Source organism: Eurytemora carolleeae, unplaced genomic scaffold, assembly GCF_000591075.1.
Source record: "Eurytemora carolleeae unplaced genomic scaffold, Eaff_2.0 scaffold241, whole genome shotgun sequence".
Taxonomy (NCBI): domain Eukaryota; kingdom Metazoa; phylum Arthropoda; class Copepoda; order Calanoida; family Temoridae; genus Eurytemora; species Eurytemora carolleeae.
In genome coordinates this window covers 220,346-342,700 of record NW_019396172.1, presented here as the reverse complement: position 1 = coordinate 342,700, position 122,355 = coordinate 220,346, and the positions used below count along the sequence as shown (strand labels likewise).

Below are 122,355 nucleotides of genomic sequence, written 5' to 3'. Positions count from 1 at the left end.
TAGACGAGGTTTGCTTAAGAAAGAGGTGCGCTCTTTTAATGGGCCGAGACGTAGCTCTTTAAGAAGAAAAGAACGCTCTCTGGTCTAGTCGGGATTTGCGTAATTGCCTAAAACTCTAAATCTAATTTTTTGGTGAAATATCTTAAATTTCCGATACGGCACATATTGCATTTTCCAAAATAAATTGAAAAAATAAACTTTTTGAAAGAATTTAAATTGTCTTTCTTATCATTAAAATTGCGTAAAAATGTTATGAGTGTTTTAAATATTGAAGAATTGAGTGGCCTACGCAAAATCCCGGCCCTTATTAACTTCCGACCTACAATAACTTTCCGACCTACTGCAATATCGGACCTACGTCAGCTGTTTATTTTTGTATTATTTGAGGGTTAGGTTAGGTTAAGACAATTTCTGGGCTGAGCGCTGTGGCTAGGACAGGCTAGGGGGCCAGTGCTATGGCTAGGACTTGCTAGTTGGCCGGGCGCTGCGGCCACAAGTCCATATAGCAGCTGTAAAACCACGTGCTAGTAGGTCTGATGTGTAGTATAGCGGATTTGGCGTAGGTCAGAAATGGAGTATAGCGGTTTTGCGTAGGTCGAAAAATACACCATCGATGAATATTCTTCAGATTCAACCTACAAACAAAGACGACTGTTTAAACACTTGGGAATATTCTGCGGCAAAGTTTGTTTTGAGGCGCTAATGAAACAAGGGGAAAAAGCGATAGGAAATTATAAATATGATTGTGCGGTGTGCCATTAAATGAATTTAACTAAGCAACCTGAATATGAGATAATTATTATTCAAATCTATTTTTGGTTCAAAAATGCACTGTAAAGTAACATAAAAGTAAATGATACTTGGATCACACAGTGATGGATCTTTTGAAACGTCCACACAACTGCAAATATATCTTTAACATGGCCTCNGGCGGGGGGGGGGTCTATAAATCGTTCTCTAGGACAGACCCAACTTTTGTTATAAAGGTTGTTATTGCAGAAGTATGATTAAAAAGTTGTGATCACGTGATAAGAATGGATAATGTTGAATACTTCGATCTTGACTCCGAAGTCCCTGAACTCCCACGGAAAGGTAGGATAAATTATTTTTTGTTTTCTGAATATATGTTCCTGTGACCCCCCTCCTCCACCCTTCCCCCCCACCCACCTTTAAATCAATGTAGGTCTTTTTGGGAAATTCCACTCCACCCTGAAAAGGCATTATGCAAGCAAAATTATTATTGGATGAAATAAGACTTGTAATTATCAAAAGATTCGTCTTACACCAATAATTCAAAAACGTGATCGTAAAAATCTGTTAATCTATAAATATAAAGTAGTAATCTCTGTTTGTTTGTTTGTATGTCTGATCATAACTCAAGAACACTTGGACCGATTTGGTTGTGGAACTACGGTAATTTTCTAAGCTTGGTTTAAAAGTTTAAATTGAGAAGGTTGATGAAACTTGTTTCCAGTTAAAGCGGCAGTTCCTGTGATAGAAATTAATAAAGTCAAAGGCAAAAAACTGGAAGTCGGGAGGTAATCAACTGGGTTAAAGATGGACAAATTTGCCAAGGTCCAAAAATAAACCGTTTTTAAATTTTTGGCCTCGACTCAAACAATTTTGAAAATATCGAAAAGTCATAAAAGGACTGGAATCCTGAAGCCGAATTTAAAGAATTTGACCCGTGGCTCAATTAAGGTTGGTTCCACTTAATTTGAATTAAATTTGTCAAGATTTAAGCCGGCGCTGAACTGAAACCGGTTTTGTGGGATTTGAGACGCGGCTTAAATTCATTAGATTCGGACACTGATGTTTAAAACTTATATTATCGGCTCACCGAAGTAGCGGTACAAGGGGTTTTGAGGCAAAAGAGTCGGTTTGTTTCTCTAAACTTCATGCCAACCCCCAAGTCTGGTTCAAACTTCAGCCACACGTATGTGATAGCAAAGCAGGGGGTTTTCTGAACAGACTTAGAGCAGGAGATGCGGGGCTAGGCAACCGCCGCACAAACATCCATGGCTCTACAACAAAGTGGTGTCCACTTTGTCTTAATAAAGGGTTAGTTAGCCTCCTTTCGGAATATCATGTTGTCGTATCTTGTCAGGCAGTAGCCTATGAGAGGTCAGCTAACAGTCCTCACTAGGATCTTAGTGGGTGACAATGCCTCTAGAGAAGTGCTTCTGAAACGAGCGGATAAGCTTAGCCTGATGCTGGATAGGTGGATGGACTTGGCAGGAGCACTTTAATCAACGGTAACCTCTATTCTTCACCTAAAGGGTTGACAGATACCAACCAACCAATGGTTTTAATTGGTTAGCCAACTGACTGGAATGCATCTACTTTATCTCTCTAGATTTGGATTAAATGATGGGGATTTAAAGGTCTAGTTAGAACAGGGGCAGGGCAGTGCACCCTGCTGCCTGGGCGGTCTGGGGGCCCCACAATGGGGTCTCTTGCAGATTTCACTTCCTTATGATTCCTTATGATATAAACATTTTTTCCTGAAAAGTCAAATTCGTCCTATTTCATCTTAATCCTCCCGGAAACAGCAAGCACAGTGTATCCTCCAGAAGCAGCAAGCACAGTCTATCCTCCATGAAACAGCAAGCACAGTGTATCCTCCAGAAAAAGCAAGCACAGTGTATCCTCCCGGAAACAGCAAGCACAGTGTATCCTCCCGGAAACAGCAAGCCCAGTGTATCCACACGGAAACAGCAAGCCCAGTGTATCCTCCAGAAACAGTAAGCACAGTGTATCCTCCCGGAAACAGCAAGCAGGGTGTATCCTCCAGAAACAGCAATCACAGTGTATTCTCCAGAAACAGAAAGCACAGTGTATCCTCCAGAAACAGCAAGCACAGTGTATCCTCCAGAAACAGCAAGCACAGTGTATCCTCCAGAAACAGCAAGCACAGTGTATCCTCCAGAAACAGCAAGCACATTATATCCTTCAGAAACAGCAAGCACAGTGTATCCTCCAGAAACAGCAAACACAGTATATCCTCCCGGAAACAGCAAGCACGGTGTATCCTCCAGAAACAGTAAGCACAGTGTATCCTCCCGGAAACAGCAAGCACAGTGTATCCTCCAGAAACAGCAAGCCTTTATCTTTTTGAGAAAGTTTTTTTCCTCTAAAGTGTTCAGGTTTGGATGCTCCATACCATCCGGTTGTTGTAAATTAAATTTCAACAATTCAAAAAAAAATTATCTCCCTTTCTTTAGATTCTATCTCGATCCTTTCAATGTTTAAAATATTTTCTTCTTTTCTATGTTCGCATTTCTTGCTTCGCTTTCTAGGGATCAAAAAGTTTCGGATCAGTAGGGTAATGTAGGTTGGTGTATACAACTGTTATAATCGTCAACTATTTAGAAAGCAGGAACGACCCTTCTGAAAATATTTGAGTAACAAAAAAAATACAAAAAAAGCTTATAACAATACTTATTTTCCCAATAAAGAATGTTTGTGCTTTTTGGAAATTTTACTTTTACGGTTTTTTATCACTTATTTTGTATTAAAAAAAAGATTTTGCGCAAAAATTATTCATAAATAGGAAAGGGGATAAATGCACTAGTGCTTTGCGAAGGCAGAGTAAGAGTTGGTGTAAGTTCTAAAGGGACTGTCTACGTAATTTCAGTTGACCCTCCATTTTAACAACTGTACCCTTTCAACCTTAGTTTGAGAAAAGCATGGTGTCTCCATAAAAGTGAGTTGCGGATTTTTGCAGCAGAGAGTGAAGTTTATTGTCAGAATTCAACACTTCCTCGTTGTTACTCTGGTAAAGGTTTATAAGGCACCAGGCATGCAACTTTTATATCTGTTGTCTCTTGAAATTACGTCAAGAGTTCCTTTAAGGGCTGACACTGCATTAATTTAGTTCTATTCAATCTAATGCAATCCTGCATCTAGAAGATTCACATGATTACATTTTTGTAAATTTAAAACATTTTGATATCTAATTTTTAAATCGGGTGTTTACTGAAGTTTGTAGTTGTTCTAAATTATGATAATAATAAAACTCATTGTTTGTAAATTTACAAGTTCGTTCAGAATTTGCAATTTATGTTCTCTCAAATATTATTTTTAGAGAGTTATAATTTTTCATCAAAAATGCCACCAGAAAATATGTTTTTAGGATTCATTTTCAAAGATTTATTGAGATATAGGAAACATTATACTTTCCCCAGCAATTCCCCCCCCCCATCTTTTTGATTCTTTTACTTAAAAAACTTATGTTTTTCTCCTCTAACGTTTTTCCAATTCAACAACAAAAACCTTTCACAAATTAAAGTAGAAAAAACTAAAATTTAAGATAGGGGAAAGGTAATAGTTTTATACAAAATATAAACCCCTGCAGTCTGCACTGTGCATTAATGAAATACTTGGATGAATTTTCTTCAGTGTTTATTGTTTTATAGGTTTGGTTTAGTTTAGATTAGGGCTGAGTGGTTTAGCTTTTCATGGTTGAGTAGCTGATAGAGAATCTACTTTTATCCAAATATATCTATATTTAAAGATATATCTATAAAGTTGTAATCTCTGTTTGTCTGTCTGTTCTTTTGTCCGATTATAACTCAGGAACCCCTGGACCGATAAAACTTTTTATTGAGGAACTCGGGAGATCCACGGGAATGTTCTCACCTTGGTTTTAAGATTCTAAGTTTATCGGGAAAAATAGGTAAAATCGTAATTTACGACGAAGTGCGTGTAAACTGCGGGAGTAACTGTTAGTACCCTGGTCAACGCTGGGTTCCCAAGCTAGTATATATATAAAGTAGAAGTCTCAGTTTGTCTGTCTGTGTGTCTGTTTGTTTGAATGTCTGATCATAACTCATGAACCCCGACCCTTGACCGATTTGCCTCTAATTTTGATTAGAGAACTCGGTAGAACCACAGGAATATTAGTAGCTTGGTTTTAAAATTCTTAATTAGGTTGACTTTTAAAGAAAAAACTCGAGGAAAAGCTGTGTTCCCAGCTAGTATATTTTCACACTCAACCTCTCTTAGAAACTTTTTTACGTCAAATACTGGTCATTTTGAAAAAAGAATATTTTCGTATACTTCTAAATAAAGACGTCAAGTGAAAAATTATTATAACCTGTTTTTAATTCTTGTCTGATTTTATTAGTGTTTTAAACTTCCTTTTAATACATCATTTTCTTTAAGGTAAAATTTAATCTTATACAAAATGTTTGCAAATTGTCCAGCTACTGTATACGGTTTAAATCAAATAGAGAACAGCCGATAAACTATATTTTCTTGACATTATATTATTCTTGGTCTTGGAAATATATCTCGATAGAGTTGTCTTGGTGTTTGGATCTTAAAGGGATTCATCACAATTAATTTAAAATTTAAAATTATGATTTTGTTAAAAAGAATTGAACCGTTAATTTTTAGTTACTTTACTTAATAATTAACATCTTGTGTAATCATTTTGGACAATAGATAGTTCATGACATAATAAAAATGAAAATACAGGAAATTTCCGTATTATTTATATTTCCAAAAAAGTCAACTATCCCTAATTAAAGTGCTTACAAACCTTTTTTGTGATTTTGCAAATTGACGAAAAATGTTAGAAGTGGCGAAACCGACCTCGAATTTCTATTCATGATTAATATTAAGAACTAAACGAATTGTAAACAATGGATCGTTAAAGGAGAAGAAATCATTAAATAGATTTCACGTTGAGTTCCATTTATATCTCCTTGCTTCAGGATATAATCCAGCCAGGTTAAAGGGACTGTTCCATTTATATCTCCTTGCTTCAGGACATAATCCAGCCAGGTTAAAGGGACTGTTCCATTTATATCTCCTTGTTTCAGGACATAATCCAGCCAGGTTAAAGGGACTGTTTCATTTATATCTCCTTGCTTCAGGACATAATTCAGCCAGGTTAAAGGGACTGTTCCATTTATATCTCCTTGCTTCAGGACATAATTCAGCCAGGTTAAAGGGACTGTTCCATTTATATCTCCTTGCTTCAGGAAATAATCCAGCCAGGTTAAAGGGACTGTTCCATTTATATCTCCTTGCTTCAGGACATAATCCAACCAGGTTAAAGGGACTGTTCCATTTATATCTCCTTGCTTCAGGACATAATCCAGCCAGGTTAAAGGGACTGTTCCATTTATATCTCCTAGCTACAGGACTTAATCCAGCCAGGTTAAAGGGACTGTTAGCGTAATTGCATGAGACCGTCCAATTAAAGAGTGGCATGTCCGATTTACAACTGTACCGTTTAAACCTTTGTCTAATCAATAATTTAGAAGGTATCATAATTTTGCTAGCTGAAAAGTGTTTATTTCTGAAAATTTCTTCATAGTCTATAATGCAGAAAATATCAATTTTCTAGCAGAAGATGATGGATATCTCGTGCGCTTATGATCAGAGGGAGATTGCTTAGCTTTTAAGAGTACCGTTGCCACTTTGTAGATGTAGAGTCATATAAAATAACATATTCACTCTGCACACTAGAGTTTCAGTAGAAGTAAATATTTCCATTTACTGATAGCGCCGATTGAAGGATTCATAACTCTGGATAATGAGATAGATAGAAAGGTAGATGATACCGCTGTTGTATTTCTATTGGTTCAGAAAAGACAACAAACATATGACTAAACCCTGATTGGATCAGGCGCTAATGGACTCGGCATAAAGGAGTGTACAGTCCCTTTAATCCGTGTGTTTTTGTTGTTTTTAACATTATTTAAACAATAATATCTGGAGGGTTTTTAGTATATTTCTGTTCACTCAGATTTACAAGGTGATTTCTAAAACTTCATAATTCTTATGTGTATGTTAATTTAAAGAAATATAACAGATTTTTTTCTTGAGCAACTTTTCAGGTGTTGAAAAAGTTAAAAAATTTTAAAAATTCGAGTTTTCGAGTTTTTTTCTTATTTCGAATGTATAGCAGAGGACCGCAGTGTAACCCTTGATTTCGAATTCATACCACTGTGCAGTGTGCAACCCTCGAGACTTGATTTCTAATATAAAACACTGTGCAACCCTTGCTTTTCAACACAAACACTGTGCTACCCTTATTTCGAACACATACAACTGTGTGACGCTTGTTTTTTTTTAATACGAACCGTTTTGCTACCCTTTATTTCAAAAATATAAATCTGTGTGACGCTTGTATGTTTATTTGAAGAATTTGAACCGCTGTGAGGGCTACCCTTATTTCTAACATATACATCTGTGTGACGCTTGTTTTTTATTTGGACCGCCGTGCTAGCCTTTATTTCAAATATATACATCTGTGTGACGCTTGTTTTTTATTTGGACCGCTGTGCTAGCCTTTATTTCAAATACATAAATCTGTGTGACGCTTGTTTTTTTATTTGGACCGCTGTGCTAGCCTTTATTTCGAACATATACATCTGTGTGACGCTTTTTTGTTTATTTGAACCGCTGTGCTAGCCTTTATTTTAAATATATACATCTGTGTGACGCTTGTTTGTTGATTTGAACCGCTGTGCGACGCTTGTTTTTTAAAACGAACCGCTGTGCGACGCATGCTTGTTTTTTGTCTAACGCATAGCTTTAGGATAAAAACTAATGTATCACTCGTATCTCCCAAACAAATAGACGTATTTACCCATACTAGTGTATACACAAACACCCACGCATGCACCACCAATTACCTTAAACAAGCAGGAAATGTTATTCTAATAAATGTATACAGCACATGTGTTCTAGATCCTCTCAATGATATTGAATCAAAATTTGGAATGCATGTTGCTTAATGAAGAATAATTGTTTAGTTTCATATTAAAGGACTGTAAGCGTGATTTCAAGTGACCCTCCATGCAAAGATGACAAAGTCCGATTCACAGCAGTACCCTTTAAAGCCTTTTCTGATTAAGGACAAATTATATATCAAAGATTTTTTAAAAACTGATTTATTTCAATTGTGGGTTCTCTACCAAAGTGACTCGCGTTTCTATACTGCAGGAAAACATTAGAATTGTTAGAGTTTTTAAACCTAGAAGAACAACAATATCTTTCACATTATTTATCAGATAACTGTTTATATAAATCGGGCATTGCCATCTTTAAATTACGTTTACAGTCCCTTTAAGGACCAGAATTATTTAGAAAATTCTATTTAGCACTTTTTCCATCCACATTTTTTTTTATGTGGGTTTATAATACTATTTTAAAGCATTTGACTGCGGCGCTCGGTCCCTTCTATGGTCCATCAATGGGCAAACAACTGGATGGTTGAATGCTTGTGTTGGCTGAATATCTATGTGTGTGTGGAATGTTTGTTCATTGAGGAACAAATTGTGTTTAAACCCTTGATAATCCTTCCCAGGGTTCCTTGATAGTTCTCCTCCATAATATCTCCGTCTGATAAACTCCCAGTTTGTTTAAATGACATTGATTATGCGTGATAAAAGTAATCTTTAAGCTGATTCAAGGATGATAAAGAATAAAAGGACGACTGAATAAATAGACATTAGTAAAGTACTGTCCGAGACGGAACAGTACTGTATGTACAGTACTGTTTAGTGATTGAACAATTAGTGAAGTAAATGCCTTACTCCTAGAACTGCTTTCAGGCTAATATCAATCCAGGTAAAACTTAATCCCTCTCGTAGGTCTACGAGGCATTAGAACTAATCAGTTCAACAAAGACTATACTATCAATGTTGTCAATCCGGACACAACTTTAGCTGTATTCTTTGGTATATGATCGTACGAGATACTCAATCACTCTTGCTATGATCGTTGAGGCATAAGAACTAATCAGTTCCACAATACTGTAATAAATGTCAATCCGGAAACAACTTTGACTGAAGAATGAATAAAGAATGAATAAAGAATGAATGAAGAATGAATGAAGAATGAATGAAGAATGAATGAAGAATGAAGAATGAATGAAGAATGAATGAAGAATGAATGAAGAATGAATGAAGAATGTGTGAATGAATGTGTGAATGAATGATGAATGAATGATGAATGAATGATGAATGAATGATGAATGAATGATGAATGAATGAAGAATGAATGAAGAATTTGTGAATTAATGATGAATGAATGATGCATGAATGATGCATGAATGATGAATGAATGATGAATGAATGATGAATGATGAATGAATGATAAATGAATGATGAATGAATGATGAATGAATGATGCATGAATGATGCATGAATGATGCATGAATAATGAATGAAGAAATTGAATAACGAATGCAAAATTTATGATTTTTGAGAATGAATGATGAATGAATATTCAATGAATATTGAATAAATAATGAATGAATAATGAGTGAATAAAAAATGAATAATGAATGCATAATGAATGAATAATCTTAAATAAAGGAATGCTGATTATTTGAAGAATTAAATGAGAAGAAAGTTATAACAAAAAGTTATATTACACATTCATCTCATTAAAACCTTCAGTTTAGTCTTTCTTTAGTAGTTCTTTAAAGACCGGTGATTAGAATATTACTCCTAAACAGTTATTTGAGTATTGTGTAATTAGTTTTTATATACTAGGCTATCAGAGTGCTTAGCGCCCATCTTATATTTCAGCTTTTAATTGTTTCGCAATCATTCAGCATTTTCTCTTCGATAAACCAATAAAACATTTTTTTGCGGATTCACAATTTTTTTTCGTGAATTTTTAAAATTTTACCTAAATTTCCTGGAGTCATTTGAGGTCTCACAAAAAAATTTGGGCCCGGTCAGTTTAGGCATTTTTGTCGTTAATCGGTTACAAACAAACAGACAGACAAGTTAATTATATATATATATATATAAATAAGATAAGATAAGATAAGATAAGATAAGGGAGGATCTGAAGACCCTCCCATTTTGGAGAGCCCAGACCGCCATCGGTGCTAACTCCCATGAGCTCCGGCACCCACGGCTCCCATACTTATAGATTTCAGTTTAATATTTTTTCCAAACTAAATTATCCCTCTCTGTATACAAGGTTTCCCACAAGGAATATGACTTCAAATGACGCTAGAAACTTTTTGAATATGAAGATCCGTAGACTGAATTTGGAATTTTGAATATGAAGATCCGTAGGCGGAATTTGGAATTTTGAATATGAAGATCCGTAGGCGGAATATGGAATTTTGAATATGAAGATCCGTAGGTGGAATTTTGAATTTTGAATATGAAGATCCGTAGGCGGAATTTGGAATTTTGAATATGAAGATCCGTAGGCGGAATTTGGAATTTTGAATACGAAGATCCGTAGACTGAATTTGGAATTTTGTCTTTAATATTGAAATTGATTAATTTGTCTAAAATTCAAAATTGCGGATAAATGCGAAAGTAAGAAAAAGGGTTTGTTATATTCCGTATAATTGTCTTTAGATATGATTAATCTTAGCTTTTGAATAATGAAAATTAGATTATAATAAACTAATATTTTGAAGGAAATTTGAGTTTAGGTCCCATTTTTATCCTCTTTTGAAGATAAACACCCCTGATAGTTTATTAAGGGAGGGGGGGGGGGCTTTTCCCCCTTGGTAATAGAGGGTAAATTTAATTCTACATTAGAAAAATTATGAAGTTTATAATATATCTATAGATTTTGTCTAATGACCGCTCATTCGTCTTAAATTACTATTTTTGTCTTAATGGATGTATAATATCGAGTTTAGATCATTAATGGTATTTTAAACTCCTCGGTCCGTTATAAATGGCCATTGCATTTTTCATCGTTCTTATTAATAAACTTATTTTTAAAAAGTTATTTATTTATTCTAAGCTGCATGTGCATATGGGATGGGCATCCCATATATTTACAGGGATGGGCATCCCATATATTTATTGGAATGGGCATCCCATATATTTATAGGGATGGGCATCCCATATTTTTATAGGAATGGGCATCCCATATATTTATAGGGATGGGCATCCCATATATTTATAGGGTTAAGTATCCCATATATTTATAGGGATGGGCATCCCATATATTTATAGGGATGGGCATCCCATATATTTATAGGGTTAAGTATCCCATATATTTATAGAGATGGGCGTCCCATATATTTATAGAGATGGGCATCCCATATATTTATAGGGATGAGCATCCCATATATTTAAAGGGATTGGCATCCCATATATTTATAGGGTTGGGTATCCCATATATTTACAGGGATGGGCGTCCCATATATTTATAGGGATGGGAGTCGTTTTGAGGTCCTTTTTTAAACAATTAAAAGTGATTTAAAAAAATCTGTGATGTATAACATAAAGCTTAATTTCGATTTCCTATAACGAAAGCTTGCTTTTATTGCAGTAAAGGGACTGAAAGCGTGAATTTAAGTGATCCTCCATGGCAAAGATAGCAATGCCTGATATACGATGGTTCCCTTGAAACCTTAATCTGATCAAAATGTGAAATTTGACTCGAAAAGTGTGTATTTATATGAATTTCGGCACACATGAACATACATAGTTTAAATAAACAAAAACATGCATATCTAATTCATACTTGATCAGACAAAGCTTTTAAGGGCGCCGTTGTAAATCTTTGCCATGTAGGGTCACTTGAAGTTAAGCTTACACAGTCCCTTCAAGCAAATTTTTTCTCTGACCAAAGATATTTACCTTAACGACTTAACTAATTTGCATATTGAAAGTTATCTGCAATATTACCACATTTGACTGTAGACTTATTTAATATGGGTCATGATGGGAATTAGGCTTAGGTTAAACTCAAAGAGAATAGAATATATATTAGAGTGGAATTTAGACAATCCTTCTGTATTTGTCAGTCCCTTTCAGTCTGAAAGGGAGTTAAAAGTGTACAAATCATGTAAATATTCACAAATTATATGCAGTAGAGTACATTAATACAGGATGTTCCCTAGACTAACCATTTCAATTTCGAATTTTTTAAAGCTGTTAAATAAACTTTATAAAAACATCATTTGATTTATTGTTATAGCGGAAATTCATCGTTTGTAAAGTGAAAGGCATAAAGTCTATGTGAAATGATCATTGGTCAATAATTAAACAAGCCTATTTCATAATTTGGTTTTTTTTAAATTTTAATTTTAGATTTTCTATAAAATGATGTTCCAGGGCACAAAAGGTTATAAAGCGCAAATATGTGAAGTACACCTGCAGTATGGAAACAGTATAACAAAATCGCAGTTTTACACTTTTTTCTTGTAAATTCCACTCTAATATATATTCTATTCTCTTTGGTTAAACTAGAATAGGGGGGTCACATAGCTTCTTGATAAATATTTCAAAGCATTTTTCGTTTTAACATGTCTGTCAAACCGTTGATAATTTATTGAGCTTGTCATCATTAAATTTTCTTATTGTGAAACAATTCACTTAACGATCTCATTAAACTATAATTGAGAGATGTTAAGTCTTCTCATGTATCGTCTTGACATATATATGATATGATATGATTAACTTCTCTTCTCTTCTCTTCTCTTCTCATGTATCGTCTTGACATATATATGATATGATATGATTAACTTCTCTTCTCTTCTCTTNTTCTCTTTTCTTCTGTTCTCTATTCCTCTCTTCTCTTATCTTTTCTTCTCCTTTCTTCTCTTTTCTTCTTTTTTCTTTTGTTTTCTTCTGTTTTCTTCTCTTTTTTTCTCTTTTCTTCTCTTTTCTTTTGTTTTCTTCTTTTTCCTTCTCTTTTCTTCTCTTCACTGATCTTCTCTTCTCTAATTCTGTTCTTCTCTTCTGTTTTCCTCTCTTCTGTTCTTTTCTCTTCTTTTCTCTTCTTTTCTCTTCTCTTCTCTTCTCTTCTCTTCTCTTCTCTTCTCTTCTCTTCTCTTCCTTTTCCAATTTTATTTTCTCATCTGTTTAATAATTTTTAAAAAATTTTTTAACCCCCCCCCCCCACTTTTTAAGTCCTGTAGTACAATATAATGAATTAAAGCCGAAGATATGATTTTTAACTGGATTCAGCAACTTATTTGGACATCTGCAGGGGGAAATATTAACAGGAACATTATTCTTCAAATAATTTTATTCATTTTATTTTAACACCCTGTTTTGATAAAAAAAATGTCTAACTTATTCTTGAAAATGTTTATATTTATCACTGTATGACTCAGACGTGTAATGTTAATGTAATGCTTAGTCGTCTCCTGTCTATTCAGCAGTGAAGATATAACAGTTACTCTCTGCTCACATCTATATATATGTATATATATGTATTTATGCACTTACACACATATATCTTAGTATTTAAACTTTACATCTGTTTTATACCAGGTGTCACAAATTTGTCATTAGACAGAGTGTCCCCGTAAAACAAAGTCCTCATTTAATTCTTATGTTTATTGGGACACCTTGCACTGTGATTGTGCCAGGCTACAGTTGTTGCATCAACAACAGTTGAACGATTGTATTTGATTATTTTAATAATGGAATATTTGATTCTACGCTTTTAAGGTCTATTTTCCTTTGCATCGATGTATTCTGAATGCCCACTCGTGATTTTTTGGGACACCTTGTGCAAATTTTAGCAGCAATCTGAATGGTTTGTGTATTCTGAAACGTCTTGTATACTATAGTTTTTTATTTGGTTTCAGATCCGTCGAGAACGGATTTTTAAATACTCTGTGAGCCAAAGCATCATAATAAAGAAAACTGGATATAGTTTAAGACTTGAAATTTATGAGGGAATCTCTTAATGTGTATTTGTCCTATTAACTCCCCCCCCCCCCTCCTCCTCCCCAACCTCACGTATTTCTAAGTTTATTAAGGATTATAGACACGTCTATTGAGTATTGAATGCCCGTTATATTTTACTTTTTTATCCTTGTCGTGTTCTATTGTTGACCGAAGATATATTGGACTGATCGAATCTCTTAAAATCCCTATTTTGAGGTGAATTTGATGTCTATTTTTGGGTCTAAGCATAGCCTGGTATTGTAATCCCGTTTCGGACACTTTAACGGCATCGATATGCATAATTATCCTAGTCAAGTGCTGCAAGTACATATTAAAACCATTATTTCACATAAAATATGCAATTTTTTTGCGAAAGAAGTCTTTGAAAATGGAGAAAAGGTTTGATAAAGAAGGAAGGATTGATCAGAAATATTCAATAACTATAGATTGGGTATCCAGCTTGGTCTGGAACCTAAACTTTTGTACAAAAATTCACCTTTTGACATAAGAATTTTAAACCCAAGAACATTTTCGTGGTTCTACCGAGTTCCCCGATCAAAATTTGAGGCAAATCGGTCTATAGGGTCTCCTTAGTTAGGATCGGGCATCAACACAAACAGACATACAGACAAACAGAGGTTACTTCTTCAAATTTATAAAGATAAGTTTCAAAGACGTCTGCGTACTGCATTGTTTACATCTTCCCCAGATATGCGCGACAGTACACTTTATAGTGTACAAATCTTACACCACGTTTAAGATAAGAAAATAAAGATCTAAGTTTAATAGGACATACCCGACGAGCTGTAGGGGAGGGGGGGGGGGTATAGGAAATGAAGCGGTTTACATTATCTTAAATTTATTGTTTGTTGTACTATTTGATATTGTAAAATGATATTTTCAAGTAGGTTTTATTTCTAATGTAGATTTTAAGTAAGAAGATTAAGAACAGGGGCAAATATAAATCCCCCCCCCCAGACCTATAAGAACCTTAGGGGTGGGGGATTAAATTTGTAGCTTTAGGGAAAAAGGTTTAGAATAGATTTAATAAGGTTTTTGGTGTTTCTTTTTTTCTAATAATTTTGTGAATTTCTATTTATCTCTCTGAGCAGAAACTAGAAATTAAATGTGTTTTTATCTAAATATTTTAGTTGAATAAAGTAAACTCCTGTTTTTAATATAAATATATATATTTACACCCATCAGAGGGATTAACAGGTAGAAAGGTAGATTGTTTAAGTGTCTAAAATAAAAAAAATAGTTTTGTTTTCAAAGGTTTAATAGTTTAAATCTTGATTCTACAAAGAATGTTCTTAAAAAATATTATAAAATAAATTGAAAATAAATCTTGGACTTGTTTTCAGTGCATACTGCGTATGATTCAAATATTGTAAAAAAAAAGACGATTATAGGAGTTAGATCTATTTTTCGATAAAAAAATATGACCGGATAAGCATTAATAAAACTTACAATAGGACAAATTTTATTTTTATTTTTCCAAATAATTAAATTTATGTAATCAAATAATAAATAGTTGACTTTTAATCTCCTAATTAGGAATTTAGATACCAAGACTGTGGCGGCCGCGCGTCATAAATTTTAAAAATATTTATTGAGATAGGCCAGTCAGGCTGTAGTGTTCTTTTATACCAGACAGTGTTTGTTTTCATTCGGTGCGCGAAGGTTTAAGGTGTGGGGGAGTGNACTGAGAATTTCAGCAATTTATTTTTTACGTTAACCCTATATGTTTTAAAACTTACAACCTTATTTGTTTCAAGTAATAAAAAGTTGGCGTGTTTAGCTTGTAATAAACGAATGACTAAGTTAAAAATTGCAAAATTTACGTTGAATCAGAAATCTACAATCTACATATATAGGTTTATTAGTTAGTGTATTGCATTTTGTGTTAATTATTTTTTAATCTAAATAAAAACTCTATATTGCTTTAACGTTTTGGACATTTTTTCTGAAATAAATGTGACCCCCTCCCCCCTCCTTTTAAGCTTAATTTTTAGTGACCTTCCATTTATAGAGAGGCATGTCCGATTCACTACGGTGTACCCTTTAATCCTTTGTCCGGGAAACGATGAGGTAGATATCCTCATTTGTAAAACTGAAAATGGAGTGCCGGTATACTTGAGGGTACAGTGCTATTGTACACTTGCGCGATTTCTTGGCACTTAATTTCCTGCTATATAATTAGGAATATCTACGAAATCCTTGATAAAACCAAGGGTTTAAAGGGTATCGTTGTAAATCGGACATGTCACTCTATAAATGGAAGATCACTTGAAATTATGCTTACAGTCCCTTTAATGTTCTTAGTTTTGAATGAGTTTGTCTGCGTACTGTGGTAGAAGGAGGTTGCAGTGAAGACCTTCATTTAATATTCTCTTTGAGTTTAGTTGACCTTTTAACAGTTCATCAAATTTATGAAAATAGTATTATTTGTAAATTTTACTGAAGTTTTGTTTATGCAGAAATTGAACTGACTCAATCTTTTTTTAATTTAAATATTCCAACTTGTAAGGGTCATGAATAAATATATTCAACATTAAGTGCAATATTCACAAGACAAAATTCAAAATTCGTTTGTGAAAAAATATGTAATTCTGCCATGTAGTTTGCAACAAAACAATTGAGAAAAAGGAAACGACCATGCTCACTGCCTTTTTTATGTATGTATGTACATAATATATATATTTATATACATATATATATATATATATATATATACATGTAAAGTGAGCACATCATGCTTAAATATCGCACAGTTTGTAATATCTTAAATTTCAACTTAAATTTTGAATATCATCAAATTGGTGTAACATCTAGATTTATACTAAAATAAGAGGGGGGGGGGAGGTGTACGTCAAATATATTTATTTTAACGGTTTTGTCTTAATTTCGTCTTGTGGCGTCTCACCCTAACCTATCTAGCAGCTGTACTTCATTGATAGATATCTAAATATACAAATATATCCATATATATTTATATATTTGTATATATATCCATATATATTTATATTTCTTTTCTTTCCCTTATTTTCTGCAGAGATTGAATTAATTAGATAAAACACATCTGTCATTTTATCCATTTTCTAACCTCCCCCCCACCCCACGATATATCCATATATATTTATATATTTGTATATATATCCATATATATTTATATATTTGTATATATATCCATATATATTTATATATTTGTATATATATCCATATATATTTAATCTTGTAACAGTCAAATCCAACTGCCATGCACCAAGACACCAAGTATATACTGCAGATAAGTTAAAATAAAAGAATAAATGCATTGTGTTATATATGTAAATATATATTTATATTGACATTAGACAGAAGACGTTGTCAGTAGACATTGACAGTGACAGTGACAGTGACAGTGGACAGTGGACAGTGACACTGACTGTAGACATTGACAGTAAACATTGACATTAGAAATTGGCAGTAGACATTGACAGCAGACATTGAGAGTAGATAGCGATAATAGACATTGACAGTACACAGCGACAATAGACATTCACAGTTGACATTGACAGTAGACATTGACAGTAGACATTGAAAGTAGACGTTGAAAGTAGACATTGACAGTAGAAAGCGACAATTGAAAGTGACGGTAGACATTGACAGTAGACAACATAAAGACAATAAAGACATTGACACTTATTTTATATCTGACAATAATAAAAAATCCAAAACTCATATTCCATACATTTGATGAAACTTAAAAGACACATCAAAAAGAGACGCTCACGCAAAGACCCAATGCTATTTATAGAAATTATAAACATCAAACCTTTAGACACTTCAAGACCAACAAAGACATTTAAAAACACTCACTAACAGTTATTATTACTTCTAAATCTAAAAAAGACACCACAAAGACACCAAATGGACACTCACTGACACCCGAAGGCACTGAGAGGGACTACAGACATGTGTATTGAATACACATGTCTGTATTGTGTACATAGATAGTCAGTCATCTGCATAAACATGCATATCCGTCAACACTTGATATTAAATATTTGTCAACCCAGACTCTCTTATACGATACCGCTTCAACAGTGTCAAGGGGGATATTTAGGGGAGAGGAGTTGTTTACAGAATTCAAATAAGTGATGTTTTGAACTGAATCAACCCAGACCAAAATTAATGTTCCAGTTTCTACAAGTGTCTCATTTTTGATTTGGAAATTTCCTTGCTTAATCTCTACTCCAATAATGATGATAAAAACTCTTTTTTTACTTAAGACTAGAATTCCTATTCTCCTGTGATTTAAAAAATTTTATTTGAAATAGTTTTTTTATTTTATTAATTACTGTGATAAAAATTACATTGTGCACTTTCTCACTTCTTATTCAATTTTTTTGCACAAAAAGTGGGATCTTGTTAATTAAAAAGTAATACAGGCTTAAGTCTAAATTTCATTTTTATTATTAATAATAAATAAATATAATATAATATAATATAATATATATATATATATATATATATATATATATACCAAAATATATATATATATAAAGGCATGTTCAGGTTTACAGATACAGGGTTCGCTATGATATTACAGTAGGTCATGAGAATTTTTATTTTTCACATTCCTCTATATTTGGCAATTTTGAATTATTTGTAAAGAAAATCCTGTTTCGAAGAATACCCCCCCCCCCCTATCGGCATTCGACAGCAAAGAATTATATTTGCCCCGAGGGGTGTAAAAAGAGGCTGGTTAACACGATTATGACAAATTGCCATCCATTGTAATATTTATAGACCAGCAGATTTGCATTTTAACGTTTCGCATTGTGGTAAACTTTTTGCTAGGGTGTCATATTGTGATTCAAAACAGGCAAACCCTTTTCAGTCTTTAACTCGGCTTTAGAGAAACCTGACACACCTTGGTGTATATTGTATTTATTATTAACACGTAAATTATATAATCTCAGTTAGGAACTTTTGGATAAGATGGATTATAAAGCTTTAATCTACATCTCTATATATCCAAAGTGTAAATGTTTTATTAATGGTTAAATTAAGTGCTCAAACGAATAGTCTATATTTCTTCCATCTTAAAGGGACTGTAAGCGTAATTTAAAGTGATCCTTCATGCGAAGATGGTAACGCCTGATGCACAACGGCACCACTTGACATCACGCTTGTACAGTAAAAAAACGGCGCGAATTAAAAAGATGCTTTAACATAGAACCTATATCTCTTTCACACTCCATAAAGCTTTTTTTTACTTTTTTTTTTAACATTACAAATAATCTACAAGTTTTATTTCCAAAAGTTGTTAGTTCATCATCGAAAAATACTAACAATCCAACACCAATTTTATATTAAATATAGTGTAAACAATAAATATGCAACTTTCCTTTTCCTTTCCTTTTCCTTTTATTTCTATTTTTCTATTTTTTTTAGAATTGGGGGGGAAATATTCCCACAACCTTTACTCTTAGAGGGTTCTAAATATTTTCTCCTGAAACACTTAATTTTGTATGTTTTTGTTATATTTCATAAATGAATAATTTTTCACTTTAATTTTACTTTACAGTTACTTCAAGAGATGAATTAACCACATATTGAATTTGGTTTATTGTAAAGAGATTTACAATGAATAAGTTTGACCTCTTTGTATTTTTTTTTCGAAATTAACCAATCCATTCAAATTTTTTTTTAAAGATTTAGATTAGATTTAGAAACACCCCTGAATTCAGTTTAATACATATTCGAAATAATGACGTAAAATGCATTTATTTGAGATTGATCGCAACTTTTTGCTGCAAATATTCAAATGCAAGTTTAAATCTTTAAATGCACACTTATGCATTTCTAAATTAAATGAAAACAATCTTTGAGAAAGCTGCATAATTTGACACTTCAAAAAACTAAACATTTTAATTTGTCAAGAGCTTTTATTGAGGGTCAGAAAATATATATTTTCCTTTTTTCCATCTAAAATACGTCCTTTTTCGGACCCTCACACGAGTGATGGTTTGTGACCGGTCAAAATTTGAATTTTTTTTTGGCTAAAATAAAAGTTAAATTTATAGATCTTAGAAATCCCTATCTAAATCAGAAAAATCCGCAATCAAAGAGGAGATATTTTTTTAATCTTTAAAACTAGCAAATTCCTTTTTGCCTTTTGTTTTACAATAATTATAATCCTAAATAAATTTGATACAGTTTTTTTTTCAATAGCCATTGGTGGAATAATGAAATTGGTTAGTAGATTAGTTAAAAATTGCGGGAGATTTTTTTAATCTGAAAGAAAAACTGAATTCTTTTCTTTCCCTTATTTTCTGCAGAGATTGAATTAATTAGATAAAACACATCTGTCATTTTATCCATTTTCTAACCTCCCCCCCACCCCACGGTCCTCCCCCGGCCCCTTCTAAATTTACTTTTTTGGAATGTCTTCTTTAAATATAGCAAAATGTTAAAACAAGGGTCTCCTAGCACCAAGACACCTAATCAATATTCCAATGTGCCCCTATCTCGTTGTGACACTCAATTTATAGAATGGCATGTTTAATTCTCAACCGTACCTTTTAAAATTAACATTTAGCTAACCTTCTTCCTGAGCTGAGACATACACAAACAGACAAAAAAATCAGAAATTTTTACTTTTTTAAATAAGATGTTTATTTCTTTAATAACTTTGCTCCATTCAGTCATCAAATCATTCAATCATACTTTTGTTTCCTTTCGTTCATCCTTACCTTTATTAATCATTTTCTTTCAGTCATCCATTCAGTCATCTGTTCAGTCATCCTTTCAGTCATCTGTTCAGTCATCCTTTCAGTCATCCTTTCAGTCATCCTTTCAGTCATTCTTTCAGTCATCCTTTCATTCATCCTTTCAGTCATCCTTTCAGTCTTCCTTTCAGTCTTCCTTTCAGTCATCCTTTCAGTCTTCCTTTCAGTCATCCTTTCAGTCATCCTTTCAGTCATCCTTTCAGGCATCCGTTCAGTCATCCGTTCAGTCATCCTTTCAGTCATCCTTTCAGTCATCATTTCAGTCATCCTTTCAGTCATCCTTTCAGTCATCCTTTCAGTCATCCTTTCAGTCATCCTTTCAGTCTTCCTCTCAGTCTTTCTTTCAGTCTTCCTTTCAGTCATCCTTTTAGTCATCCTTTCAGTCATCCTTTTATTTCTCTACAATCGGACCCCAATCTGGAGTAGACTACCCTATTGTACGCCCAACTTGTTGATTTAATATATTTTGTTTAACGGGGAATTAAGATTGGGGAATTAAATCCCCATTTGTTGAGTTAAGTGTGAATGTAGGAATGAAAAGGATGAGATCAGTAAGAGGGGGGGGGGGTAAGCCAAAATGAATTTATTCCATAAACCTCTTATTTATTTCAAAAGGCTTGGCCGCTTAAGAGTTTTTGTTGAGAGAAGTCTCTAAGTTGTTTAAATGTTATGTTATAGTTAAGAATTTCGACCGAAAACCTGCTATTACTTTGAAACTTTTAAAATAGAACTTTTCAACACGCTACTCTGACTAAACCAAGGATTTTGGGTGCTGTTGGAGCCCCTAAATCTTTTCTATATGGCTGTTAAAATCTATTTATATATTAAAGATTATCCCGAAACCGCTGTGCTTTATCGTGCTTTTGCTATTAAATATATGTTTTTCTTCCGAAATAGCTAGCTTTAACAAAGACGACATCGAAATATATTGCGGGATCCATTTTAGGATAAATTTATGAACGGGAAAAGTAATTGTAAACTGAAATCAATGCAAGCTACTACAATTCATACAATGTTTGTAAAGGGAAAGATTATCAGAATATATTCATTTTGTCCATTCTTAACATGAAACAGAAGACAAATGCATTTTAAGAGTAGTATTGTGACCCCCCCCCCATAACCCCCTAAAATACCCCACCGCGGGGAGGGGGTTAAATTGTGTAAATTTAATTGATATAGTTTATTGTTAATTTTTAATTTCTAATTTTAAGTTTCAGTAACGCATTAAGTGGATGTGACGCACTGGAAATTTCTTTTCGTCAATATTGCGTAATTTAAAGCGTTTTCCTCTTGCAAATATTTGCTTTAATTGCAGGGTCGTCGGGGGTTAACTAATTATTTGCACACATTTCCGGTGTGCGCAAAATTTGGCAGATTTTTGAGTGACTGTATAGTTTTTGCACAATATGACACAACCTAGTCTGATTTTTGAGGAATTCGAAAGGACATGAGTTATTCTGATTTTTTATTTGGATTCTTACTAAACCTTTATCCATACATATAACTCTCTTTCTCTTCGTGTTTTTTTTTTTTGGGGGGGGGGGTAAGGAGGAGAGGCGGATCCAGCATATCATATCAATTAATCTCAGTTTAAACTTACCTCTAATTTCATGGAATAAGGATTTTCTTTTTGTTAATTTTCCCCTTTGTGTGCGGAGTATCGTTAATCTTGCAACGAATGATATCCAATGTGGGCATTTTTAATTTCAGGATCTATGCTTGATCCCTTCATAATAGTTATTCCTCTACGATTATGATGGGATATCGAATATCCGTAGATCTGCAAGACAATAGTTCCGATCTCTGTTGTATAAAGTGTAAATAAGACATTGTGCATATTCATGTAAACAAACATTTGACGTGTAAATACATTCATTCAAATACAAGTTTATTCCTTATAATAATAAAAAGGGACTGTTTTCAATTTTGATTTCATGGTCTTACATATTTTTATCTTAAATTTTAAGAAAAGTTGGTTTCCCAGTTTTGATCCTTTACTGTACTTGAATATTTCTAAGTTTTATTTAATATTGAATTTTTTAATTTCTTTGGTATAGAAAACCAACATCATCTTTATTAACTTCTCTGCTCTACATTCTCTAACTTAATAGCCATGTAGAATTGGATGCAATGAAGGAATTGGGTCTTTGCCAAAAACTCAAATTTTATCATTTCTATATCTTTGCAATCTGATGGCGTAAACGTAGATTATTTAGAAAATTTAGAAAATCAAAGTTTGTGGCAAAGAAAGCCTCAATTTTGGTGGGTTTTCTTTCAAAATTAACATCTTCCAATATTTCAGAATGTGTCCGGTCTGGTTCCGTGGAGAGGAATGGGAACCCTGAGCCTTGTCGTCCACCCCTTCCTCCTAAATTGAACAGGAGTTCAACCAATCTAAACAGGAATTCAACCAATCTAAACAGGAGTTCAACCAATCTAAACACAAGCTCAATTAACTTAAACAAGTCTAATCAGACGCTAAGTGACCTGGACCGCAGCTCATATGACCGTTACTTCAGTAACAGTGACCTTAATAAAAACTTATCTGACCGCGGTCATCTCCCTACATCTGACCGCTGCCTGTCTGACCGAAACCTCTGCTCTGAGAGCTTAAATAAAAATACATTTAATCAGAAACAGAAATTATCCCTTAATTTATCAGGTATAGGAACGGATCACATTCCTTAAAGGGACTGTAAGCTTAATTTCAAGTGAACCTCAAATCTCCATGCAATGATGCAATGATGGCAATGCCCGATTCACGAAGGTACCCTTGAAACCTTTATGTGATCAATAATGTGGAAGATATTCTATTTTTTAAATTTAAGATAATTTCTATATTTTCCTGTACTAAAAATGAGCAATAACTTTTTAAGAAACCACAATTGAAAATAATCAGTTTTCAAAATTATAAACATTGATATCTTATTCATACTTGATCAGAAAAAGCTTTTAAGGGTACCGTTGTGAGTCCGGGCATTGCCATCTTCGCATGCAGAGTCACTTGACATTACGCTTACAGTCCCTTTAAACACAAGTTTTATTATATCTATGCAACCTGTTGTCGTAGACCTGTGATATTTCTAACTATAAAACCAGGTTGCAGGTTCACACCATCAGGTTGCAAAAGTATTGGGATCAGCAAATTAGAGTTTCATGCCTTTGATTTTCAAAATAGATTTTTTAAAATACAAAGTTCTTCTAGCGAGATATTCCTCAAAACAGGAATCGTATGAAATTCTAAATTAAATTTTGCAAGGATGTCTCTACTGTGCACTTTAATGCAGCTGTAACATTGTCTTAAGAATAGATAATGTCACATTTAATGAACAAAAGATTTACAATGGAGAGTTGGTTTGCAACTAATTATGTTTAATTTAGTATTTAATGATACGTTCTGTCATTTTGCCGTTTTAATTGGTGCACTTTTAATTATAAACTTTCCGCTTCCTAACTTCAGAAAAGCGCTTCATTAATATTTAATTCCGAGTTCATCTTTATTAATATTAACTTTTACTTTTCATTTTCGGAGGAAGTTAATGGAGGGAGAGCAGGGGGGGGGTCCAAAAAGTGAAGGGAGGCGGGAGGACGGGATTTAAGAAATGAGAGAACTTTTAATTGTGGATATTGAGATCAATGCTTGATCTCCTCTTTTTATTAATCTCATAGATTTATTTATTTTAAGTTTATATCCAAAAATTCAACCTTAGAGTGGCGTATACAGAATCCCGAATAGCATATCAGATGCCGGGAAATTTGAAATTTTACTCGCCATTTAATAAGAAATGACGATATTAATAGTGTCCACATTGGATATTCAGATTAAACGATCGGGATGAATGGTATCTATTTATTATGTTCCCAGAGGAGGATGGGGGGGGGGGGGGGGGGGGGGGGGGGTATAGGAAATGAAGCGGTTTACATTATCTTAAATTTATTCTTGGCATTGTGTTGAAAAATACAAGGTTTTTAAAATCTTGAATTCTGATCGTTTTTACATGACAGAAACACGGTGGATTCAACCGTTTATATATCTAGGAATAAAAGTTCCAGAGTAATTTTGTAGAAATACATTTCCCACGCATTTAAGGCTCTCGACATGGATTAAACGGAGACATAACAAGGAGAGAGGGGGTATTATAAACCCCCATTTTACCCCCTCCCCTCCCTCCCCCCGGGCCATTATGAAAATCTTGGAAGAAAAGTAGTTGAAACGGTTGCTGCATAAGAATAATATATGTTGGATAATTAGATATAATTAGTGGTGGGTGGAGCGCATTCAATGCTTTGTATAGAATAGAATAGAAAAGGAGTGCGCCGTGAGGGTCAAGTATAGATCAGAACTCATGAATCAGGAACTAGAGACTTAAACATTGAAACATGGAAAAAATAGGAAATTCGGTTTCGATGAACTTAAGAGATATGATCTAAGATATACAATAGGGTTACTATCAAATGTGAAGAATGTAAATAAAGAAGAATCTAAACGAAAAGGGGTTCCAAAACCGATTTTGCCTACAAAACATCCAAAAATAGTTTATTAAGAAATTACCAGTAACTCTTAGTAACCTAGTGGCAGCGCTGGGTTACCAAGATAGTAATTGATATATATAAAAAAGAAATTTGTAAAATAAAGAATGAGGAGGTGAGCCAAAAATGCAAATAAAGGACAAGAATATATAGAAAACATAAAAGTATTTAAAATACTGTTCGATGAAATGAGGGAAGGGTAGGAGACTAAAAAAGAAATATGATAAGAAAAGGATTAAAAATATTAAGTTTGTTTTTACAGCTGGTAGATTTTAAACATATGATAATCACAGTGTTAAAACAAAAAGATGTTTCTGAAAGTATTATCATTTTTAAGTACGAACCTGAAAATGCACGAAAATTATAATCTTTTGATTTTATTAAATGCAATTTCTCCATGTTTTTTATACCCAAACAAACAAAATTTAGATTCTATGAACATAAATTAAGTAATTGCTTACTTGTTCATCCCATTAGTTCGCGTTTTATTAGAATTGAGTTTCCATTTTGTAAAGTCATCTATATATACAAAATATTTTTGAATTTACAATTCTGCATCAAACAAATACAACACACACCAACTTTTCAGTCATGGGGTTTCAGTCTTGCTTTTTTATAGATTCAGTTTTATTAAAATTAAATTGTATTCTACAATCAATCCATATCGTTACATTTTTGATGAACTGTAAACCTTTGATATTTCAAACTTTGAATAATAATAGTTTAAAATATCTAAGGTCCACGAAATTCTGTTGCTAATATATAGGGAAAATCAGACTCAATTCCTTTATCTAAATTATTCATGTAGATAATCTAATATTTGGGTGCATTGTTGTTTAAAAAGCTGAAAATCAAAATGTTAATTCATCATCTTATTGAGGCGGCTTTCTTATATGTTTTATATTAATAAAAAAAACTCAAATCGATCATTTTCTAAAAAAGCTCTGAATGTGTATATTATCCATCCATCTAGGTTATTTCTGCCTTTATTGAAGTAAATATTCAATCAAACCTACAACAATAGGTTAACCTTGTTTGTGTGTGGGGGGGGGGGATCTTTTTAAGAATCTGAAAATCATTAAGCTATTTTTTAATTTTTGAATTCCCAAAATCATGGAAATTAAAATACGACGTTCAGCCATTTTTAAAACAAACTTGTCCGTTAACTTATTAAACCTTTACAAACTTCAGTTAGTTTAGGTGTTTTTTTTTAAATAATATATTTCCTGAGCATGTTTTAAAATTTCAATAAACTGCCATGTTTATTGAAACATTTTAGTTTCCTGGATCCATGTCAACCAAAACCTGTCAAATCAAATCAACTTTTTGCTCTCAAAACACAAGTCTCAACTCTTGAAAATTGAGAAAATATTTAAAGTTTCCTAATCTTTGAATGGTTCATCAAATTTAGCATCAAATATGCAAAATAACAACAACAAGAAATTAGAGCATTTTACAGTTGTTCGAAAAAGTCAGAAAATTCGGATTTATTGTTTCCAGAGCGTATCCAGGATCCGGATCCCTGCATATCCGCATGGAAATGATATGGATCCTAAGCACGTGAATTTGTTATTAATCTATTCTTCTGTTTCTGAAACTGTTATATTTTGTTTGTCCCCAGGGGTGGTCGGACTCTTGACTGATGACTTTATGTATACAGAGTGAATAAATTTGAGATGTTGGCTGTATCCTCTGTATCCCCTGTATCTAACCAGGATAAAGATACAAGAAACCTTTGGTTCTACAAGGTATTAAAGGGACTGTCTATGTAATTTCAAGTTAACCCCATTTAAAGAGTTAAATTAAAATGGTAAACTACTAACTTCTATTTTATCGGAGCAGCAAGGTGTCTTTGCTGCTTAGGAAGTTCTTAATTTTATTGTTATTGTTATTGTTATTGTTATTGTTATTGTTTTTGTTTTTGTTTTTGTTTTTGTTTTTGTTTTTGTTTTTGTTATTGTTATTGTTATTGTTATTGTTATTGTTATTGTTATTGTTATTGTTATTGTTATTGTTATTGTTATTGTTATTGTTATTGTTATTGTTATTGTTATTGTTATTGTTATTGTTATTGCTATTGCTATTGCTATTGCTATTGCTATTGCTATTGCTATTGCTATTGCTATTGTTATTGTTATTGTTTTTGTCTTTGTCTTTGTCTTTGTTTTTGTTTGTTTTAGTGTTAGTGTTAGTGTTAGTGTTAGTGTTAGTGTTAGTGTTAGTGTTAGTGTTAGTGTTAGTGTTAGTGTTAGTGTTAGTGTTAGTGTTTTCTAAAAAATACTTGACAAAAAGAGGATTATTTCAAATGCTTTGCACAAAGACAATTTTCAGAAGCCAATTTATTCGTAATTTAACCACAAGTTTCATACTTCAAGTTTTTGAAAACAAGGTACAGTGGCTTTTCAAAGATGTTTTTAATTTAAAAACTGTTTCAGGATGGATTACGAAGCCCCACTAGTCCGCCCCCTACCTCCGCCAAACTTGTTTTAAACGCCGTGAAGGCGGAGAGAGATAAGTTGACCGGCGGAGGTCAGCAGCCGTCCTGCACATCTACACTAAATATTAGTCCAAAATGTAACAGGTTGGACTTTAAATATTTTATTTTTGGTCTTAGGGGTGGTAATAGTAACCAAACTTTAACCTAACCTTTTGGGCCATGTCCTCTTATTTGATGTTTCCTGATCCAAAAACATATTTTTAAGAAACTTGTGTGGTTTTACCTACAGTGCAGTGTTAGCCACAAAGAATGAGACTTCAGTACGACTGTACCGAATCTGTTCTGTCTGTTTCCTTTTAAAGGGACAGACCGGCTATGTAAGGTTGTTGAACTAAGTATGCAATAATATAATACTTTTTAAAGATATGTAAATTGTAAGTTTGAGCTCATAGTCGACGTTCAAAATCGTACTTTTGGGTGGATACGTTTTCAGGATTGTTTTTTAATTAATAAATAACGACGGCAAGAAATGTAAACAAAATTTTACAGTAAACTAATTGTTGTTTAGGAACAGGTTGAGAAAATAAAAATTAATCTTATCATCGAAAATAAGTAATATTGTTCAATAATTAGTTTCTTTTTTTCTCATTATTCACAAAGATTTTCTGCAGATTTTCTGGAATTATTATTGAAAAGACGACATTTGAAGAATTTAAAGAAATCTGCGAATAAATTCAAAGAAAATAAGGAATTCAATATAATGATGAAAACGAAATGATAGAGTCTAGCATTCATTTATTTACAGATTTTCTTTGAGAAATATGTTCCTGTTCCTAACCATATAATAAGTTTACTGTATAATTTTTGACTTTATTTTTCGTCGTCGTTATTTAATAATTTTAAAAAAACCGATTCTAAAAACGTACCTACCCAAATTCATGATTTTGAACGTCGACTATGCACTCAAACTCAGTAATTATACATCATGTAAAAGTTTTATATGTCTCAAATGAATCCTGAAGAATGTGTCCACAACACTGCATACTACCTTACATAGCCGGTCTGTCCCTTTAAAGTTATATTCATGATTCCCGGCAACCATAAACTTTTTCTTTCTTTCCTAATCATTTAAAAAGCCATTTAAAGACCACATTCAAACATTCAAGGAAGAAGACTTGATTAAAACTTGGGATCGTCATTGACCAAGAGTTCACAATGTACATAAAATAAGTCTACCATGGATAAATAAATAAACATAGATAGCTTATGTACGCAAAATCACCAAGAATCGTACAGTCCGCGAACTCATACTTCTAGGGGTCAAAGTGTAATGATAAGCGGGTTGGTTTTGTGTTTTAATGGATTTCATAGAATAGAGTGTAAAATAACTCCGGGAATGGAACTATTTGAACAACAATATTTCACTAAACAATATATAATATTGACGAGAACTGAAGAAGGACATGAGAAGGACATACTAACTTAAATTTCTCTCTACAGAACTCATGTACACCACAAGTACTCAATGACATAAGAACAGCCAATGTTCACATCCGACCTAGTTAATCTATATAATAGGAATATCTTTAAAACATCTCTGTACATTTTTATCTTCCAAGATGAAAAATGTCGTCTTATGCGCAATCTATCTTTATCAGTGGAAGTCTACCAAATCTGAGAAGAGATTGATTTTTCTGAAATATGATGATCACTGAAAAACCTCTTCAAATTAACGGTTTTAGTTTATAACAAAACAACATTGGACCTTTTAGGTAATTTAGTAACAGTGTTTTTTTCTTTGTTTTTTTTGAGAAAACAATATTGTATTGGGGGGGAGGGGGTAATTTTTAAACAAATTTTAGATTTTTCTCATTTTAATGTTGCAGATTGCCTGGTGAAGTGGGTTGGAACAACTCGGCGAATGGAATGACAAGGAGTATGATTTCTCTTCCTACTCCTAACTCTCCCCAGCACCCTGTAACTAGTGATACAAACATTTATCCTCATCACCCTGTAGCTAGCGATACAAGTAGTCCAATGAGTTCCAGTGTACATGACTCCTTGATTACAAAGAATAGTACTGTACAATCTTTTGTTAGTAATATCAGTCTTACATCTCTTCATGGTGAGAGTAGACTTTCAGGGTCATCTAACCCTGCTCCGACCCCTAACCTTAACCCTGATCAGATCCCAACCCCTACTTTGACTCCAAACCCAACTCCAACCAAACCTTCTACCTCTAAACCTAGTTCTATCCGTCAAAAACCTACTCCTCCCCACCGAACAACTCCAGTAGGAACGCCTACACGTGCTCCGCCTCCTCTGCCACCCAAGCAGGTTGCAGACACGCCCCCTCCCCGGCCTGCTAGTAAGGAGCTGAAGCTGGATGATATATTGAATATGTGTGCAGAATATGAGAAACAAATAGAAGAGGAACAGAGGATAACTCTTAATCAGAGGTTCATTCATTTTCATTCATTTACATTCAATTTTATTCACTTTCCCATTCATTTTCATTCACGTTCTTTCATTTTCATTCATGTTCTTTCATTTTCATTATTTTTCATAAATATTTAATCATTTTCCAATTAATTTTCATTACTTTTCACTCATTCTCACTCATGTTCACTCATTTTCATTCATTTTCACTCATGTTCACTCATTCTCACTCATGTTCACTCATTTTCACTCATTTTCACTCATTTTCACTCATTTTCACTCATTTTCACTCTTTTTCACTCATTTTCACTCATTTTCACTCATTTTGTACTCATTTTCATTCATTTTCAATAATTTTCATTCATTCATTTTCATTAATTTTTACATTTTCACTAATTTTCACTCATTTTCACTTATTTTTATTCACTTTTATGCATTTCCCATTTCATTTCCCATTCATTCCCCATTCTTGTTCACGCATTTCCCCTTTCACTTTGAATTGCAAATAAATTACTACTTTGAATTGAATTAAGATAATTTGATTTTGTTTATATTTTATGTTAATTACTGTATTTATATCTACTCCATAAATTTCTTTAATGTAAAATGCATTTTCGTCTACCCCTGCCAGACCCCCCCACACCCCACCCTACCCTCTACCACTAGTCACCCAGAAATCCCATTATACATGAACTTATTAAATTCTGTAATTTTCAAAATTATTCAGAATATTTGCATTTAATATTTCAAGTAGAATTATTAATGATTTAATTGAATTCATAAATAAGTTCAGGTTCTAACAGATTTTCTTAAACTGTAATTCTGTCACTTAATAAATTCTGCTTTAAGAATCAAGATATTAAAATTGATATTTTAGAAACATTTAACCCTTTTTTTAAAAACATTTTTCCAAAATAGATTGTAATATTTTTTATCTGGTATTTAGTCGCTTTACTTTTAAATTTGTATGGGAATACTGCTTTTTTGGGAACTTAAATTATCCTAAGGATTACAAGCTTACAAGTTTTAGTACAAATTTTTTCTCCGCGGAAATTACGTTCTTCTTCTCGTTAAGGAATAAACATACAAAAATATTCACAATATGTAGATCCTTGTTGGAGAGCGTGCTGCCGGTTTTAACCGGCAGCCCGCCTTTTAACTTGGCTCTTGCCTAGCCCTTTGTTTCATTGAAACATGTGCCATTGACGCCCTGCAAACCATTATGGGGGCACGGTTAGATGACTCCCAAGGGATGATGGTTGACCATTTTATTTATTTATATTTTCAGCAACGATAGCTTTTTGTTAACAGTTCTAATTTTTTTTGTGTTTTTATCTTTTCTGTAATTATCTTTTCTTGTTTCTTTTTTTTTGGTAAAAATTTGTATTTTCTTCATTTATAATTTTAGGGTATTAATCTCTGTTTGTCTGTTTGGGTGTTTGGGTGTCTGTTTGTTTGTTTCTGTGTATGTCCGATCTTGACTCATGAACCTCCTGACCGATTTGCCTCAAATGGGAACAGCAGGAATGTTCTTAGCCTGGTTTAAAGATTTCTAGTTGAGGGGTTGATTTTTATAGGGAATACTCCAGACAAAGCTGGGTTTACATGCTAGTAATCTATAAATCTGCAATTATCTAGCACGCTCAACACATTCACCGTCAACTTCTTACATAGATAATCAGTACTTAGGATCCATTTAATTTATTAAACAAAATATCTAGATAATACATTATTCCATATTAATATAATTAGAGAGAATAAAATGTTATTTGTTGGCTTGAAGCAAGAAAGAAACACAAATCTTTATTTACAAAAATAATTTATTGTAGTTTTTAGTAGAAATGTAAACAAAGTTAGTACTCCTTAGTTTTGTTTATATGACTCACAGAAACTACAGTACACACTTATAAACAAATATAAAGGGGTATCTACTTTCTGGTGGTTTTTTTTGCCTCCAAGGCGGGAAAAATGATTTTAGAAATTAAAAATTCAATTATGAATTTTTATTTCCAACAAAATGAAGTTAGAAATTAAAAATGAAATTTCTGAAAAATAAAGATGAACAATAAACTCTGAAGTGGTAGTGGTTAAGGATTGAGCGCATATTTTAAAGTTCTTTATTAGCTTGGGAACCCAGGGTAGTCATAGTTAGTCCCACCGTTTACCCGCGCTTTGTCGTAAGTTACGATTTTTGCTATTTTTACCGATTAAAGTCGAATCACTGAACTAACAACTTAGAATCTCAAAACCAAGCTAAGAACATTCCTGATACAAATTTGAGGCAAATTAGTCCAGGAGTTCATGAGTTATGATCGGACAAACAAACAAACAGAGATTACAACTTTATATATGAATGATCTGACTAGCCAGACATTTAAAGGAATAAACAATCCGTTTAAAGGCCGTTGTCTAGGTTTTATTTCAAAGTTAATTTATTTTCTGCCAGAACCGCAACCCGAGCAGGAAATGTTGGGGATTTTATTTAAATTAATTAATTCTAATTAAAAATTAATAAATTCTATTTCAGCTTCACATCAACCCCAATCTGTCAAGAGAGACGGAATTCTGCAAGATTACTGGAGAAATGTTCAACCTTCTCCATCCTACAGGTAGGGATGGATTCTTAGAACTTTTTTGAAAAGCGATCTTTTCGTTTTTAAAACGACGAAGAAAAAATGAAAAACGAAACGGTCGTTTTGGAAAAAGATATTTTTTTAACAAATAAGCCGGTCGTTTCATTTCGTAGGTCCTTGTTAATTTTTGACGATTGTGAACGACCTTTTTTAGACAAAATACATATTTTGGTTGGAAACACCCTTGATCAGAAAAATCTAAGATCAAAAATTATTCAGGTTATTTCTCTCAATAATAAAAAACATTTAAGACAACATTCTTAAACTTATCTTCCTGAAAAAAATTGAAAATAATTGTCAGAAAACTCAGATTCATTAGTGAAAATGTTTTTTAAAAAACGGGTTTTTTCATCTGGTTCGTTCGTTGTGACCCATCTTTTCTCTAAAAATCGTTTGAAAATAAAATGAAATGGAAAACAATAGTTTTTTCTATCGTTTTTAAAAACGATTAACAACGCTGCCTTCAGGAGGATACAGGACTCAATATATCTCCCTTCTCCTTGAACCAGTTCCCACTATCTCCAGTATCTCCGTCAACTCAGGATCCATCTCTAGAAGATATTCCTCCCCTCTCCCCTTCATCCACCCTTCAACAGTCAAAAATAAAGGTAAAGTAAAAGATCTATTAAGGAATTGAGTCTTTTCCTCAAACTCAAATGGTCCTATTCCTATGTCTTAACAGTTAACAACCTAAGCTGAAAACTCTTGTGGACTTTATGCCTTTCTTAATAATCACCTCTTTGGGATATCCTTGCTGAGTTCCAACCTATGAGAGTTCTCGCATTGATTGCGCGCAAAACTTCTCGGATACTGGTCTCTCTACACTCTACATTCTTATTGGTTGCAGTTTAAACAATTTCCTTGATAATTTGATATAAATGTAAGAATAAATTAATTGCATAGTTATAGCCACAATTCTTAAGTGTTCAGAGCTGAAAACTTTAGAATGGGATATCCTTAATCCCGATCGTTTAATTAATCTGGAGATTAATAACAAGAGGAGAACAAGCATTATTTAATCTGGAGATTAAGAAAAAGAGGAGATCAAGCATTAATCTCGATATCCACCATTCTAAAGTTTTTAGCTCAGCTCAGATTGTGTAAACCTTTGAATTTCAATTTTGGGTTGCAAGGTTTTAGGGTAGAAAATCAGAGTATGTGGCAAAGACTCAATTCCTTTTCATAGACCCTCCATATTATATATATATATAATATATGCTATTTGCAGTCTTTAAACCTTAATTTAATAAAAATAAGAAAGAAATCGTCGTGTTTCGTTCCTGAAATTGAGATAAATTTTGTCAACATCCTTATTTGTCTTTGCTGCATAAATCCACTAATTATTTTAAAAATAAATTGCCTTTTAAAATTAATTTCAAAATTATATTTTTGCTCAGGCAAAGGTTAAAAGGGTACTGCTGTTTCTAATCTGAAACAGCAACTGTTTAATTGAGGGTTGCTTGAAATTACATGGACAGTCCCTTGAAAGGGATTGTTAAAGTATTATCAAGGACTGTTTTTCAAAGAACAATTTTTAAAACATTGTTGTTTTATTTTGGAAAATTTATAAGTTTTTTAAAGAAAAGAAAAAGAAAATTTTAAAATTCCGATTTTAAAGATGAAGTCTTAATCTTTAAAAAAATATCTACACATGTGCTAATTGCAAGAATGCACAGTGCTAACATACTTATTTGAAAACTTGACAAGATATACCTTTTTCTGCGAATATTTGAGATTGTTGTTTTGAATTTGTTGAAGCGTGGACTCCGTGTTCATTGCATTTTTACGCTTCAACTGATACTAACTAGGGTTTTCAGCCAAAAGTGTAACTCGTTTCGCAAACATTTCGCATTTTTTCCATATCGTTCGCTCGCTAATAATACAAAATTTCGTTTTTATCAGTTTCCTAAAAACTGTGAAATTTTCGCAAAATAAGAAATGCGAAAATGTTGCGGAAAAAAAACAAATGCGAAATTTTGCGAAAAAATACGGAAGAGAAATTATTTATTATGATAAAATAAAACATCTAATACTGAGCTTTCAAAGCAAAGAATTCTACAAGTTTTTTTGCGCAACTAATTGTTGCAGCTATGGTTTTCGCGGATTTTTTTATCGCTAAATTGTTTAACGCAAAATGTCACGAAAAGTATGTTCGCGAAATTTCGCTTTGTTTTCGATTTTTTTTGCTTAATTCATTCTATTAATGGGCTTAGTTAATTGAACTGATCGAGTTAGGTTTTACTTTCAACTCGCTTGTCTTGTAAATGCATACAGTGTTTCCCATTGTGTTCTTCATATATAATATTCATATTATTTATATTTAATGGATTTAAAAAATTTAAGGTTTAAATCTTGTTTCATCAGTTAAAGATTTTGAAATTCTTGTTTAAATTTGAACTCAAAATAGTTAATCAGTTGAATCGGAATCTGCCAACATTTGTAGTTGGTTTAATTTTTAAGAGTTTTTTTAGCACTTCTTTTTTTAGATCTAAATATTTATTTTGTAGCAGAGATTAAGATATTACAATTGTATTACAAGTTTACAACTTTCATAAATGGAAAACTACATTATTTATTTTCTATATAAATGATTCATATGATAGAAACAGATCAGACTTTGAATGCCAGTGCAATATTTCGCAGCTGACTCCCTCGTCATCCATTGCTGAGAAACAACAGAATTTCCTGTAGTTATTAACCAACTGATATTTAATTTGGTTGTCTACTTTATCATATGCTCTCATTGCGTTGTGTCTAACTGGGCAAACTGTACAATCTTTTTCTTCACAGAAAGTAAAAACTGGGTTTGCAATGTTCACAGGTGGTTTTAGTTCGATTTAAAGTTCAGTTTCAGATTCTGGACCAGCTTCAGTCTCAAGTTCAGGTTCAGGCGCAGACTCAGTCTCAGGTTCAGGTTCAGGCGCAGACTCAGCCTCAGGTTCAGGTTCAGGGGCAGACTCAGAATCAGGTTCTGGTTCAGGCGCAGACTCAGTCTCAGGGTCAGGTTCAGGTTCAGGCGCAGACTCAGGATCAAGTTCAGGTTCAGGCGCTGACTCAGGATCAGATTCCTTAGTAACCTTAGGCCTGGAAGGAAGATTGGTGTTAGGTGTTGATGGTGTACATATCCCATCAAGCTGAGGAATAGGAAAGGAAGTGATGGATGGAGATCTAGCTCTTTTCATCTTGGCTTTCCTATCTTCTAGTAGAGGAGGTCTAGCTTCATTCACGGGGTTCCTTACAATCTTCCATGGGCGCCCGATTTCCTGACATGGGGACTTTGACACATCCCGCAAGGGTTGTCTAGCTTCCTTCAGAAGGGACCCCTGAAGGAAGCTAGCACTTCAATCAGCTGCTTTAAATCATTGATCAGAGCTGTTGTAGATTTTGAAGCAGCTGTTTTAGATTTTATATCAGCTGTTTTAGATATTGAATCAGTTGTTTTATAACTTGTTTTAGCTGATTTAAGTAAGATAAATACTTTTCAATGAGTGAATGTTTTGACAATTTAAATTGTTTCTACTGCTCTAAATAGGAATAAGTAATTTAATAAATCCATTAATTTATTTGAGCACGGTCCATAAATCCATAAATCCTTCCTACAATCTGTCATCTTTCTCTCACCCTAGATTAAGATATTTTGTCACGCCTTGCGGGCATACTGAGCTTTTTACCTCACAAATATTGCATTAAATGATAATTTATTTTGTATTTTTATCTCACAACGTCAAAGCAGTTAAAGCACATAATTCTTGGAATTAAAGGGGGGGCATCCTCAATACCCCCCCCCCCCTCACCATTTTTCTCTCTTAAAATGTTGACTGCCGCGAACCAGAAATTTAAGAACTTTTTATTAAATAAAACCCGTGAATAGATGTTTTCAGTCTCATCCTGTACTTAACGTACATCAATGTTTATGAATAGTGTACAGTGAACATTGTACAGTCTACAGTGTACAGTCTACAGTGTACAGTCTACAGAGTACAGTCTACAGAGTACAGTCTACAGAGTACAGTCTACAGTGTACAGTGTACAGTCTACAGTCTACAGTCTACAGTCTACAGTCTACAGTCTACAGTCAACAGTCTACAGTCTACAGTCTACAATCTACAGTCTACAGTCTACAGTGCACAGTGTACACTGTACAGTCTACAGTCTACAATCTACAGTCTACAGTGTACACTGTACAGTGTGTATGTTTCCTGAAAATTATTCCCAGAAGTTATTCCAAATTTGTATTGAAGGAAATGAAGGTTCTAATTTTAGATTGTATTTGCTCTATTACACCACGGCTGGGCATAATTTTATCTTCACAATCATTTCTGGATTATGCAATGGTTTTGTTGGGTTGTTGCAAACTGAAAGAATGTATCTTTGAATAATGAAAGAGCCATCTTCAATCTTCATTTCATCCTGTACTCCCTGGATCAATATCCGCAAATACATACGAATCCGGCGATCCGGATTCATGTGACAAAATTAAATTTTTGCTCCCAAAGTTCTCATTATTATTAAAGTCTTCATATTAATTTAATGATAAATTAAGTTTCTACGATAAAATGAACAAAAAAGGAAAATTGTTGACAATTATAATTTTTTGTAAAACCAAACTTAAAAGGTCTGTTCGCAAAAAATGAAAGGGGGTTAGGCTGAATCCTAATCAAATTCTTATTCGATCCCTACTAACTTTACTTCCATTTGATGCGTCCATAAGGCTAAAATGGTTAAAACCGCTTAATGCGTAGAGCGTAGAGCCCGTGTCAATTCACTTTATTGCATTATTCCACTCAACCCCTATAATCCATATTTTTACTAAACTGATCCATGATCCGGATCCCTGTAAAATAATAAATCCTACACACTGGCTTTCTCTCTTGTTTTAAATTATTTATATGTTAAGAAGGAAAGGGGGGATGGGGGTTGGGGCAAGAGCTGCCAATGCATTTCCAAATTTACAAAGAAAATCATGATTGTTAAAGAATGCATTTCCCCTTGTTCCCTGTTCCCCTGGGAACAGGTATGCTCGGGAGCAGAAGAATTCATGTAAACTCAAACAAAACATAAAACTTGGAATTCAAGCTTGATTGATTGATAAGCTTTATAGGCAGAGGAATAGATAAATTCAGAGGTCTAACCTTTTTTAACTGTGATCCTTCAGAGTACGAGTTGGACCAAATCTGTAAACATAAACCAATCAGAAACCACACACATATTTACTAAGCCAACAAGATGGTATTAAGATGTATGGAACTTAAAGAAATTATAAGCTTTTGTTGTGGAAAGGTTGAGCTAAAGTGAATAAGCTCTAGCTCATACAAAATTTGCAACCTGTTTATTTTTGTACTGGAAATTGTTCTTAATTAAGCTCTCCTTTGTGTAAAAACTGTCAAATTATATGTTAAGACTAACGGTTCTCTGCCCCGGGACGGAAAACGACAACCTTCTCCCGCCCGATCCCTTCCTCCATCCTCCCCACATGTATCCGAGTCTGACCTCTTCTCCTGGGGAGGAGGACGTGGACCAGCTTCCCCGCCCATAGAGGCTGGCAGGGTTGGAGGGCGTGGTCAAACCTCCCCGCCCACTGAGGCAGGTAGCCCTGGTTGCTATTTGACACATCCCTCCGCTTCACCTAGAACTAGAATTAAAACAACAGGTTAGTTTCTCAACAATAACTAAAAAAGAAAATTATATCAAATAATAAAAATTTTAAGAAATTTAAAATGAGCCCTTTGCATATACAACGGTTTCATTTAGACCTTGAACAAAGCGTCCTGAATGAATATATTTAAATTTTTATAATAATCACATCCAAAGAGATTTCTGCATTTTTTTACCAAAAAATAGCAGAAAACATCACGACAATTGAATATCTCTGTCATTGTAAGGGCACTGTCATGAATAGTTTAAGGTAACTTTAATTTGTAAGGTCACTTGCATAGGGTTATCTTCAAAGGATGAGACTGTAAAGACGAACTAAATTTATTTAAATATGTTGACTTCAAGGTTAATTAAAGTCATTGGCCTCAAAAAATATCTTATTGGCAAAGAAAGAAACCAGTTTACAGTTGCAGAGCATCATGAATATAAGAAAATAGACCGTATAAATTCCATTAAGTCGTCTATGAAGTCTCATCCTTAGTGGCTAACCATGTATATATTAACAATCTCTTTAATGCTGGTTGTTGTATAGTTGGAAAAGGATCTCGGGAGAGTTCCGTAGAAACACTTCGCCCTGATACAAGCGCAGCTGCAAATCCAGCGCATACACTAAAAAATGCCGAGCAACTTTCTCCGATCTGTGGTCAGGGTCAAGGGAACAGCTGGTCGGCCAGCACACAGCAGGGTTTTACGGGTACCTGGGAACAGAATCAGATCAGGCAAATATTCCAGGTAATTGATTTGAAATGTTTTTCAGAATAATATATTTTGCACATTCTCAATTTATTTTTTGCAGAGTATATCTGCGAACACATCGGCCACGCAGTTTAGTATAGTAGATTATCAGGTTAGATTATTCTATACTTACAGGGTGTCCCAATAAACATGGGAATTTAGAAACCAGGTGAATATCGTCTTTGATTTCCGATAATTAATAAATGTCCCTCAGTGCATAAAAAAAGATTTAATGTCTAATGAGCTTTCCAAAATGTGATCTCCTTTCTTTGTAACTTTAAAAATGGCGGAGATAATGACAATTTGAAATGTTTTGTTGATTTCTAATAAACTTGAATTTGGGATGTTATAACTGTGAAACTACAAAATTATGTTACGAAAGAAACTCGCATGGAACAAAGAAGATATAGAAGTCGTCATTTAATTCTCATGTTTATTGAGACACCCTGTATAATATGAATTTATATTTTTGATAAAGATTATTGAATAATATTTTATATTTTTGCCTCTTTTTTTGGCCTGGATCTAATCCAATAAAAGTCGAAACTGCTCAACTTCGGCTCCCATATTTTTTTTATTGATAATAATAATAAATATGTTGTCCTTGTTTTTATATAGTATTTTATTTAGTAATACTAAACATAATATACATACATACATACATACTTACTTACGTAATACATATATAACATTAATGATGGTATTTTATTTAGTAATAATAAACATAAAATACATACATACATAATACATATATAACATTAATGATAGCATTTTTTTGTTCAATGATTAGTAAGTCAATCTTTAACATTAAATTACGCATTCCGATAATTTAGTCCTATGCGATGCCATATTTTAATTAGAAATACTGAGATACAGATTGATACAGACAGGGCGGGAATACTTTGTGTATTACAGGGCGGTAATACTTTGTGTACTACAGGGCGGTATTACTTTGTGTACTGCAGGGCGGTAATACTTTGTGTACTGCAGGGCGGTAATACTTTGTGTAAGACAGGGCGGTATTACTTTGTGTACTGCAGGGCGGTAATACTTTGTGTACTGCAGAGCGGTAATACTTTGTGTACTACAGGGTGGTAATACTTTGTGTACTATAGGGCGGTAATACTTTGTGTACTACAGGGCGGTAATACTTTGTGTACAGCAGGGCGGTAATACTTTGTGTACAGCAGGGCGGTAATACTTTGTGTACTGCAGGGCGGTAATACTTTGTGTACTGCTGGGCGGTAATACTTTGTGTACTACAGGGCGGTAATACTTTGTGTACTACAGGGTGGTAATATAAAACTAAACTATGTTTATTACAGGGTGGTATTATAAAACCAAACTAAGTATACTACAGGGTGGTATTATTAAACTTAACTTTGTATATTACAGGGTGGTATTATTAAACCAAACTAAGTTTACTACAGGGTGGTAATATAAAACTCAACTAAGTATATTACAGGGTGGTAATATAAAACTTAACTATGTATATTACAGGGTGGTATTATAAAACCAAACTAAGTATACTACAGGGTGGTATTATTAAACTTAACTATGTATATTACAGGGTGGTATTATTTAACTAAACTATGTATATTACAGGGTGGTATTATAAAACTAAACTATGTTTATTACAGGGTGGTATTATTAAACTCAACCATGTATATTACAGGGCGGTATTATAAAACTAAACTATATATAATACAGGGTGGTAATATAAAACTAAACTAAGTATACTACAGGATGGTATTATTAAACTAAACTATGTTTATTACAGAGCGGTAATATAAAACTAAACTATGAATATTACAGGGTGGTAATTTAAACCTAAACTATACAAGGTGGTATTTAAAACTCAACTATGTTTGTATATTCCAGGGTGGTATTATTAAACTAAGCTATATATAATACAGGGTGGTAATATAAAACTCAACTAAGTATATTACAGGGTGGTATTATTAATCTAAACTATGAATATTACAGGGTGGTATTATAAAACTCAACTATGTATATTACAGGGTGGTATTATAAAACTAAAGTATGAATATTACAGGGTGGTATTATTAAACTGAACTGTGTATATTACAGGGTGGTATTATAAAACTAAACTAAGTATATTAAAGGGTGGTATTATTAAACTAAACTAAGAATATTACAGGGTGGTATTATTTAACTAAACTATGTATATTACAGGGGGATAATATAAAACTAAACTAAGTATATTACAGGGGGGTAATATAAAACTAAACTAAGTATATTACAGGGTGGAAAGGAGGAGCTGGCAGATTGTGATGGGAAGACGAATGAGGAATTGTATGCAGAAGCCAGAGATATTCTAGATCTAGTCGCAGCTAGTCAATCTAACAGGTAAACTGTACTGCACTGTTCTGTACTGTACTGAACATTACACATACTGTACTGTCTGTCTGTACTGTACTGAACATTACATATACTGTATTGTACTGTACTGTACTGTACTTTACTGTACTGAACATTACACATACTGTACTGTACTGTACTGTACTGTACTGTACTGTACTTTACTGCACTACACTGAAAATTACTATACTGGACTGTACTGAACATTACATATACTGTACTGTCTGTCGGTACTGAACTGCACATTACATATAATGTACTGTACTGAACATTACATATACTGTACTGTACTGAACAATACATATACTGTACTGTACTGTACTGAACATTACATATACTGTACTATACTGTACTGAACATTACATATACTGTACTGTACTGTACTGAACATTACATATACCGTACTGCACTGTACTAAACATTACATATCTAGTACTGTACTGTACTGAACATTACATATATTGTACTGTATTGTGCTTCAGTGTTCACATTCTGATCATACAAATGGTAAACAATCTCAATGTGACTATTACCATTTATTCCAAAATCAATGTGTTGGCCTTCTCTTTAAAAATGTTTGCACTATACATACTTTTTCCTTTATCATTAAACTCGTTTACTTTTACCTTTACCAAATTCAATTATGAATTAAAACAATTCATTTTTCGTAATAGGGTTTTAAGAGACTAGCTATATTAAGTATTGCAGTTCCTATAAAATCTACTGATAAAGCAAACTAATCCTATAAACTATAGATAACTGCTGAGCGAGCAAGAAAATGTTCACTGTTGAAAAATGTCTAAATATTGTTTTATAATTTCTCAAATATCAACACTCAGTTGCCCAATATAAATATATATAGAAATATATTGTTTTTGTTTCAGCAAACTTGTAATATGAACCTCGTTGCATGGTGATTCAGAAGTCTTAACGTTTATTATCTATAATTTTTTGTTGGGTTTCAGTTTTAAAAATTAAAGTATATAAGGTTCTTTCTTCCTTTCATGGCTTTTGTATGAAAGCTCATAATCATGTCTAAGCTCATTCCGATCGGACATCTTTGATGTAATTAGTTTCGCGTGGTGGCATTAACGTGATATTCTAAATTTTAAGCAAGCGTTTTTAGCTAACATTTCAAAGTAGCGATGAATATAAAGTGCTGCCATCTAAAATAAATATGATTTTAGGCAATTTTTGATATTTTTGTGACATCAAAAATTTAAGCTCTCGATGGCCTCTATCTAGATATTATAGCTTGTAATCGAATAAACTGAAAAATTTCTTTATTTTTCATTTTTTCTCTTTCTACGTTACGTCTTATTCAATCGGGATTAAAGGGAGTGACCGGCAATTTATGTTAGTTGAACTGAGAATGTAGTACTGTGGAGAATTTTTTTAGAATTCATTTGAGACATACAAAACATTTTACTGAGTTTGAGCGCAAAGTCTACGTTCAAAATCATCCATTTGGGTGGTTACGTTTTGAGAATCGATTTTTTAAAATTATTAAATAACGACGTCGAAAAATATATCTTAAATTCTACAGAAAAATAATTTCTCATTCTTAACAAAGTTGTTTGCAGATTTCTACAAATTTTTCAAATGTCGTCTTTTCAATTGAAATTTTAGAAAGTCTACTGGAAATGTTTGTGAACAATGAGACATTACAAAAACTAATAACTGAATAAGATTACTTATTTCGATGATAAGAGTTAATTTTTATTTTCTTAACCTGTCCCTGAAGACCAATTAGTTTACTATAGAATTTTCGTACATTTTTTGTCCACCCAAATGGAATATTTTGAAAGTCGACTTTGCACTCCACCTTAGTAATTATACATCATTAAAATGAAATCTTAAAATGAATCCTAAAAAATTTCTCCACAGTACTACATTCTCAGTTCAACTACCATACATTAGCGGTCACTCCCTTTAAACTTATATTTATCAAAATACCGAAATCTATTTTGTTTTGTTTATAAGACTAGATTTAAAGAAATTCGACCAAAAATCCCCCTTAATGCAGTATTCAGTGGACTGCATTCTGCATATTATATATTTTGAAATTCAATGCGACATAATCATTATTCTTCGTATACTCCTGATATTGTATCATCAGTGCATTTATATTAAGTTTATCCTCGTAGGACTAGGGATAGGCATCGGTTCTCGATATATTTCAAACAATCAAGTTTTATTTTCAAAATTTATTCCAAATAAAAAAAAATTTTTAGAGAATGTTTTCTTTTGTCTAAAGATGTATTATCTCTCCTTTTTTAATTATATCTTTTGTTACGGTATGATACTTTCATTGTGTGTGTTAAAAGCAATTTATTTTTGAAATTTCATTTTAAATATGCGAAGTATATCAATAAAACCTAATAAATTCCAGCATGACGTGCGGTGGTTTGAAAACGGATTTCAATGGAACCCAAAATCAAATCCCAAAAATAGCCCGACATAAATCTCAATAAGTGTGTATTCCCAAGAAAACTCGTTAACGTTAGAAAATCCCAAAACAAATTCTGAAGAGAATTCCTAAACGAATCCCAATAAGAGATTCCCTAAACTGATTCCCAAAGAGAAGCCCAACTCGAACTCTTTATAGAATCCCAAAACGAAATTCATAGAGATTCCAATAACGAAGCTCAAAGAACAGCTCAAAAACGAATTCTCTGAGAGGATCTAAAAACGAATCTCAAAGAGAATCTCAAACGATGTCCAATCCAATTGTATTTGTTTGTCCAGGGACCCTGATCTGTACAATATGTCCCGGCTAGATGAATCTACTGTATCCAATAATAAAATCATCATAGGTAGGATTAAAGCCTTTATTTTACCCCTTGCATCCGGATCCGTGAATCCGCATACTTTTGCGGATCCAGATACAGAAAGCCAAAATCTCGCGGATCCGGATCCTACGCACTGATTAAAGGGATTGGTATCAAAATTTAAAGTGGATCTCTCATAAATCAACAATTTGCAGTTTTTTCTGAGCTACGAAATTTAAGATATTGTTTTTTTTTTTAAATTATTAAAATATCCATCATTTTAAAATCTTGTTTTAGGAACAGGAATGTTGGGACAAAATAGAAATTCCGAGGTAAACGTGTGGTTTTTTTTACTTTTTAATTATAATTTTATTCATAGTTTAAGTTATTTCTACAAAAACAGTGTTACATTTATTTAAGAATAAAATAAGGCCTAGTCTTTATTTATACTTTTCAGTGCTTTATTTTAAGAATTACATCTGCCTCTGGGGTGGGGAATATTTTTTTATGATCTGGGAAACAAAATGTAAAATTGGACATTTAATGGCATGTTTTTTATTCTTATTTATACTTTTACCCCGAAATTTCATTATTTTCCCCTAGAAATAGTTTACTTTCCTCCATTCAGCGAATAAAACCTTAAAAACATACCTTCTGGANGGAATCAAAGGAAAATAATATTTTAAGAAAATTGTCACTCTGTATCTATAAAAAATAATAAACCAATTTTGAATATATTTTTCCGCAAGGATGGAGGGTTGATTAAACAGCTCCGCGAGGAACGTGATGAAACTATACTAGAACTCAATAGAACAGCTCACGAACTTGCAGAGATAGAACATCAGATTCAGGAGGCGAACAGGTCGGTTTTATAAATAATATTTTTTTAAGCTTAAGGGACTGTCTACGTTATTACAAGGGACCAAATTCATTTAAAGGGACTGTTAACGTTATTACAAGGGACCAAATTCATTTAAAGGGACTGTTAACGTTATTACAAGGGACCAAATTCATTTAAAGGGACTGTTAACGTTATTACAAGGGACCAAATTCATTTAAAGGGACTGTTAACGTTATTACAAGGGACCAAATTCATTTAAAGGGACTGTTAACGTTATTACAAGGGACCAAATTCATTTAAAGGGACTGTTAACTTTATTACAAGGGACCATTCATTTAAAGGGACTGTTAACGTTATTACAAGGGACCATTCATTTAAAGGGACTGTTAACGTTATTACAAGGGACCATTCATTTAAAGGGACTGTTAACGTTATTACAAGGGACCATTCATTTAAAGGGACTGTTAACGTTATTACAAGGGACCATTCATTTAAAGGGACTGTTAACGTTATTACAAGGGACCATTCATTTAAAGGGACTGTTAACGTTATTACAAGGGACCATTCATTTAAAGGGACTGTTAACGTTATTACAAGGGACCATTCATTTAAAGGGACTGTTAACGTTATTACAAGGGACCATTCATTTAAAGGGACTGTTAACGTTATTACAAGGGACCATTCATTTAAAGGGACTGTTAACGTTATTACAAGGGACCATTCATTTAAAGGGACTGTTAACGTTATTACAAGGGACCATTCATTTAAAGGGACTGTTAACGTTATTACAAGGGACCATTCATTTAAAGGGACTGTTAACGTTATTACAAGGGACCATTCATTTAAAGGGACTGTTAACGTTATTACAAGGGACCATTCATTTAAAGGGACTGTCGACGTTATTAATAGGAACCATTCATTCAAAGGGACTGTTAACGTTATTACAAGGGACCATTCATTTTAAGGGACTGTCGACGTTATGACAAGGAACCATTCATTTAAAGAGTTACATACCCGATTCACAACAGTGTCCTTAAATACATGTTTGGAAGAATAGGGAGGAAATTATCGTCATTTTTCTTTCTAGAAATCAATTTTCAAGTGACTGTAACAACTCAATTATCAATTTTCAGATTAAAAAAAAGGCTTTCTCAATCATTTCCATTCAAATGTGAAGGATAAAATGGAGGGTCACATGAAACTACGTATACAACCCTTTAAATGTTACCCTTACTTCTAAGCGATGAACTATGGTACATTTTAAGCAGCAAACTAAACCTTGTATCTATTGCTACACAGACAGGCAAAAACGGCACAAATATTCCCTTTTCAACCGGCTCTGTTCGTTTCTTATGTTTTAATTCTTTACCACTTAGATTTTCAGCTCTGATTTGATTTGATGTTTTGGATTTTTTTCTTTCAATTTTTCAATGTTAACTTCTAATTAGATTCTTCTATATTTTCTGCCTTACTAGAAAAACAAGGTGTGTTGACCACTACTTTATGCTTCAGAAGATTATTTATAAATATTAATCAATCTTCTGAAAGATGAATTTATATCTATGTATGTGTATTAAATTAATAATGTAATGTTATTTATAAATGTTTAGAAGTGTAGATATGGAAAGTTCTCTTCTTGGAGCAGAACTGAGCACTCAGCTAGGAAATATCGAAGAACTTCGAGCGCGCGCAGACCAGCTGCGTGCTTGCGAGGCAAATATGTGCACAAAACTTTCCAAGTGGCGGGAACGAGCTGCTGCAGAAACGGCGGAGGCTCGAGAACGGTTGAATAGTATAGAGGCGGAGTTAGAAAGATTGGAGGCGGAACAGGGGGCAGGGCAGGGGCTACTAGACACTGATAAGGTGAATATTATTCAGACAGTAATAGTCTAAGACAGAGTAATTGACCCAGGCAAAGTTTGAGATCTGGATATTAATAGACACAGACATAGTAATAGATACAGACAGTAATAGACACCCACATAGTAATAGATACAGACATAGTAATAGATACAGACACAGTAATAGATACAGACATAGTAATAGATACAAACACAGTAATAGATACAGACATTACAAACACAGTAAAAGATACAGACAAAGTAATAGACAAAGATAAAGTAATAGACACAGAACAAAGTTATAGACACAGACATAGTAATATTTAGTATACACAGACACAGTAATAGATAGTATATACAGACACAATAATATAGATATTGACACAGTAATAATAAATACAGACACAGTAATAGATATAGACACAGTAATAATAAATACAGACAAAGATAGAGTTATATTCATAGACAAAGTTTTAGACACAGGCACAGGAATATACAGTAAACACAGACACAAGTTAATAGACACAACTGACATTGTCATGCATGGACCAAAACACTAATTCTACTTGTGTCTAGGAACTGGATTTACTGGAAAGGATTAAGATAAGCCATGAACAGCTGGATGCCGAGCGAAGACAATTTGAGGTAATAAACAGATGTTGTAAACATTTCTTGTCGTTCCGATCTTCCTTTTAATTACGAATTAACGTTCGGGGTCTTGTAACCAGTTACAGATTACAAAATCCTTTGCGACATATCATGATTAAGAAAAATAGAAATCATTTAACTGTTTTCTGGTTACCACTGTACAATTGTAGTTTTTTCACCTAATTAACACAAAAATGTTACTTATAACGCAAATATAATTATCAACATTTTTAATTCTTGGTCAGATTTTATATTGTAGATTGATTGATTGATTGATTGATTGATTGATTGACTAATTTTTGATTTATTCATTGATTGATTGATTGATTGATTGACTGGTTTGATTAATAAATTGCTTGATTAATTCATTCATTGATTTAATCATTGATAAATTGAATGCTCAATTGATTGAGTGATTTAATAATTGATAAATTGATTGATTGATTTTTCAGGACCATGAGTTCCAGCAGATGGAGGAGGAGGCTGGGATGGAGGCGGACAGGGAGGAGGTGTTGAGGCAGTTGGAGGAACTGGAGGACAGGATCAGGGAGGTCGAGGTTGAGGTCATGGAGGTCGAGAAACAACAGCAAGAGATTTCTTATAGTCAGGTCAGTAGAATGGGAGAGTATCGGTGGACCGGGGAGGAGGGCGGAGTTTCTTTAATTTTACAAACCACAAGACTGTTGTTTGGATCGAATTTAATAAATATCGAGAAGTTGAACCAGGTATCACCAGTTAAATCACCTCGGAGACATTAGAGAAGTAGTTAAACTTTTCGTTCTTAGTTCAACTATTTAGCACTTTTTATTACATCCGACTTGATTTAGGATAGCATTAAAAAAAATAATATATTACGATGCACTTTTTGTATTGAAACAAACAAGCTCGAACTTAAGCTTCTCCGTTTTCTAAATGTCAAAGTAAATATTAGTTATTGTTGAGGTGGTGGGGGGTTTTATTTAAATATTTTAGAAGTTAATAAACTAAGTTTATGTCCCAAGTGCCAATAAAGTTTCTTCTGAGTAAACTTCTGTGTTCACAACTTGTTCCCTGAACATTTCAAGGGAAGTTTTATTTTATTAAGCTTTTCTATTCTATGTGTAGTGAGTACTCAGTAAAAAATACAGTAAGATATCTTGAAAACTCCTTTTTGATTTGATTTGATTTGATTTGATTTGATTTGATTTGATTTGATTTGATTTGATTTGATTTGATTTGATTTGATTTGATTTGATTTGATTTTTTATTATTAGACTGGAGTAACTTTTATTTTAATATTTAGACTGGAGTTTCTTATATGTTGTTAATTAGACTGGAGTATCTTATATTTTTTTTTATTATGACTGGAGTATCTTATATCTTTTTATTATGACTGGAGTATCTATTTATTATTTAGACTGGAGTATCTTATATTTTATTATTTAAACTGGTTTCTTATATTTTTTTATTTAGACTGGAGTAACTTTTATTTTGATATTTTGACTGGAGTACCTTATATCTCATTATTTAGACTGGAGTATCTTATACTTTTTTTATTATGACTGGAGTATCTTATATCTTATTATTTAGACTAAAGTATTTTATATTTTGATATTTATACTGGAGTATCTTATATTCTATTATTTAGACTGGAGTATCTTATATTTTAAGGTTTAGACGGGAGTATCTTATTTTTTATTATGTAGACTGGAGTACCTTATATTTTATTATTTAGACTGGAGTGTCTTATATTTTAATATTTAGACTGGAGTATCTTATATTTAATTTTTTAGCCTGGAGTATCTTATATTCTAATATTTAGACTGGAGTATCTTATATTTTAATATTTAGACTGGAGTATCTGTGAGTAAACCAGTATATTTAAACAGTGCTGGGAGTGCAGAGGACTCCACAGACTCTACTAGTGATTTACCCCAGGTACTCCTACTCCGGAATCTTTATTACCCGCTGGTACTCCCTCAACCAACTCCTAGTTCTTAATCCTTAATCCTTATTCTTGATTCTTAAACCAAAAGTCTCAACTTAAATCTCTTATATCTTCTTCAGGTTTATTAAGAAACTAAATGTAGCAATGCCCCCCCCCCCCCCAGGATGATTATTATGTATACGCTCCTGACAGTATTAGTGTTGGCTGGGGAAAAGGCTCAATTTCTTTTAGAATGTAATCCAGCTCATCCAGTCTATGCATTTGTATGATGTGACACAAACCATTATATTTTTACAAAACACTTAATTTGGTGTCGAAGAAAAGTGGTGTTTTATTCCAAATGAGTTAATAAGAAACATACGCAATTATTAAAATATACATTTTTTAGTGCATAATAATTACTCAACATGAATACAAGGCATACGTAGCCTTGTCTTCATGATGAGATGATATGTAATTTGTGAATCATGTTTATAGAAATATAAAAACCAGTCAACCCTTACCCCCAACCCAAATGTTGCTCGTCACTCTTCTAGAAAAATTGCGTTAAAAAATATTCATTCATGATTTTTTATTGAAAACTTTAATTGCGTATTTTCTAGGATTCCTCGAGTACAACTCCCTCCCCCACAGTAAGAAGGTTCCGGAAGAAAACTCCCTCACCTCCTCCTAATAAGCGGTTAACCAAGCGCTCTAGTATGCAAAGAGCTTCAGATAGGTATACTTTTAAAAATATTCTTAAAATAAAAAAATTAAAAAATTGTCATTTTTAATTTTTTAATTTAGACATTTGGAAACATTGGACGGTTTGACCAGCGCTGATGAATCACGACCTATGTCCATCGATCTCAGTATTGACGCAGGCGGCGTCACTGACGCCTCCAGTTGGGTTGGTGAGGGCGTCATTATGCGTCAGGGTGCGACTAGCCGGGCAACTAGACCGTTGACGCGCTACCTGCCGGTCACGACGCAAGAGAACTTTGATCTTAGATCTCATATTGAATCTGCAGGACATCAGGTATAAAACTCCTCTACTCCTCATTACATCACTTCCCCCCCCCCTCCCTTCACTTCTCATGGGGGATTATGAAGATTAATTAAAACATAAATTTCAGATACTAAGCTTTCTTTTTGGAAGGATTTCTACGTGTACGATTTTTTTTAAAATCTGGAGTAGATTACATCTTGTCCCTTTAATAAATCTTAATTTGTCTACGGTTCCTTTAACTAGTTGAATTGTTTTTAGATTGAATTGTGTAAGCATATAATCCTGAACTCCTGCAGCTGTAGAGGATATCTTAGTAAAATGGGAGCTAGGCTTAAGGTACAGTTTTCATAATAATAATAATGAAGTGGTAGGCGATTATGCCAATACAATTAAGATGACTTTCTTTTTTAATTTTGATTTAAATTAAGATGTTTAACAGCATGGATATTCATAAACATAAAAGTCAAGATAACCTATCAATTTAAAAAGCTTCTATTTGTTTACTTATAAACTTGTAATTCTAACAAAAGCATGTTAACAATCAAAACTTAAATAAAAAAGCCTCCTTCATTATATTGTTATAATCGCCTACCACTGTAGTAATAACAGTATTAGTAATAATAATGATAATAGTACGATTGCAATATCGTGTAAAACCCCTTTAAATATGATTGGATTATCGTTAACAACTCCTTTTAATATGATCAGAATATCGTGAACAACCCCTTTAAATATGATCAGAATATCGTGAACACCCCCTTTAAATATGATTGGAATATCGTGAACAACCCCTTTAAATATGATCAGAATATCGTGAACAACCCCTTTAAATATGATCAGAATATCGTGAACAACCCCTTTAAATATGATCAGAATATCGTGGACAACCCCTTTAAATATGATTGAAATATCTTTTGACATCTTGGTTTCCAACTCTTAAACCAAAAACCTTTTATTCAATTTAGATCAAATAAATATTTATATATTTTCTCTTTTCAAATTTCAAACAAACGCTAAAATAAACAGTATTATGGATGGATTTCTGGAACATACTGTGGGGTCCATAGATCTATGGAATAGGAAGACGACATTTGAGTTATCGGAAGTGTAGTTAATTTTGTTTTCAATCAAAAACTTATTTTACAAGTGTAAAATGGGTCTATGTTCACTTCAGGGGACAATTAGTTTGTCATATGTTGACGAAGTCCCAGCCTTAACTTCTACGGTGACATGGTTGATTGATTGATTGTTTCTTTGCTTGTTCATTATTATTCAACTTATTATTTCAAATCATAATCGGAACAAACAGTCGTCTTTCTATTTCCTAGTTTTATGGGTATCACTGTATTTAACCACAGATCCTTTCAAGACCCCTCCCCCCCCTTCCTGGATTAGTAGGGGGGAGGGCAAAGAACAATATTAACTCGTATGTTGAAAATACAACGAAAGAAAATACCACTACGTCTGAGAATTATGATTAAAAATCAAATATTTTTCTGCAAATCATATCTCGTGGGACATTCATTCTTTCTGCAATAACTTTGCAAAACCTTAGAAAGACAAGAATCAGTTGGAACATTTCTTTATTCCATAGAAAACTCTAAATATTTTAAGAATTGTATAATGCTGTCAACTTAACTTAAATCGATGGTGTTTTATGATTAAAATTGTTAACGCCATCTTGGGTTTCCAACATGTGGTCTACCTTCATTGTATTTTCACTGTAAATTATTAGTGCTTTGTTTGTGTGATCGTTTGTTAAGTTACGTTTGTTTAGGGTTTCTTTATAAAGTTTGTTTTTGAAGGTTGGTTTGTAAACATTTGAAATGTTTGCTGAGTATTACTTGGTAAAGTTTGTTCGTTTTGCCCTAGGTTGGTTTGTTAAGCTTTGTTTGTTTTATTTCGTTAAAATTTGAATATAAATTTGTTTAAGTTTGTTCATATTAGTTTTTATGCTGAACTGTTTGGGTTTGTTTGTTTAGGGGAACCTATTTAAGTATGTTTGTTTGTTTAGTCTTAGGTTAGTTTGTATAGGATTGTTTGTAAGGTTTGTTTGTTAACATTGGTTTAGTTTTTTTTGGTAAGGTTTGTTTGTTTATGTTATTTTAGGGTTGTCGTTTTAGTTTTGTTTGCTTAAGTAACTTTAAGGCTTTTTGGGTATGTTTGGGTTTGGTTTGTTATGGTCTGTTTAGGTATGTTTGTCATATCAGGTTTTTGGGTTTGTTTGTTTAGGTTGTGTCTTTAGATTTGTTTGTTTAGGTTTGTAATTTTTTAGCTTTGATTTGATTTGAGGTTTAAGTGAATATGTAAAACCTATAACAAGCTATAAGGCCTCACTTTGGACCCTATTTAGTAAACCCACTTCAGGGTTGGACCTTTAAAGTAGGAGTCCGGAAAAATCGGATTAGATTTAATCGTATTTGTTTAAGGTTTGGACTAAACGCTGGTTTGTGTTTGATCGGAACAAGAGAACTCTAGTTTACTACAATGATAAATCAGAGGTTATTTTTTATGAAGGATTTTCATAGAATGAGATAATTGCAAGCTGGTTTAATATTTGAAGTTTAATTCAAAGAAATAGAAAACATTTAAATCTAACGCTGTTTAGAATTTTAAAGCCAGGTGTTTCCTAAAATAAAATTTTGATTAATTTTTATTTTTTTATTTGTGGAAAAGATATTTTAGGTTATATTTTTTTTCTCGCGGGGCCAGGATGACAAATGGGTCGGTGTAAAATTAAAAAATATTATTCAAGAACTTTTTTAAGCCTTTGGGTTAAAGATAATTAATTAATTTTTTCCTTTCATGTTTTCGGGGCCAAGTTTTAAAATCTTTTTTTGGGAATATCTGCTGGGAAATATACATGGTATAAGTTTATAATTTTGAACTAATTTATAATGTTTTTAATATTTCAGAATAAAGTGAAGGGTGGAATATATTTTCATTCAATTTCTGAAGTTTATGTTGATCACCAAAATAACAGGTATTCAAGTTTTATAAATCTACTTTTATCATTTATCAATGATACGTTTCATCAATGTTAATTTTTATGAGTCATTTTGTAAAATTCTTACTTCTTTTTTTTATTAAAAAAAATGTTACATTTCATCTCATCTTTTGTCATTTATCTTTCCGCTATGTTTTTGCGAATATCTTATTTCTCCTCCGCTCCTTCTTCAGGTTTTTATTATATTTATCTATCTTCTATTTATTTGGCATTCCTTTATTCTTCGTTGAAATTTCCCTTTTGTAGAAACTTTTATTTTTCCATTATATCAGGGCTGCTAATGCGCGAGTAACGTTTTGTATGAAGACGACTGATCGGAGTTATTTATTAATGGCGTCTACACCGGAAGCGATGAGAATTTGGGTCGACGTCCTCTTTACCGGAGCTGAAGGATACAGAGAGTTCCAAAATTAATCATTTTTATAATATTCTTCACAAACTTTTTGCCCCTAAGGGTCTAAAAGGAGATTTTTTACCCCTTTCCCACAACATTTTAGTCATGGCTGTTTTTATGTAATTGAATGAATCTTAACAAGCCAAAACGTTCCCCAAGTATACAGTGGTAAATGTTTTTTCAAAAACTAAAATAATTTTTTTCAATTTTTGGTACTTTTCCTTAAAAATTCATGTTTTCGATTAACAAAATTAAGGAGGAGGGGGGAAATCTAAGAAACTAGATACCCCAGCAAGTATATTCTTTCATCTAGAAATATTTGAATGCATTTGTCTGGACTTGTTGTGTGTCCCCTTCTCTGCACAAATGTAGAAACTTTAATGTTTAACTTGTCAAAAACTTGCCAAAAACTAATATTTACAGGAATACACTGGAGATGTATATTCCAGGGATGTATATATTAACATAATACTTCAACCAAATTGAGAAGGAGAAATATAAACTTATTCACCCCCTAGGAATTTTCCAGGAAAATAAAAACTTTGTATTAAAATGAATTTTTTTTTAATGTCTGATGAAAAAAATGTTTAAACCTTAAGCATGCAATTCAAAGGTTGTGTTATATGTTAAGTATATTATTTTTTATGCTTCTATTTTATATTAATTTATTTTTATCTGGTCTATTTTAAACACTTTTTTGTATCAGTATTTGTTAGTTAATAATAAAAAAGACCTGAAAATGAAGATAACAAATTTCAATAATTTTTTAGCCATTAAAACAATATGCTTGTAATTGAGCAATACTTAATACTCATGGACTTTTTTTTATTAAAAATTTACATTTACAATAACAAAATAATTAATTTTACTGTGACTGTAATGTATGTAGAAACTGACACTTGCATTATGTATTTTTATACTTTTATATGTTTTAATAAAATTAATTAGTCATTAAATTTGTTTAACAATAAAGAGAGACTGAAAATAATTAATTTCAAATTTTGCGGATTAGAACTGGAACAAAATGAATCAAGTCCAGGGATGAAAATTTAATTAAAAATTTAAACCAAAATTAATGGTAAACTTTAAAGGGATTGATTACGATATTTACACTGAACATTTCTATACATCTTTATAATAGTTTTTCGTTCATAATTTACTAGCTGAAGTGCCCGGCGTTGCCCGTGGATTATGAAAAATCGAATATAAAAATTGTTACCCTGTGGGTATCCATGGGTTTCCTCAATAAACTTCAACCCATTCGGTCCAGCCGTATGGCCAGCTATAGCTGACAAATATTTATATATATAATAAACAAATAATATATTTATGAGCGAAGAGCTTTATTATATAGAAGGTGTAGGTGCTAGGTATATATTTATTCAAAGAATATTTTCTTTATTTAAAAAAAGCCTAAACACATGCTATATGGGTAGTAAGGACATTCCTAAAGCTCTGATTGATTGATTGATTGATTGATTGATTAATTACAAGATTAATTATATTTAAACTTTAATTGAACAGTTTTACACTACAGCCCTGTAAAAGGTTTAGACACTTTAACTTTTACAATTTATTCTTGTTTTGTAAACAAAAGCCAAGCTTGTGTCATGTTAGATTCTCTAGTTTTATAATTCCAGAATTTATGAGGTTTTAATCTTTCATGGTGGAAACAGTCATAAAACTTGGCTTTGCTTGTTACAAACTTTAAGAAAAATCACACTGTAATCTTAAAATAGCAAGGCTTACCATCTTACTATAGTTTGATTTTAGACCCCTCAAGGGCTAAATTAGAAATAATCTTAATTATAGCCGATGACTTATGTATGTAATTGTACACTGTACAGCCCCAGAAGAATCTTTATATACAAAACAGTAAATGTTTTGGTTTTTTTGTGTTTTTTTTTATGTTAGATTAAAACTGACGAACCCCTTAAACAAGTTTGATAGTACATTAGGTAGAACCACGGATATGTTGTTGGCTTTGTTTTAGAAAGTTTCAGAAAAAGTTTTGAAGCAAAGCTTTGTGCAAGTTATTGAAGATTTTACATAAAACTTAAAATAATCAGATCTGAAGGTTGAATTTGGTCGTCTGTCTTCAAATAATATCTTAACAGTCATTTAATGGTAAGCAAACAAAAGAATCGTTCTTTTTTGCAATTGTTAAAATAATTTTGTTCGTTCTTAAAATTATCGTTCATTTTCCATCAATATCGTTCGTTTTCTCAGTAATATCGTTCGTTCAATAAAATTGTATGTTCATTAAAAAAAGATCGATCATTTTTTTAAAAGTTGGTTGAAGAAAAAACATTCATTTTGTAAAAAAAAACCTATCGTTTTCAAAAAAGCTTTTTTTTAAAAATCGTTCGTTCATTAAAATAAAACGACCGTTCCTGTCAAAATCTTTTGACAAAATTCAATTGTTCATAAAAAACGAATGGTTTTTTTCAAGTTCGTTTTAACGATTTAAAAAACGATAGTTTTTTCATTTCTCTGAACGATTTATGCCGTTCGCCCATCGTTCGTTTTTTCTGATCGACACCATCGTTCATTTAACAAAAAGTAAATAGTTACTTCAAACAATATTTTGTTATTAGGATATAAGCGGAAAATAGAAAAACCTCACAAACTCCATCTAGTGTACAGCTATTACACTTTCTCATTTCCTCGAAGAGAAACTAATTTTAGCGGATTTTTACAAATTGAAGTTGTGAATATTTCTAATCTTGTTTTCTTGTATTGAAGCTGACCTCCAAAGTCCAAATTAAACCCTTAAACTGTTTCATTTAAAGCGCTTTAGGTCGTCATTAATGTCTAATACTTTGTAAATAACCCAATATACAAATTTATGTTAATGAGGCATTCCAATTTTATTATAATGAATAGGATATATTATCTAATATTTAAAGAGAAAAAATTATCAGATCAATTTCACTCTGACAGTTTATTTTCTATTTTTTAAATTATCATACGTTTGTTTTATTTTAGTTGAACATCTTTAATGTTTTCAAATATATTCTTAAAATTTATTAAAAAGTAATACTTAAAACCCATATATGCAACCAAATAACCCACTTTTTCCCTCTGATGCAAAATGAAAACCAAAGGTGTTATTGGGTTGAAAATTCGTACTGGTAATTCAGCACAATATAAAATTCTGCCTAATATTGAGATATATGTGAGTTGACCCATTGTTGAGAAAGCTCTCTTTTGGGTCAGTCTATAATTCTATTACAGGCATACAACAGTAAATATAAAGTATAGAGGAGTAAAGTGAGCTTTGAGTGGATTCAAAGAATTGGTAAATTAAAGGGACTGTAAGCGTAAATCAAAGGGACTGTAAGCGTAAATCAAAGGGACTGTAAGCGTAAATCAAAGTGACTGTCAGCGTAAATTAAAGGGACTGTAAGCATAAATTAAAGGGACTGTAAGCGTAAATTAAAGGGACTGTAAGCGTAAATCAAAGGGACTGTAAGCATGAATTAAAGGGACTGTAAGCGTAAATTAAAGGGACTGTAAGCGTAAATCAAAGGGACTTTCAGCGTAAATTAAAGGGACTGAAAGCGTAAATCAAAGGGACTGTAAGCGTAAATCAAAGGGACTGTAAGCGTAAATTAAAGGGACTGTAAGTGTAAATCAATGGGACTGTAAGCGTAAATCAAAGGGACTGTAAGCGTAAATCAAAGGGACTGTAAGTGTAAATTAAAGGGACTGTAAGCGTAAATTAAAGGGACTGAAAGCGTAAATTAAAGGGACTGTAAGCGTAAATTAAAGGGAATGTCAGCGTAAATCAAAGGGACTGTAAGCGTAATTTAAAGGGACTGCAGTAAGCGTAAATTCAAGTAGCTCTCCATGCCTAGATTGACAACGATACCCTTGAAACCTTTATCTAATCAATAATGTGGAAAGTACTCTCCTGTTTTTAAGGTACAAACGTGCTTAATTTTGATAATTCCAAAATTTTTTCCCTGTAGTCGAAATGCGCAAGTCACTTTTGTGGAGAACTTACATCAGTATTCGAAATTATAAACATTGATATCTTATTTATTTTTTATTTCACATAGCTTTTAAGTGTACCATTAAGTGCATCGGGCAATTCCCTCTTTTTATGGGGGGGGGGGGGTCTCTTAAATGCTTGCTTACAGTTCCTTTAAAAAAGTGATTTTAATCTTTATTGTTCTCTGAGGTTTAACGATTTAACGAATGAAAAAAAATTCTCAGAACCGTATGTACGCTTTAATTCAATTTCATTTGTAAATTTGAAGTTCCACATCAGATCTCTTCTCAGTTGTGAAAATATTAGTTTTAATTTATCTATAAATCAGTTCAAAGTTCTTTTATGGGTATCAACATTTAGAGATATGTTGTACAAAAAAAATTTTAAAATTTTATTTCAAAAGAAAATGTATGACGGTATTCAAAGATTTAACTTTTTTTGATGAAGGATGATGGATATATCCTTGTTCTTCTAGCTCAAAATTAAGTTCGTTCGTATTTAGTTGTCAAGAAGCTTGGGAACACAGCTTTGCCTGGAAACTATTGTTTCGTTGTAGCAGTCAACCAGTCAACTAAGAAATTTTATACAACAGAACCAAGAAACCCATGCAAAGAACATTTCAGTCGTTCAATCAAGTTCCTCAATTCAAATCAAATTTTGAGGCAATCCGGTCAAAGGGTTAATATCAGACATACATTGCATTGAGACAAACAGAGATTACTATAATATATAAATATTAAGATAATTATTAACGCTTGTAACAGTTAATAACTTTGAGGGCAAACTGTGCATATATATATATTTATATATATATATAAAATTATGTATAATTATCTAATTATTTTTTTCTTCAAATGGTGGGTTGCTTGAAATTACACTATATACAGGTTTCTCTAAAATTATTGAAGATATTTGATCAAATTAACTTAATCTGAAGCAATGCAGACTTAAGAGAAGGAGAGAGTAAATTTTATATTTCAAGGCTGGTCTGACTTTGAAACCTTGAAGCTCCTCTAGTTATGGTTTTACGTATTAAACCAGAGAAGCAAATTTATTCGGTTACGTTCATCTCAATCGCTCTTCAACAGGAGGAGTTATGATGGGAAACTTGTAATTGATTTCAATGATGTCGAGGCGAGAGTAATTAAATTAAATAATTAAATATTCCAGAGCTGAAATATGGGAATCAGACCAAAGATAGACCGAGCAGATCTTTTGAGTTCTTTATTCTGCTATGCTTTTTATACTTGTCTACCTACCTCTCATAGGTAAACTAGTCTACCTACCTCTCAAAGGTATACTAGTCTACCTACCTCTCACAAGTATACTAGTCTACCTACCTCTCATAGGTATACTAATCTACCTACCTCTCACAGGTATACTTATCTACCTACCTCTCACAGGTAATACTTGTCTACCTACCTCTCATAGGTATACTAGTCTACCTACCGCTCAAAGGTATACTAGTCTACCTACCTTTCACAAGTATACTAGTCTACCTACGTCTCACAGGTATACTAATCTACCTACCTCTCACATGTATACTAGTCTACCTACCTTTCACAAGTATACTGGTCTACCAACCTTTAACAGGTATATAAATGTCTACCTACCTCTCTCAGGTATATACTTGTCTAAGTACCTCTCACAGGAATACTTCTCTACCTACCTCTCACAGGTATACTTGTCTATACCTAGGGTGTCCCACATCATATTGGATCGTGTTATAGCTTCAAATTGCGATATCCGGGACCAATAAAAAGTTCAAAAAGAACGAATCAGTTTAAAAAAATTGAATATTGCTAACATAAAAATTTGCATGCAGAAAATACTAGGTTTTGTGAGTATTATGTGTGTATTCTCGCTTTTAAGCTTGGAGAGAATCTAATATAATATGGGACGCTCTGTACCTCTTACAGGTACCTCTCATGAGTCATGATTGAAAATTTAAAAGATTGTTTTTTCGCTTTGAATTCGTTTCGTTTTCAAAACGAAACTAAAATTGACTTTTATATTGTTTTGTTATTCTTAATTACAAAAAAACGATTATTATTTTATCCGATACCAATTTTGGATTTAAAAAAAAAAATGAAAAAAATTAGTTATGATTTAAAAAAATCGGTTAGAAGTTCAAAACGGCTTTTGAAAAAACTTACCCATCCCTACTTACAGGTACTGTATGTATCATATGTTAATCATGTTTAGTGTACATATTTAATCTAGAGTTTGGGCTGATGTTCGTGAAGCCTTGTACAAGTGTTCCGAACAAGACTTAGATCCTGAACTTGTTCAGGTAAATACTTCTCTTCTACAGTAGGACCCATACAAGACAATTGTGGAATAGAAACACGACACTTGAGCAATTTTATTTGTATTTGGTGTTGTTTTAAAGTAAATAAAGTTACCAATAGCAAGCACTGCAAGCACTCCGGTACAATTGTTGTGTTTCATGTTTATTGGACTATATAAAATCAGAACTAGCGACTATCTGTACTTTTTCCAAGTTTGGTTGAGATTGCTCTATACCTGTTTTAAATCATAACTTGGTACTAACATCTTCATTTTTCCATTTCACCTTTTTATGGGCCACCCTGTAAGATATTGGAGAAAAAAATACAGGGTGTCCCACAAAACATGACAAAATTGAGAGACGACTTGAAGCTTGACGAAATGGGGAAACCGAACAAAAGTACGCAACAGAAATCTGTCATGTATGGGATAGTATTGTGTACGTTCTGTTTGGCCAGACCTTCCAAAAATTATGTGACCTAGCATAAGCATAACCATACTAAAATTACATTGTGGACCGTTTTCTCTCTTCAAGTGGGGTTTATGATTTATAAAAAATTATTCAATTATAATTATGATTAATCTACTTTGGTGTAATAACTTACTCAATATACACAAGTAAAAAAGCAGGTAAAAAATGAACGGCCATTTTGTTTCAGAATCAGCTGATTTCTGACTTAAAGTATCATCCTGGATCACGAGCTCCAGTTTCACGGGAAGCGCAGCAGAGATTCATTATACAATACTTTTAACATTAAATATAAGGATAAAATTAGGTCTGGGTATCTTTCTGTTAATGAACGGTTGGAAAAAAAGTCTAAACGTGCCCAGCCTTGAGGGTTACCCATAAAGAAACAGACTTAAAGGGAGAGACTGGCTAGACATGGTACAGAGTGTCCCACGAAACATGACAGTTGGTGAATAGTATTGAATGTCTTCTTCCATATACGCATTAGATACAGGTGTCCCACGAAACATGACAGTATGCAGGACGACTTGAATGTCGTCTTGATTTTTGATATAATTTGCTGCGCTTATTTGTCAATCTAATTTTAGAAGTAAATTTCTAGAGATAATAATCACAAAATTTCCCTTGTCCTGCCATTTCCAAAATGTGGTCTGCCTTTTTTGTGCTTTCAATATTGCCCGAGATATGAAGAATTTCGTTCAGATTTCGACAATTTTGCTTTTATTTAAAAAAATTGAAATCTGAACCAAACTCCTTATATCTCTGGTAATATTGAAAGCACAAAAAACGCAGACCACTTTTTGGAAATGCCAGGGCTAGGAGAATTATGTGATAATTGTTTCAAGAATCATGCACGTTAAATTCAAATACCAAAGACGACTTTCAAGTCGTCTTCCTATTGTCATGTTTCGTGGGACACCCTGTATTATAGACCTTTTGCAGTTCATTTATTTTTAAAAATCTTTTACTCAAATTTATTTTACTTTGAAATCAATTTTACTATAATATGGCTGCCATGAAAATTTTTCTATTATTCTCTTGGGATTCAAACAGCTTAACAAACTATGGAAGAAGACATTTAAAACTTGTCACCAACTGTCATGTTTCGTAGGACACCCTGTATATTAAGATGAAAATGCAAAATTGTAGAAAAATTTTTTACGCTCTATATTTGTTATGGTAGAGGGAAAATTCAATATTTAAAATCCTCCTGGGTTGTTCTATCTGGAGGAATGATTTGAGAATAGTTTTTTAATCTAAAATATGTGGCGTTGTCTGTTGCTGTTAAAATAAATTGTCAAATATCCTCAGTGTTACTTTTGTTGCAGAAACGGATGAAAATCAGACAATTTATATAATAATGATTATTTTCCGGCATTTATTGCACTTCAAGAAAATTTCTCTGGAAACAGAATTGCAGCAAAATATTCAGATCTATGCAAGAGTAAAAATACTTAAAAATTTAAATTCTTTGCTACAAAACAAAATCTTTATATGTTTGGTTTCTCTGGCGATTGTTTGTCCGTTTGTATATCTAAATAATGTCAAAACAGATGAATCACTAAAATATTTTGTAAGCCACCTCACAAGTTCAGAACCACAGGGAAGGTTTATTAATGCTCTAATCATATAAACAAATTTTGATTTATTAATTTGTTTTAAAACACTACAAAAATCTGAAAAATGTAGGAAATTATAAATGTTTCACAAAGAAAAATGATTGCAAGAAAAGTAATAATTAATAGCTATAATCATAATAAGAAACCAGGGTCCCCGTAGCCCCTTCCACCCTGTGTACGACTTTGAGTTTGCAGTTAGTGAATTTTTCCATTCACTCAATCAAGCTAACTAATTTTAACAATTTCCTTATCTTAGATATTTACTGTACACTGTACAGTATAAGTTATATCAGTATAATACCTGAGTTAGAATTTCATGAATCTGAGCTGCGTCTCAAATCCGCCAAGAACCGGTTTTAATTGAGCGCCAGCTTTAATCTTGAAACATGGAATACGATTTTAAGTGGAACCAACCATATATTTGAGCCGCGGCTTAAATTTAAGCCGCGGCTCAATTCTTTAAATTCGGCCTCTGGCATCTGAGTTTAAATCTATTGTAGTTTCGTCAAGTTTGCTTGGGTTTAATTAAAAAGAATTTCTTTGATCTATTTGAAACTTGAAGCAATTCAAAGAATATTAGAATAAGGAAACTTATGTGTATTTAATGATCTATTGAAGTTAGTATTATCTCTATTAACTCGAAAACGGATTCATAAAAAAAATTGAGCACGAATGCCACAGTTTATTCTTTAGAAAAATTGTTAATGGTCGTCTTTCTATCTATCACGTTTCATACATACATAGGACAGATGTGATCTTCTAATCAGTTTCAGAACACAAGCAGTCTATAAAGAAACTATATGAGATGCTTTTAGGTGAAAACACATTAAATAAGTTTAATCCAGATTTTAAAAAGTAATTCCGTTTTCAAGTTTGGACCATTAGCCGCATCCTCCCACACTATTAAACACAGCTGGGGTTAACTCTCCAGTAGAACTGTGCTCCTCAACCTTTTAAAGTTTTCTGAAATTTTGCGGCCTTGTGCGCTTAAATTGTTTTCAATCATGAACAATATTAAAATTTAATATTCAATTTACAAAATTTTAACCAGCATGCTTTGAATAAACATTCCCTGGGGTCATGTTGGGTACCTAATCGGTTTACCTGTGTTAATTTGTTAACGTTTATTGGATAAACATACATGCCAAATATGTGTTTAGAGATTGTGCTAAAGAAAATATTAAATTAAGCGCGCAAATAATTGGGTTTTTTTATTGCACGCAAATAAAACAGTAAATTCTTAGTATAAAAAAACTCAAATTTCTTATCGTATTTTTGTAATGGTAACTTTCCTTTATTATATTTCATCAGCTTTTTATTTTACGATGTTATAAACTTTGCAAGCTTACATATTTTAAAAACATACTTTTCATCCCTTAATTATTAAAATACCAATTTCAATTAAATAATGAAGACAAAAAATTCTTTCAGAGGGAATTACCATTTACCACTATTTCACATGGAAGTTAAGAAGAGTTTACTTTACTTAGGGTTTTCAGGGCAAATTTTAGTAAAATACGTGATAACCCCGGTCTGAAATTAAATTTTAAATTTTTTCTGAAAGTAGTGCATAGACATTTTTATCGCCTTCGAGATAAAAATGAACCAATTTGTTCTCTTAAATTCGTGGAGGTCCGTGTTGTTTACATAATTAGGGACAGTAAAGTAATCTAACATCCCGCTGTCGGAGAATTATGGGTTGGTATTATTGGAGAAAATATGGTAAAAGTTTAGAAAAAAATTAACGATGTTCAGCCCTGTTAAAAACCAATTCATTGCAGACTTTTCTTCCACAACCTTTCTCCGAAACCACTTGAGTAATTAATAGAAAATTAGAGGATTAAACAACTCCTTTTATAGAGATTAATCATCTTTCTTAATTATCATCAGTTAATCAACTTTTAATTATGGAGATAATTATGTCGTAGAAATATTAATTAGCTCAAAGAAGAGAACGAAATTTATAAACCCGTTAATTAATTATCTTTTTCATTCAGATTCTTAAAAATGGCATAATATTTTTGTGGGACTTGGCTTGGCCATTTGAGTGGTTTGCGTTAAATTGGAAAACTTCGACCAATGAAAATAACTCATCTGAATTGATAGTTTCTCTAAATCTTTTGAACAGTATTAAAAATGAGTTATTTTATGATTAGATCAAATATTTTTTATTGTATAATGAAATATTGTTGTGTAATGTATAGATCTCATCAATTTCAGGCATTCAACTGGTTCAGGTAAAGGTTCAATTAAAGAAAAAAGTTTAGAAAACATTGCATAAAATACGACATTTTTCAAATCTTCTATTTTAGTATTCAGGCAGAGGAGTTCAAATGGAAACTTATTCCCGAGTTCAGGTCAAATTTCATTATGATTTAGATTCAACCATTGTTTGGAAAAGAGATTATCCTATAGCTGAGTACCCGGCGTTGCCCGTGAAATAAAAAAATCGAATTTTGAAAAAAATTTGATGAAAAAAAATATTTAAATTTTTTAGCCTATGTTAACTCCGGGATACCGAATGGTCCCCTCAAAAAGATTTAGCAAATTTGGTCCAGCCGTTAAGCCAGATATTATAGCTAACAGATAATAATATATATATATGCATATATATATATATATTTATATATATTTATCTATACAAATATACAAATATATAAATGAGCAAAGAGCTTTATTATTTAGATAAGTGTTTAGTAAAATTGATAGTTCAGAATCTTTAGATTATAAGCATTTCGCGCATTTATAATTATAGTCGTCTTCGATCTAAGCGATAAAAAAATCATTTATTTTAAATTCTTAAAACTTTTTATTGCACACTTAGTATTTCTTGATAATACAGCTGCTGTAAATTCGAATGGTATTTTTTTTGATTTTTGCAATATTTGGTAGCTTCTCATTAAGGCGACTAGGAGCTTTTCAAAAATGAATCACATGTCATATTTGGACATCAATATCATACATAGGATTTAAAGAGAGTAGGNCATGTCATATTTGGACATCAATATCATACATAGGATTTAAAGGGAGAAAGGAGAAATTATGAATGAAAGTAAAAGAACCAATTGTACATAAGCTTGCAGAAATAAATCCAAACTTTAAAAAAATTCAATTTAGAAGTACAAAATATACGCCTTATATCTATGCTTAACAAGATATAAAATATAAAACTGAGAATAAAGTTTAAATTGTAACCATGCATTTAAATCATAGTTTAATGTTTAACTTTCCTCAAGTATTAATATTCTGTATAGAAGCAACCTTTAATTCAAAACAGGATTCTCTTTCCCAGGAATTCAGTTAGAATACTTATAGAATACAGCTAGAATACAGCTAGAATACATCAAGAATACAGCTAGAATACAGCTAGAATACAATTTGAACACAGCTAGAATACAGACAGAATACAGCTAGAATACAGCTAGAATACATCAAGAATACAGCTAGAATACAGCTAGAATACAGTTAGAATACAGCTCGAATGCAGATAGAATACAGCTGGAATACAGATAGAATACAGCTAGAATACAGCTAGAATACAGTTAAAATACAGCTAGAATACAACTAGAATACAAGAAGAAAATTGTTAGATTACAGCTAGAATATTAATAGATTACAGTTAGAATTCAGCTAGAGTACAGCTAGAACACACCTAGAATACAGTTTTATGGAAAAAAAGTTGAATGAACAATTTCCTTCAATTCTTTGCTTTGTTCCATGCATTGATTGGCTGATGAAGAAATCAATTAGAATAAATCATAAAATTCTACAATTTCATTGATTTCAATTTTCCAAAATTATCAAACAGGATTTTTTTTATTTTACAAAAAAAGCTTCGTAACGCTTCTTTACTTATTTCAAATATATTTGATGTGCAGTTCTTCATTAAATAAAAAAAATTCATGTTTTCGTATTTTACATTCATCTTAAACTTATCCTCTTTTGTCGCACCAGGTCTTTTATGTGGCTAATTTTTCTCTTTTAGTGAAGTTTTTTGATCTTCTTGACGTTTTTTTTGGTTTTGTTTAAATATTTTGATATCGTCATGCGACATATTTCGGTCTTTTTGTAATGAACTTTTATTTTCTTGGAACGTAACTTGTTTCTTTTAGCGAAGTATAACTTTGATCTTCTTGTGAGTTGTAAAGCATTTTTGTCTATTTGTAAAGCCTTCTTTGATTCATTTTGGCCTCTTTGTAAAGAATTTCAATCTTCTTTAAAGCATCAAACCGTTTTGCAAAGTATTATGAATTTCGATCGTCGCAATTTCGTTTTCTTGTGACGTACTTTTGGAGTTCTTTTCAGAATTATCTATTTTTTTTTCTTTAGTTCCGTGTTAGATAAAGAACTGGAAGAACTGCCATTTGTCTACAGAACTTACCCGAGGTAAAATTTGAGAAATATTTTGTACAGCCCTAAAATTCTATTGAAAAGTATTATAAAAAATGGTAAAGAAGGGAATTATGAAAAATCTTTGAATTCTCAAAAAATGTAGTTTTGTTGATTTTCTTTTTAATCTTATTCCATTTCCATTAAATTTTTTTCGGTCAGACCATTGTTAATTCATTATCTCTTGGATCTTTTGCATTTTTGATAAGTAAAAATAAGTAAGTAAGATAAAACATAATATGGAGGTAATTTTTTTATTTTTAATGAAAAAAGAATATAAAATTTTCCCAACACAATTCTCAAGACTTTATCTTAGAGGAGATATTAGTGTGACATTACTGGAGGAGAACCAGGACCATCTGAGCCATGGAACCACGGGCCTCATCACGTGGCAGGTACAACGTGAGGAATAGATATAACGTCGTCTTCCTTTTGTGTTTTCAATTTTAGGGCTAAAACAAAATGTAATCAACGTGATGCTGAGATAATTGATATAGATTAACTTCAAATGAAGCTAAATAGATAGACACTGATTTTTTAGGGGGCTTACTGTCTTCTAGATTGGGCAGAGTGGAGTGAAGAACTAAAGGGAAAATCAGTCCTTGAACTTGGATCAGGAATAGGACAGGTAGATTAAATGCAGTCCTAAAACTAGAAATAGGAATAGGACATGTAGGAATACGTACTGGAACTAAAACTAGGAATAGGATAGGTATGAATACAGATCTAAAACAGAACTAGGAATATGGTAGGTAGGAATACAGTCCTAAAACTAGAACAAGGAATAGGGCAGGTAGGAATACAGTCCTAAAGCTATAAATAGGAATAGGACATGTAGGAATACAATCCCAAAACTAGAACTAGGAATGCAGTCCTAACACTAGATCTAGAAATATGACAGGTAAGAATACAGTACTAAAACTAGAGCTAGGAATAAGACCGGTAGGAATACATTCCTATAACTAGATCTATGAATAGGACAAGTAAGAATACAGTCCTAAAACTATAACTAGAAATAGGACAGGTAGAAATACTTTCATAGAACTATTAGTAGGAATAGGACAGGTAGGAATAAAGTCCTAGAACTATAACTAGGAATATAGTCCTATAACTATAACTAGGAATAGTACAGATACAAATACAGTCCTAAAACTAGAACCAGGAATTGGAAAGATAGGAATACAGTCTTAGAACTAGAACTAGGATTAGGACAGATAGGAATACAGTCCTAGAGCTTGAACAAGGAATATCGTCCTAAAACTATAAGAACCAGGAATGGGACAGGTAGGAGTACAGTCCTAAAGCTAGAACTAGGAACAGGACAGTCATAGAGCTAGAACTAGAAATAGGAAATGTAGGAACACCATCCCAAAACTAGAACCAGGAATAGGGCAGGTAGGAATAAAGTCCTACAACTAGAACTAGGAATAAAGTCCTAGAACTAGAAATAGGAATGGAAAAGATCTGGAATTAGATTTTGAGATTTGTTAAAGGAGAACATAATATAAATAGGATTAGGAACGGCTGTAACAGCTTAAGCTTTAAGATTAGTATTACAATCTTTTTACAACTAGGTCTCAATTTCAAGAATGAAAACATTTACCGAAAAAAAATCCTAGATTTGAGAAATAATTGATCTTGACTCCTTTTCCCCAAATCAATTAATTCAGACTACATTTTTAATTTTTAAAAATATTAATAATACGGCGGTAGGACATTATATTGATATAATGAAGACGAATGTTTAATTTATGTTTTTGTTAATAAGCTTTATTATATAACTAATAGTTACATATAATTAAAGAAAGGCTTTTTTAATTGACAGTCGATCGTTTGTTTCCATGCTTTTGTGTATCTATGCTGTTTAAAAAGCTTGTTTATAAATTATAATTGAAATCGACAGTCATCTTCATTATATTGATATAATCACCTATCACCCTTGTTGTATTCATTTTTTTGCTTGTGTTTATTTGCTTATTTATTTCTTACCAAAAATGGTAGAATGATTGACATTTTTTAAACGGTAAACCATTCTTTTAAAAGTTTCAAATTTTCGTTAAATTAATTCTCTTTTATGCTGTAATATACAAATTTAAGTTTATTTAGTCGTTTTAAAGAATTTAAAGCAAAACTTCAATTAAAAATGACATTAATAACAGAATAAAAAAAGTTTCATCCTTTGTGTGAATTCTGAGGTGGGGTTTGATGAAAAGTAATTCATTAATTCCGACCTCTGATTCTAGTTTGGGTTAACTGCGGTCCAGTCTCTTCAGATCAAAGAGTTTATTTTCTCAGACTTCCATCATTCTGTTCTTAACTATCTACACCTTAATATAAGGTTAGTTAAAGGATCTGTTCTCAACTATCTACACCTTAATATAAGGTTGGTTAAAGGATCTGTTCTCAACTATCTACACCTTAATATAAGGTTAGTTAAATGATCTGTTCTTAACTATCTACACCTTAATATAAGGTTAGTTAAAGGATCTGTTCTTAACTATCTACAACATAATATAAGGTTAGTTAAAGGATCTGTTCTCAACTATCTACACCTTAATATAAGGTTAGTTAAAGGGTCTCTTCTTAACTATCTACACCTTAATATAAGGTTAGTTAAAGGGTCTCGTCTTAACTATCTACACCTTAATATAAGGTTAGTTAAAGGGTCTGTTCTCAACTATCTACACATTAATATAAGGTTTGTTAAAAGGTCTGTTCTCAACTATCTTCACCTTAATATAAGGTTAGTTAAAGGTTCTGTACTCAACTATCTACACCTTAATATAAGGTTAGTTAAAGGGTGTGTTCTCAACTATCTACACCTCAATATAAGGTTAGTTAAAGAGACAGTTAAAATTTCATGTAACCTTTCATTTATGAGTAGTATGCTCTGTTCAAAACTAAACCCTTTAAACCTTTTTTTATTCGCAATGTTTTAAAAATTGTTTATAACAGCATAAAGTGCAATTAATTTTTAGATAAACCACAATTGCAACTGATAAAATTTTAAAAGAAAATGATGAATATCGTTTGTATTTTTATCAGACAAATCTTTTCCCGGGAGCGTTGTGAATCAGATATGCCACTTTACAAACAGCACTTAAAATGCAGTTGCCCAAGGAAGTTATGTGCGCTTGTCGCGTTGATTTACGAGGAAGAGTAGTATATATTTTAAGGTTAGGTTAGGTTAAGACACTTTCTAGGCCGGGCGCTGAGGCTAGAAAAGGCTAGGGGGCCGAGCGCCGCGGCTAGGAGAGACTCTCCCTCTATCTTGAGATTCCTAGGGCCTCTATCTACTTAAAATTACGTCTGTAGTGGGAAAAACACAAATGTTTTGACAGACCATTTCTGTAAAAAGTTGGATTCATTTATTTGTTCGCTAGCACGCCAAACGGCTGGATCAAATTGGCTGACATTTTTAAAGGGAACCCATGTGTACCCCTGTAGGTATAAAATGCCCCAGTTTTATAAAATAAAAGTATATAGTGTCAAGTTCTAAGGTAGTGAGATTCATGAAAAAAATAAAAAGTGAGATTTGAAAATCCAAAATGAGAATAAAAAATTTTAACTTTTATTTTCAAACTGTGGTATTGGCGGTAGTGAGATTTCAAAATCCAAAATGAGAATTATTTTGAAAATAAAAGTTGAAATTTTTTATTTTGGATTTTGAAATCTCACTACCGCCAATACCAGAGTTTGAAAATAAAAGTTGAAATTTTATTTTCTCATTTTGGAATTTTAAATCTCACTACTGCAAAAACCTCTAGTTTGAAAGTATTTACATTTTCTAATTTCGAAAAAAAGGCATTTAATAATCTGAAAAGTGTAAAGAAAATGTACAAAAACTAGCTTTTAAAACCTTCAATACCATTTTCTTTTTAAAAAAACATAAAATTTTCGCTCAAAAAGAAGGCATTTTATACAAACACTGTGTACCCCGGGGTGTACAAGGACTAAAATCTTTTTAAAGTTTTTGAAATTTCACGGTAAGATCATAATTCGCGACTAAGCGCGGGTAAACGGCGGTAGTATAACTATGATGTAACCTGAACAAGTGCGTTAACGTTGTAACTTGTGAATCTTTACTCAACCCAAAAGTTCCCAGCTCTAATATAATTTATTCCTAATATTTCTTTACCTCATTTAGCAGTCGGGGGTTCGGATCTTATCATTTATTAAGTTCATTATTACATCGTTAGAAGTAAAGCAGGAATAATCTTTTATAAAAATAAATATAAAATACAATAAAACTTTGCTTTGGTAATAAATCATAATTTTAAGTATTTCTAGTAGTTCCAAGTAAAGAAAGGGGGGAAAACGTGCAATAAAATCGTGAGATCGTGAAAACAGGAGTCTGTTTTTACGGATTTCCGATTTTAATTGAGTTTTTTTTTCAGTTTAAATCTAGGAAATCCACCTTCAATGGAAGAACTGGAGGTAATACAAATTTTTTTTTGAGAAGAATTAGAATAGTCAATTTGGATTATTTGACTCTTTCATGCCTTTTCATTTTGGAATTGTGAAATTAATTTAGTCCAATTAACAGATTTTGAGTTTTTTGCTCATGTATGAAAAAAACATGTTTGTCATTTTGGGCATTCATTCGATAGATTTAAAAAAATGTGATAGAAAAAAAATGAAAATAACAAATTTGTTTTTCTATAAAATATTTCTCCCACAAGAAAAATCTTATTTTTCTTCAAACTTTAAAAAGTTGTTTTCCATAGTTTAGATCTTTAAAAAAACAGGGATGTATATTCATTTAAAGAAGAGAAACGAAATATAATCGTTTTTGGCTATTAACAAAAAAATGCAAAAACTTTTCATTAAAAGTATTTTGTTCTTTTTACATTTTCCTTTTGTCAGAAGGAAATGGAAAAAAAATTGTAAATTTTTACTTTTTTAAAATATATATATGAATACATTATTATGTACCGAAAAAACACTACAGGGAAATATTGAGGAAATATAACCATGTAAACTAGAAAGTATACAACCCTAAAAATTAGAAAATATACAACCCTGTAAACTAGAAAATATACAACCCTGTAAACTAGAAAATATACAACTCCTGTAAACTAGAAAATATACAACCCTGTAAACTAGAAAATATACAACCCTGTAAACTAAAAAATATATTTTTCAAATAAATTATTCAGGAGTTCATGCAGAGGGGTTACTTGGAGCCTTACACAGCTGACACTGTTAGGTAATATTAATATTTTGTTTTTATAATATTGTAAAAATATATTATAAAATGTCTCAATATAAAAACTTTCAGATAAAAATTCCACTTTACAAGAAATTTACTTGAGAAGTTTTTTTTTAAAAAGTACTTTCTTGGTCAAAGTGAATCCGCATTCGGCATCAAAAAAGAAATAATTTGAAAAATTTGAAGGAACAAATGAAACCATTTAATTTTGTTTTAACAGTATACAAAGTACAAACCATTAATTACAAATATATGTCCGTAACACTGACAACACTGTTTTAGGACTGCATTTATCGGATTTCATCTTCTTTATTTCGGTTTATTCAAAAAAGACTTTATTTAGATATAAATAAGCTCCATTAAAACTGTGGGTAAGACTGGACACTGTTTGAAAGCCGTCCGTTACATGTTTCTTAGCAAAAACCTTCAACTGAACTGCTGTTTTTTTGTATATTGTGAGAAGTACAACTAAGGTTAAGGTTCAGTACTCTGACTGTACTAAATACATATATGTATATCTGATATTACAAACGATTATGATGTGAAATTTACAATTATGGTTCAGGGTTCATCACACTGGTTATACTATATATATCTATAAATCTAGGACCTAGGTATTGTACTAAAAAGTATGATGTGAGAAGTACAACTAAGGTTCAGGTTCAGTACATTATTGTATATTTATCTAGGTATTGTACTAAATATTATGTTGTGAGAAGTACAACTAAGGTTCAGGTTCAGTACACTATTGTATATTTATCTAGGTATTGTACTAAAGATTATGATGTGAGAAGTACAACTAAGGTTCAGGTTCAGTACACTATTGTATATTTATCTAGGTATAGTACTAAAGATTATGATGTGGGAAGTACAACTAAGGTTCAGGTTCAGTACATTATTGTATATTTATCTAGGTATAGTACTAAAGATTATGATGTGAAAAGTACAACTAAGGTTCGGGTTCAACACCTAGATTGGAGAGATTATCAATCATCCCTTCTACCCAGGTCATATACACTTCATAATATATAATAATATACACTTTATATGCTTTTCATAATATGTAATGATATGCACTTTATATACACTTTATATACACTTCATAATATATAATAATATACACTTTATATACACTTTATATACACTTTATATACACTTTAAATACACTTCATAATATATAATAATATACACTTTATATACACTATATAATATAAATATTATGCATTTTACATACACTTCATAATATATAATAACATACACTTTATATACACTTTATAATATATAATATTATACATTTTATATACACTTCATAATATATAATATGAACTAGTTGCATGAATGAGGGAGGGTATAAAAGGATATGTATGATAAGGATGCTGTGAACTGGTTGCATGAAGGAGGGTATAAAAGGATTAGTATAAGGATGCTGTGAACTAGTTGCATGAAGGAGGGAGGGTAAAAAAGGATTAGTATGATAAGGATGCTGTGAACTGGTTGCATGAGGGAGGGAGGGTATAAAAGGATTATTTTGATAAGGATGCTGTGAACTGGTTGCATGAAGGAGGGAGGGTATAAAACGATTAGTATATCAAGGATTGGACCGATAAACCCTGCAGCACTGACCAACTAGAGAGAGAGAACACAAACTTTCATTCTCTATCTAGTTTTCACATTTAATGGGACTGTCCTCAGTTTAATAGCAGACTGTACAGTGTACAACGACAACATTACTGAAATCTTTAAACTTGAAATTACTTTTGTCTTTTTTTGGCCCTTTTACGAAAAGTAGATAAGGGCACATTTCCAGATTCAGGTAAAAGCATATCATAAAAACCAAAAAAGTTGAGAAATTTTTTTGCTAGATAAAAAAAATTGAAAAAGGCTGTAAATAAAAAACAATAAAGATGGCATGGGGTTAGAACTCAGCAATATAGAAAAAAATACATGAGGTATACCATACTGAAATATAACAAATTAAAGAGCCAGACTGAATTGAGTAATAGCATGATATACATACAATACTTATATCTATAGACATAATAATGATACTAAATACTAAATATGTGATCAGAGTAGAGATGGAACGCTACAGAGGTTTCTCAACCTTGAACAGGGCAGACATATTCTTCCATGACAAGTTTTTTCAGCCCCTTCGTTAGTACTAACCCTCGCGTCTCATAAACCTGTTATCCTGTATCCGGCCCTGCTCCGACCAGCTGCCGGGGTCAGTCTACCTGTTATCATGTTTCTTACGGTTTTTTCTATCTTGCCTTTATATTTAAACTTCCAGCAGACAACTAACTTCGGATTGCCTTTATTTTTAACCTTTGAAGCAGACAACTAATCTACGACTTGGAATTGAGTCCGTGTACTTTTAACTAAATTCTAAATATATATACAAATGAAGCCGTGTTGGCTTACAGTACTGTTGAAGACACAGTATTACGGATTTAGTATTGAGGATGCAGTATTGAGTCGACTCAGTATTGAGGACTCAATATTAAGGAGGCAGTACCGAGGACGCAGTATTGAAGAGGCAGTATTAAGGACGCAGAATTGAGGACGCATTATTGAGGAGGAGGAATTGAGGACGCAGTATTGAGGATGTAATATTGAGGACTCAGTATTGAGGTCGCAGTATTGAGTAAACAGTATTGAGGATGCAGTAATTTCTTACTTACTTACTTACTTCCTAATTTAAAATAAATTCTTTCCATTGAATTATTTTATGGTTAAAAAAGTCTAATGGCTAATGAAATTTAATTAATAAACTTTTTTTTTAATCATCAATTTAGAACTATTTTCATTTTTTGCAGTTTATTGTAATAGTGCAATATGCCGGGACCAGATACTGCGGGAAAAGTTGAAGTTTTCTTTTCTGAATGTTAAATTAAACTTAAATGCAAATCTGGAGACCAGGATTAGAAGGTGGCAAGGCCAAAACACCTTTCGTCCTTCAAGTCCCCCAGTTGGTTCAAAAAACTGAAAAAGAGGGTAAAAATTAAAGGTGCACTTTTTAGGACGCACTGTTGTGTGCACACATTTGAGGACGCACTTTTTAATACACACATTTGAGGAAGCAAAGCAGACCTCCTTTGTGGTCCAAGAATTACAGCTGGAAAAGCACTGAGTTTAGTTACGCATCTTTTATCCTACAGGGGATGATGGAAGTATAGATTAAAACAAAACTTCATCTTCAGCTAGGTGCATGAAAAAGGAGTTTAACCCCTCGCAGGAATACAAGCCAAGGACAACGATACCGGTTTTTTACTCGACCAGTTGTGAGGACTGGACTGCTATGGAAGATTCCTCTCAAGAGAGCTTTCAGGGATCACAACTTCCCATTTTGGTTAAGGGGTCCAGTTATGGGTCTTCCTTAATTCCCTTAACTGGGAAACAGTATAAAAGGAACACAGGGAGAAATCCCCTATACCCTTCTTCCTACAAACCTCCTTATCTCTCCCCTACCTGCTCCACAACTCAATGTCAAACAAAACTATTTGGAAAGGCCTTGAAGTGTATAAACAAGAAACAAGAAGCAAGAGGAAAAAAAATTTGAACAGAAAAAAAGTGGAAGGGCTTTACACTGTCTAATTTTTTTCACTGATAGCACATAAAGACAAATACACAGAATGGCAGATGTCCCATACCCCCCCCCCTCTATGTCTTACTCGAGATAAAAAACTGGAAAATGTGTAGAATGCCCCCTGTTTCCTCTCCCCACCAAGAAAATTTCATTGAAAGTGTTCAGTTAGGAATGCAGGAGCTGACGCAATAACATGACTCAAGCAAAATTTAAAGACAAAAACAAGGAGAGAGAGTAACCTTGCCACTCTCAGAATATAGATATAGGGATCGAAAAAATAGTTCCGCCTCAGCAATTTGGCTAACTGCAGAAAAATTCATTTATTTTTATTTTCAAAATTAGCCAAAGTATGATTGAAGAATGGACAAGGAATGGAGGATCAAAAAGAAAGAATGAAAAACAAGAAATATAGAAGTCTCAAAATGTTTCCATCTGATATCATATTGAAATTTAAAAATATTGTAAAATTTAATTTAGAGTAGATATACATAGTTGTTTTTTAAACCTGTCTATATTCTAGGGTAGATATAGTTGTTTTATAACCCTGTTTATATTCTAGAGTAGATATAGTTGTTTTATAACCCTGTTTATATTCTAGGGTAGATATAGTTGTTTTATAACCCTGTCTATATTCTAGGGTAGATATAGTTGTTTTATAACCTTGTTTATATTCTAGGGTTGATATAGTTGTTTTATAAACCTGTTTATATTCTAGGGTAGATATAGTTGTTTTATATCCCTGTTTATATTCTAGGGTAGATATAGTTGTTGCCTCGGATATAGTATTCGCTAAGGAGTTGCACCGCCCTCTCACAGATACCCTGGTAGACATCATCAACACCAACTCCTGCCCAGCCTACATTGCATGCACCAGGAGGCAGGAGGAGGGCGTGGTTAAAGCATTTCTTGAGGTAAAATTAAAGAGACTTTGAACGTTCATTGAGGGAAGAGAGCTCTTTGTTTTAATATCTTGAAACCAGGAGGGATGATAGTTCTCTACCTCTGTGCTCAGTTAGCTGTACTGTACACTTGCAACTGTTAACTAATTTTGATATACTATAAGTTAGGCCAGAATCAACTTAAAATAAACAAATATGCAATACGTTCTCGGTATAGTAAATTGCCTATAAAATTTGTAAAGGATTAGTTTACATCATCACTCTATACACTATAATCTCGTTGCTTGGAACCCATTTGAATCCCTCTAAATCTTGGTGAACAGTTTGACCCCAAAACAGCTGATGCAGCTTCTTGTGTAACAAATTCTCTAATAATTTAAAACTTAAACAGCTTGCAAACAAAGTGTTCAAAATCAGAGGCGTATTCGGGGGGGGGGGCTATGGGGGCTAAGCCCCCCTCTGGACCAGTGAAATCTATGGATTTCAGCGGGTTTTCAGGCACCAACGGGTGCTGAGCCCCCCCCCCTGGAAAGAAAAAAATTAACCCCCCCTGGACAAATTCCTGAATACGCCCCTGTCAACAATTAAGATCAATGAGAATAATTTCAACAATTTTCAAATTTCAGTCGAAGGTTCTTTTGGTACTGTTGTAAATCGGGCATAGCCTGCTAGGAGGGTCACTAGAAATTACGCTTACAGTCCCTTTAAAGGGATTTTCTAATAATTCTGCTTAAAGCAACTATCAACGTATTTTCAAGGGACCCTTCATTAAAATATTAAAGTATCAGATTTACATACTTTTTTAATATAATAATGATGAATTATTTTTAATTTTCCTAATCAAAATTGAATAATGTTCAATTTCTGTGTCTCTCTTCAAGTGACTTGAAGACGTATTGTGATAATTAAAACAAAATGTAAACAAATTTCAAAAGAAATCAGTTCTTTCTTAGACATTTAACCATATATATAACAATATAACAGAAAAGACGAAAGTTCTGACAAGTTTGATTCAAATTAGCGTTGGTCAACAATTTTGAATTTTTTCTCAAGTGAGAAGTTCTTGACTGAAACCAGCAGATTTAACGTACAAAAGTTCCTTTTTTTATTTTTTTTATGCTAACTTTATTTTACTAGATGGTAGAGGAGAGAGGTTTAAGCTCTGAGATAGTTTACGATCGTGTATACTCCCCAGCAGATGGGATAATCGCTCACTATGAAGGACTTCACCCTGTAAAGGTCATTTTGATATTTTAAAATTTAAAACTATTTTGGAAGAGAGACGTTTTTTCAGTTAGAAATTATGTTTGTTTCACGTTCAATAAATTATCAAAGTTCTAATTTCTAATTAAGAATGATTTTAATGTGTTCGTTAAAGAGAGTGACCGGCAATGTAAGGTGGTTGAACTGAGTATACAGTGTTGTTGAAAATTCTTTCGGATTCATTGAGACATATTAAACTTTTTAAAGATCTGTAAATCCTGAGTTTGAGCAATAATTCGACGTTCATAACTCTTACTTTGGGGTTGGATACGTTTTCAGAATTAGCTTTTTAAAACTATTAAATAACGACGACATGTAAAATGTAAAAAAGTTCTACAATAAACTACAGACGTCATGTTTAGGAACATGTTGAGAAAATAGAAATTAATCTTATCATCGAAAATAAGTAATCTTGTTCAATTATTAGTTTCTATTTTCTCGCTATTCTGGTTTCTCATTATTCACAAAGATTTTTTGCAGATATTCTAGAAATAATCGATTTTGGCATTGATTTCTTGACAAATTTCTTTTGAGAAATATGTTCCTAATCATCTATTTAGATTACTGTATAATTTTTACGTTATTTTTCGTTGTCGTTATTTAATAATTAAAAAAAACTAATTCTGAAAACGTATTCTGAAAAGCAGGAGTTTTGAATGTCGAATTTGCGCTCAAACTCAGGATTTACAGATCTTTAAAAAGCTTAATATGTCTCAAATGAATCCGAAAGAAGTTTTCCACAACACTGCATACTCAGTTCAACTACCTTACATAGACGGTCACTCCTTTTAAGTTTTTCTTTCGAATGTAAAAATCGATCGTTTTTAACACTAACAATCCGGTTCAACCATATTGAAAACCCTGAATTTTCCATAAACAATAGATACATTTACGACTTCATTCAGCCTTTTCATTTTTTAAAGAGAAGACAAATTTCATACAGTGAAACCCTTAATAACGAATACATCGAAAGAATCCATCAAATGTCGTATTCTTCACTCTCTGATAATGGAATGTTGCAGATATTTACTTTTTAATCAAATGATTATATGAACTCTTAAAAACTGTTCCCGCATATTCATGGCTATTTATTTTTTCTCGCAAATTCTGAAATTTACGTAATATAGAATAAAACTCTTTGAAAAATTGTCAAGACGACATTTAATAAATTCTTCCGATGTATTCGTTATTAAGGGTTTCACTGTATGATAGCTAACTTGTCATAAATAAAGGGTTTGTATAAGGCCGATGCATCGTTTAAAATGCCAAATTAAATCAAATCTGACATAATTTTACTATGTTTGTAATAAATAGTGCAATCTCCATTTTTGTTAACCTGAACATACTTAGATATATTACATTGTCTGTAAATCTAAAGCGCTTATCATTAACTACGCAAAACTTGTAATACTTATTAACCTAGCCTAGCTACATCTGTAAATATCTTTTCTAATCTTGTAAATGTGTAGATTAAAGTTAATCTGTAACATAGATATCTAAATACACATATTAAGTTGGTATAGACTCCGCTTTGATTATGGTGAGTGTGCATTTTTAGCGCAATGCAGGAAGCGCTCTGGAATTTCTAGCCTTATTACACACGCACATTTAAAAGTCAACGCTGTATTTAGCATTTATTGAGCAAATTCTTCTTACAGCATCCAAAGTGGTGGAAAACTGAAAAATAATCACATTAGTTTTATAAAATTATAATTACAAAAAATAAATATTTTCTCCAAAATAAGCTTTGTGCATTTGTTTGTAGTTAGACAATCTTCATTTGCTTTCAATTGAACTTTAGTTTCTTGCTTGATAGTTTTCATTTCTTTTTCAGTAGAAGTTTCATCATCTTCAAATACTTATAAAAGAAATACTCACTTGTGGGCTTTTCCAGGTTTAGTTTAGTGCTCTTTTATATCCTGCAGTTTAGGCTCTCCATTAGTTTTAGCTTCTCTTGAAGTTTAGTTGAACTTTATATAGCTTGGACACTAAACAATGGTCTTCAAGAGATTCAAGAGTAGGCGTAGCTCTGTTGCGTAGAGTTCTAGCTATAGCTGTGATTGAAATCTTTCCCCATTTATCCAGAAAGAATCAAACACAGAGTTGGCAGCAATCATCCTGTATAGGATAATATTAGTCTGTGCATAAACAAGATATATGCAAATATCAAATAAATCACGCATAAACAAAGTGATAAATTAGCAACAATCCAGAGGATAAAATGCCATGCGTACGACAGAGATGGTGCTTTGTGCTCATTATCTCAAGACCTCTAAATTTATACCTGTCTGCATATCTATATATATATTATCGTTGGGTTCAGCTGTTTCCAGATATCAGAGTCGTAACTCTGCCTGAACAAAGACTAATGTTAATGTGTTCTCAAGTCCCTATCTCTGGGACTAGAAGAGTTTGGGTTCCACATATCATTGTTTAATGAATGGCTTTAAGAATTTCAAATACCTTTTAATGCTCTGGTTTATCTTGACTCAGGGCAGGTATTCTTGGATAAGCAGGTTGGTGCCCATGGTTTCAAGTGAGGTTTACATTCTTGTATTCAACTTCTGCAACATGAAGAATTGAATATTTATTGTTTCTCCGTTCTTGATTATTTATTTGGATAATCACATTTTCTTTTCTTGATAAAATATCATTCAGGAAGATCAACTTTTGTCCGGTGTTCCTGCAATCAGAACAAGTTTTATTAGATTTTACAGTGAGAGAGCAATCATTCCTTGTTTTAACAAACGATTTGAGTAGATCGTGCCCATTGTTTCGGCATTGATAGCGTACAACCTAGTGTTCGTGTTGACATCTATAGCTGACGATATCGTGCCCATTGGTTTGGCATTGATAGTTTACAAGCTAGTGTCTGTGTTAACATCTACAGCTGACAAGATCGTGCCCATTGGTTTTGCATTGATAGTTCACAACCTAGAGTCCGTGCTGACATCTACAGCTGACAAGATCGTGCCCATTGGTTTGGCATTGATTGTTTACAAGCTAGTGTCCGTGTTGACATCCATAGCTGACAAGATTGTACCCATTGGTTTGGCATTGATAGTTCATAACCTAGTGTCCGTGCTGGCATCTACAGCTGACAAGATCGTACCCATTGGTTTGGCATTGATAGTTCACAACCTAGTGTCCGTGTTGACATCTATAGCTGACAAGATCATGCCGATTGGTTTGGCATTGATTGTTTACAAGTTAGTGTCCGTGTTGACATTGATAGCTGACAAGATCGTGCCCATTGGTTTGGCATTGATAGTTTGGAGCTTGTGTCCGTGCTGACATTGATAGCTGACAAGATCGTGCCCATTGGTTTGGCATTGATAGTTTACAAGCTAGTGTCCGTGTTGACATCTATACCTGACAAGATCGTGCCCATTAATTTGGCATTGATAGTTCACAACCTAGTGTCTGTGTTGACATTGATAGCTGACGAGATCGTGCCCATTAGTTTGGCATTGATAGTTTACAAGCTAGTGTCCGTGTTGACATTGATAGCTGACGAGATCGTGCCTCAAGCTAGCGTCCGTGTAGACATCGATAGTACAGTGAAACTGAGTTATACCTGGATAGATACGCGTGTGAGAAAACCTTATGGAGTAGGGCATTTACTACATTTTTGTATAACTGCTTAATATTGTCTCTTTTCAATTTGAGGCTGAATAGCATTCCTATATCTTGAAAATTGGAGAACGAATAAATGGGAGAAGTAATCTAGCTTCATCCCTTCAGAGATTTTTTAGTAAATTAAAATAATAAATACAAGCAAGGACAAAGAAGTTGAGTCTTTGCCACAAACTCAAATTTTCTAATCCCTAGATCTTTGCAACCTAATGGTGTATACCTAATATATTTTAAAATTAGATTATATGATCTAACAGAATTCATATTTTGAATATCCAGGTCTATAACATTGAATGGTAAAGATGTAGGGATAAGAAAATCAGAGTTTGGGGCAAAGACTCAACAACGTCCCACTGGTGTACTTATGAATATCCAAGCTGGGCCAACCTTTTTGCTTTGGACTGTAGCGCCAATTTACAATTACTAAAGCGGCAGGGAGTGTGCAATTCCTTTCTAAAGAATTTATTTTTAGTAAAATACCATCAGGTTGAAAAGATAAGGCGATTGTAAAATCAAAATTTGTGGCAAAAACTCAGTTTCTTTGTAATATTAAACTAAATAAATTTGATTTTCACATTTTTATAAGTAAAATCAAATCTGGAAGAACTAGTAGGTCACAAAGTCGTACCAAAAATGTTGCATTGATTTGACCGTTTTTTTTCTAGTATTGTGTGCAAGGTGTAATATATTGAAGAATTAAATATACAAAAAATATTTCTTTTTATTACCTTCAAGAATAGTACAAACCTTCCCCCCAAACAAGTTTTAAATAAAAAGGTTAATAAATTACAAAATATAAATATGGTTTTTCTTATTTTCATATATTTACAAACTACAATTTTTAAACGACTATTGATTGATAGATACATGCTTTTAATGAAGATAATCATTTTTCCTAATATTCTTCTTTTCTGTCAACTCTCACATAGATTCAGCCTGCTAATAAAAAGTCTCATCAATTTTGAAGACTAGGTCGACTTTAAAGTGTCGCAACGCCTTGGGCTTGGATTTTAACGCTCTAACTCATTTACGCTTTTTACATTTGAGCACTCTAAAGCACTTGTTGTTAGCTTTAGTTTTTAAAAAGTAATTGGCAAAATACTCATCGATTTTTGCTTAGGAGCATGACATCTTTAAATCACAGTGCTCTGTTGACTTATTTACTTTATTTAACTATGTTGTATTATCTGCATACANATGCAGTTCTGAACACAGCTGATAAAGTAATATGTATTTCTCATTCTGAATGGTATGCTCATCATGAAGCTGACGTTGTCAAATTTTAAAACTGGATTATACTCTGCTCCATCAAATTTTATGTATCATGAAAAAAAGTTCAATAAATCTCCATGACCTATTGCTGTAGTAAGTACCGTACTCTTAAAACTTCGTCCCAAACTGTATCAGTCCAGGTACAACCGGTCCACTGTCAAAATCAACCAGGACAAGATTCACACGGCTACGATTCCGTGAACTATCAGCACCACTACCACTGGGCGCGATCTCGTAAGCTATAGGTTTCAATACGGACACTAGCTATTAATCGAGCTCTAAATGCAAAATGGAACAAAAGCATAGCTATCAAACAAGCTATTACTCCAGCTCTAAATGCACACAGGAACACAAGCGTATCTATCAAACAAGCTATTAATCGAGCTTTAAATGCCACACAGGCACACAAGCGTAACTATCAAACAAGCTATAAATCAAGCTCTAATTATGCCACACAGAGACACAGGCATAGCTATCAAACAAGCTAAAAATCAAGCTCTAATTATGCCACACAGGAACACAAGCGTAGCTATCAAACAAGCTATAAATCAAGCTCTAATTATGCCACACAGGAACAAAGCGTAGCTATCAAACAACCTGTAAATCAAGCTCTAATTATGCCACACAGGGACACAAACGTATCTATCCAACAAGCTATTAATCGAGCTTAAGATGTCACACAGGGACACAACCAGCCCTTAATCGACCTGAACCAAGTGCCTGAGGTACGATGTCAGCCCTATATATGACTCAACGAGGACACAATTACTCTACACTGTAATCAAAGTGGAGTTCTAATTCTAACTAATGTAACTAATGTAAAGTTAATTTACGTAATTACAATTCCTAAGTCCTTATTTATATCACATGACTAAGGCAATCATTTTACGTATTACAGCACAGTTAGAAATAGTCGCAATTAAAGATATACGTAATTATATATCACATGATTAAGCTAACCATGCTACACATTCATTTGGAATGCAGTTCAAATGAAAAATGGTTTTTACGTATAAGATTTCAAACATCGATCATTAATAATGTACAATGTACTGCAAATTTACAGAATATCGTATTACCCGATATTTATTAAATAGCTGCATTCAGCCAGGTTCAACGTGGTTAATAATCAAGTAAAAAATGTAATGTTTTTAAATTTGTCCTGTTTCCATTTTCAGTTTTCAGTGGAAACAGTTCCGGGCCATATACTACAGGGTTTTAATGACAGGAAATTGAGAACATAAATTTCAAGAATAAAAATAAAGGAAATCCTAATGTGAAACCTTATTACATTTCAAAACTTATATCTTTCTGCTTTTTCCCTCTCCTTTTCTGCACTTTTATTTCGTAACACAAGTAATAATAGCAAACAAATTTTAACTTAATATAAAACATTTTTTCCTTTTCACATTTACCTACATGGGACCCATCAAATAGAAAGAACACAAGAAAACACGAAACGTTTAAACATTTGATAAAATCCTGAAACTATGAGTTTTTCAGAAGAGATTCAAATCTAAACGAAGGGCTAATCCCCCCAACCCCTGTATTGTCAAAGAAGGTTAAGACCCCCCTGGACAAATTTCTGTATACACCCCTAAACATTATATCCATGCATTTTTTATTAACGAAATGTTCATTTATGAAATGTTCATTAATGAAATGTTCATTTCTGAAATGTTCATTTCTGAAATGTTCATTTATGAAATGTTCATTTATGAAATGTTCATTTTTGAAATGTTCATTTCTGAATTGTCCATTTATGAAATGTTCATCTATTGAATGTCCATCTATGAAATTTCAATCAATTAAATGTCCATATATGAAATATCTATCTATGAAATGTCCATCTTGAAATATCCATCTATGAATTGTTCATCTATGAAATGTCCATATATGAAATGTCTATCTATGAAATCTATCTATGAAATGTCCATCTTGAAATATCCATCTATGAATTGTTCATCTATGAAATGTCCATATATGAAATGTCTATCTATGAAATGTCCATCTTGAAATATCCATCTATGAAATGTTCATTTCATCTATTAAATGTTCATTTATGAATTGTTTATTTATGAAATGTTCATTTATGAATTGTTCATTTATGAAATGTTCATTTATGAAATGTTCATTTAAGGGACTGTAAGTGACCTTCCATTTTTAAAAGATTTACAACTATAACCATTAAACCTTTTTTTGACATAGGATTTTGTAGATATTCTTAATTATATAGCGGGAAATTAAGTGCCAAGAAGGCGCTAGTGTACACTAGGATGGAGTGTACAGTGTACACTGTAACCTCGAGTTTCCGGCACTCAATCTTCAGGCTTTACAAATGAGGGTATTTCCCACATCGATGTCCGTACAAAGGTTTAAAGGGTACCGTTGTGAATCGGAAATGTCTCGCTTTAATTGAAAGGTCACTTGAAATTATGTTTACAGTCCCTTTAACGCATCAGGTCAGGTAAATCCTTTTAAAATGATTTTGTTGAACTATAATTGAGTTCCAGAAGCTAAATAAGGTTGAGTGCAGTAATAAGAGTTTCTCTATGAAACTAATTCAAACTTTTTCATTTGGTTTAGAATCAGGTCCAAACCTAATTTTTGTGAAATTTCCAGAACTTTTCTGAAAGGGACTGTACACGTAATTTTTAGTGACTCTTCTGTTTAAGACTGATATATCCGATTAACAACGATACCCTTAACAACTCTGTATGTTCAAGAACAAATCAGATAGCTATGATGATTCAACGTTGAACATTCATTATTTTGGTGGTTTTTCTTTTAAGCGACTTACAGATTTCTCTTCTTTAGAAACAAAGTTTGACCTTTAAAGCTAGAAAAATGACGATATCTTCCATACGTTTGATCAGATAAAGTTTTAGATGGTTAGTTTGTGAATCAGACATGCTCGACTTTTTTTAAATTTTCTTCTTTTGATTCTAAACTGAATAAACTTTAATTAGCTTTGCTCATGATTTTAATGACGGATCAAACCTTGACAGTCCTTTAATCTGGATATACTAGCTCTGGATATACTAGCTCTGGATATTCTAGCTCTGGATATACTAGCTCTGGATATAATAGCTCTGGATATACTAGCTCTGGATATACTAGCTCTGGATATACTAGCTCTGGATATACTAACCTTTAATAAATTCATTAAATTTAATCTCAATATTTCATTTTATTCAAGTAATCAGTTTTTCAATTTTTTTAGAATTTTCAAAAAATTTACACGATTTTAAAATTAACTTATCTCTACAAATCACAGCGTGATAGATTAGTGGTATTTCACTCAAAAGTTTTGACCCTAACAGTGCCATTATATATTTGCGCCATCACTTAAGGTTACGATTTCTTGAAATTTGTCTTTAAACTTGCAGTTTAAATAAAATATAACTGGGCATCAAGATATCACGAAATATTTAATTCTAAAATATTTAAATATTGATTCATACGTCATGACGTCATCCTGTCACAAAAACTACCAAAATAATAATTAGTTAGAAATTGAGTAGAAAATATCAAATTAAAGCTTCAATTTCGTTTTGAAATAAACAACAAAAATTCGTTTCTTTCTGTGAAAATTCGAAAATCATCTTGGCAAAGAGATGAGAAGTATGGTTTAAGATATGAGAAGTATGGTTTAAGAGATGAGAAGTATGGTTTAAGAGATGAGAAGTATGGTTTAAGAGATGAGAAGTATGGTTTAAGAGATGAGAAGTATGGTTTAACAGATGAGAAGTATGGTTTAAGTCAAAACAATATTACATGAATGTTTTGAAATCCAAAGCTTAACCATTATTACAAAAAATTTCAGAAAAAATATTGAATAATATTACTCAAATCGTTTTACCTTTAAAGAAACCCAGAGGCCGAATTTAAAGCATTTAAACCGCGTCGCTGAACCGCCAATAACCGGTTAAAGTTGAGCGCCGGCTCAATGTACACAATGTGTACACTGTGTACTATACTAGACGGGCTGGTACGACCAAACACTACACCAGGCAATCCTTGCACTGGCCCGGACCATGCAAATTTTTGAACTTATGTGGTACATGTAAGCCGTAAAGTACATATTGACAATGAAACAAAATGGCGGGTTACAATTTTATTTATCTTTATTAATTCCCCTCTGTTAGTTTCTCTCTTCTATTAATATCTTTACTCTATGGATAAACCATCTCCCTTCTCCCCAGTGCTTTAACAATACAAACAGAAGGAAGCTATATTAATAACGAAGTTGAGCTGAAATGCCGGGAACAAATTTAATCTTCAACTTGAAACTTTCAACATGTTTCCTCATTGTTTCACATCTTCATCAGTGTATAGTTTTTAAAGAACAGAAATATCAGCTAAGGAACTGAGTTTTTGCCACAAACTCAAATATTCTTATCCCTATATCTTGGCTGCCCAATGTCGTAGATCTTAGTTAGTTCGTACTGTTAATTCTGTTAGATCAAATAATCTAAGTTTTAAATATCAAAGGGCCAAACCCACTGGTTGCAGAGATATAGAAATTAGAAAACTTGAGGTTGTGGCCAAAAACTCAATTCCTTTATCACTTCATGAGACCTCAGTTGCAAACCAAGATTTGTCCCATTTCTGTTAGAATTGAGCCCTAACCCTGGTTTGGAACTAGCGCACCCTCCCCTGCACAATAAGTATTTAAACTACTCTTTATTTTATTTTATTTTATAGCTTTTTTTGTACTATGTTAACCACTAAGGACGAAACTTCAAAGACGACTGTACGGAATATAGTTTTATTCATTTTCATGGTTTTCCTGCAGCTGTAAACATGTTTATAATTAACTAAAAGACTATATTTCCAGCAAAAATAACCATATTTAGCTTTGAGTGCGTTGTATTATAAAGGTCATAAAATAACTTACGCTTTGTGGGCGTGGTTAACACTGCAGTATTTTGGGCGTGGTTAACACTGCAGTATTGTGGGCGTGGTTAACACTGCAGTATTGGCAATTTTAATTCATATCTTTTTTAAGCTATTTAAAAAATTATACTTTATGCTGAAAAATCAAACAGATTTTTATCCTTTTTTACAAATTAACAACTGAAACCGATGTTAACAGTGAATAGTTTTAAGATTGAAAAATAAATCAATATTTAATCTGTTTAGGTTTTCAAGATACATCAAGATAGTCTAAGAACTGAGAAACCATCAAAGGGAAAAGTTTATTTCTAAGAATTGTTAAATTCTGTTTCTGAAACTTAGCAAAAACCCTTTACAATCATTGTTTAATGTTTTCAATAAAAAAATAAATATGAACAAAATTATTTTAACAGAAATTCATGATCTAATATTATTCGTTTTTTGTCAATTTCCTGAAGTCGACAGTCGACACTGTAAATAATTGCTAAATGTGATATTTTTCAACTTTATTATTTTTATTATTGATTAAATGATTAAAATCATATTTCTCTAACAAATTTGATATGCTAACAGTCATATCTCCAGTTCTAAGCGAGCTTTAGAAAAGAAAAAAAATATTTCTAGAATCCTCCAATCAAAGTAAAGACATTCTTTTTCATACCTTTAAAATGTAACTTGAGTACTGAAGGTATTTAAATGGCGCGAAGTATTTTCTATTAAATATTTAAACTTAGCAGATTTCGTTCGTAGGCTCGCATGTTCGTAATTCTTAATTGTGAAGTGCAAGTTGGTGGGGTTATTGAGCGCAAAGTTATATTTCCACTGTTATGAAAAAAAAACTTATGGACCTTTTTATCTAACTAGTACATCTTTTAGTACACAACCTTGTTAATTAATTGTTAATTTGGTTGTAAAATAATTATTATAAAGAAAGTTTTTTGTTCAAAGTTAAATTTTGACTGCTTAGTTTAGATGAATCAAAATTCTATTTCATCATAAAAATGGGTAAAAAACATCAAATCAAGCATACTATTAACTAATAACTTATTGTTACTTCTGCAATAAAAAAACTTTATTAGAATGTTTGAAAATCATTGAAAATTCTAATTTATTGAATATTAACCTTTAATAATCTGTTAAATCCGTTCCAATAAACTTACAATTAAAAGTTTATAAAGAGACGGAATTTTTTTAGAATATATGCAACTTAGATAGTTGAACTTATATGTACCCAAAACACAATTACAAATGTACATTTATGTATCAAATTGAGTTTACTTTAAGAAAACAGTTTAGGCTTACGCCCTTATAACACCACCACCTTCTTACACTTTGGAGCCCTGCATACGGGCTGTAAAGTAAATTCGGAGTCCTGAAAAGTAAATTCGGAATCTTAAAAAGTAAATTCGGAGTTCTGAAAAGTAAATTCGTAGTCATGAAAAGTAAATTCGGAGTCCTGAAAAGTAAATTCGAAGTTCTGAAAAGTAAATTCGGAGTCCTGAAAAGAAAATTCGGAGTCCTGAAAAGTAAATTCGGAGTCCTGAAAAGTAAATTCGGAGTCCTGAAAAGTAAATTCGGAGTCTTGAAAAGTAAATTCGGAGTCCGGAAAAGTAAATTCGAAGTTCTGAAAAGTTAAACAGTTTTGAATGTTTAGAAACGAACCAGTAAACTATAGTCCATCTCAAAATACAAATATAAGATGACACCTAACCTTATGTTCTATAATACTGCATAAATGATATTCAAAATGTATTCATTTTCATTTTCAAATTCTGTTTAAAAAATGTTTTTGAAAAAGAAACTTTGATCACAATTAGGTATTAAAAAGGCATTAAAAAGACAACAATTCCATTTTTTTTCCTTTCTTTTTTCTCTTTCATTTTTTTTTGACTTGCTTCCCACTCAACTTAAATCCCATGCAGGGTAGGGGGATGGGGTAAGAATAATATTCACCCCTGTCTTTTTGATAATGGGATCGGCACGTCCAATATCAATAAAAGTAATCTAATCTTAAATAAAAGTATATATTTGGGTTAAAGGGAATGTACGAATAATTTTACGTGAATAATAAAAACTATATCTAATACTTCAATATAATATGCTACTTTAAAAATCATCCAAATTGTCTCTAGATTTGATGGTTTAACCGTTTTGCATGAACACTATAGATCTAGGCTGCTATGAAAAGTTGAATCAAGTTTTAAGATTGGGTTGACTTTCCTCAACGACTTTTGCAACGATTTGGCCTTTGATTTCACATCACTCACTTTTTTAGAAATGCTGAACAGATTGTTCGGGATATCTCATAAATTTAAAAACTATAGCATTCTGTAAAGTTATCTTGAAAAATAAATTTCATTTTAAAAATCGGGATAACTTCTATTTTAAGAATAAAATGTTAAAGTTTCTACAATCAGATGTTAAGAGGAAATTAAGATAAACTGAGATACAGGGTTACCCACAAAGGATGAGACTTCAGAGACGAGTTTACGAAATTTATACTGTTTGTTTAATCCTTATATTTATGATTCCTTGCAATTATAAACTTGTTTCTTTCTTTGTCCAATCATTAGATAAACTGGCAATAGAGAATATTTCTATTTTATATTTATATTCAAGGTACAGGATATAATTCAAACTTTTAATATTTATATTTTAGTTCATTTTTTAATTCTCATCCTGTAGCTAAATTAGGAGAAGATGGGGGGGGGGGGGTAGAATTCAGCTATGAAAGAAGAAGTTTGTATACTATGATAAAGAAATATTCTGAATACATTCTGTAAAACCTCCGGGTTCCTTGGCTAAATCCTTCTTGCAAAATATACATTCACTAGAATATACAAAAATATTCAGACCCTTATATGTCTATTTATTAACAGTGTCGAACTTATATATTCAAATATATAATCATATCTTTATCTGCTATAGGTTCAGAATAGTAAAACGTCCTTTTTACATCGCATATATCTGTTTTTAAATTTAACAACATCTTTATTTAAATGTCAGGTACAAGGGAAACAGCATGTTTTTTCATCTTAATTATTAATTAATAAATTACTCGTCTTAAAATACAATGTTTTATTCCCTATATTGAACCAACCTAATAGTCTAATCTTGTTGATCCATCAGAATTAATAATATGAAATATTAAAGGTTCCATTGGGTTGCAAAGATATAAGGAGTTCACATAGATCCAGATTGCTATGAAAAATGCATCCATTTTCAAGACTGTGTCGACATCAAGTAAGTGAGTTCACCTCAATAACTCAGTTTTGTAGCCCTAGACATGCTAATTTCAGAACTTTAAAGCAACTGTTTTTAGATTTAAAAAGTGAGTGAATCTTATCACTTTAAAGGGACTGTAGATGTAGTTTCAAGTGTTTTTAACTTTAATAATTTATTTTTGGATAAGGGCTGTGGGCACAAAATCACGCATACAAATAAAACGAAATATCAATAAATCTATTTCCAGTTTGATATCAAGGTCTTTCTATTATTTTGTTCTTCTCAAGATTAGTTAAAAGTCATACACCCCAACGTTTTGTGTTGTGCCATTGTCTTAAAAACTTGACTATGGGTAACCCTGTAAACCATAGTGAACACTTATTTTGCGCGGGCTGATCTTGCTTCCTTTTTTTCCCTTAGGCTTAACTATTTGGGTTGGTTAATAATATGATTTTTAATAATCGCATGAAGCGTTGATTTGCCAATGACTAGTAGAAAGCTGGATTTTCAAACATAATTTAGTTATGTTCATTTGTCCTTTTCTCAGTCAGTCATGAAAAGTAAAAAGAAAGAAATAAGAAAATTTTTTTTTTTTCCTTTTAAGAATTGATTTTGTTTCTTTTGTCTTTTCTGTTCATCTTACCTTTCCTATCTTTTTTGTTCTCTTTGTTCACTGGCTCCGTAAAAAATTCTCTCTCAAATTCTCCTACTTAACTTTTCCTTGCTTACTAGTGCTATCCTTTCTGCACTTTAATTGGATCAGCCTGTGCAAATGTCATGTTCATCAGTGCCCATCATTAGTCTATTGCTTGACAAAAAGTAGTTTCAAGTGTATTTTGATTCACAACGGTACCCTTTAAACTTTTTGTCTCATCAAGAATCAATGAGATATCCATATTTTCTAGCTGAATCTGTAGTTTCCCTATAAAAAAGATTGGAGGATATTTCAAGTTATATAAACAACGATATCTTCCACATTCCATATTGTTTAAAGGTTTCCGTTGTGAATCGGTCTTTGCCCTCTTGAAATGCAAGGTCACTAGAAATTAAATTTGATTAATGTTTTTCCTTGAAAAAGTTGCAAAAAATCAAAAAGAAATCGAGTCTTTGCCACAAACTCTGATTTTCTTATTACTATATCTTTGCAACCAACTCTTGTAGACCGTAGATATTTCAAACTATGAACTCTGTTATACAACATAATCTCAGTTTAAAATATCAAAACTTTATACCAGAGATCCGAGTTTGTGTCAAAGACTCAATTCCTTTGTCCCGAAAAAAAAGATTTATTCATGTTTTGAAAATTCTCAAATAGTGAATTTTAAATTTTGCTAAACTTTATAGTTATTGTTGTTAAATAGAGTTTAAATATGTCAACTGTTGAGTGTTGCTGCTGATTCAACATTGCATTTATGCATAATTGCATTTATTGACAATCTCACCGGGTTAAACCATTTTCAAGGGACTATTTACCTATTTCAAACTATTCATAACTATAGCTTGAGAACCCAGCGTTGCCCATGGTACTCATAGTTAGTCCCGCCGTTTACCCGCACTTGGTCGTAAATTAGGTATTTTTCCTTATAAATCTAGACCCACTCAACTTAAAATCTTAGCCAAGCTAAGAACATTCCTGTGATTCTCTCGAGTTCCCCAATCAAAATTTGAGGCAAATCGGTCAAGGGGTTCGTAAGTTATGATCGACATACAAACAGCAAACAAAGATTACAACTGTATATATATATATATATATAGATACTAGAAAGTTAAATTTCAAAAATTATCAAAAATTATTACTTTAAATGTATTTAAATACGAACATAAATATTCTGGTGTAAAAACCCAGCAGGAATTATGATGTAGACAAGTACTCTTTTAAACCTAGAAATAACCTAACATTTTGTGTCTTAAAAATTGCGCAAATTCAGCGACTGTTATATTTTCCTCAAATTGAGTGTAGGAACTGGGTGTCCAACAAAATTCCAGAACCGAAAACATATTGGTGGTTGTCGGGATGTCCAAAAAACTTCTCTTTCAAATTTAGCCAAGATCATGATGGAAAAATTGAAGCACAGGAAAAGAATATTGGAAAACAAGAGTGCAGTAGTGCAGAAAATTAAGTACAATAAGAGCACCCTGTTTAATTTCTTTGACCATCATCTATTTAATCTAGACATATTGTTAAAAACTAAAATAAAAAGATAAAAAAATGTTTTAAAACCTGTTACGATCTGATTTAGCTGCATAAAAAAAGATATTTTGTTTTAACAGTGTTTATTTAAAAATCATTATGTTTTCACAGTAAATACATTAAATTATGTAAACATTTGCCACAAGTAAACACAAGAAAATTAGAAAAATAATAAAACAACTTACTTTGCAGAAACATATAATCAAAATAAACAAATACTTTATTCATTAAAGGGAGCGTTCGCGAAAAATGAAAATATTTACGATCTGAGGGAAATATTGCAAGTTCATGAATTTGTATGGACGCTATGCTCTTTAGAATGAGTCGTGTTCAATCATTTTCTCCTTACAGTCGCAACAGATGGAAGTACGATTAGTAGCGATCACCATTAAATTTGCTTAGCCTATACTCCCTTTTATTTTTCGGTAATACTCCCTTTAAACGGATATACAGGGTTACCCACCAGGGATGAGACTTAAATGACGACCTTAAACTTTCTGAATTCACAACGATTAGAAGGTTAAACTTGGGTTTCTGTTTGAAATTGTATGGTTTGTCACAAAAAGAAAAAGTTTAAATGGAACCATTTAAATAAAGAATTGAAGAGAAGAAAACATAAATTATTAAATCCCTAAATGTCGATGACATCTTATCCTTTGTGAGTAAAACTGGACGTTGCGACTTTGCGCTAATTTTACTCCTATATAATTTTTTTGTAAATAATATTTAAATTGAAATATGTTTTAAAATCAAATAGATTGTAAAGAAGACAAATTATCATAAGTATCTCCCCCCTTCTCCCCCATACCCCCTAGCCCTTTCTTGGCACTCTCTGGGTATAATTACAACTGGGGTTCAACCAGGAGTTCCTAAATGATGGATTAGATTTGGTTTCTGGGATACCATTCTAGAACTGATCTGGTTTCTGGGATACCATCCTAGAACTGATTTGGTTGCTAGGATACCATCCCAAAACTGATTTGGTTGCTGGGATACCATCCTAGAACTGATTTTGAGAACTGATTTGGTTGCTAAGATACCATCCCAAAACTGATTTTGTTGCTGGGATACCATCCTAGAACTGATTTTGTTGCTGGGATACCATCCTAGAACTGATTTGGTTGCTATGATACAATCCTAGAATTAATTTTGTTGCTAGGATATCGTCCTAGAACTGATTTGGTTGCTGGGATACCATCCTAGAACTGATCTGGTTGCTAGGATACCATCCCAAAACTGATTTGGTTGCTGGGATACCATCCTAGAACTGAGTTGGTTGCTGAGATACCATCCTAGAATTGATTTAGTTACTAGGATATCATCCCAGAACGGATTTAGTTGCTGGTATTTCATCTTAGAACTGATTTGGTTGCTGGGATACCATCCTAGAACTGTAAAGTTGGTTGCTGGGATGCCATCCTATAACTGATCTGGTTGCCATGATACCATCCTAGAACTGAGTTGGTTGCTGAGATACCATCCTAGAACTGGTTTGGCTGGTGGGATATCATCTTAGAACTGGTTTGGTTGCTGGGATATCACCTTAGAACCGATTTGGCGTGAATTTCTTTAAAATGAGTCAAATCAATCAAACCAAAATCAATTATTTAACTAAATAATCAATCAATCAATCAATCAGTTAACCCGTTAATCAATCAATGCCAATAAAATTTGAAACTTTAGTCGAAGCTTCATAAGACTATAAATTATTATTTGCTTCATAAAAATTATTTATAATATAAATATTGATATATCATTGTGTTCCAGAATCATTATATAGAAGAATGGATGAAAGATGTATCCATGTATCCCCCCTGGGGGTTACACTCCCCCCTCCCCCCTAGGGCTGGTTATATCAATACAAACAAAGAAGTCTGGGGAATTGTATTAAATAACATGCGTTTAATTGAAGAACAGTCTATGTTTACATATTTCTTTGTAGGAATAGGATCAATGGATCTATGTTTACATATTTCTCTGTAGGAATAGGATCAATGGATCTATGTTTACATATTTCTCTGTAGGAATAGGATCAACGGATCTAAGTTTATATATTTCTCTGTAGGAATAGGATCAATGGATCTAAGTTTATATATTTCTCTGTAGGAATAAGATCAGTGGATCTAAGTTTATATATTTCTCTGTAAAAATATGTAGTAAACACCTACTCCATCACAAGTTCTAGAAACATATCTATCCAGGTCCAAGACTTAGAACCCAGTTTTGCCCGAAAACTAACCTTTTTCTATAAAAGCCGTCCCACTCACCTTTTAATTTCAAACCAAGCTCTAAGAACATTCACTTGGTTCTGCCTAGATCCTAGATCAAAATTTTAGACAAATCGCGGGATCTAGGGGCTCAGTTATGCTCGGACATCCAATCAAACCAAACAAACAAACTGAGATAACTACTTCATATAGATATATGCACATATAGGTATCCGTACCCCTGTATACATATGGTCCTGATATCTGTATCCCTGTATCTATACACCTGGTATCTGTATCCCTGTATCTATACACCTGGTATCTGTATCCCTGTATATATGGTCCTGATATCTGTATCCCTGTATCTATGCTCCTGGTATCTGTATCCCTGTATACTCCTGGTATTTGTATCCCTGTATCTATACTCCTGGTATCTGTTTCACTGTATCTATGGTTCTGGTATCTGCTTTCCCTGTATCTATACTCCTGGTATTTGTATCCATGTATCTATACTCCTGGTCTCTGTACCGCTGTATCCTCCTGGTATCTGTATCCCTGTATATATGGTCCTGGTATCTGTATCCCTGTATTATGACCTGAGTAAAGCGTTTGATTCTTTAATTTCCGGCCTGGGCGTTATCCACAGTCACAATATTTATATCATCATATTTTATTATCATCATTCGTATTTTAAATTAGCTGAAAGGGATTGTTCACTAATCTTAAGCAAGCCCTAATTTAATTCGTCGTCTTTCTTACTAGAAAACTTAAAACTTTTCAACAGATTTTAAAGGTTTTATAGGTTTAAAAGATTTCTAAGGTTTAAATGGTTTAAAATTTTAATTTTTTAAATGGGTTTAAAAATTTAAGAGGTTTAAAAGGTTTAAAGGTTTCTAAGATGTGAAAGGTTGAACAGGTTTGAAAGGTTTAAAAGGTTAAAAGGTATTTCTACCCCTGTCTTAGAAGTTCCAAGAATAACAGTGTTGAGAATTCAGTTCTCAGGTCAAACAAGAAACCATCTTTGTCCTCACAAAACAACACATTTCACTCAAGACAATTTTTTGTCTTGTTTTTCAATTTAGAGAGAATGCTTGAAAATAGTTTTATTTCAATCCCTTTTGTCCAATTTTCAAGGCTTTTTTTCAAGCTAGAAAAATGATGAGATATTCATGTTTTTATCTGAATGAAAATTGATTTTGATAAATAACAGTTTCTCTATAAAAGTGACCCGTAGGTTAATTCCACAAAAACAGTGATTGAATTTGTCAGAATTTAACAATTATCATATTTACAAGCCCACTCGTTCTTTTGTAGAATCCAATTCACATTGTCTTGAAAAAAGTGTTTAACTCTCAAAATTCTTTCATTGTTTCTTTAGCAAAAAATCCGCAAGTCAATTTTATAGATACAACTTCAATTAACATCCAATTAAATTACGTCTCAAGTCCCTGTAAGTCAAAAATGAAAAAATATTATGATTCAACCATTTTCTATTTCTGTAACTTTAAACGAAAAACAAATTCATATCTAAATTGGTAAAGCCAATAAATAATTTAGATTGTTGATGAAATATACTTCCAACCACTTTTCATTTTAAACAGAACATATTTTTTATTTATTGGGTTTGAAGTTTTGTGGAGTAAGTTTGCATAGAAACTTTTTGTATCTATAGACACCTTTTGTATTCTTAGGAACTTATTGAATCTTTGGAAACTTATTGTTTCTTTAGGAACTGTTTGTATCTTTAGGAACTTATTGTATCTTTAGAAAATTTTTGTTTTTTAAGGAACTTTTTGTATCTTTGGGAACTTATTTTATCTTTAGGAACTTTTTGTACCTTTAGGAACTTTTTGTATATTTATGAACTTATTGTATCTTTAGGAACTTATTGTTTCTTTAGTAATTTTGTTGTATGTTTAGAAACTGATTTTTTTAAAAACTTATTTCATTCAAAGAAACTTTTTGATTTTTTAGAAACTTTGGTATCATTTGAAACTTTTTGTATTTTTAGAAACATCTATGCATATTTCTTGAAAATTGTTGAATCTTTAAGAGACAATTTAATCTATTCTTCATTTCAAAGACTCTTTAAATTTTTAAACATTCTGATATGAGCAGTTATAACATCTGGCTTTTCTCCCCTACGACCTTCCCTTATCCATCCTCCCCCCCCCCAGCCCCCCTATCCATCCCTTCCATCTTTTTATGCTGCTTATTTATGCACTGATAGTTTGAATATGCAGTAAAGAAAGATATCTTGTTGCTCATTTCATTTGTTATACATCTGTAGAAAATGTGCGATTGATATATTGATAGACACAAAAAAAGCGGAGATGATTTTTTTTGTAAGGGGGGTCATTTATGATGAGGGGTTGAGGGCATCTAACCACCATGAAATAATACTGGCGGGAGTTTGTGTTGTGTGAGGCAGGGAGGGTGGGAGGCTACTCCAGGAGGTCTGCACACCAGGCCAGTAACCAAACTCATCTCAACCCATCAGCATCAGATATATTTATTCATCCATCATTCACGGATACATCTGGTCGGAGCTAGGGATGAGAGTGGGATAAGGACTAAGGATGCGGGCGCATGTTTGTGCCGTGTTAGCGGCAAGCTGGCTCACCACTATCCGCCCTGTTTACGGCGGAGATGATGGCGACGGGGCAGCGGTTAATATTTCGGCGATTCTGAACCAATTTATGGTTGGTTATGACAAGCGGGTTCGACCCAACTACGGCGGTATTCCCGTTACTGTCGGAGTGTCTCTCTACATCTTGTCGATCGGCGATCTTTCCGAGAAATTCATGGATTTCACGTTTGATATGTACTTTAGACAGTTTTGGCATGATCCACGGCTAATGTTTGACCGAAGACCAGGTCTGGATAAACTAGTGGTGGGAGCTGAGTATATAAAGTTAATCTGGGTCCCGGACACGTTCTTCGTGAACGAGAAGGTTGCGTTGTTCCACCAGGCAACCACAGAGAACCAGTTCCTTAGGATCATGCACACCGGGGACATTCTAAGATCTATTAGGAACCAAAACAGAGCATTGAAGAATAAAAAATAGAATGAATTGAGTCTTTCTACAAACTCAAATTTTTAACACATATATCTTTGAAACCTTTGATATTTCAAACTTATATTTTTAAATCTAACAGAATAATTCATAGTTTGAAATATCTATAGTCTACGATAAAGGTTGCAAAGATATAGAAATAAGAAAATCAGAGTTTGACATTTTGCAACTTTTTAACGAGGAACAATAATCAAAATATATATCTAGTAGGACTTAAAATTATATTTCTAGTAGGACTTAAAATTATATTTCTAGTAGTACTTAAAATTATATTTCTAGTAGAACTTAAGATTATATTTCTAGTAGGACTTGAAATTATATTTCTAGTAGGACTTGAAATTATATATCTAGTAGGACTTTAAATTATATTTCTAGTAGTACTTTAAATTATATTTCTAGTAGGACTTTAAATTACTGTCTGTGTAATTTCAAGTGACCTTCCATTTGAAGAGGGCAAAGACCTATTCACAACGGAAACCTTTAAACAATATTATCTGATCAATGTGGAAGATATCGTTGTTTATATAACTTGAAATATCCTCCAATTCCTGATTAGTGAAAATTCGTAAATCAATTTCATATGTAAACCACAGCTTCAGCCTTCATTAAAGGCAAAGGTTTAAAGGGTACCGTTATGAATCAAACCCTTCACTACATAAATAGAGAGTCACTTGAACTAAGTCTACAACTACAGTGCCTTTAAAGTGATTAAATTCACCCAATTTTTTAAAATGTTTAAACTTTTCAAATTCCAACTTGATTTATAAATTCTATATCAGACTTAATATGATTTAGCCAATATTTGTTTTATCTTTGGGATTGTTTGTCTACTGTTTGTCTGATATTATGATAATTTTCTATATTGTCTGATTCCTATGTTTGTCCTCTTGTCTGAGTCCTATATTTGTCCTCTTGTCTGAGTTCTCTGTTGGTCCTGTCTTGTATTAGTCCTTTGTTTGTCCTCTAACCTAAGACCTATGTTTGTCCTCTTGTCTGAGTTGTTTGTTGGTCCTATGTTGCCTGAGTCCTATGTTTGTCCTATCTTGTCTGGTTCTCTGTTTGTCCTCTTGTCTGGTTCTCTGTTTGTCCTCATGTCTGCAATTCCTCTGTTTGTCCAATCTTGTCTTGGTCCTCTGTTTGTCCTCTTGTCTAAGTCCTATATTTGTCCTATCTTGTCTTGGTTCTCTGTTTATCCTCTTTTCTAAGTTCTATGTTTGTCCTATCTTGTCTTGGTTCTCTGTTTGTCCTCTTGTCTGAGTCCTCTGTTTGTCCTATCTTGTCTTGGTTCTCTGTGTGTCCTCATGTCTGAGTCCTCTGTTTGTCCTATCTTGTCTTGGTCCTATGTTCGTTCTCATATCTGAGTTTGTTGTCTTCTTGTATGATCGTCCTATGCTTGTCCTTTTTCTGAGTGCTTTGTTTTTTCTCTTGTTTCAGTCCTATGATTGTCCTCTTGTCTAATTCCAATGTTTGTCCTCTTTCTGAGTGTTATGGTATTCTTCTTTTTGAGTCCTATGGTTGTCCTTTTATCTGAGTCCTTTGGTTGTCCTCTTCTCTGAGTCCTATGCTTGTCCTCTTTCTAAATCCTGCGTTTGTCCTCTTTTTGAGTCCTATGGTTGTCCTCTTATCTAAGTGCTATGGTTGTCCTCCTCTCTGATTCCTATGTTTGTCTTTCTAAATCCTGCGTTTGTCCTGTCTTGTCTTGGTCCAATGATTTTCCTCTGGCTGTTGGACATCCATACAAGTCTGATTTGATTTTCCTATCTGTCTAGAGTGATTCCAATGTTTGTCCCATGTTTTAATTCTCACATTCTAGCTTCTAACCAGTAACGTTTGTCTAAAATACCAAATTAAAGTAATTTAAAAATAAATTTTATAAATATTGCCCTTCAAATAGTAAAAAACAAATTCGTTTGCGCTTTGGTGTTCTTGTTCTAGGTAGGTCTAATTTATTTAATATTTGTTAGGATATAAAATATGAAAAATTAAGCTATTTCCCTTCTCTTCTTGTTTCCGGTTACAAACTGTAGATGGTTCCCGGTCCAAATATTAGCTGGTTCCAACTCCAAATATTAGATGGTTCCAGCTCCAAATATTAGATGGTTCCAGCTCCAAATATTAGATGGTTCCAGGTTCAAATATAAAATGGTTCCAGGTCCAAATATAAAATGGTTCCAGGTCCAAATATTAGATGATATCAGCTCCAAATATTTGATGGTTCAAGGTCCAAACATTAGATGATATCAGCTCCAATTATTTGATGGTTCCAGGTCCAAATATTAGATGATATCAGCTCCAAATATTTAATGGTTCCAGGTCCAAATACTAGATGATATCAGCTCCAAATATTAGATGGTTCCAGGTCCAAATATTAGATGGTTCCAGGTTAAATATTAGATGGTTCCAGTTCCAAACATTGGATGATTCCAGGTCTAAATATAAGATTGAAAAAAAGATGGTTCCAGGTAAAATATTGGTACCAGTACAAACGTCGGACCCACAAACGTAGGACGGTACAAACATAAGACTTACAAACGTCGGACAGTACAAACGTCGGACCAGTACAAACGTCGGACCAGTACAAACATTTGGACCAGTACAAACGTCAGACTGGTACAAACGTCGGACCAGTACAAACGTCGGACGGGTACATTTATAAGGAAAAACGTCGGACCAAGGAGGAAAAAATATATTTGAATTTTCAGATTGAAATTCTTGTAAATTCGCAATTTTCTCTCAAAAAAATTCCCAATTATTTTTTGTTAAAAATTCATAATCTCACAAAGTCTGTATACATGGACGAGGAGACTAACTATATATTGAGGTCAAGTAGGGGGGACAGCACCTACTTGATTCAAATCAGTTTGAATATAGGGTTACAAAGAAGAAACCCAACAAAACCTATAACCAATGCATTCAAAGTTGTAAATAATGAGAATGACAAGATTATCAGTTTCCTGGGAAAGCATACACATGACAGTGATCTTTTGAAGAAAAGAGTACGTGAAATAGAAAAACAAGTAGTTAAAGAAAGCTCTGGAAATAAAGCAATAAGTCCACGAACTGTTCTTGGAATCATCTACAACATCGGCTTGCAAAGATATAGGGATTAAACTGTATGATCTTGTAGAATTCATAGTTTGAAATTGTTTAATACAATGGTCCATTCAAAATCTACCAAGTCCGACGTTTTTTCTTATAAATGTACCCGTCCGACGTTTGTACTGGTCCGACGTTTGTACCAGTCCGACGTTTGTACCCGTCCGACGTTTGTACTGGTCCGACGTTTGTACCAGTCCGACGTTTGTGCGTCCGACGTTTGTACTGTCCGACGTTTGTGGCGTCCGACGTTTGTGCGTCCGACGTTTGTACTGGTGCCAAAATATTAGATGGTTCCAGTTCTAAACATTAAATGGTTTCTGGTCCAATTATGAGATGGTTCCAGGTCCAAATATTAGATGGTTTCAAGTCCAAATATTAGATTGTTTCTGGTCCAAATACTAGATGGTTCCAGTTGTAAATATTAGATGTCTCCAGATCTAAATATTAGATGGTTCCAGTTCTAAATATTAGATGGTTCCAGTTCTAAATATTAGATGGTTCCAGATCTAAATATTAGATGGTTTCTGGTCCAAATATTAAATGATTCCAGTTCCAAATACTCGATGGTTCCAGGTCAAAATATCAGATGGTTCCATGTCCAAGTATAAGATGGTTTCTGGTCCAAATATTAGATGGTTCCAGGTCCAAATATTAGATTGTTTTAGATCCAAATATTAGATAGTTCCAGGTCCAAAACTTAGATGGTTCCAGGTTCAAGTATAAGATGGTTTCGGGTTCAAATATTAGAAGGTTCCAGGTCAAAATATTAGATAGTTCCAGGCCCAAAAGTTAGATGGTACCAGGGAAAAAGTATAAATCATGGATCCAAATATGTAAACTCAATTTAGAATCTCGATGTTATTTGCGGAAACATTGAAATTTGAATCTTGTCAGTTTTATGGAAAGATTATATTTAAAATTTATTTTCAAATATATATTCTTGGATTTGCAGAGAGGAGTTCTGCGCTAAAGTTGAACACCAACATTTTATCTTCTAAACCTGCAGGATTAAACTAATTTTCAAATTTCATGCAAATCTGGCTAATAAAGGGATTGTTATCGAAATTTCAAGGGACCCTGTATAACTTCGTCGGCCATCTCTTTCAGACACATGTTTTTTCAGTTAAGACAGAATACTTTAGGCACTTGCCTATCTATCTACGATATTAGGAAAGTACACAATACGAAACAGGTTTTCTTTTGGCAATATGTGAGAAGTTGGGCACAGACACAAGAAAGTACAAATGACTCGAAAGAACAGAAGATTTAGTTAAAGTAGAAGATAAAAAGTTTAAATATGAGGATTAAACAATGTCAGACTGAGGGTTGGGAAAAGATTTAAGGTAGGGTTGGGAATATGGGTAGAGTGGGGAAAGGCGTACAGTAGTTTAGAGTAGGGTTGGGAATATGGGTAGAGTGGGGAAATGCGTACAGTAGGTTTAGAGTAGGGTTGGGAATATGGGTAGAGTGGGGAAAGGAGTACAGTAAGTTTAGAGTATGGTTGGGATTATGGGTAGAGTGGGGAAAGCTGAGTACAGTAGGTTTAGAGTTGGGTTGGGAATATGGGTAGAGTGGGGAAAGGCGTAGATTAGGTTTAGAGTAGGGTTGATGAGTTAGTAAGAAGGTTCAGAGTAGGGGTTAAGGATTGGTAATAGTATTAGTGTAGGGTAGCAGGGTTGGGAGTAGGTTTAGTGAAGGGTGTAAGGGGTGGGAATTGGTTTAGAATAGGACAGCAGGATTGGGAATAGATTTAGAGTAAGGTTGACAGATTGGGAATATGCTTAGCGCTACAGGGTTGAAGAGTTGGAATAGGTTTCGAGTAGTTGAAGGATTAAGGATAAGCTTAGAGTAGGGTTTAAGGGTGGGAAAAGGCTTAGAGTAAAGTTGAAGGATTGGAATAGGATTAGAGTAATGTTGAAGGGGTGGGAGTAGGGTTAGATTAAGGTTGATAGGGTTGGAATAGGGCCAGAGAAAGGGTTAAGGGGTTGGAATAGGTTAATAACAAGATAGGATGGTGGGGTTTAGAGTAAAGTTGGAGTCGAAGGGGTGGGTATGGGGTGAGAGTAGGGTCGAGGAATTGGGGAATATTTGTAACTTTAGAGTAGTGTAGCTGGGGTAGGAAGGAATGGGGTGAGAGTAGGGTTGAGGAATTGGGGAAAATTTGTATCTGTAGAGTAGTGTAGCTGGGATAGGAAGGAATGGGGTTAGAGTAGGGTTTAGGAATTGGGGATTATTTGTAACTGTAGAGTAGTGTAGCTGGGGTGGGACGATTGTTAAAGTAGGGTTGAAGAGGTGGTATTGTATGCAGAGTGGGATTAAGGAATTGGAATAAATCTAGAGTATAGTTGAACCTGGTGGAAAGGTGTAGAGTAAGGTTGAAGGGATAGGAATAAGGTTAAGGTAAGGTTGAAGCATTGGGAATAAGTTTTGAGTAGGGTTGAAAGGTTGAGAATGGGTTTGCAGTAGGCTTAACCGTTGGGAATAGGGTTAGGGTAGGATTGAAGGGTTAAAATAGGGTTAGAGTAGGGTTGAAGGGATGAATTGGTTTGGGGTAGGGTTGAAGGATGTGAATAGCACTAGGGTAACATTGAAGGGGTGTGAATAAGTTTAGAGTAGGGTTAAAGGGATGGGAATATGGTTAAATTAGAGTTTAAGGGGTCATAATACATTAGAATAAGGTTGTATGGGTTGGAAATAAGGTTTAAATTTAATTGAATTTTCGGGAAAGGGGTGAAAATAAGGTTGATGAGTTGGGAAGCTGGTTAAGTAGAGTGGAGGGTTGGGGAGTGAGATAAAATAGGGTTGATGGGTTGGGAAGTTGGTTAAGTAGAGTTGGAGGGTTGGGGAGCGAGATAAAATATGGTTGATGGATTGGGAAGTTGGTTAAATACCGTTGGAGGGTTGGAAAGTGAGATAAAATAGGGTTGATGGGTTGGGAAGCTGGTTAAGTAGAGTTGGAGGGTTGGGGAGTGAGATAAAATAGGGTTGATGGGTTGGGAAGTAGAGTAGTACTTACTCCACAATATGAATAAAGAACACCGTTTTATTTAGTTTAGTCTTCATACTTCACAATATGAATAAAGAACTTCGTTTTATTTAGTTTAGTCTTCATACTTCACAATATGAATAAAGAACTTTGTTTTATTTAGTTTAGTCTTCATACTTCACAATATGAATAAAGATCACCACTTTATTTAGTTTGGTGTTATCTTCATAATCCACAATATGAATAAAGAACACCGTTTTATTTAGTTTAGTCCTCATAATCCACAATATGAATAAAGAACTCCGTTTTATTTAGTTTAGTATTATCTTCATACTCCACAATATGAATAAAGAACTCCGTTTTATTTAGTTTAGTATTATCATCATACTCCACAATATGAATAAAGAACACCACTTTTATTTTTCAGAAGAATGAATGTCTTATATTCTTATTTTATTATATTCTATTTCACCTAAACCAATATTGACAAAACCAAACCAATAGATTTAAAAGACATTTTAAAACATTAGAGGAGGGAGAAAAAAGACACACAATCTGTTAAATTTTTAATTTTTTTTTTGTTGAACTTTAAAGATGAATTAAGCTCTTTCTCAAAAAAATTATAATTAATCAACAACTTAACTATAAATGCTTCAATATGATTACAAAAGCAAGCATTGCATGAATAAGGGAGGCAAAGTTCGCCATGGAACTTTATATATTCTTTGTATAAATTTAAGGGACTGTAAGCGTTATTTAGATTAACCTTTCATGCTAATGCACGATTTACAACGGTACCCTTGAACATTTGGAAGATGTTTTCCTGACTATTTATTTCTGTGAATTTGCATGGAGGGTCAGTCTTTCACATGAAATATCGCCTACAGTCCCTTTAATAAATAAATATTAAATGTTCTGGGTTGGTCTAGGTTGACCATCAAGGCTACATGTCCCCTTGATCTTCAGTATTTTCCTATGGATACCCAGATGTGCACTTTGGAGATAGAGAGTTTCGGGTATACAATGTCAGATCTGAAATTCAGGTACGAAATCAAACATTTTATACATTTTAGAAGACATATTTATCGTTGTGTTCAACTTATTGAAATGTCTGATATAACTTAACGATAATCACAGTGCTCAATTCATTTCTCTTATTGGCATTATTTTGTTTCCCTTCTCTGCTTATACTTCATACATACAATCATAATTCATAACCAATAAGACCCGGAATTTTCGTGTTTCCAATCTAATTTTACAAATGAAACGATAATCACAAAATATCCCTAGTCCTGTCATTTCCAAAATGTGGTCTGCCTTTTTGAGCATTTAATGTTAAGTCACCCGATTAACTGTCAATTAGTTCCGGGTCTTTCTGATTATGACTGTACTAAACTAGCTTGATTATTTTACTTATTCTTTGTACATAGTTTGAACTCTCGAACGAGTTTATGGTATTACTTATTCTATTGTAGCAACACTATAGAAAGATTTAATTGTATTACTTTTTCTTTGTAGTTTAAACTCTTGAAAGTATTAATTGTATTACTTATTTTATATAGTTTTAAATCTAAAACGAGTTAAGTTTATTACTTATTCTATTGTAGTTAAATTTCTACAAAGTGTTAATTGTATTACTTATTCTATTGTACTTTAATCTCATAAAGAGTTCATTGTATTTCTTTGTACTTATTCTATTGTAGTTTAAACCCTAGAAAGAGCTAATTGTATTACTTAGTCTACCATTCTTTTTACTGAAGCTGCAGTTTAAACTCTATAGAAAGAGTTAATTGTATTGATTATTCTGTTGTAGTTTAGCCTCTGTAAAGAGTTAATTTCATTACTGATTCTTTTTAGTTTATACTCTTGAAAAGTAAATTGAATTACTTATATTATTGTAGTTAAGGACAGTTTGTTTGTTTAGCTTAAGATCTATTGTTTCTGTTTTCTGCAGCATATTGTGAATGACACGTCACTGGTTTTTGTCTGAGAAACGTCAACTTGTTGGTTTCATAGATATATATAGTCTTCCTGTCTACTTATTTGTTTGTTTTAGTGAATATATAGTCTTCCTGTCTACTTATTTGTTTNGTTTGTTTTAGTGAATACATATATTGTCTCCTTATTTTTATATTTGTATGTTTTTATGAATACATATATTGTCTTCTTATTCGTATATTTGTTTGCTTTTAATAAACTGTCCTTTTATTTGTTTGTTTTTAGTCTTCTTATCCATACAAATGTTTGTTTTAAAGGATAAATTGTTTTCCTGTCTACTTATTTGTTTGATTTAGTGAATATATTGTCTGCTTATTTGTGTAATTTTTGGTTTTTAAGGATAAATTGTCTTCCATTTTACTTATTTGTTTGTTTTTATGAATATATTGTCTTTCTGTTTACTTATTTGTTTGTTTTATATTATAAATTGTCTTTCTGTCTACTCATTTGTTTGTTTTAGTGAATATATTGTATTCTTATACGTATAATTGTTGGTTTTTAAGGATAAATTGTCTGCCAGTATACTATTTTGTTTGTTTTAAAGAATATATTGTCTTTTTGTCTACTTATTTGTTCGTTTTAAAGTGTAAATTGTCTTTCTGTCTACTCATTTGTTTGTTTTAGAGTGATTATATTGTATTCATATTTGTATAATTGTTGGTTTTTTAATGATAAATTGTCTTCCAGTTTACCAATTTCTTTGTTTTTAAGAATTTATTGTTTTCCGTCTACTTTGTTTGTTTTTAAGAATAAATTGTCTTCCAGCCTACTTATTTGTTTGTTTTAAAGGATAAAGTGTCTTCCTGTCTACTTATTTGTTTGTTTTAAAGGATAAATTGTCTTCCTGTCTACTTATTTGTTTGTTTGTTAAGGACACAGTAACTCCGTTTGTTAGTTTTACGAATTTATTGTTTTTTATTTGTTTTCCTATCTATATGTTTGTTGGGGTTAATGGATGTGCGTCTTCCATTCCATTCCATTCAAACATTTGTTATATTTGTATAAAAATTTGTTTATATTATATCCATACATTTGTTTGTTTTTCTGAATATGTCGTCTTCTTGACTATTTATTAATATTTTCTGAATATGTCGTCTTCTTGACTATTTTTTTTATTTTCAGCATCTTATCAACGTAACAAGCGTTTTTGTCACCAATTCTAAAATGACTAAAACATATTTATTAAAATATAAAATGACCATTGTTGTGATTCAAAGAGATTTTTGCAGTATATATAACATAAAACAGAGAGAAAAATCCCAAAATTGATCTCCTTTAAAAATGAAGCTACGACACTATCTTCTTCAATATTATTAAGATAAAAGTTTAAATTTATCATTTTTTCATACAGTCCCTTTAACATGGATCACTTGAAATCACATTTTCATACATTCCCTTTAACATGGATCACTTGAAATCACACTTTCATACAGTCCCTTTAACATGGATCAACATGGATCAGTTGCAATCACATTTTCATACATTCCCTTTAACATGGATCACTTGAAATCACATTTTCATACATTCCCTTAAACATGGATCAGTTGAAATCACATTTTCATACATTCCCTTTAACATGGATCACTTGAAATCACATTTTCATACATTCCCATTAACATAGATCAGTTGAAATCACATTTTCATACATTCCCTTTAACATGGATCACTTGAAATCACATCTGCATACAGTCCCTATAACAATTATGTCACTGTTATTTACAGACTGATAACCAGAAAACTTTGAAATATGAAGACGACCTTTAGACTCAAGTTATGACTTTAAATAGTCCAGTGACCATTGGACACAGTTCTTGTGCAGTGTAAACAGACCAATTTCACTTAATTAGTGATTTTTATTATAAAAACATCAAAAAGTCGTCTTCCTATTTTAGAGTTTTCTGGTTATTACTGTACTAAATTTTACATCTAAATTCCCCTCTGATAAATTTTGAAATTCACTGAACCACTTCCTGAATTCTATTTATAACATTTCTCACATCCCACCTTTATCCTGTTTAAATTCCCCTAATCTCATATTTTCTAATTAATTCCTCCCATAAATTCTTCAGTAAATACATTCCTGCCCCTCATATTATACAGGGTGTCCCACGAAACAAGATAGTTGATCGAGACTAATTGCAAGTCGTCTTTGAACTCTGAAAAAGTTTCCCGGCATTTCTAAAATGTGGTCTGCCTTCATTGTGCTCAAATATTACAGTAGATTTGAAGTATTTTGATCAGATTAAAGTTTATCAAATTCTTTATATGCGGAGTTTTGTTTTCTTGTTTCGGCGTTAATGATTTTTCTAGTTTGTCCTTAATTCTCTTGCGTTAACCCCCCCCCCTCCCCCAATATAGTTTTCTAAATAATATCCCTGGTTTCTCGCCTTTACTTTCAATTTCACCCTTTTTCCACTTTTCTTCTGATTAAAAGTTTCTTTTATCTTTTTCTGATAAAGTTTGCTTTTCCCAGTAGGCAAACCTACATTTCAGGCTTTACATAGGAAACGTAGGGCCTAGAACTAGGATTATAGTAAACCAAGGGCCTAGAACTAGGATTATAGTAAACCAAGGGCCTAGAACTAGGATTATAGTGAACAAAGGGCCTAGAACTAGAATAATAGTGAACAAAGGGTCTAGAACTAGGATTATAGTGAACCAAGGGCCTAGAACTAGGATTATAGTGAACAAAGGGCCTAGAACTAAGATTATAGTGAAAAAGGGCCTAGAACTAGGATTATAGTGAACCAAGGGCCTAGAACTAGGATTACAGTGAACAAAGGGTCTAGAACTAGGATTATAGTGAACCAAGGGCCTAGAATTAGGATTATAGTAAACCAAGGGTCTAGTAATAGGATTATAGTTTAGTAAACCAAGGGTCTAAAACTAGGGTTATAGCAAAGGAAACCAAGGGTCTAGAACTAGGATTATAGTAAACCAAGGGTCTAGAACTAGGATTATAGTTTAGTAAACTTAATTGAGAAATAATGCATATTTTTCCTTTTTGCATTGATAATACTTATAAACCAAAATGTCAAACAAAACTATGATCTACGACTTTCTTTAATGTTGTTTTGATAGAGAAAAAGAAAGGTTTGCTTCAAATAGAATTAGAGTTTAAATTCAAATTTTGCCTTAGACTTTAAGTCTTTTATGTGGAGTCATTAAGGCGCCCCCCCCCCCATACCGGAAATGTCAACAGCTTTGCCTAAATCATGAAGATTAAAATATTTATTTAAGAAATATAGTTTATCTGAAAAGAACATGAAATTCTAGTTAAATAATCATTTATTTCCCCCTCTAATCATAGTTCTACTGACTACTGAGCCCTGTCAAGGCCTAATAAAATGGTTGAGAAATTAGAGAGGAAGAGTACCTTAGTGCGGTTAATCCTGTAGGAAACTTTACCATATACAAACAGAAGAAAAATACAAAGAACTTTCATTTTCAAATTTTACTTCACATGCAAGGATTTTTCTTTGTACATTTTAAAACATGGATTTCTTTATTTAGCTGATTCAGACGTTTTGATCTTATTTATACCCTAAACAATCCGACAATCCAAATATATGATATCTATATATATATATAGGGTTGTTTACTTGTATTTGAATCTGTACTGAGTAAGCATGACTAATGTCAATAACTAGGGCGTGGGGGAAATATTGAGAGGCCTACAGAAGATCCCTTCAATTAACATTAACCAATTCTATCCTGTCCTATCCCGGCATATTCCACCCTGTCCTACCTTGTACTGTCCTATCCCGGCATATTCCACCTTGTCCTACCCTTCCCTGTCCTATGCTGGCATATTACACCTTGTCCTACCTTGTCCTGTCCTATCCCGGCATATTCCACCTTGTCCTACCCTGCCCTGTCCTATCCCGGTATATTTCACCTTGTCCTACCCTGTCCTGTCCTATCCCGGCATATTCCACCTTGTCCTACCCTGTCCTGTCCTATACTGAGATATCCCATCAAGTGTCCTACCATGTCCTGTCCTATCCCGGCAAATCCCATCAATTCCTACCCTGTCCTGTCATATCCCATCCATGTCATATAACCCTGTCCTGTTCTCTCCCGTCATATTCCATCCAGACCAACCCTGTTCTGTCCTGTGAAGTAGTGCATTTGAAACATGCCTGGGGGTTGAGTTTATATACATGGTGTCTCAATAAACATGGGAAGTAAGTGTCGATACCTAAATATTATTGTTGTTCCGCGTTGCATTATTAAGACGACAAATTTTTTGTAATATTCCATTAAAAACAGTTGATAATTAAAACTGCTAGGCTTTGATATTCCAAAATGTGGTTTACCATGATTGCAAAATACAAAATTTACGGAGATATTAAGAAATCTGTCCAGATTCTAATTTATTAAATTCTAATTAAATCTTTCAAATGTTTCATATCTCCGCCAATTTTTAAGATGTATAGACCACAGTTTCAAAGACTCATAAGACGTTTATTCCTTAGGTTGATAGACTTTTTATCATTTATTCACTTTCGGTAATCGCAGACGATTTTCTAGCCGTTTCTTAATTCACATGTTTTTGGGACACCCTTTCTACAGGTTAGAATAAAGTGTAAGAGTGTAGACTGTAGGTTGAGAGCTTGAAAGGAAATACAAAGTAAATATTTATCCGCCGTTAGAATCCTAGAATACCTAGATATTAACTATATATGTAGTGCAAACAAACCTGACCACATACATAAAATCATTCATACCAAGATAACTTTTGTATTAACTAACAGGTTTTATTGTTTCAACAGACTTTGGGGTTTTACTTTTGTCTTGCTGACTTATACTGCACGTGGATTTAGCGGAGTCAATATTCCAGAAAGCTGTGACTTTCGATCACAATTTTGCTGTTAAACATAATTTTTTAGCATTTTTTATTCAATACTTTTTTGCTGGCAAATACATTTTGAATGAAAAGTCTAAAACAAAAAAAACCGTAAGTTTAAAGATTTTTTGATTATAGACCAAAGTGCGTAAGATTTCAAATAGAAGAAACCGAATGCCTCTAACTCTGGTTAGTCCAGGGTGACTGAAATCTAGACATCAGGCTGAAAGTTATTTATTACATTTTAAGACAGCCTAGACTTAAAAGTGTCGCAACGCCTCGGTCTTTTGTTTTACCTCACCAACTCGCTTATACATTTGTGTAGGCCTAGACATATAAATTGCAAAAGGAATAATTGGAAAAACAGTTCTCAATTGTTGTGTGAGATCGTGCACATCTTAGATTCAGTGCTATCCCCAAAATGTATACCCTTGGCAATTTCTTGGCCTGTTTATTTTTAATAGCTTTGTTATTCTTTAACATAATGTGGGAGGAGAGATAATTACAAAAACTACAGTTTGGAGACTTGAAGTGTTTATGTATAGGTATAGGAGAGTATACCACTTAACTACATGTATTTACTTATATAAATATTCTATCTATCTATCTATCTATCTATCATTCTATCTATCTATCTATCTATCTATCTATCTATCTATCCATCTATCTATCCATCCATCTATCTATCTACCTAACTAAATATCTAAATATCTATCAGCTCTCATCTTTTGATAGACTTTTTGTTGTTGGGGGGGGGGGGATTGATGAGATAAAATGTACGCACACCATATCGAAAAGTATATAAGAAAGAAACAGAAATATAGATATATGGCAAATAGTGGAGTTTTACTGGAGGATAAGTATCTATAATAATTAAGTAATCTCTGTTTGTTTGTTTATTTGTACGTCTGATCATAACTCATGAATCCCTTAACCGATTTGACTCAAATTATGATATAGGAACTCGGCAGAACCACGGGTATATTTTCAGCTTGGTTTAATATTATATATTGTAATACAGAGAGTCCCATAAAACATGACAGTTGTTGAATAGTTTAGAATGTCTTCTTCCATTATTTGTTAAGTTGTTTGATACCAAAGAGAATAATAAAATATATTGTATGGTAGTCATATTATGGTAAAATCTGCAAAAAGTCTTTTATCTGATACAGTGTATATATTGGAGTATATATATTGGAAGAACTGTTCTACAAATGCCATGATTTGTGGGACACCCTGTATACATTTAATTTAAAAAATACGAATAATTGTTCTACCATTCAGAAACAAAAGTTTAATGATTTACTTGATAAGACTAAAAAGAGGAAAATGAATCTGAAATTATTTTATTTTTTTAATCTGAAATGAATCTAAAATTGTGTTAAATCGGTTAAAACATTTTCTCAAATCGAGAAACATATAAAAAAAATATAGTTATAGCACAATTTAAATTGAGGTTAATCCAAATAGAAATGAAATAAAATGTGCTTTAGAAATATTTAATTAATGCTGTTTCGTATAAATATTGTTGTAAATGAATTTCAGAAATGCCAAACATTGAATTGCTCGGTTTAACCGGCCTTTGATCGAATTTGTACTCCGCTAGGGAATTTAAACCCCAAATAGGTGGGGGGCATTTTTAAATGTGTACTACAATTATTATAAAAAGAAATGGACTCAAAAATGTTATGTAAGATTATTAAACGTTTATTTTTGTTCGTTCGGTTTAGCTGTTTTCACGTCAAATTCCTTTAATCTGGCAACTTAAATGTTTGAAAATAAAATCTCTCATTATAACTTTTTCAAAAAACTTAAAGCAATCTATTTGATGGAATTTTATTAGCTGATACTATGTTCCTTTTCTAAATTTTATGGCAACATTATTCTTTGTCACCAAAATAAAAATAAATAAAATATTTCTCGTTTTCCTTGAAACAATACCCTCTATTTTTATTTAATTATTATAGATTAGTTTTCTCCTCCCCCTCGTTTTATTAACAATTCTTAATGTTTTATTTCCCCTTTCCAGTTTTCTGTAATTTATCATAATTCCTTTAATTCCTTCGCTTGAATCTAGATTTAGATTAATTTCCAAGCTCTCAAATTCTATTCATCTTCCTTAACCAGAGAAATTCCTTCTTGCCAGTTTAGATTTCTGTACTTTGTGCTCATTACCTTCTGCTAAATGTACCCATTACCTGCGGCTGTACTCAGTTTCTTTGTCTGTGCTCTGTATCTTTGGCTGTACTCAGTTTTTTTGTCTATTCTCAGTATTTTAGATTGTACTCATTATCTTGACGGTACTTAGAATCTTCGACTGTACTCAGTATCTTCGATTGGACTCAGTATCTTGACGGTACTTAGAATCTTCGGCTGTACTCAGTATCTTCGGCTGGGCTCAGTATCTTCGACTGTACTCAGTATCTTCGGCTGTACTCAGTATCTTCGACTGTACTCATGTATCTTCTACTGTACTCAGTTTCTTCGATTGAACTCATTATCTTGACGGTACTTAGAATCTTCGACTGTACTCAGTATCTTCGGCTGGGCTCAGTATCTTCGACTGTACTCAGTATCTTCGGCTGTACTCAGTATCTTCGGCTGGGCTCAGTTTCTTTGGCTGTACTCAGAATCTTCGGCTGGGCTCAGTATCTTCGGATATACTCAGTATCTTCGGCTGTAGTCAGTATCTTCGGCTGGGCTCAGTATCTTCGGCTGTACTTAGTATCTTTGGCTGTAGTCAGTATCTTCGGCTGTACTCAGTATCTTCGACTGTACTCATGTATCTTCGGCTGTACTCAGTATCTTTGGCTGTACTCAGTATCTTCGGCTGGGCTCAGTATCTTTGGATATACTCAGTATCTTTGGATATACTTAGTATCTTCGGCTGTACTCAGTATCTTCGGCTGGGCTCAGTATCTTTGGCTGTACTCAGTATCTTCGGCTGTAATCAGTATCTTCGGCTGGGCTCAGTATCTTCGACTGTACTCAGTATCTTCGGCTGTACTCAGTATCTTTGACTGTACTCATGTATCTTCGGCGGTACTCAGTATCTTCGGCTATTCTCAGTATCTTCAGCTGTACTCAGTATCTTCGGTAATACTCAGTATCGTCGGCTGTACTCAGTATCTTTGGCTGTACTCAGTATCTTCGGCTGGGCTCAGTATCTTCGGATATACTCAGTATCTTCGGCTGTAGTCAGTATCTTCGGCTGTACTCAGTATCTTCGGCTGGGCTCAGTATCTTCGGCTGTACTCAGTATCTTCGGCTGTACTCAGTATCTTCGACTGGGCTCAGTTTCTTTGGCTGTACTCAGTATCTTCGGCAGTACTCAGTATCTTCGGCTGGGCTCAGTATCTTCGGTTATACTCAGTATTTTCGGCTGTACTCAGTTTCCTTGGCTGTACTCAGTTTCTTTGGCTGTACTAAAATTCTTCTGCAGTGCTCAGTATCTTCGGCTGTGCATTACTGTTGTACCTTGTACATCCTTGTTGTTTGTTTACATCCCTACTGTACCGTGCTGTACAGCCCTGCTTTTTACAAATTTTCTGTTTCTAGATGAAAATTGATAAAAATGACCATCATTAAATATATAAATGTTTTCATTCAGCACAACGAGAAATAGTTTTACTTCTCAAGGTAACATAATATTCATAAAAAGAAAATATTTGTGGACTGGAAATATTTCAGAAAATGATTCATTTGAAAAATGACTGTCTCAGAAAGATTGGAAAATGGAGAATGGAAAAGAGGAAATCTATATAAATGAAAAAAAAGTGTTAAAGATTTTTCCGAATACTTGTTCAAACTATAAACACTGAATACCAAGAACAAGAATACTTCTTCAAACTATAAATACTGAATACCAAGAACAAGAATACTTCTTCAAACTATAAATACTGAATACCAAGAACAAGAATACTTCTTCAAACTATAAATACTGAATACCAAGAACAAGAATACTTCTTCAAACTATAAATACTGAATACCAAGAACAAGAATACTTCTTCAAACTATAAATACTGAATACCAAGAACAAGAATACTTCTTCAAACTATAAATACTGAATACCAAGAACAAGAATACTTCTTCAAACTATAAATACTGAATACCAAGAACAAGAATACTTCTTCAAACTATAAATACTGAATACCAAGAACAAGAATACTTCTTCAAACTATAAATACTGAATACCAAGAACAAGAATACTTCTTCAAACTATAAATACTGAATACCAAGAACAAGAATACTTCTTCAAACTATAAATACTGAATACCAAGAACAAGAATACTTCTTCAAACTATAAATACTGAATACCAAGAACAAGAATACTTCTTCAAACTATAAATACTGAATACCAAGAACAAGAATACTTCTTCAAACTATAAATACTGAATACCAAGAACAAGAATACTTCTTCAAACTATAAATACTGAATACCAAGAACAAGAATACTTCTTCAAACTATAAATACTGAATACCAAGAACAAGAATACTTCTTCAAACTATAAATACTGAATACCAAGAACAAGAATACTTCTTCAAACTATAAATACTGAATACCAAGAACAAGAATACTTCTTCAAACTATAAATACTGAATACCAAGAACAAGAATACTTCTTCAAACTATAAATACTGAATACCAAGAACAAGAATACTTCTTCAAACTATAAATACTGAATACCAAGAACAAGAATACTTCTTCAAACTATAAATACTGAATACCAAGAACAAGAATACTTCTTCAAACTATAAATACTGAATACCAAGAACAAGAATACTTCTTCAAACTATAAATACTGAATACCAAGAACAAGAATACTTCTTCAAACTATANTATATATATATATATATATATATATATATATAAAGTTGTAATCTCTGTTTGTCTCTGTCTTTTTTCGATCATAATGTGGGAATGTGTTCTTAGCTTGGCTCTAATATTCTAAGTTTAGTTGGTCAACTTTTATAGCGAAAAGTTAGTTTCTCGGTAAAAAGAACCAAGTGCAGGTAAACGGCGTAAGTAACTATGAGTACCCTGGGCAACGCTGGGTTCCCAAGCTAGTGTTTCTATATTTTTTTTGGCAGCAGTTATCAAATTTGTGATATTTTTTAACATTATTTTTAATTTGAAAAATATCAGATGATTTGAAAAGAACAAGATACTTGAAAAATACAAACAAAACAGAAAACAACCCATGCCAAGATTAAAAAAACAAAGTCTTTTAGTTTTATATTTGACAAAGATAAATATCAAATACCTTGACAATGCCCTAGTTTTCTTGAAAAAGAAGGTCATATGTTAAACCTTCGTACTTTACACTTTTTGGCAGTGCAGAGGCATTGTTAGAATTAAAGAAATTAAAGTGATACAGGTTGGCTCGTCATTAATGTAGAAATCGTATTTTAGAAAAGTCTTGACCGCCAGTTTGGTTTTTACCAAAAATATATTCTTAATTTCAATACTTTTAAAAAGTTCGAGTTACCGATCAATTTGTATATGATGGCATGTCCGATTCACCCATTTTAACCTTTGACAATGAAGGGTTGATCTACAGAGACGAGTAATTGTTGATAAGTTTGTTTGCGAGCTGTTTTATATTTAAGAAATATTAACATTTACTTTCTAAAAAATGAGAATGAAATTTTTAAAACCGGCCATTTTAGAAATCTCTGCCCTCGATGATATCAGTCAAAGGTTTAAAGGTTACCGATTTAAATGAGATATACTAATGGGGGGTCATCTTGATGAAAACAATTTGATTTACGTGTATTCGTTTTTCTTTTTCTTGTTCCTTTTTCCACTTTCCTTCTTTCCTTTTCCCCTCCCTTTTCTCCCTCCCATGTCCCCCTTCCTTTACCCCTCCCTTTCCTCCCTCCAATTTCCCCCTCCCCTNCTTTCCCCCTCCCCTTTTCTCCTCCACTGTCCTTCTCAACTTGAAATTATTCCCTGAAAGAAAACTTTTAAATTGAATTCTACGAACGTAGAAGTGAGATTTCTTTGTGGGAAAAATATTTAGAAGTAATGGGTTACATTACAAGAAACATATACTTAGTATATTTAGTACATATACTATCAGAGATATACGGTAGTAACCAGAAGATTGGTATACTAATGGGCTAAATGTACTATTCAACCTATCAAAGTCTTAAATAGGTTTAATTGATTAGTATAGTTTAGTATCTCACTTAGTCTTGATTATGAAGTTAATGCCTAAATGCATGCTTTGATCATCCTAAAATCTGGAGGCTTTTAGACAAAATTCTAATTAAATCTAATTTAATTGAATCTACTACAGGAATTCTTTAGAAATACCTAGTTCACCAAATATACTTAATCTTATCCTTACACACCGATTTATCAGACCTGAGAACTTTTGAATAAAGTTTGACTACTAACATACCAACCCATTTCCACCCCTAGCTAATTTCTCTAGTTTTTAAGATTAAGCCAATATGAAACATCGCTGCTCGAAACATCGACAAATTAGAGGCCGAAAATAAAGAATTTGAGCTGCGGCTCAAATATGGTTGATTCCACTTAAATTATATTCAATTTTTCAAGTTTTATTAAGCCGCGGCTCAAATATGGTTGATTTCACTTAAAATTATATTCAATTTTTCAAGTTTTAAGCCGGCGCTCAATTGAAACCGGTTTTTGACTATTTTAAGCCGCGGTTCAAATTTATTAAATTCGGACACAGATTTCACAAAAATTCATCGCTCGATTTAAATAATTTATGTCCATTTTGACTTAACATTTCCGATCTGTGGATAGGTAAAGCTCTTCTGATTTCATTAAAAGTCCTCCCTAACTATTGGGATAAGTTTTAAATCCACTAAATTAGATGTATGAAAGCTCTATTGAATTCTATTGTCCGCTATGACGGGCTGAATAATGGTGGGTTGTGGTGTTCAGGACTAAACTAAACTCATTTCATTATTCTTCAACCTTATATAGGGGGAAATATTTCAACTTTTAATAAGTGGGGGAATTAGTTTAAAACGGTGTGAATATCACGAAAATGAAAATGGAGTATCACCATAGAGAATAGAATATATAGAGAGGAATTTAATGGAAAAAAGTGTAAAACGGCCATTTTGTTGTACTGTTTCCATACTGCAGGTGTACTTCACATATTTATGCTATATAACCTTTTGGGCCCTGGAATTTATTTAAACATTTAAAACTTGCAGATGGAAAAGTGTGTAAACTCAATTTATAAAATGAATATGCAAAGCCAATATTATAGGGAAACTGTTATAAACAGAATATTTTGGTTAAATAAACAATTCCAGGTTGTTTTGGTTGGTTTAATACCTTGCACAAAATTATACAATGAAAACCAGTTCAATCTTTGTTTTCTATAATATGTATTAACCCTATAAAGGCTGGTGGGTCTAAATCTATGTACGGCCCCGCATGGGGGGGGGGCGCCCCCTCGTGAAAAAGGCCATACAAAGGAATTGAGTTATTGTCACAAACTCTGGTTTTCTAATCCACTGTTGTAGACCTTAGATATTTCAAACTATGAACTATGTTAGATCAAATAATCGAAGTTTGAAATTTCAAAGGTTTACACCAACAGGTTGCCGAGATATGAGGATTAGAAAAATTGAATTTGTGGCAAAGACTCAATTCCTTTGCTCGTCTACCACTTTGCTACAATGTGGATTGAATCCTTTTATAAAAAGATTAGGATTTAAATCAGAGATTGGAAATGAATTTTGTGTGGATATTGTTTATATTGAAAACATTAATACGATATCTAATGTGGGAATTTTTAAATTTAAGAATCAATGCTGAATCTTTGCAAGGTATGACCATCACCATAGTCTCAGTAGAAGTAAATATTTCCTTTACTGATAGCGCCGATTGAAGGATTTATAACTATGATTGGATAATGAGATAGATAGAAAGATGTTACCGCTGTTGTATTTCTATTGGTTGAGAATAGACAACACAACCTTGACTAAACCCTGATTGGATCAGGCGCTAATGGACTCGGCATACAGGAGTTCCATCTCGAGATATCGGAGAGGAAATAAATGAATATTCTTATACATAGATCTGAATAAAATGAAGATCAATCTATGACCCCCCCCCCCTCCCCTGTACAGTGTACAGTAAAAATTGTACATATAGAAGGATTGGCAAAATTACCTAAATTTACCATTATTTGTTGGATCTTGTAACTAAACCTCTTCTTACATCAGGAATATATTGGTGTATTGATACAAACTACAGGGGATACAAGTAAATAGGGTAAAATATTATACAGGTTGTCCTAAAATAAAAACACAAGAAAAAATTCAATGAGGCTTTTTAAAAGAAAGTAATATAGAGTAACTATTGAACGAATAAAAGAAACGTATGCACAGGTTGTCACTTGTAGTTCAAAAAAGTTATTCGTACAGGATGTATTATTAGAATACAAGCAAAAGTTTATACCCACAGGGTGTTGCATAATACAAGTTGGGTGTGGCTAAAACAGTGTCTACCAACAGGGTGTTGTATAAAAGAAGTGTCTGCTGACAGGGTGTTGTATAAAAGAAGTGTCTAACAACAGGGTGTTGTATAAAACAGTGTCTACTAACAGGGTGTTGTATAAAACAAGTTTCTACCAACAGGGTGTTGTATAAAACAAGTGTCTACTAACAGGGTGTTGTATAAAACAAGTGTCTACCGACAGGGTGTTGTATAAAACAAGTGTCTACCAAATGCTTGATTACATATTTTCTCTTGATATATATATCTTTCCTATAATTCATCTTATTGTTATACTCACTATATATATTTAATACATATATATATGAAACATAATGTCGATACAATAAAAACTCAAAACATGCGTTGAATACTTCTTTTCTTTTATATATAAAAAATAAATGTAAGATAAAAAGTAACAAAGTATTTTTTCCAAATATGCGAGGTATCCGTTACACAGTGGACACTGAACCAGGCTTATAGAGAAAGTCAAATTCATTCGACATTTACGACTTTGTGACCTCGTAGCTTCTCTAATTTAGATTTTACGCACATATAAGTGTAAGAACATTTATATTTGGTTACTCATTATAAACTCAATACACTTTTTTTTCTCAATAAGAGAAGTAAGGAATAAACACATGTAAGATTTTATTTCTAGTTTACTTTAGTTTAACGTGGTCACCTTATACTTTGACATGCCCAACCTTAGGTTGGACTAGGTATAAATAATCGAAATACTGTATTAATACAATATAGGCTTCAGTAAAGAAGTAGTTAAACTTTTAAGTCCAGTGTAATTACATTAATATTTGTATCAAGATACGATTTTTTTAGAAATGAACTTTTAAATGGCCCCGACTTTATTTTTAAACTTTAAAGTTCAATAGCAATTGAATTTTTGAATTTTGAATTTAATTTTGCAAATCTTTTGTTTATTTCCTAGAAATGGGAATTGGAATAAATATTTAACCTTTTGTGAAGATTTAATATACCCAGTTCTCTCTAGTCTCTGCTAGAGACAGATTTGAAATAAATAAATTTAAATTCTAATTTCAGGTGTATGCAATGCATTTTCTATTTTCAAAGCTTTAGGGTTAGAAATGCAAAATAATCTTTAAATATAGAAAGTTTTTAATGAAAAAATTGTAAAGGAATTGAGCCTTTGCCACAATCTCAAATTTTCTAATCCCTATATCTTTGCAGTCTGATGATATAAAGCTTTGATATTTTAAACTTAGATTATTTGATCTAACAAAATGCATAGGTTGAAATATCAAAGGTTTACGGCATTGGGTTGCAAAGATATAGGGATTAGAAAATTTTTGTTTGTTACAAAGACTTAATTCATTTTTCAAAAACCTTATTTTGTGCTATTCATCTTTTTTAGGCTAAAATTTAGAAAAAAATGTTCTTAGAAATTTCAGTTCATCTGGCGCAAACCTTCGGTATTTCAAACTAACTTCTTAATCTAACGAATCTAACAGAATTTATAGTTTGAAATCGTGTTTCAAAGATAAAGGGTTTAAACAGAATTTGTGGCAATAACTCAGTTTCTTAGTAAATGTTACTTTTAAAAGATGACCAATGACCATCCAATACTTTTAAAAGATGACCAATGACCATCCAATACTTATAAAAGATGACCAATGACCATCCAATACTTTTAAAATATGACCAATGACCATCCAATACTTTTTTTAAAACATGTTTTTTTCCTTTAAACTTTGCGAATTTATCACAATTATTTATAGGCTGCGATAACGCGTAATTTTACATTATAAATTAGACAAGCATAGTTATGAAGGTGTTACAGGGTTAAATGGACCTCATATCTCTGGTTCTCTCAAGGTTGTAAAATAAGTTTGTTTACTCTCGATGCGCTCCAATGTACGGAAAATGTCGTCTCTTTAGCATAAATAGATAAAATCCTTATATAACGTCACTTTCGCTTTTATAATCAGTGAATTCATATGCGGATTTGATCTATTTAAGCTAAGGAGACGACATTTCCCGTACATTGGAGCGCATTTAGAGTAAGCAACCTTATTATAGAACCCTGGGTTCTCTAGGTATCCAATATACTTTGAATATCTTGGCTTGAGAGATCCAATGCCAGGACATGGTATAATGGGCCTGCATAAATCTAATGGAAAACACTTTGTTTCTGTAGATATAGGAGAGGGAAGAAAGTTTGAAATATGTCTCAACCTTCATTTCTTTATTTGCAAGCTTAAATGAACTGCATAACGTTATTTCAAATGACCCTTAATTTGTAGAGTGGAATTCCCGATTCACAAACATACCCTGTAAACCTGAGCTGAGATTTTAAAAGTTTAAACCCGAGTAAACCCCGGCCTGTTCAAAGACTCGAGTTCAGGTAAAACCTCAGTCAGGATTAGAAAACTTAAAGCTGTGACAAGGAGAGGGGCGTAACATTTGATATTTCGAACTGAAATGCACCAATATAATAGTTTTTTTCTTCTAAATTTACGATCATCATCTTTTGAAGACCCATGGATTTAAGAGCGAAAACCCCAAAGCTGTTGGTTTTTAATAAACCCGAGTCTTGACTTGAGCTGTACTAGGGTCTAAGTAGACGCTAAGACCGGGTTTTACCCGGATTTAAGCTTTAAAAATCTCAGCTCTGGTCTGATCCTTGACAACGGAAATATTCTTATTTTTCCAAGCTGAAAATTGAGGGAACAGTGTTTACTCGAGTTTACCGACAGTGAATTTTCAGATCGAAGGGTTCAAGAGGGTTCACTTGAAGTTGCGTCTTCAGTCCATTCAATTTAGAGGAAGGGTGTAATCATGGTCTTAAAAATCTAGATATTTATTTCTATTTATTAAAACTGTTCCGGTTATAAATAATTATTTTTTTCGACGGATTTACATATTAAAAATATTACAATTATAATATATGTTACCACGTTACATGTTTGCAGATTTTTGACTAAAACTTTTGATTTTATTCATAGGAAAATTTATCAAGTAAGATTTAAAGACTTTCGATCATAAGAATTTTCTTTTTAAATTAAAAGGAATAACTCCGTAGAATT

The 122,355-nt window shown here is 32.7% G+C and overlaps 4 protein-coding genes and 1 long non-coding RNA gene across 5 annotated transcripts; 4 read left to right on the top strand and 1 right to left on the bottom strand.

Annotated features, from left to right (window-relative positions):
• Window positions 1–981: 981 nt before the first annotated feature.
• On the top strand, window positions 982–23,104 carry LOC111697142 (uncharacterized). The gene is made up of 2 exons (XM_023467037.1): window positions 982–1,092; window positions 22,716–23,104. The coding sequence occupies exons 1-2, from the start codon at window positions 1,035–1,037 to the stop codon at window positions 23,099–23,101; spliced, it is 444 nt and encodes a 147-aa protein (XP_023322805.1). The 5' UTR covers window positions 982–1,034; the 3' UTR covers window positions 23,102–23,104.
• A 3,497-nt stretch (window positions 23,105–26,601) lies between these two features.
• LOC111697125 (flocculation protein FLO11-like) lies at window positions 26,602–49,925 on the top strand. Its single transcript, XM_023467016.1, has 17 exons — window positions 26,602–26,691; window positions 27,379–27,524; window positions 29,267–29,839; window positions 32,347–32,428; window positions 32,920–33,060; window positions 37,853–38,102; window positions 38,640–38,839; window positions 38,904–38,954; window positions 41,109–41,212; window positions 43,973–44,040; window positions 44,293–44,327; window positions 44,745–44,857; window positions 46,447–46,699; window positions 47,254–47,322; window positions 47,778–47,933; window positions 49,156–49,228; window positions 49,855–49,925. Exons 1-17 carry the CDS (start codon window positions 26,620–26,622, stop codon window positions 49,923–49,925), a joined length of 2,457 nt encoding a protein of 818 aa, XP_023322784.1. The 5' UTR covers window positions 26,602–26,619.
• On the top strand, window positions 49,149–54,324 carry LOC111697141 (pleckstrin homology-like domain family B member 1). Its single transcript, XM_023467036.1, has 7 exons — window positions 49,149–49,242; window positions 49,855–49,970; window positions 50,039–50,270; window positions 50,499–50,576; window positions 52,670–52,741; window positions 53,156–53,223; window positions 53,520–54,324. The coding sequence occupies exons 2-7, from the start codon at window positions 49,951–49,953 to the stop codon at window positions 53,659–53,661; spliced, it is 612 nt and encodes a 203-aa protein (XP_023322804.1). The 5' UTR covers window positions 49,149–49,242; window positions 49,855–49,950; the 3' UTR covers window positions 53,662–54,324.
• A 4,466-nt stretch (window positions 54,325–58,790) lies between these two features.
• LOC111697143 (protein-lysine N-methyltransferase EEF2KMT) lies at window positions 58,791–87,575 on the top strand. Its single transcript, XM_023467038.1, has 15 exons — window positions 58,791–58,906; window positions 59,862–59,931; window positions 60,587–60,642; window positions 64,220–64,252; window positions 64,328–64,372; window positions 66,345–66,401; window positions 66,721–66,799; window positions 66,946–67,032; window positions 68,648–68,742; window positions 70,802–70,841; window positions 71,564–71,613; window positions 72,531–72,623; window positions 75,957–76,113; window positions 77,239–77,340; window positions 87,418–87,575. Exons 1-15 carry the CDS (start codon window positions 58,818–58,820, stop codon window positions 87,481–87,483), a joined length of 1,119 nt encoding a protein of 372 aa, XP_023322806.1. The 5' UTR covers window positions 58,791–58,817; the 3' UTR covers window positions 87,484–87,575.
• On the bottom strand, window positions 78,986–79,533 carry LOC111697144 (uncharacterized). The gene is made up of 2 exons (XR_002764236.1): window positions 79,243–79,533; window positions 78,986–79,041 (listed from the first exon to the last, which is right to left on the bottom strand). It is a non-coding gene; the product is annotated as an uncharacterized LOC111697144 (long non-coding RNA).
• Window positions 87,576–122,355: the final 34,780 nt, after the last annotated feature.

Excerpts from the sequence above, each read along its gene's own strand:
- LOC111697142 (XM_023467037.1), top strand. The coding sequence starts at position 1,035 with ATGGATAATGTTGAATACTTCGATCTTGACTCCGAAGTCCCTGAACTC. Across the intron at positions 1,093-22,715 it reads CCCTGAACTCCCACGGAAAG|AATGTGTCCGGTCTGGTTCC; the intron begins GTAGGATAAATT and ends CCAATATTTCAG.
- LOC111697125 (XM_023467016.1), top strand. The coding sequence starts at position 26,620 with ATGTTGGCTGTATCCTCTGTATCCCCTGTATCTAACCAGGATAAAGAT. Across the intron at positions 29,840-32,346 it reads AGGATAACTCTTAATCAGAG|CTTCACATCAACCCCAATCT; the intron begins GTTCATTCATTT and ends ATTCTATTTCAG. Across the intron at positions 44,858-46,446 it reads CAGATTCAGGAGGCGAACAG|AAGTGTAGATATGGAAAGTT; the intron begins GTCGGTTTTATA and ends ATAAATGTTTAG.
- LOC111697141 (XM_023467036.1), top strand. The coding sequence starts at position 49,951 with ATGCAAAGAGCTTCAGATAG. Across the intron at positions 50,271-50,498 it reads TTGAATCTGCAGGACATCAG|ATTGAATTGTGTAAGCATAT; the intron begins GTATAAAACTCC and ends AATTGTTTTTAG. Across the intron at positions 52,742-53,155 it reads ACTACAATGATAAATCAGAG|AATAAAGTGAAGGGTGGAAT; the intron begins GTTATTTTTTAT and ends TTAATATTTCAG.
- LOC111697143 (XM_023467038.1), top strand. The coding sequence starts at position 58,818 with ATGGGAATCAGACCAAAGATAGACCGAGCAGATCTTTTGAGTTCTTTA. Across the intron at positions 64,253-64,327 it reads CAGGCATTCAACTGGTTCAG|TATTCAGGCAGAGGAGTTCA; the intron begins GTAAAGGTTCAA and ends CTTCTATTTTAG. Across the intron at positions 70,842-71,563 it reads CTTCAATGGAAGAACTGGAG|GAGTTCATGCAGAGGGGTTA; the intron begins GTAATACAAATT and ends TAAATTATTCAG.